Below are 144,179 nucleotides of genomic sequence, written 5' to 3' on the forward strand. Positions count from 1 at the left end.
GTTGGCACTGTACGGGGATCCAAGAGCACGCATTGTCATTAATGGATCACTCTCCAAACCACTCACATTACAGCGAGGCACTAGACAGGGCTGCCCTCTGTCCCCCTCACTCTTCCTGCTAGCCTTGGAGCCCCTGATTAGTGGCATCAAGACTAACATGGAAATAAAGGGGATCAATATTAATGACGTGGAAATAAAACTAGCCGCCTGCGTGGACGATATTCTTATTGTGACAGAGCAACCTAAGACCTCTATTGAGGCCCTGATAGAAACCATAGAGACATTCTCAGGACATTCAGGAAATAAACTCAACAGGGACAAATCAGAATGCAAACCCCTCAACATCCACACCACTAGGGACAACCTAGGGGGGGTCGGGACTGGCCTGGCACACAGGGTTCTTCAAATATCTAGGGATCTACTTTGGTAATGACCTCATGACCACATTACACCAAAATGAGAAGCTATTGATAGAAAAAACAGAGAAACTCTTGGAGTCCTGGTCCCCCAAATTTATAACCTGGTGGGGCAGAATAGAAACGATCAAGATGATGATCACCCCAATGATCAATTACCTGCTGAGCATGTTACCACTTCTACTTACGGATGATTTCCACCGCAAAGTGGATAACCTGATTAGTAAATTCCTATGGTGGGGAAAAAAAGGCACGTATAAGTATGAAAAAAACTAAGGCTAGATAAAAAAAACTGGGAGGGCTAAACCTAGCAGACTATAGAACCTTCCAAACCGCTTTCCTAGCAAAACAAGTCACCCCCTCAAGGGTACACTCCGGTATGGCTACTAGTCGAGCGAGCCATACTAAACAACCTCAACCCACTGGTTATGCTAACAGCTAACAAACACACACACGCCTCCAGCCAAATCTTCAAAAACACAAAAATAGCCCTACTCAAAATAGACAAGAAAATGGAGAACAGCGTAAAGAACTCGAAATGGGAGTCTCTTTGGGCCAACTGCAAGATCAAATACAAAGGGAAATGCCTGTCCCTTGATACATGGATGGAGAAAGGCATCTCCTACCCAGCCCAACTAGAGGAGGAGGGCCATCCCATCACGTTTACCACACTAAAAGATAGACATAAGCTACCGAACGCTGAGTTCTACAATTTCCTAAAAATCAAAACAGCCCTAACAAAAGCCAAACTATCACCATTCAACCCATCAATTTTGCAGTATATGGCAAAAATCAACAGAATAGGTCATCAATTATAGCACCTCTACAAACTTCTATGCCCAAACTCCACCAAACTTAACGATAAGTCAACTAACTACTGGGTAAAAAAAGGCAATATCAAACTAAATGAGCAAGCGCTAGCCTTGCTTTGGGCCTCCCCCTCACGTAATAAAATCTCCCCAGTACTATCCCAAACAAAATTTTGGCTACTCAACAAGACTTACGGGACCCCTGCTCGGTTAGCCTCACTAGGCCTCAAAGAAAACGACCTATGCTGGAACTGCGGCAACGAAAAGGGGGATCTAGCACATCTTATCTTCTACTCCCCAAAACAAACGTTCTGGGGAAAAATCGTTGATTTCATAAAAAAGGCGCTGGGATGTACACTAAATCCAGAATTCTCTATCCCTCACCACCGCATTTATGACCACAGGACTTGCCTCACAGCATGACATGGATCTGCTATACCTCCTGCTGACTGTGGCAGTGAAAATGGTCCTGTCCAACTGGAAGGATACAGCTAAGACATCATACAAAGGCTGGGTCAACTGGATGACGTACCTCAGAGGCTCAGATAGCACTGCCCTGCAAAACTCACCCTGGAGACCAGCTACTAGGGGGATGTGGAAGTCTCTCGACACGTATCTGGACTCCTATGAACCCCTGTGAGGCCACTAAGGGGGTGTCGGTTTTCATACAAGGCTACAACCCAGACTAGTTTCATTGCTATAGAACACTTCTTGTATCCTATCTCCACCCTTTCTTTTCTATCCTCTCTCTTTCTATCACCCTATCCTTAATTTCCCAGCAAGTCAATGTAAAGGGGTTCAGCTAAACACGTATACCAAGTACCTTTAACTACTGCAACACCAACCATGTTTGGCTGGTACCTCATAACGGAAATGCTAATGTACTTGTTTATAAAATGTATAAAATACTTTGAAATCAACAAAAAAAAAGAAATGGGGGGTCTCTAGTTGTCAGGTTGTTACACTGTCAAAGTAGGGACCCTTCTTCCTAATCAGGAAAAGGGGGATACACTACTGATATAGCCTCTATTCACCCCCTTGGTAGCTTGGCACGAGTAGTCAGGCTTATCTCAGAGGCAGTGTGTAAAGCATTTGCACATAACCAACAGTAATTCAGTGAAAACACAACAAAAGGACACCATACCAGATTTAGAAAAATAGCTAATATTTTATCTGTGCAAACAAGACCAAAAATGATAACAATCCACCTTACAGTTCTCAGGGATCTCAATAATCAAATATAGACCTAAATACAGTTCCTTGAATCAATAGCTCCATCCGGGGCTATCGCAACGTCGTGAACTACAGATCCAAACAGTTCTAGCTGACCGCGGAGTCTTGGGCCAGCCACGGTGTCTGCAAGAGCCACAAAACAGTATCTTTAAAAATGCAGGTTGTCGGTGACCTCTCGTTGAGCTCCGGAGAGCCGGTGTCGGCAGGTGTTGGTTCCGGAAGTTGTTGCAGGAGTCGTCGGGCCCTTGAAGTCACACATGTTTTGGATCAAATTCCTTGTGGTTGAAGTCGGGAGTACGGCATCGGCAGGCATCAGGGCTGCGGTGAGAGGTGCAGCGGTGCAGTGTGCGGTGCCCTCAGATCACGGCGCTGGTAGTGGCTTGGTGTCGGTCATCCAGCAGCATCAGTGAGACCAGGGCTGTGGTGCGAAGTGATGTGGTGCCTCTCGCAGTGCTTGCAAGTCATGGTGAAAGCAGCAGCGTCATCATTGTGGAAACGCTGTAGTTTGCTGATGAACCGGAGTCGATGGCACCAGCGTTGTTAGGCGAGATGAGGGTGCATCATGTAAATTACTAGCGGTGCACTCGAACCACAGTGCAAGCAGCGGTGACGATGTCGTCGTGGGGCGTAGTCGTCCGGGATACCAGGGGGTGGCATAAGGCAGTGCGGAGTGCGGTGCCCACAGGTCATGGTGCATGCAGCGGCTTAGTGGCAGCATTGAACGTTGACTTCGGTGAGACCAGGGTTGCTGTGTGAAGTGTGGCGGTGCCTTCAGTTGGTGACAGTGTCGGGTTGCTTTTTCTTCTTTTGCAGCACAAAACACACAGTTCCCAGTGCCGGTAGCAGATGAACTTGACGTCTTTGCAGTTTTTGAGACTTCTTAAACAGGGAGCAAGCTCTACCTCAAGCCCTTGGAGAAACTCAAACAAAAAAGTTGCAGAAAGTTCAGTCCAGTCCTTTCTCTGCCCTCGGCAGAAGCAGCTACTTTAGGCCAACACAGCAAACCACACAGCAAAGTGGTAGTTCCTCCTCACAGTTACTCCAGCTCTTCTTCTTGTCAGGTTTCTGAGTCCAAAACAGTTCTAAAATCCTGGGGTCTGGGCCCCAATATTTATACCACATTTCCCTTTGTTCTCTTGTGGCAGGGAGTGTCTGTGCTCAGTCTAAACCAGTTTGGTCCTCCCTGCAGCTTCCCAGCTGGAGGTGGAGACAGCATTGTCCAAGGCAGATCAGGCCCCTTTAGGTGCAAGGAGATCTCTTCCCACTACTCTTAATGAAGCCCAGGTCTCTACATCCCAGGCCTGACTCATTCAGGAAAGGCAGGGCACACCAAGACTCCCCCAGTGGCTGTCTGAAAAGAAAGCACATCCCCAGCCCCTGTCACTCCAAAGCCAGTCAGTCAATCCACAACCCAGCAAAGGCACTTAGGATGGCTAAGCAAGAAAATGCCCACTTTCTAAAAGTAGTATTTTCAAACACAATATAAAAATCATCTTTACTAAAAGATGCATTGTAATATTCTGGGTTCAGAAATATCTAAACTCCATATTTCTTTTTGTCCCCATGGGAAGTTATACTTGTAAGATGTTACAAAGTACTCCCTATTCTATCCTATGGGACATATAGCCTTTCAATAGTGAAAAACGAATTGCACTGTATTTCACCATCAGGACATGCTGCACATACCAGTACATGTCCTACCTTTCACATGCACTGCACCCAGCCCATATGGATACCTTGGGCTTACCTTAGTGGTGTGTAATGAAAGGGAAGGTTAGGGCAGGGCAAGTGGGTGCACTTGCCATGTCTACATGGTAGTAAAAACTGCATCCAGACACTGCAGTGGCAGGTCTGAGATACTTTTGCAGTGCTACTTCTGTGGGTGGCACAATCAGTGCTGCAGGCCCACTAGTAGCATTTGATTTACAGGCCGTGGCACTCTCAGTGCACTTTACTAGGGACTTACCAGTAAACCAAATATGGCAATCATGGAAAAACCAAGCCATAATACAGTTTACAATATAAGCACTTGCACTTTGACACTGAACAGCAGGAAAAAGTATGCAGAGACAGTAAAATAGCAAGAACAGAGTCAAAGCCAGGAGGTCAGAAAGCAAAAAGATAGGGGAAACACCCAAAAGATGCCAGGTTTTAACAATTACATTTATATCCCTTAAAATTCCACTAGTGTTATTTGAAGGGTTCTGGTCCAAATAAAAATAGGAGTAGAACACACCCACAAAACTGTTTAAGTCTTTGGAGAATATGTGATTTTCCTGAAAAATGCAGAGCTTAAACAAAATATTTACAACCAAAAATATCAGCTTTATAGTCTCCTGACGGCGACAAATGAAGTACCATTGAGTTGGGTGATAATAATACAGGATATGTGCAATTGTATATGAACGACAAGAAATCCGGTAGCACGGAGTAAGTACGCGATCACACAAATAATAATTGCCATTTAATACTGTCACTATGGGATATTAACCCGTTCTGTGCCCATGATGAGCTGGACTCGTCATGGAGCACATTCGCGATGTGCCCATGACGAGTCCAGCTCGTCATGACACCCACCCACGGGGGAAGCGCTGGCGCTCCCCCCGTGAGTGGTCGATCCTTTTTTTTTTTAACTGGGAAGGCAGGGGAAGAGCTTCCCCTGCCTCCTCCCGCCCCCCCACCCCTGCGTCATCAATGACGTCAGCGCGCGAGCCGCGCTGACGTCATTGGAGGTTTCCCCTTTGTTCTCCGTCGCGCAGGAAGCCATTTGCTTCCTGTGCGACGGTGAAGAAAGGTGAGTTTTGGGGCTGGGGAGGGGGGATTTGTACTCGGGCAATGTCCTCTTCTTTTTTGTGCTGGCAGCTGTCCCCCCCCCCCCTCTTCCTATTATTCCCTCTCTTTCTGTCTTGCTCCTCATTTACTGAAAACCGTAAAATAGATCCAAAAAAGAAAAACACTTGCGGGAAATGCCCTTTTTCTGACATTTTTCTATTCCAAAGTGCAGCAGGATGAAGAGAAATAGAAGCTTTTTAATATGAAAAATAAATACATAACTAAATAAAGCAAGACGGAGGGGTTGCAAAATCGCCAGATTGGTTTTATTTACATCCATATACATCAGCCTCACTTTACAGACTTTGACAGTGAAGCGCTACTTTTGTTTTCTCGTCTTTCTTTGAACAGCATTGTTGTTCCCAGGTGGGAAAGTGTACCATTCCTGGAGGTACTGCAATACCTGGTTGATGGGTGGATTGGAAAACATAATGTGTACCATGGCTCTGTGTTTATGGATGTGGTCTTTTTATACCATACTGCTTACGTGTTGTAAGGATATAAGCAATGGACATTGAAACGGTTCCCTTCAGGACCCTCTAGTCATGTCCATAACTTTTCAGGTAAAACCACTCGTTGATTTCTGAATAGTGAGTGAGAGATCGTTAAGGTAACCATGTTGTTTCTGCTTACATTTCACATGCTTTGCATTCCCTATAAGTGGTTGCTTTTTTTTTTTTTAGGCAGCATATTACTCTTATCAAGTGCATAATTTGAATTGAGCCACATCCAAGTGTTTATAGTGGGCACAATTAGGTTATAGCTGAAGGCAGTGCGAGTTTCTCTCAGTGGGCAAGTATGGTGTTCAGTGGGGGAGAGGATGTGGCACTATGGCCAGAGCTGTCGAATTTGGAACTGGGGAACCGGGTTCAGCCTTCATGACCAGTCCACCAGACCACTGTACTGAAGGAGCACATTCCTATGCTAGACCTTAGAAGGCCCCACTAGACCTTAGAAGGCTTGATGTCTTAGCACAAGCAGGTGTACCCTAGTGGTGTCAATTGTGGGTTAACCTTGAAGGCTGTCCACCACAATCCATACTGAAGTTCATCTCCAGTCTTGCGGACTGGCCTACGAAGCAGCACACCCTAGAGCAACAGTGATCCAGTCGCTGTGACTCTGTCACTGAGGTCACATGAACCTTGAGCAGGTTATGGCGATGTGAACGGTGTGACCTCACTGGGTACCTATTTCGGGTGGGTGCGTAGTGTTTGCAAGTATATTATGGTTTGAAAAAAACTTGCTGCCTCCTTCCTGGCCTCCAGCAATTTTCAGAAACAATAAAAATGTCATGATAACTTTGGTGATTAATGTTCTTCCTAGAGATAGATGTAGTTTTGTCTAGTGGAAGGGTTGACTCCTGGAAAGGTAGCACAGAGGGTTAATGTGTCTGCTGCAAAGAACATGTACCATGCAGATCACAAAGTGCACTGCTTTAATGGGGGGATCATGATGAATGGTCATTTAATGTCAGCTGTAGATGATGGATCCCTGAACAGTGTCATGTATGTGCATGTTTACATTGTGTGGAGGGGATTACCAGGTAATTATTCACGCAGCTCTCTGATGGATGTCACATGGGAGTCCCCAGATAGATCATGCAGTCTGTGTGTTCTCTTTTGTACTGCCAGTCACCGGTGTATTCAACTGTGTAGCCTTGGACCATGTCATGTATGTGCATGTAACTTGCATGATTGAGGTAACTATTAGCGGCGATACTAAGTGTCTCTCGGACCTCTTTCACGTGGTCGCCGTCCTTTTTCCCCAGCAACCCCCCTCCCCAGGGGCGGCAATCTGAGAGATAGCCCTGGGCGCCACAAGCTCTAGCTACGCCTCTGCCCCCGATGTCTCTTTTATGCATTCCTGCTGCACGATCGTTCGATCGTGCAGCAGGAATGGCCACTAGCGCCAGTGTTTTTTTTCTTTTTTTAGGTTTGGAGTTGTTTGTGGGAGGCAAGGGTCGCTCCCCATATGGCCACATTATTTTTTAAATATTTTAAAGTGCAAACAAAATCAAAGAGGTAGCAGACGATACGTTACAAGAGGAAAAAGTGATGTGTGAATGTTACAAAAGATTACAAAATACAAGTAGAGGTAAAATACTGCAATTAATGGCAGACACTCAGAAAACAAGAGCAAACGTTACATTACATGAGGCAATGGTGGTAATTGTGCATGTATTAAAAGCAAACAAAATACAAGAGGTAGCAAACAATACGTTACAAGAGGAAAAGTGACATGTGTGCAAGTTACGAAAGAGTACAAAGTACAAGAAGAGGTATAAAAGTGCAATAAATGGCAGACACTCAAAACACAGGAACACACTGGGAAGGTACTTGATAGGCATGGAGAACAGAATTTCCTATAATGTAAAGACTTCCTTCAGACACTAGAGAGGGCGTGAATTAAGTTTGGAAGTGTCTTTGCAGGAGGAGAACTGTGAGGTCAGTTTTGAAGGACTGGGAAGAGTGTGGTCCGGAGCTGAGGCTGAGTTCCAGATTCTCGCAGCGTTGCCTGTAAAGGATTGGGCCATCGATCTTTCTTTCTTGAAAGTGGGAGGTTCAAGCAATACATTTTGCGCAGTACGTGATGGTCTAGAGCATTATATGCATATGTAATATGTAACATTAATGTTTTTTTCTCCTTTTTATCCTAGTCTAAAGCTTTTAAGATTCCTGTTTCCGGTTTCGACAGTGGATGTTCTGCAGTTTTGTGTAGTTGCATTTTTTTGGTAAGAATTGTTTTTTTGTTGTATTTACTCCAAATGAGTAATATTTTGTGTTTGAATGAATTTTTTTGTAAGTGATGTCATAATGGCAGCATATTTAGTTAGTGGTTTGAGCATGAAATTCTTTGCAATGTGTTTTGCATAGTCTTAAGTGTAATTTCTTTTCTCTTTCTTTTTTAGTGGGATATTGTTGATCCATACTGTGTCTGTACAGAGTAGGTGGTGGTGAGTAGTTTAGCTGCCTCTGGCAAGTGAGTGGTATTGTTTTGGAGTATATATGTGTTTTTGATAAAGGTGCTTTTTGTTTATTACTTATTTTACAAAGTGTTTGCTGTTGTTGACTTGTTTGACAAGTTACCTTTATTAATAAGCATTATGCCTAGCCGTAGAATGACTGCTCAACAGGTGGTTGGTATGCTTCTTGAATCTTCCTCTGAGCATGATTATGAGACTGACAGTGCGTCTGAGGGAGAGGAGGGAGGGGAAGATTCTGGCAGTGAGTTTTCTCTCCACGTGGAATCATCGGATGATGAAGGTACTCTCAGTGCAGATGAAGGTACTCTTGGTGTGGATGAAGCAACTCTCAGTGCGGATGAAGAGCCTGTCTTAGAGGAGGAAACTGCTGTGCCGATGGTGCAAGAGGCATCTGGATTGCAGTCTGAGGCTGCTAGGCTTCCTACTGGAAGTGCTGGACTTTGGGTTGATCCAAACATGGTGCAGCCGGTGTTGCCTGCCTTTAGCTGTGATGCAGGGTGTAGAGTGGATTGTGAACACTTTTTGCCTATACAGCTTTTTCAGTTGTTTATGAATGATGTATTTTTGGGTGAGATTGTTGAGCAGACAAATTTGTATGCTGAACAGATTTTGAGGGACAACAGTGACAAACTTAGGCCCCAGTCTAGAGCTACCCAGTGGTCTCCCACATATCTGGAAGAGATTAAGAAGTTTTTGGGTTTGACTTTATTGTCCCCCGGGTCTCCCGGTAAAAATGGTGCCTCACTTGTCCCACACAAGTGAGGCACCATTTTTACCACCCAAAAATGTGTGAAAAATGTGAATTTTGAGGTCGCCTCACTTCGTTTTGGGCCCTTGCCTGTCGCGGGTACTTGGGCCTCCCACACAAGTGATGCACCATTTTTACCGGGAGACCCGGGGGAACGCTGGGTGGTGGGAAATTTGAGTGAGCCCGGTGATGCCACAACTTTCCTACACAAAAATGTGTGAAAAATGTGATTTTTTTCAGCTAAAATTGAGGTTTGCAGGGGATTCTGGGTAAGGAAACGTTGGGGGATCCATGCAAGCCATACCTCCCTGGAAGCCCCCGGGTGTTTAGTTTTCAGAAATGTATGGGTTTGGTAGGTTTCCCTAGATGGCCGCCGAGCACCGGGCCAAAAACGCAAGTGACCCCCCTTGCAAAACCAGGTGGTTTTGAGATAGGCAATTTTGATGTCGCCTCACTACGTTTTGGGCCCTTGCCTGTCGCAGGTACTTGGGCCTCCCACACAAGTGAGGCACCATTTTTACCGGGAGACCCGGAGGAACGCTGGGTGGTGGGAAATTTGAGTGAGCCCGATGATGCCACAACTTTCCCACACAAAAATGTGTGAAAAATGTGACTTTTTTCAGCTACAATTGAGGTTTGCAGGGGATTCTGGGTAAGGAAACGTTGGGGGATCCACGCAAGACATACCTCCCTGGAAACACAGGTGTCTAGTTTTCAGAAATGTATAAGTTTGCTATGTTTCCCAAGGTGCCCGCAGAGCTAGGGTTAAAAAACTAGAGCTAGGCACTTTGCCGAAAAAGGGTCATTTTTCACTGCGAAATTGAGGTGTGACCACGTTGCGTTTTGCACCGTTTCCTGTCGCGGGCACTAGGCCGACCCACACAAGTGAGGTACCATTTTTCTCGTAAGACTTTGGGGAACGCGGGGTGGGTGGGAATTTGTGGATCCACACAGATTCCGGTACTTTCCACAACAATAATGTGGGGAAAATGTGTTTTTTTTGACAATTTTTTAGGTTTGCAAGGGATTTTGGGTAACAGAACCTGGTGTGAGGCAGTCAAGTCACCCCATCCTGGATTCCCCTGGGTGTCTAGTTTTCAAAAATGTATAGGTTTGCAACATTTCACTAGGTGCCGGCAGAGTTAGTGTTAAAAAACTACAGCTAGACACTTCGCAAAAAAAGCGTACATTTTCATTGTGAAAATGTGGTGTGTTCACGTTGGGTTTTGAGCCATTTCCTGTCGTGGGCACTATGCCTACCCACACAAGTGAGGTACCATTTTTATTGGGAGACTTAGGGTAATTCAGATTTGAAAAGGAACTGTTATTACCTAGGGTAATTCAGATTTGTAAAGGAACTGTTATTACCTATTGACTTTCAATGCATTTCTGCCTTCCAAATGAAAGATATTGTGTAAAAAAGAAGTCATTCTAAAAAATGACTGATAATTCTCATGCTAGTATGCGTATTCCCAGTTTCGGAAATGTGCAAATATCTACTGTTTCTAAACTCTATATTTTGTTCCCATTTCAGAAATACATAGGAGTCTTTCATACTGATTTTTCCATGTACACATTTTTACAGAATAATTACTATATACCCGGTACATAATAAAAAACCATTGCAAGTTGCTGCTCAGTTTTTGGCTCTGGGTTCGTCGGGTTCTTGGTGAACCTACAAGTCCTATATATCCCTACAACCAGTAATGTCCAGCGGATGTAACGGTATATTGCTTTCAATGTGCTGTCATAATTAGAAGAAGTTACAGGTGAAAACGTTGACACAAAAGGCTGTTTTTTTCAACTAATTTTCAATTTATCCTATATTTAACATTTAGTTTCTATAAAGAAAGCTTGATGGATCTACACAAATGACCTCTTGCTGAATTCAGAATTTTGTCTACTTCTCTAAGATGCATAGCTTTCCAGGATCCATTATTGCTTTTGTACCCATTTCTACCATTAACTGGAAGGAGGTCGAAAGCACAAAAAATAGCAAAAATAGGCTATGTCCCAGAAAAATGCCAAAACTGTGTAAAAAATTTTGGGTTTCTGACAAAAGTCTGGTATCCCCTAAAAGCTGGGAAAATGGTGATTTCAACCCCACAAACCCTTTTTTGATAACATTTGCAGGGGAAAAACCCAGATGCTTTCATTTGCAGCCCGTTTTTCCCATTTTTCCAAAAAAAACAACATTTTGCTGTATTTTGGCTCATTTCTGTGACCCCTCCAGGGGAATCCACAAACCCTGAGTACCTTTAGAATGCCCATGATGTTGGAAGAAAAGGATGCAAATTTGGCGTGGATACCTTATGTGGTCAAAAAGTTACAGGGGCCTCATCGCGCACTACCCCAAATAGCCAAAAAAAGGCTTGGCACAGGAGGGGGAAAAGGCCTGGCAGCGAAGGGGTTAAGAAGGCGCGGTGCCAATCCCTAAGCAAACAGAGGCAAGCGAATGAGAACAAAACGTAACAGTTTTATCTGCAAGCATTGTAATGGGAAATAAATCACGAAGTTAACAGCCCTTACAGTTCCCACTTCAAAGTGTGTTTCCTCCTCCGCTATTATTCAATAATTTATGGTAAAGGCGAGCTTCACGAGACGAAGCCTTCTTTCAGTAGGGAGTTGCACGTAGTAAGCCAAAGCAATGCTTCCGTCATTATCGTGCTCGCGTGCTCTTTCTGGAGGGCGTTCTTCCTTCTGCTTCAAAGCAAGTGATGGATTGTGTGCGGGAGAAGTGCAGGTGTGATGTTTACTGTAGCATGCCAGTTCTCTATTCCATAACACACTGTTGAAAGTGACGGGACGGAATCACATTTTTAGGTTCCAGAGAACCGACTTACTCTTTGGTTTTCCTGGGTCTCAGTTACAGCACTGGTAGAAAATGATGCAGTAACTGAGCTGCTACTTTTCTTTCACTTGATTACTTGGGGGCATATTAACAAGGGCCAGCGATAAATATCGCAAAGCGCACTTAGCGCTTGCATATTTATCGCCGGCTTTCTCTGGAATTTATCGCCCGGTTAGCGCGTTATCAACAACGCGCATCGCCAAGGCGATAAAAATTCCAGAGATAGTGTGGATATCGCAGTTTTCCATGGTGGAAAACTGCGATATCCTAGATGATAGGGCCTGTGCCTTAGCCACAGAATCTACCCCCCCTGTTAAGTATGCCTTAGTCAGGAATTTAACAGATGTTAAATTCCTGCGTTAAAGCATACTTAACGCGATTTAAATAATCGCTACCCTTCCTTGTTAATATCGCGAAGCTGCCTTCGCGATATTTTCCCTGGTTGCTTTCACAGCCACGCCTACTTAGCATCTCATTAGCGATGCAAAGTTAGGCATGCTGGAAACGGGCGCTAAGTCAGCAAAACACGCGATAGCGTGTCTTTGCTGATAAGGCAATAAAATTATCGCCGCTTTTCGACCGAAAACGGCCGCAAAAGCTGCAATAATTTTAAAGCGCCGCCTTGTTAATATGCCCCTCCATTTGTTACTTATATGTTAATATATCATCATCAGGTCATGTTTCTCCAGATTCTCGCGAAGACAGGGCGCATCCCAAGTAAAAGGTCTTCTGAGGCACTCGACGAGGGATTATTTTAGGAGCAGTAATTCACCCTCGAATTTAAAAAACAAAACAAAAAAAAGTAACTTCACCTTGAGTCTTTCCCAGAAGTTACTCGAATTTTACTATGCTATTTAAAAAGCAAGATAAAAAAGAGCGGAGAAGACGGAAAATTGAACTGCTGTAAATGTATTTATCAAGCACAGGTGCAACTATGCGCGGCTGGTAAGGTTCGAGGTGGGATGCCTCTTGAGCCAGGTCACGGCTTTCAGCATCTTTGTTGCTTGAAACATTGCTGCTGATATGCAGCCTTCCCGTTCATTTGTGGTTTCTCTTTATGTCCGTCCTTCTAAATGTTAATGAAATGTAACATTTCGAATCTCTGCATTGCATGACGATTGGTCATTCAAGGTTTTTGCTATGATATCGATGTTAGGCCTAATCCTAACTTGCATTGTTTTTTTGGGGCCTGCAGACCCGTCTGGACTGTGAATCTGGCTGAAAACATGTTGACTAACCTTTGAGGAGTAACCCAACCATAACCGTTCTAGCTTTATCCCCAGACTGCTGTTTTTCATGATATCGAAGTGTCCCAAACAAATAAAGGAAGAACCCCTTGTGTATAACCTTGAGAAATTCTTATCTGGACCCCTGCACTATTACAGTAAAATACTTATTTAAGAACTCCCTCTACAAGTTGAGTCTACCAGAGTGGCATTTACTGACTAAAGTGTAGCTGGGTCGCATAAATTATTTTTCTTTACCACCCCTTCATAATTCTAAATTCGGTATATTTTATCCACCAGGGCACTTGTGTGTATATGTCGTTTCACCAAGAGGGTGTGAGACTCTTCTCCTCCTCTCCAGTTGTGTATTTATGCACACAGACAGTACCTTACCTGGTATTCAATGTAAACAGGTAGAGGGCAACCAGCGTAGTTCTGGGTAACAATTGAATGTGACCACCCTTTGTCATGCACTGAAGAACTCTAGCTGCTGAAGTGATTCTTGAGATGCACAGGGTTCAAATGAATTCGGCCATTGGAGGAGGAATACAAATCTGAATCCAGTGTTTAAAATGAACATGCAGAGTTGGAGGTGAACACAGCAAAAGGACATGAATAACAGCCATAAAACAAATATTCAGTAGCAAACTTTTTATATAATAATCTATGCTTTAGGTTATGGTTATCATAAGACCTGATTGTTCTTTAAAATATCCACAGGAGTTCCCTTAATGTATGTCAAAACCCCTTTCAGAGAGCCACCGGGCATGCAGGGGTTTCTGGGCCCAACTGTGGTGGCTGAAGCCTTTTGCTCCTAATGTACCGGTGCCTGACTTGTTATGGATCTCGCTCAACTGGGCCAAGTACCCTTTTTGCGTTTGACTCTATGTGGTAGCTCTAATCCAGAAGTCAAGGCTTCCTCGTGGGAGGGGGGGGGGGGTATGTAGCTACAGGTCAGTGAACCTGACTCATAACTCAAAGTGCAAACAGTACAAACCACAAATCAGTGTCCACTCAAATATTTACTTTTCTAAGAAAAAGTAGTATCATATTGACACGCTATAACACAATTCGCTTGAGGTCAGGGCTCTAGTAGTTGTCAGGCAAATCCCTGTACCACCCTCCTTCGCGTAGCATGTGTGGGGTTATTCCCCATTCACCGGTGGCCACATCCAGGGAATGCTCACTATTAGGCTGTACTCAAGAGTTGCCCTTTGACTTTTCAGGGTTTAAGTCAGAATTGTCTATAGTTCCTCAGCACCATTAGCAGCAAGTTCCCTGGGGCCCAACTGATGCAATTCATGTCTTCTACACACTTGTGGCATGTAAGAGTTCAGTAGTACTGAGGGTGACATTAACAGCTGTGAGTCCTGCTCATTTCGGAAAAGCTGGGCTGCTTGCAGCCCACCCGAGTGGCACTTCTGGAAGTCTCTCAGTTGTTGAAGCAGCTCTCCACTCACAAAGACACAGTGAGTTGGCTTTTAACCTAGACTGGGCTCGTCGGATCATCACAGAGCTGCTCAAACCTCTCCTCTCCCAGGTCCTTAAAACCCTCACGGGTGAGTAGCGCACTCTAAAAATCCCTGATTTGATTGAAGCTACGCGGGGGGAGGGGAGTCCTTTCTTCGGCTACCGAATGGAGCCCATAAGGGCGCAATAGAAGCAGCAGTTTCTCTTCTAGTCCTGAGTGGTAAGTTTACAGCAGTTTCCTCGTAGTGTGGGTCCAACCCACCGATTGAATCCTCAGTCTATCTTTCAGGCGGCGGCCCAAATCCTGTGGCATCGTTGCTACTAGCAGTCCCTCCTGGCATCCAGGGTTGCCACAATACATGGTAATGCAAGTGCAGGTTCTTTCTGTACATGTGCCCTGGCCCTGGCAGTCACAAGTCTTGGCATTCCTTGAAATAGTAACTTTACCAGTAGAACCCTCTGGCCACAGGGTGACCATAGGGTGGTAGTAACGGTTTAGAGAGACCGGCACAGCACTCAACACTCAGCTCATTCCACACAGGCCCTCTTCTAGCATACTGGGGTCACCAAAAACAATCCTTCACATGTGCTTTGGCCCAAAGGGTGTTCAGCGGTAAACCTTGCACTTCACGCAAGGAATTCCCACTGCACCTTGCTCCCTTCAAAGCTCTCTTCTTCCTCACATGGCACACAGGTCTTGGCAAGGAGGCAGGTGCTGGTACTCCAGGCTCTCGGGCAAGCTAGCGTGGTTTCCCTGGGTGATCTTCCCTCATCTAGCAGGGAGAGTAGTAGGCTTTTGATCCCAGTCCTCGTCACAGGCATAAGTCTTGCAGAGCATCCCCTTCTCACATAGCCCATCAGGCTGCTTGTCAGAAGACACATTTTGGGGGACACAACCTCCCCTTGTTATAGCCCTTTACCGGACACTAAATGTGATCTTGGGTCTGAGTCTTTGACATTTTATTTTTGGGTTCTATTTCTTTTGCATTTCTCCTTTTTTTCTTTCCTCATGAAAGATGTCGTCACAGCAGGCAAGACTCCGAAGCGGATTGTGCCACAATATCACTCATGGAATTAACCAGATTTCACACCTGGATGTCAGCCACAGTAGTGTGTGCATCAGAAGGTTAATGCCAGACTCGTAGCCCTACTCTTTATAATGCCCTTATCAGTCCCAGCTTCCTTCCTGAAATATGTCCAGGCCCCTTCCTTGTGATCTATCGCTGAATCAAAGATAATTATTTTTAAGTATGACAGGAGTCTCTTCTTTTTCCCTCCCGTGTGTTTCCCACCTAGCTCACAGGAAAGCAACACACAAATCTGTTTGGGGGGATTCCTCTCTTCCTCATGCCTTCGCCAGACAGGCCTGGGCTTCAAAAAATGGAACCTGGGGCCCTCCATGTAATGTACTATTGCAGGTACACTTTCTATCCAGCACTGTTACTTCTATGCATTGTACTCTTACACATGCACATGCACTCAAGTCTGTGCGAACAGTTCAGCGCTGAAGCGTTTCTATCTTTAACTAGGTTCTGTTATTTACAAACACAAACACTGTCAGCACACACTTACCATGTGCACACTGAACAACACTTCACCCTTCATGGATTGTACTTTCACGCAAGTATACATACACCCAGCAGATGCTCTCATTGCTTACAAGATTCATGGCACTACATCTTATGTCATGTATTCTTCACAGTCAGACATACACCCTGTCAATGCAGTAACCACACATGACACATGCACTGTACAGTACTGCTATATCTCTCCACTGTATGTACCATTCCTAGGCACACATACAACCAGTGCAGAGTCACTACTCCCACACTGTGCAGCACTCCATCTCTACTTGATGTAGGCAATGGGTGAGTTAACCACACTGCAGCGGAACTTCTAAGAGGTGAGTGAGTCTGTAGGCCTCACTACAGTGACACAGGGTAAAAAGGTCTTGTTTGCTACTACTCATCACTACACCTCATGCTGCCACCACCGTAATTGTGCTGCTTAACGTCTGGTGAAGGTGCAGCCTTACACGACCATGAGGGTAGCTCTTTCTGCACCCCCTCCTCTCAGTCCAACAAGGCCGCAATCTGAGAGACAGGCCCATATCATTTTGCACATATGATCCAGGTATGCCTATCACAAAAATCAGCTTTAGGGATCCAGAAAACAGTACGGCTGCGCAATCAGAGTAGGGGTGCACATCCTCATCATGCAGAGAACATTTTGTCCCAACTGCATACCACAGTTAAAGTGAAATAATGGTTGCTAAACAAAACTAATAACACCCTTGAAACTGGACAGTTATATCTAGCTGAGCCAACTATAACTCATGCCCTATCACACAAATAGTGACTCTGCACTCCAAATGTAATCCACATGACCTCACAATTCTTATACCAATAAAAGAAAAGACTCCAAATGCTTAACTAGACAGTGACATACCTCACCACAAAAAATGATGAATAAGTGGTGAATGCATGAATAAACAACATGGAGAGAGTTCATGGATGGAAGAATAGTAGTTGAATAAATGACTAAAACGTCATTCAAATGGTGAGTAGGTTAGTGCACAAATGCATTAATGAGCATGTACATGGCTGGATGCAAACTGATTTAACTAATCATAAAGGATGAGGATTCAGAAAGCTGTAGTAAAGATTTTATAAAAACCACACTAATTACCAAGTGCCTACTATATTTAATGAATTATTGCAATTATACCAGTGCAAGCAGTATGTATATGAGGGCACCATCATGTCAAGAATAACCACTATATGCCAAGAGAAAGCACTATTGTGCATTTTCAGATTTGAACCATCAGCCATCCACCTCAATCCATGTTTATATTTTCCCCAATACTCAGTGACATTTGTGCGAGTTCAAGATTACCCCATCACTAAGCAATACTTTATACATATTCATTACTTTACATTTCTGAGCTCACACTAGCTTACAGAACTACAAAGCAAATCCATGAAGATCCAAATCACCTGAGATGCAAATCAAGTAGCATAATAGAATACAAGGACTGTAAAAAAAATTATAAAAAGAAAAAAGAAATTAGCTCCATATATGCATTGCCTTTGGACTGTGACAAAACTTCAAAATTGATGCACTGCAGAGGAAAAGATTGTTTCGGCAGGTGAAACAGGACTAATAAGGGGCTGTCCCGCAAAACCCAGATGGAAAAAAAACCCACTATTCAGAACATCAGAAGCTAGGCCCTAGACTCAAATGAAAGTTACATATTGATCCATATCAGTCAAAGCTATGGTTCACCAAATAAAAGAATTGTAAAATTCACTTGATTACAGGTAGAAAGAAGTAGTGCCCCTCAGGGCAGTTCGTTCTGACTGATCACAACTACCTCAATGTTCCCATAACAGGATTACTCTTTGTGGGAACACTCCAAGGAATAGATTCTGAAATATTTGGCATGGGGTTAGAGTAACAAAAGTGACACTAACCAGCACAATTTTTTTTTTCCTAATTCACTTTCCAGTACAAATCTTGTTTAGCAATGGAAAGTACCCTAAAAGTAACGTAAAGCAGGCCTCCAGCGGGAGGTAACTGCCTTCATTTGGGGAGGGGGAAGGCCGCGTTTCTCCACAAGGGTTCTACTGCTGCAGTGAGACCGGGGAGGTTTGGCTTGCCCCGACTTGCTCGTCTATTACTGGGCATCACACCTACGCTACGTATCGGAATGGGCGGTTCACGAAAGCAAGAAACACTGGTTCCATATGGATAGGGCCATGACCTGCCATCCACTGTGGGACCTGGCCTGGGTACAGAGAAGCACTAGACATCGTAGTGCCTATATTGCCACCCCGACAAAGACGGTTTGGGAGATTTGGGATAGAGTCCCAGTGCCCCGCGGCCTTACTTCATTCCCCTCTCCTAATACATTATTAGCACTTAATCCAGACTTTCTCCCGGCCTTGCTAACCAGCATCCTTCCCGGCGTGGTCAACCGGTGAGTGCCGTATCATAGGGCAACTATTTGGGAAAGGAAGTTTTAAATCATTCGACCAATGCAGGAAAGATTTTAATCTCCCCAAAACCACACACCTAGAATACTTCCAGATTCGCCATTGGCTCTGTGCCCCCTCATACACAGAAGGCGCCACATGCCAGCTTACACTGTTCGAGTCCCTGGTCGGCTCCTTTGGCGGGACCCGAGGGCTGATTTCCCGGACATACAAGGTACTCCAACATTCATACACAGTGTCCCTACATACCTACCAACGCCCGTGGCAACTAGACCTCGAGGGTGATATTCTCCCCGAACAATGGGAGCAGCTATGGCGGGATATCCCATTTTTTAAAGCATCACGCAGCATTCAAAATCATGACTCGCTGTTATTACACCCCCCCTTAGACTCCAGAGGATGTTCCCTGGTTTTGCCCATCTCTGCTGGCGATGTCAGGCGGCCCAGGGCTCCTTCCTACACATATGGTGGACATGCCCACTCATCATTACTTTTTGGAGAGAGGTACTTGGCCACATTAAGGAGGTGGTGGGGTTCCCTCTACCAAGCGACCCGGGGATAGTCATTCTGGGTCTCCGTCCAACATCTCTTAAAGCAATGACGCACACGGATTGGCGCTTGATTTTTCACATGCTCACTGCTGCAAAACAGGTCATTGCACTCCATTGGATGAAAGCTTGCACTCCCCCGCCCTTGGTCTGGCTTACACGTCTCTGACATGTCATGGCGATGGAACTTCTTTCCCACAGTTTGGCACACCCTGATGCTAAATTTCAATACACCTGGCAGCCCTTGGTCTCACATCTCTCTCGGCTGGAACACGCTCGATCTGTCCCCCCTCGCTTGAGAGCCCTTCAACTCTTTGCCGATCCTCTACTTCCAAGGGGGGAAACCTATGAAGACGAAACAGGCTGAGGAAGGAATGAATCCACATCCCTCTTATCACTCATTACGATACAGCCACAGATCCATAGCGCCCGCCCCCACCCCCTTCCCAAGCTGCCCTTTTGACCTGAGCTGACACATCATGCTCTCTTCCCTTCTTTTCTTTTTATTCTCTTCTCATAACCTTCCCCCACCTGACCTCTGCCGGTGGAGTGCTATTCCCTCTACTATTCTATTCTCTCCTTTTCTTTTCCTTGTTTTCTGCAGGCCAGCAGTCTTGAGGTTTCCCATGACCATCAGTTGCAAGCACTTCAGGTACCATTATTCACCAGTGGCTTTAGACAAGACAAGTATAGTTGGCGTATGCTATCCCTAGGCGCCTCCCTAGTGAGGAGCCGCAATATACCCGGGTTCCCAGATCTACACGCATCTTGAGCAGCCCCAAAGGGAACAATGAGTGGCGCCCCGCAGGATACCTCACCACACCTAACACACTCAACTCTTTAGGGCCTCTTGAGTAATATACTTGTTCCCACCCTACATACCTTGCTATACGAGACTTCCTTAGCTATGAAATGAAGTCAGCCCAGCTAGTCCAGCCGCAAGCATCTACACGATGCATTCTGCCTGATATACTCCTGATCTCTTGCCATACATCCCATACGGCCCTGCAAAATGACCTTTGTAGCCTACCTTTTCTGAACCATCGAAGGACATGATATACTCTGCTCGCTCTGTAATATCTTATAATGCCTACTGCCTGGTAACTGCTGTGTTGAATTTTCTTGTTGTGTATAAATTCATTAAAAGAGATTTAAACAAACAAAAAAAAGTAACGCAAAGCAGCAAGGAGCACTGCTTTGCGTTACTTAGCACCAAGGGGGATATACATGGGTGCCACATGGGCGTTCCCAGGCAACCACCCATGCCTTTTAATGCAAAACCATATCTACAAACATTAGTAGACAGGGTTTAATGCCAAAAGTAGATGCCATGTGAAAGGATGCGTGAAAAGGATAAATGTTTTTACTTCTCCTTTCTATTCTGACTTTGCATGCGTGATGCACTGTGAAGGACACGTACAAAGTAGGAAAAGTTCAAAAGTGTGTCTAAGCATAGTATTTTGTTCTAGAAGGGTTCCCTTCCAATGCAAAACCTATTGTAGCCTTAGGCATGCACCCTAGCACTATGGCACTAAGGTGTGTGCCTGGTGCATGGCAGCTAAAATCAGTGCCAGCACCAGGGAGAGGGGAGGGGAGAGCCATATCTCTGCAGTTATGGTGTTCTCCTGCTCCCTCCCTGTTATGCCATGCAGTGCCAAATTTTTGGCTGCTGTGCTGTGTTCCATGATTTTTTTGAGATTCTGGACCCAAGACCTCATATGTGGTATGGGTTGAGACTGCAAGTGCGATGTCAGGTTGGTCCTGGTCCCTTTCTGTGAATACCCTGTACAGTGAGGTAGGAGCATGGCCTACTCCTGTCTGTATCCCACCATCCTCCACTAGCCACAGACACCCTTCATGTCCCACTGTCAATGCTGGTAGTAAATGGGAGCAGAAAAGGGAAGTCATTTATATGGAATGTTGATGCACATTTAACTGGTAAAATCTGGTCCGAATGCTATTCTCCATTTTGGTCAGAATAACTTAAAATACCTGAATTTAAATTCAGGGTCACTGTTCTGAAATGTTAATTATGCCCAACTTTGTCTCCCCACCTAAATTCAGCCAACTTGTAAGCTGGCAACTAATGTATACAGAACACTGTATTGTCATGGAAGATCAAAAGGCATTCTGGGTGAATGGCTTTAGAGAGACTTTTATGTCTAGAATCCCTTAAATACATAAAAGATAACCAAGCCAGAATGTCCTGTGAGGTAAGGTGTCAGGGTTGCCAGCAGAACAGGCACCTTATTGGATGATGCTAAATATCAAAAGGTGCACTATACAAACAAATTAGTGTAGCTATGCAAAAAATGAGATGTGTTAGATCAGTAGCAAGAACGATCAGTAGCACTTTCTAAATAAAACCCGTGCAAACTTCTTCTGCAGAGCATCAGTGATGACTTTGCATTAAAAGGAAAATAGAGACACAGGTAAACAGGAAGAAAACTCCTTACGTATCTATTCAGGCTCCTTCTTTTTCAGTAGGAAAAATATATTTTCGTATGATGAAATAAAGCATGTTTCAAAGTGCAATTCTAAAAATTGCATTCTATTTACTCATGCAGAAAAAGGCGTCTTTTATGTTTCAATGTGAGCAAATATTTAAACATATAGGTACACCTTGAATCAGCACTTAGCAATAGCTGAAAAATGCCAGGAGCAGTCATACAATTCCTTCTGGATTTACTCCAAATGTAGACTTTAACCTCTGTGAACCTCTTATTTATTTCATGCATTTTTTGCTAATCAGGCTTTTGAGAAGCTTTACTTGATTTTATATGTCTCATGTGAATAGAGACAAACCTGGATTTGTGTACTGGTGTGAACTATTTGGCACAGGAGATCATTGGCTAAAATGTAGGGAACAGGTATGGATTAAACAGCATAGTTAGGAAGACTGGCCCCTCTGGAACACCTCCAACAAAAATGCCCCGTTCAGACGTTTTACCTTTCTAGCCGATCTGCAGAATGCAAAAAGAAGAAAAAAAAGAAGTCTAGGGCAGAGGTCTACACCTAGGGCGGAAGGAGATACTACATAGTATACCTGTGTCATGCATGGCATTTTCAGAAAAGAAAATCACTACATAATCCTCCTTTTTTACCCGCACATCTGCATGGGTTCCTTCACCAGCTAGCGCAGAATGCTGACTGACACTCCACTTTTTTTTTTTTTAACTTTATAGTTTGCTTTGAATCACTGACTTCTCCATAATGAACTTTGGATATTGGTCTGTATGTTGCAGTATTATTAACATGTATGCATGTTCTTTGATTGAAGGGTGGGGATACAACGGTGTGTTTACATACTCATAGTACTACTCTTGATAGAACAGACATGTTAACCGTAGAAAAATTCCCCTTTTGGAATGGTTACCCTCTTTTTTGCTCGATTTATTGCTGGTTTCCAGTGGCCAGTGTATGTGCTTAGACCCCTAAAAACATGTTGAACTGGTATACACCTAATTGGCATATTTAACTTACCTATAAGCCCCTAGTATATTGAACAAAGTGTACCCAGTACATTTAAGTTAAATGTCACTAGAGGGCTTCAGCACCCATTGTGCTACCACTACATTCACAGTGTAAAATGTCTGCAGGCCTACCACAATAGCCTGGCTGTGTCAGTTTTAAACTGTAATTCAGCTTGTCAAAATAAACCCCTTTGACAGGTCAAAACCTTCTTTTTAAAAATTAATGAGTCACCTATAAATAGGTTTTACTGCTTATAAGGCAGGGTGAGTGGTATTCAAAAGAAGGACATGTAAAGGTTAAATGCTAAACGTCCTTACAGCGAAAAGGGCTGAAAACTATTTTCACTGTAGCAGGGTTGGCTTTTCCATAGGAAAGCACTGGGATACCATATGAAATGCAATAATGCTATCTCCAGATAGGAAACACCAAAAAATGTAATTCCTGGGCTTTTCAAAATATTTATTAAAAGCCTAATAAACAGGTGAAGGTGGAATTGTAACAAATACTTTTTTTTAAAAGGTCCTTTTAGAAAGTTATCTTTTTTACTGTCTACAGTCCTTGGAGGGACATTTGCATGAGCTCCAACTGTCACCTGGCAGTTGAATAGCCCCCTTCATGAGGTATGACACCCAGAGTAGGACAAAGGCCTTGGCTTTGGGGAAATGTTCTTTTCCTTTGACAAGATGACCATCTGGGCTGTGCCCAGGAACTTGACTAACTTCAAGAGCCTGACGCTATCACAGGCAAATGTTAGCCAACACCTGAGCAGGGTCCCTCTTTCCTTACCCAGTCAGGCAGGCACCAATCCCTGTGGGAGAGAAGCTGCCCTTAATTACTAAGGCAACACATTTAAAATTATAGAAAAATGTATAATCGATTAAAAAATAAATACTTAAAAATCTCCCCTCCTTATTCCCCTATAAATCCAACAATAAACCAATAAAAAATTGACAAACTATGAAAAAACATAAAATATATTGCCGAATCAAAAGAAAATGTAATTATTAAAACTACTCAAAAATAATTAACATTAAAATAACCTATAATACACAAAATAATAAAGCTGAATAATTAAATATGATGTTATGTGCAAGTATGCTTGAAAACATATATAAAGGAATTAAAAAGCAACATTCCTCTCTTCTTTATTCTGTTCCTTGATATTTTGACATCCCAATATCTTTGACAGTATATTTGTAATTTTCATTATTCTTGTATCACATTTGTGGCAGAACACAGCTACCAAAATGCAGCTCATCGGTGCTTTAGTAGATCTGCAGTCACACAAGTTAACTCAGGTGATAGATGCGTGGCAAAGCTTTACCAAGCATAAAATGCTAAAAGATTTTGAGATAGCACTGGGCGGCTAAGCAGAGACCATAGAGGGTTAAATGGTAACTGATCACACAGACATCAAAGTAGATTAAGTAGGTTTAATCTCCACAGACAACAAAGGTAGGAGTCATCCCAGCTAGTCAGCAGAGCCTCAATGACTAGGAAGCCGTTGCAGCAACAAAAGAACCTTAAAGTCATCAAATTCATTTAAGAACAAGCAATAGCAAAGCACAATATGTCTCGCCTTGCAAGAGCTATTGGCTTTGGCAATGTGTTTTAGCTATGTTGTACACCAGTGTACCTGCTGTTTAGCATGGCTGGAAGTTAGTGGTGTGGACTGTCATAGAGTGGAGTGGAATGTCAAAGAGTGAAGTAGACTGCAGTAGAGTGGAGTGGCATTGAGTAGCACACAGTGTTGTAGTGTGGTGTGTCATGGAGTGAAATGGTGTGGAGTGTTGTAGAGTAGAGTGCTGTAGAGTGTCATAGATTAGAATGAAGTAGAGTGGTGTAAAGTGGAGACGAATGGAGTAAAGTGGAGTGTCCTATAATGGAGTGTCATAGAGTGGCATAAAGTAGAGTCGCGTAGAGTGGTGAGTGGCATAGAGTGGGCTGTCGTAAAGTGGAGTTGTGAGGAGTAGAGTGGCATAGAGTGGAGTAAAGTGGCATAAAGTGGCATGGAGTGGCATATGATACAATAGAATAGAGTGGAGTGGATTAGAGTGAAGTGCATTAGAATTGAGTGCAGTCGATTGGAGTGGAATGGAGTGGAGTGGATTAGAGTGAAATGGAGTGGTGGGAACTGGAGTGGATTAGAGTGGAGTGAATTAGAGTTTTTTAGACTGGAGTGGATTAAAGTGGATTAGAGTGGATTTGAGTGGAGGGGAGGTGAATGGATTAGAGTGGAGTGGATTAGAGTGGATTGGTTTAGAGTCGAGTAGATTAGTGTGGGGTGGATTGGAGTGGAGTTTGTTAGAGGGAATTGGAGTGGATTGGAGCAGATGAGAGTGGAATAAATTGGATTAGAGTTGATTGGAGTGGAGTAGATTGGAGTGGATTAGAGTGGAATAGGGTGAATTAGAGGGAAGTCGGTTAGAGTGGATTGGAGGTGAATGGATTAGAGGGGGAGTGGATTAGAGTGGATTAGAGTTCATCAGAGGAGATTTAGGGTGGGGTGTATTAGAGTGGAGTGGAAAGAAATGGATTAGAGTGGAGTGGATTATAGTGGAGTGATTTGGAGTGAATTTGAGTAGAGCAGAGTGAATTAGAATGGATTGGATTAGATTAGAGTGGGGAGAAAGACAAAAGAAATGCACATTCAAGGAGTTTCCTTTGAAAAATTCCTGTCAAGTACAAAGCTCCCAGAACTCTGCCCATAAAAACACATGGTAAAGAACTAATGTGACCTTGTGTAATCAACTTGTTTTCATGTAAAACACTCCAGTACCTTCAGGTCGGGTCGAGTTGAGGTCACACTACAAATAAACTGTTAAAAAAAGGATATAGTATGTTAAATGCAGCAGTAACAGGGGCTGGATATCAAATTGTACTTCATCCATGTGACACACAGACAATGAAACTGACAGAGGAACTGATGACTGGGAGGCCCTGTCAAGTTAGGAGGCAGTTAAGAAGATAGATAATGATGCAGACTAATGGTAAGTAATGGGCGGGCTAAAAGCCCCTTTTAAGGATTTCATTTTTGTTAGATTCAATAGGGCGCCATGTGCACTGCCTGCGGGCACCACCTAAAAAAAAACTAGAAGAGGTCTTGAGAAAACTATTTGAGTGTATTGGAAATGCAATCACAAGATTTATTCCACGTCTGTTGTGTAACTTATCTTTGCCCCTTTAAAACATAGTTAGGGATGTACATGAGCTTGTCTTGTCCGTGAGACTTGGGAATTCAAGTAATGTGCCGAAATTCACCCTCCGCAAACCGATATATGACAGTTTGTGCAAATTGGGACCTGCACATAAAGGTGCCGATTACGATCCGGTAAAAAAAATTCCCGTACGACTCGTATCCGGTCTTTTTACCGTACGAATCGTACAAGTGCCGTACAAACTGGCAATCACGATTCGCATGGTAAAAAGCCCATACGAGTCGCATTGGGAATAATTCCCCACACGTCCTCGGGTCGGAAAAAGTGTCCGACACGTCCTCGGACGATTTACCGTACAAACGTGAAAAGCGAAGTCCGACCGGGGAATCACGATCCGTCCCGGGCGTCCGAATGTACAACCGTATGGTTAAAAGACCGTCCGCACCGAACTCCAATAGCAACCATGGAGACGTCCAAACAGATGCCCGGTACGCGCCGTACCCCTCCCAGCCCCCGCATGTACGCGCCGTACACCCCCCCAGCCCCCGCATGTACACGCCGTACCCCCCCCAGCCCCCGCATGTACGCGCCGTACCCCCGTGTATGTACACCCGAGTACGTGTCGAACTGTACGAGTCGAACCCCCCGTGTATGTACACCCGAGTACGTGTCGAACTGTACGTGTCGAACCCCCCCCCGTGAATGTACACCTGAGTACATGTCGAACCCCCGTGTATGTACACCCATGTACGTTCGAGTCGTACCCCCACCCGTACAGGTCGACACGTACTCGGGTGTACATACACGGGGGGGTTCGACACGTACTCGGGTGTACATACACGGGGGGTTCGACTCGTACTCGGGTGTACATACACGGGGGTTCGACTCGTACTCGGGTGTACATACACGGGGGGTTCGACTCGTACTCGGGTGTACATACACGGGGGTACGGCGCGTACATGCGGGGGCTGGGGGGGGTACGGCGCATACATGCGGGGGCTAGGGGGGGTACGGCACGTACATGCGGGGGCTGGGGGGGGTACGGCACTTACCGGGCCACCTACTCTGGTCGTTTCGCGCCGTACTTCGCTTTTCCGGCACTTTTTGGGTGCCGTAAAAATATTGCTTTCCGGACTGCTGTCGGTTCGAATCGTACTTCCTGGGTCGTGAAACGCGGCCTGAGAGCGTCCCGACGTCACGTTGGCTCTTTCCCCGGATCCCATTTGTATGTATCTTTTCGTCGGTCGGTGTATTGTACGACTCGTACGGAAATGGTGTTTCCGTGCGAATCGTACTTGCATGTTTGTAAAGTTTTACGACCGGGTACGAGTCAGACGGAAAAAAGCCTCCGTCCGACGGTTCGTACCCGGTTTTTGCCGGATCGTAATTGGCACCAAAACGTCATCAGTCCACCACCACTCGAGAGAGAGAGAGAGTATATACTGCTAAACTTTCACTACTCATCAATCGTTTTCCCTTTGCAACTCTAATAGCCATTGGCTGGCTGCAGATTGTGTTCTACTATATTTTAACTATGTTCTATCAGTAAAGTCTGTGGTTTTAAGATCTTCACAAATGTTTACTATTAATGGAGGCCCCTAAATGAGTTTCTTAGTATTACCATCAGTAACATAGTGCATGATGTTGAGTAGCAAATGTGTTCAGTTAACATAAATTATCAAAATACATTTTGATTATCATTGTCTCGAACTGAAAAGAATCAATCGTAAACTATTTGTAGGATACACAACAAGCTTTCATGTCTTTATCTTTTATTGACAAACTGGCTGGAATTTCAATTCCTAGGTTCCACTAACTGAGAATTTTAAAAATCGCTTATTGCGAAGTATTCGAGGTACGTGCAACCATTTAGATCTTTCTATTTGAAAACTTCTCCAGAACACTCCAACTCAGAACTTCTTCCGAATCCGATAACACCTTTTGCTTTAATTATTACTGGAAAACATCAGAGACATATGGGCTATTGCTTTTCTATTTGGAAACAGAAAGATGACAGTAAGACAAGCAGACAGAGACATGCAAATCATATGCACGTCCTGCACTAATGTATGGTAGTGCAGTCAAATTATTTCCTTTATTTCCATAAAGCTCAGAAGCCAATGCAAAAGTCCCTCATCCTTCATGAATGACAAGCACACACAAAGAAAATAGTTAAACTTTTAATGTACTTTCTGCGATCTTAAACCAATGGAGATTTCTCTTTTTTCTTATGAGCATTCAAAGAATAGTCTTTGTCAGATTTCTGTTCTGTTCTCTTCCTCCTACAGCCTTCTCAAATTCATAACTGGAGAGATGCTATTCAGTTCCAAGGGGATCTAAACCCCGTTCATTGGGAGAGGCAGGCCTGTCAAGCTAGGAAATAAGACATTCCATGGCACACTATCATTTTTGCGTTAGTCATTCCTCAGTACTTCTTCTCTGGTTTGGATACCTTATTATAATCACAAAGTTAGTGAACAGAGTTCCATTATAAGTTCTGCTTTAAACTTCATAATTTCAAACATGTTTGTTTTGTACTCTACTCAATACAGGAATTAACCTTTAATAACGTCAAAGTTTTGATAGACTGAAAAAACAGATTTTCGCCCGTGCATACCTTAGGCATATTTGTATTAGCAAGTTGATATTAAGGGGTCCATTAGGATGTCGGGCGGTGGCACCACCGTTGTGCTGGCAGTACGGAAAAATGCTTTTTTCCGCCCACAAGCAGCGGTCCTCACGTCCGCCATATTAGTATGGCCAAACAGCCCATTTCCCGACTGCCACAGTGCGACGCGCACCACCTTTAAAGTGCGTCTGCCACTGCGGCGGTGGGAGCCAATGGAGACTCTCTGCCGTGCGGAATGACGTCTGCCCCACTCCACAAATTAGGATGACCCAATCAAGCAGACGCACCGCAGCGGAGATACCGCCCAACCAGAGACGGTGGAAGCTCGACAGCCGAGCGTGAAACCAGAGTCCCGGTCCACACCACCCGGTCACGACCGCCATGGATCCAGCTCTACACATCTTTCCGGTGCTGTACCTGCTACATCACCAGAAACTCATGGACCGCCGCGGACGCCGTCGCAGGTACACAATAACACAAACACAACACACGGGCTGACACAGGGTCCAAATCCACATCAGACACCCTGGTGGGGACAGGGACACAGCCACAAGGGCACCCACACAGCACCCACCTGCCACCAAGTCACCCCTCTGCATCCTGGACACACATCTTCCACGATCATGTAGCAGTGTCCCGGTCACGTCACCGCAGCGGTGAACACAAGAGAATACATGCGCACAATGCAGAAGGCAGGGCCAGTGCCAGGCATGGGCAGGGCACAAAGACCACTGGGCCACACCCCCTCCCACCACACACTAGCACACCCCATGAAGGCACATGCTATGTGCCCCTCCTGTGCACATCATGCACAACAACAAGCCAGGTCAATACACACCCTGCACCACACAACAAACAATCATGGAGACAGATACTGCAGGAGAGGAGTGGCTGCACAGGGACACACAACACACAGCACAGTAGCACAGGGGCAGGAAAAAATACACACCACTACAACACCACACTCAGGGAAACAAAAATGAGGACAAGCACCAAATGAACACATACAAGGAACTAACATCCAAATGGACACACAGCCTGCTCAGTCACACATACATACCACAGACTGACACACAGACACATACACACCCCACATGCCAACAGCAATGGAGCACAACAAATAGGAAATCCAAAGTGGGCTGCACACAAATGGAAGGCCATGGAGACACACAACAAGCATGTGTACAACACATGCAAGACAAGGAACAGAGAACAACACCATCAGACCATCAACGCACACATGACTGGTACAGTCAGTGAGGACAAACCACAGACATCACAGTGCAAACACACAGGGAGTCAGCAAGGCAAATAATGTAGAGGCACAAGGATGAAAGGAAGGCCCTGAAGTCAAACTGTGAACAGCCACACATATGTATACAGCTACTTCACAGGAGTACGCCAGCAGCACTACACACAGGGCCCATTGAAACATCCTATGACTGACAAACACCAGTAGGAATCTACACACATAACCCCCCTCATACCAGCAGCACACAGCACCAGTGTCAAACACACTGAATGCTGGCAATACTTGCCAGGCAACACACACACAAACAATCACACACTCTGGGGGTAGCCAAAAACACCACACACACACAGGGATGCCACAACAAATGTCTGCACAAAAACAACACACAAACACATAACCCAACCTAAACACACACATAACAACAACAAGACCACATATTCCCCGTGCAGCTAAACTGTAGAAAGGCAATGGGAGCACAGACACAACAGAAGGGCACAACATCATCCCTCAGGAACAATGCACTGACAAAATACCACAACACACACAAGAAGTGCACCATCACAGAACAACACAGCCACATCAAACAAACAACAGATGCACAGGCAAAAAAATCACATAGCAAACACAGCAGGACATCAGGGGATGCACATGAGGCAATGACAAGGCAACAGACACACACAGAACTGCATGCACAAAAACCATTGTGTGCACACCAAGCATACCAGCCACATACAGACATCAGTGACAGAACAGAAACCCACACAACACCATACAGCACAGCAAAAAAGACAACAGCACACCCAGGAAGTGAAGCAATAACACAGACAACACACATACATCCAACACAACCCCAACAGATGCACAAGTCTGGGACACAAAGGTGGAAACAATTTGACCAGAGGACTGGGCAGCACACACAATTGGACAGCATAGGAGCAACCATGACGACCAAACAGCACCAGCACATCACATACAACCCATTGGGGAAATGGCCCGAGTGACACATTGACCCTGGACAAAGAACTGCACCACAAAGCACCGTGTCACAAATGAAGTGATGGGGAGGCACACACACATGTAAATCAAGGGGACAGCTGACACAAAAGTGAAGTGTACTGCATGTCAGTACGGGACATGGCAGGAGTGTACCATACACAAAGAGAGGGATTGCAGACCCACAATGGGTAGGCGTCTGAAGCACAGATAGGGGATGGTATGACAACACACACAATATGCCACACTGGAGGCAAGAAGGCACCATGTGACAGCAATGCATGAGAAAACACAACCACAATGGCAGTGTGGAACAGCAGGTCTGCACAGTCCCCACAAACAACCACAAGACACATGGATGTGCAACAAAACACAACCCTGACTTGCCAGTCACACACGCTATATACTCACAAGTGACAAAAACAACAAGTAGGAGTCAGACAGAACTGCAAGGACACACCAACACACTGCACAGTGCACAACATGCAACTCACACATGTGCATACAACCACATCCACAGGGCTGAACAATCAAAACAACCGGCATACAACTCCTGGGTGACACATGTGTGTAGTTGACAATGCAGGGGCATGCACACATCAACACTCCCCACAAACTCACCCCCTTCACACTGCACCCTACCTGACCATCCAAGAGCACACATGGAAAGTAAGCCATGAGACTAGGATGACTGGCCATCACAAGATGACCACACACATACACCACTAGGCACACATAAAGGAAGAATACACATACATGATGACCCTGGACAGTCTGCCTGCAATACTGTGTGCAGAAACCCACTCTTTGCTGGCAGTGCCCCTCAACCTGGCATGTGTATAATATAGCCAACATGAACTAATTGCTTCCCATTGTAAATTTACACCATTGCCCCACAAGTATCTGGGTCAGGAAGAACCGAAGACCCTGTCACCCCAGAAAACTGATTCGTAAGTGAGCCCAAACATTGACCATGTTGAAGTGGCACACAGATCATGTGGCACAGTAAACCATATACAAAGAGCAAAATAACTTTATTTAGTAAGGAGTACACTGACAAATTAGACAACAGGAGCAACTGTATTTATTCACATATTGCACAGATAGGCACCATGAGAAGAGAAGAGCAAGGCACAAAATGCAGAACATGTCCATGAGAAGCCGCACAGGCAAGGCCAAAACAGCAGTGAACAACAAAGCCAGTGGCCAGGGCAGAGTATGTCCATAAGAAGCTGCGCAGGTAAGGGCAAAACAGCAATAAACAACAAGGCCAGTGGCCAGGGCAGAGTGCAGAGTATGTCCATGAGAAGCTGCACAGGCAATGGCAAAACAGCAAGTCCAGTGGACAGGGCAAAGTGCAGAGTATGTCCATGAGAAGCTGTGCAGGTAAAGGCAAAACAGCAGTGAACAACAAGGCCAGTGGCTAGGGCAAAGTGCAGAGTATGTCCATGAGAAGCTGCACAGGCAAGGGCAAAACAGCAAGTCCAGTGGACAGGGCAAAGTGCAGAGTATGTCCATGAGAAGCTGTGCAGGGAAGGGCAAAACAGCAGTGAACAACAAGGCCAGTGGCCAGGGCACAGTGCAGAGTATGTCCATGAGAAGCTGCACAGGCAAGGGCAAAACAGCAAGTACAGTGGACAGGGCAAAGTGCAGAGTATGTCCATGAGAAGCTGCGCAGGTAAGGGCAAAACAGCAGTGAACAACAAGGCCAGTGGCCAGGGCAGAGTGCAGAGTAGGTCTATGAGAAGCTGCACAGGTAAGGGCAAAACAGCAGTGAACAACAAGGCCAGTGGCCAGGGCAGAGTGCTGAGTAGGTACATGAGAAGCTGCACAGGTAAGGGCAACACAGCAGTGAACAACAAAGCCAGTGGCCAGGGCAGAGTGCAGAGTAGGTCCATGAGAAGCTGCACAGGCAAGGGCAAAACAGGAAGGCCAGTGGCCAGGGCAAAGTGTGGAGTATGTCCATGAGAATCTGAACAGGTAAGGGCAAAACAGCAGTGAACAACAAGGCCAGTGGCCAGGGCAGAGTGCAGAGTAGGTCCATGAGAAGCTGCAGAGGCAAGGGCAAAACAGCAAGTCCAGTGGCCAGGGCAAAGTGCAGAGTATGTCCATGAGAAGCTACACAGGTAAGGACAAGACAGCAGTGAACAACAAGGCCAGTGGCCAGGGCAGAGTGCAGAGTAGGTCCATGAGAAGCTGCACAGGCAAGGGCAAAACAGGAAGTCCAGTGGGCAGGGCAGAGTGCAGAGTAGGTCCATGAGAAGCTGCACAGGTAAGGGCAAAACAGCAGTGAACAACAAGGCCAGTGGCCAGGGCAGAGTGCAGAGTAGGTCCATGAGAAGCTGCATAGGGAATGTGTGCGACTGTACCTTTACATGGTCAGCAACACAGTCAGGGGGTAACAATGTGCAGTACAGGCCCACCTGTGTGAGAGACAGGTGTGTGAGTGTGACTAACACTCAGACGTGGCTGTCAGGCGGACTGGAAGCTGGCTGTGTCTCGGGGACTGCCGGGCACTTGAACGGAGGAGAGCGGAACAGCTGAGGTAGAGCTATCAGTGGTTTGGAGGGTTCCTTGGACCAGGTGGTGTAGTGGCACATGGCGGTGGAGTCATGCAGACGGGAGACACGGTGTGGCTGGGAGATTGTGGAGGGGTGCCCTTCCACCTCTTGGGGATCCTAAATGGCCTGCCTGACTTTGGATCAAAGGGAAGTGGTGTGGGCTCAACAGGAACACTCACCACCAAAGCTGCATCAGGTGCAGACACTAGCACCCCCTCTGGTGATGTGCTGGATTCAGAGGTACGCTTTGCCTGGCTTTGCCTCTGCCCCACTTTCCCCTGTTTACTAGGTGTCACCCCTACAGTGCCCTCCTTCCCCTGCTTCACTGGGCTTGAAATGGGAGTCAAGGTGGTGGGTGAATCTGCCTTGGAGCCCTTCCTAGGTGTACCCTTGGCATGCACCACCTCCTTGGTGGGCACAGAAACTGTATGCTTCTCTTTGCAAGATGCTTTAGAGACAGGAGAGTCCTTGAATGGGGATGCCTCTGAGGCATGTGTGCCTGAGGTCTGCTGCTTTGCTTTTTGTCCCCTGTGTCGCCTGCCGGGCTTTTCTCTCTGTGCTCTGGGGTGGCTCTGGGGTGGCTTTGGTCTTCTGTGGGGATGGTGTCTGCGCCCGGGACCGCTTGGGTTGCTGCTGCTGTGTGCTTTGTGTGCCGTATCATGACTTTGATGTATGTGGACCGTGGTCACTATCGTCAGTCGTGGCCACTGCCAGTGGGGTAGACAAAGGGACCAGAGCTGGACTGTGAGTATGTGCCTGTTGAAGTGCAGACGTCACTGTGGAGGACAAAGCCTGGACAGTCCGGTACAGTTCACCCACGTCTAAATGTATGCCTTCCATGAAAGCAACCACCTGGGCCAATTATTTGTCGTGGTCAATGAAGCCATTGAGGAGAGCTGTCTGACCTACACACAGCTGGCACAAAAGGTCAACAGACTCAGCACTGATGGCAGCAGGGGGGACAGAGGCAGGGGCAGTGATGCCAGGGGTGAAGGACACTCTTCCCCTCTTACTGAGGTGGACACGGGCAGCACCAGAGGAAGTGGTGGGAGAATGGGCACTGGCCGCTGTGTGTTGGAAGACGATGCAGAGTCCCCGTTCCCTGTGCCAGCCAACATGGATGCATCCCCACTGTCATCAGATGATGTGGTGCTTTGCGTCTCAGGCTGGGATTCCTCCAGCAGACTCCTGAGCCCCTCTGAGGTGCAGGTGATGTCTGTGTCACTGGGCTCCTGTGCAGCTGTTGTGCCAATTTCACCCCCACTGGTGTTCGTCTCCTGTCCCTCCATGACCACAGGAGATGCTGCATGAGAGAGAGAGATGTAGGGTCAGGTCAGTGGCAGAAACAGAGCAAACATATGCAAGCAATGCATAACAAAAGATGACCAAATCTACATGTTGCACACCACCCTGTGCAATCACATCATGCCAACTCACTATATAGACTCAAACAGTGCATGGAAACTGGAAACTCAGGCATGAGTGAGCCATGTGATGACCTCACAGCACAACACCCTGCTTGTGGCTCTGTTCATCCAGACACACAACTAGATCTGAGCCCACCTAGGGACATGATGGGGGCACACTACTTGTTGCCACTGACAGATCGGGATGGAACAGGAGGGGACAACACAGACCACAACATGACAGTCCACAATGGGCATTAGCCCGTGACACCCACCATGTCGCACTTCGGGGCCCAAAGACTGGTGCACATTGTTGTTAGATGTCTAGGCCTCCCCAATCTGGGTGCATGCAATGGACGCATTGATGAAGGCATAGTCAGATCAGGCACACTGCTGTTCCCTCCCATGGGATTCCCAAGACTACCCCAATGCAGAAGAAACCTGGGGACATATTATCAAGAACGGCGATAATGGGCTTGATAATATGCCCATGAGAATTCCAAACGAAACCCATATTCTGGTGTGAACATGGGCTTCTATTGTAATTCTCTAGGGCATATTATCAAGCCCATTATCGCCGCTTTAGCGGCAGTTTTCTGCCACTAAACCGGCGATAATTTTAACGCCGTCCTTGATAATATGCCCCCTGAAGAGCACAACTCAGAATGCAATGGGAATGCACAGCATTCAAATCACCTTTGTAAGTACAGGTATGGCAAATGCATGACACCGGCACCCAGCCCAGCAGCCACTAACATGCTACTGCATCACACAACCAACATCACATAGGCCAGCGCTGGCACAGGCTCTGTACACATGCAGCCACTCCCAGCCAAAGTCACCCTCCCCAAATGCTCACCCATTGCTTGCTGCTGATGCTCCTTCAAATGTTCATCCAGCTCAGGCTGTGTCACCACCAAGATGTGCCCCATCAGTGGTGTCATGCTGTGCCGTGCCAAACGCCCAGTGCGAGGAAGCTGCCCCAAGGTAATCTCCGCTACGTTCTTTGCCAGCCGGCTGATGTCGTCCCACCTCTTGTGGCAGTGGGTGCGCCGTCGGTTTGAGACCCCCAGAGCTCGAACCTTTGCTGCAATGGCGTTCCACATGACCTTACGCTGGTGTACCTTGAGCTGCAGGCATGGGAGACAAGAGGGGGAAATGATCAGTGACACGGTGTTATGTACAGACATCTCTCAGTATAGCAGCAAGATACAAACTCATCACATATCCAACCACATGTCTATCAGAGACTAGAGTACATCTTACATGGTACCTCTGCATAGTAAAAGCTGATGTAAATGCATGCAGGTGGGAGGGGGAACACAGTCCCTGCACATCTCAAACACATGCAGGATGCCAGCACTGAAACACCTATGTAGCCTGCCCACATCTCCAGTCCATTGTTGGGTTGAGCAACACATACATCACATATCAACCTGTGTTTGGGGGTATTTACACTGTGTCCAAGACTGTGCAGCCCTCAATGTCCCTGCCCTGTGAACAGATAACTGTGTCATGGATGTCACATTGAGGGACATGATCTCACAAATCAAAAATCCCCTTCACAAGGCCGGTCATATGCAATCTACAGTGCTGAGATGGCCCATAGCTGGAGTGCAATGTGAAAAGACTGATGTCATACTCTGTAAGTGAAGTGATGTGTCCTTGTCTTTGTAGGTGGGGACTGTGCTGGCCAGCTGGGCTCACACTGACATGGACTTAAGGGGCACACACAGCCATTCAGCCAAGCAATCACTGTCCTGACTACAGCATGAACAACCTTCTGTGTCACTGTATGACTGACAACACAACACAGGTCACTCATACATACATGTGCAGGGAGGCAAACCTGTGGCATTGGGTACACACACGCTCCCCCTGGAGACAGCATGTCAGGCAGTGCATGACACTACCCCACACTCCCAGGCACATACTGCATCAGTCCAACTACATGTGTGGCCCCCCTGCCCAACCCCCCCACTGTTGAAGGCTTACCATGACATTTGGGGCACCATATAGCCTTGGGTACTGTGTGAGCACCTCGTCCACCAGGACCTCCAGCTACTCGCTTGTGAAGGGACTGGCACGGATCTTCTCTGTCCTTGCCATCACTGTGGACATGAGACAACAGCGGTGGAATTGGGTGGTGAGGGGTCTCAGGCAGCAGTCCCTGGAGGCAGTAGGAGGTGACGGGTGTCTGGCAGCAGTCCCTGGAGGCAGCAGCAGTTGAGGGGTGTCTGGCAGCAGTCCCTGGAGACAGCAGCAGGTGAGGGGTCTCAGGCAGCATTCCCTGGAGGCAACAGCAGGTGGGTGGTCACTGGCAGCAGTCCCTGGAGGCAGCAGCAGGTGAGGGGTCTCAGGCAGCAGTCCTTGGAGGCAGCAGCAGGTGAGGGGTGTCTGGCAGCAGGCTCTGAGAGCAGTGGAAATGTGAGGTTCAATCCCACATATATATAGCCCCCTGGGCTCGTTGCAAAGGTGCTTAGCTGCAGCAATTGGTAGTCCAGGCCTGCCTCTTTCAAATGCATCCAATGACTGCCTCCACGGTGGCGGAGCACGGCTACCGTGATCTTCAAAATTGCATCATGCCACCGCTATCGAGGTTCCTATTGGCTCTAGGGCAAGCTCCATGGCGGTGATACACCACAGGGGCCCGGTGTGCGCTATCGCAATTTTGGCGTCGGAGCATGTCAACCACCATTTCCCCATGTGCCCATGCCTATCACTACCACACTTGTGTGAATGGGGGTGCTAGTGACACACCGCCGGGGCCAGGCGGTAGCTACTGCGATATGGGTGCCATACATTGACACAAGGCATTGCCATTCAGGTGGCGGAGCATGCCAACCGCCATTTCCCAATGTATCCATGCCTATCACTATCGCACATGTGTGAATGGGGATGCTGGTGACACACCGCCGGGGCCAGGCGTTAGCTACTGTGATATGGGTGGCATACATTGACATGAGGCACTGCCATTCAGGCGGCGGAGCATGCCAACTGCCATTTCCCCATGTTTCCATGCCTATCACTACCACACATGTGTGAATGGGAGTGCTGGTGACACACCAACGGGGCCAGGCAGTAACTACCGCGATATGGGTGCCATACATTGACACGAGGCACCTCCATTCAGGCGGTGGAGCATGCCAACCTCCATTTCCCCATGTGTCCATGCCTATCACTACCGCACATGTGTGAATGGGGGTGCTGGTGACACAGTGCTGCGGCCTGGCGGTAGCTACCGCGATATGGGTGCCATACATTGACACGAGGCACCGCCATTCAGGCGGCGGAGCATGCCAACTGCCATTTCCCCATGTGTCCATGCCTATCACTACCACACATGTCTGAATGGGGGTGCTGGTGACACATCGCCGGGGCCAGGAGGTAGCTACAGCGATATGGGTGCCATACAATGGCAATGGCCATCTGGCAAACATCAACAGTGCACAGTAACCACATGGTCAATGGCACATCATTGTGCACACGATACCAATGTTCCATTTACTATGCCATGTTTGTGTGTGTGATTTCATAGATTGGCCTGCACTCACTCACATGTCACTTATGAATTTGATGGTCGTGTAGGCAGGACAGTGTTGTTCTGGACTCTACAATGTGGACACATGCCAATGTGTTGAGGTGCAGTGACAATCACAGCGATGCTCATCTCAATGAATGATGATCTATTTTGCATTGCCTCTCATGTCTGCTCATGCACACATTCGTCATTCCTGCACCGACTGTGGTCATTGTGTGGTGGATGTGTGCCAGGTTGAAATGATGCATTAAGGTGTGACAGGTACAGCAGCTGGGTCCCAGCCTCCTGGTGTCTGTGGGTGACCCTGCCCCTCCCACCTACCCTGCTGCCACGGACCTGTTGCCTCACCACTGTGGGCATCCGCATCCTCTCCCTGCCATCCTCCGTCAATGGTGTTGGGTGGTCATCCTCTGGGACAGGGAGACTGTTGCAGGCAGCACTGGTGGTGGTGGTGGTGGTGGCGGTGGCCGCACAGACCTTGACAGCAGGAGTCTGCTGTGAAGTTGTTATTGCCGCAGATGTGGTGGGGGGGACGATGGGGTGCTGTGACCTGTTGCTCCCTGGCACACCAGATGGGCCGGCTTTGAGCTCATCGTCCATGGAATCCTGGCAGTCAACATCCGAGAGTCTATGTACCTGGGGGGGGAGAGACTGGCTCTGCAGGTTGCTGGTGTTGTCCTCTGCAGTGAGTTCTTGGTCACCTGTGGGTCAGATAGGAAATGGTCATTGTAGTGTACCCGGCAAGCTTTGTGTTAGCTGTGTGTCATTCACTTTTTGTACACTACACAAATGACTGATCATCACATTGTTTACTATGTGCACTACTGTGCTTCCTGACATGATGCAGTGGTACATGCATTACTTGTCCATGGTGTGAGGTGTCAAGGCATACCATGCGACCCGTACATAATTAATGATTACAGGGACCTGCTGCCATCTAGAGACTGGCACAACATGTTTTTCATTGAGGACTCGTTGATTTGTCTGACCTGGCAGGCGTCAAATCTGGCCATCGACTGCCCATTGTCATCTCCTGCATACCTTTGTCCTGTCATGTGCATATCTTGATTTGTACCACCACACATGCTTTCGCATTTTTCGAATGGTCCTTTTTGCACTTGCCCCATTGGCGATGAACATGTAAATAGGTGCTGTGCATGATTGTGCCCTGACTTTCTTTTACATGTGCATTGGTGTGTCACACTTTGGTAGGTGTGACAGTTTCCTTAGCTTACCTGTGTGCACACTGTGCTTGGCAATGGGGTAGGTATGCATCTTTGTGCAATGAAAGGGCTGGTGTTGTCATATGGCACCATTTATTTTGTGACGAATGTGTGGGTGCACGTACTGGCTACTTACCTGTAATGTGTCACATTTGGGTTTGTTATGTGACATACCTGTGTGTGTGTGGTGGAGGCTTACTTCCTGATCAGTGGGATCACAGAACAGAATAATATGTCTACCTACCTGTAAGTTTGCTTGGTGTACTGCAGTGGCTTCCAACTGCTTCTGGGTGGGGTGGGGGAGGGCTCCATCCTGCTGAGGTGGGGGGCAGGGGGCATGACGGGAGTGGTAGTGCAGGCCTCCCACCCACAGACACCCTCCCAGGGAAGTTGGCTACCTACCTGTAAGTTTGTTTGGTGTACTGCAATGGCTTCCAACTGCTTCTGGGTGGGGTGGGGAGAGGGATCCATCCTGCTGAGATGGGGGCAGGGGGCATGGTGGGATTGGCAGTGCAGGCCGCCCACCCACAAACACCATCCCAGGGAAAATAGCTACCTACCTGTAAGTTTGTTTGGTGTACTGCAATGGCTTCCAACTGATTTTGGGTGGGGTGGGGGAGGGCTCCATTCTGCTGAGGTGGGGGGCAGGGGGGCATGGTAGGAGTAGTAGTGCAGGCCTCCCAGACACCCTCCCAGGGAAGATGGCTACCTACCTGTAAGTTTGTTTGGTGTACTGCTATGGCTTCTAAATGCTTCTGGGTAGGGTGGGGGAGGGCTCCATCCTGCTGAGGTGGGGGCAGGGGGCATGGTTGGAGTGGTAGTGCAGGCCTCCCACCCACACACACCCTCCCAGGGAAGATGGCTACCTACCTGTAAGTGTGATGAGGGTAATGTAATGGCTGATACATGCTTCTGCATGGGGTGGGGGAGGACTCCATCCTGCTGAGGTAGGGAGCAGGGGGCATGGTGGGAGTAGTGGCACAGGCCTCCCACCCACCCACACCCTCATTGTGAAGATGGCTACCTACCTGTAAGTTTGATGAGGGTAATGTAATTGCTGACACATGCTTCTGGGTGGGGTGGGTGGAGGGCTCCATCTTGCTGATGCTGTGGGACAAAGGGGCCTGGTGGGAGTTGTAGTGCTCTCTGCCTGTACACATGCCCCCATGGTAATGTTGATAGCTACGTTTGGGGTGAATGGGAGTGGGTGAATGTTGGATCTGTGAGACATGTTTTTGTGAGTGTGTGGTGCAGAAGGATGGAATTTTTCCTAGGTGGTGTAGCTTTGTAGTTGAGCGAGACAGTACATAGCAGTGTGGTGGTAGTCATGTGTTTGTACTTACCAGCCTCCACTCCCCCAGGTACTCCTGTGAGACTCTCTGGATACAGTATGGCAAGCACCTTCTCCTCCCATGGTGTGAATGGTTTTTGTGGAATGGGAGGGCCACCGCCGGTCCTCTGAGCCAGCTCACGGTTCTTGCTTCTCCTCGACAACCCTCTTCAGATCATGCCACTGCTTCATTATCTCCTTTTTTGATCTTGAGGTGGTCCCTACTGCATTGACCCTTTGGACTACCCTTGCCCACATTTGTGTCCTTGTGGCTAATGGTGTCTGTTGGACTAGGCTACCAACCAGCCGTGGTTCCACTCTGTCTATCTCATCAACCATTACTATCAACTCACTCTCTGTGAATTTGGGAATTTTCTGTGTGGCCATGGTGTGCAAAGTGGTTGTGGGTGCAGGAGTGTGAGTTGTGGGTGTGGTTGTGATGTGTATGGTGTGTGATGTGCAGAGGGGTTAGTTGTGCAGGTGTGGAAGTGGTGGTGGTGCTGTGTGTGGTGTGGCTAGTGATGTTGTGTTATGTGCCTCTCCTTTAAGCTGGGGTGTGTGTCCCTTCTCTCCTGGAGTATTGCAAAGGATTGTGGTCAGAGAAGGGGCTGGTTTTATACTCAGCTATGTGGGTGTGTCCAAATGGGGTATTGCTGTCAGGTGTATTGTCCTGGGAATTGTATTTTACTTTTTGCCATGTGGTTGTGTCACTGGGGTGTGATTCGTGTATTTGGGGGCCATGGCTAGTTTTCTGTGTGCACTTTTTGGCCTTATTGTGGGGTTTTTGCTTCGTCCACAATATTTTTCACGGATCGTCTGCAGCGGTGGCTATGCTGCAGCTCTTCTGCTGGCTCTCCCATTCATCCCATTGTGCGACCGCGGCGGTCGGAAACAGCGGTACGTCGGGGATATCCTAATTTCCTGTGCGGTGTCTCCGCTGTACTTGCGGCTGGTTGGTGTTTTTCCGCTGCGTATATGACCGCCGCGTAGTGGGCAGAGATGGATTTTGGCCATCTCTGCCCACTATAGGCATTTTTTCTTGGACCCGTTCCGCCGCGGTTGGTGTTTTTTGGCATGCTAGTTTTTCCACAGTGCCGGCGGGCGGTTGTTTTCCGCTTCTATGGCGGTTGGGGTGCTTTTCCGACCACCATCCTAATAGGCCCCTAAGTGTTTATTTTCTTGTCTGTCTACCTACTGGTCTCTATTGAGACGTTTTCATATTATAAATCCTATTGCAGCATGATCGCAACGGCTGATATGCACATTGAAGGACATGGACCACTTTGCAGTTATTTGCTTGAGGGTGCTAAAAACAATTGACAAACCATCATACATTGCATGTGGGCACAGATCCATACATATCCATTTAGCAAGTGCACATTTCTGGCACCCCTAGTTGTGTAAATCAGGATTTGAGCTTTAGGGGCTCATTATGATGGCGTTAGGATCGCCACCGCTGGGCCGGGGGTATCGGTCCTTCAGACATCATAAAGAAAATACCCACCGCAAAATTCGGATGGCAGTGGGAATCACAATGGTTCAGCGGCGGTCCACCCGCCATGGTTCCACCTTGCAGAACCCGGAACCAAGGCAACATTGCGGCGTTCTGAATTTATGGCAAATGTGTGACACATCTGAATGCCTTCTTGATAGAATCAAAGTAAAAAACTGAAAGTATTTCCTACTGAGGAGACTGTAGTAAAGGAGGAAATTAGGAAACTTCATAACAAATAAGTCTCCCAAAATGGCCACCAGAGACAAAACAGCCCAAATGTAGCCCAAATATCACCCAAATGTAGCCCAAGTATAGCCCAATGACAGAATATCCCAGAGTTTTCGCTGACAACTAGAGCGCTAACAGTCTTACTTATGACAAAAGTATGGCACACCTGAAGCCATCTTGATTGGAATAAAGTGGTAACACTTAAAACATTTAATTTACAAAGGAACAAAATGAGGGGGTTCATTTTGCCACAGAAAATATGATTAGTGCTGCAGAAAGAAAAATTAGGGCACATTTTGACTTCTCAAATCCTCTTCTATTTCATAAAAAAATTCTGACATGCAGACTGAAATATGCACTTTGAATACCAGCAGCAGACTTCCCTGGTGAGCAGTAGTTTTACTACAGTGATCTAATGAGCAACTAGAGTGCTAACATTCAGAATTTATAGCAAATGTGTGACACATCTGAATGCCTTCTTGATGGAACCAAAACAAATAACTGAAAGTATTTCCTACTGAGGAGACTGCAGTAAATGAGGAAATTAGGAAACTTCATAACAAATAAATCTCCCAAGATGGCCACCAGAGACAAAAGAGCCCAAATGTTTCCTAAATATCACCCAGATGTAGCCCAAGTATAGCCCAATGACAGAATGTCCCTGTGTGTTCTTATGAACAACTAGAGCGCTTACTGTCTTACTTATGACAAACGTATGGCACACCTGAAGCCATCTTGATTGGAATAAACTGGTAACACTTAAAACATTTATTTAAAAAGGACCACAATGAGGGGGTTCATTTTGCCATAGAAATTATGATTAGTGCTGAAGAAAGAAAAATTAGGGCACATTTTGAGTGACTTCTCAAATCCTCTTCTATTTCATTAAAAAATTCTGATCGGTAGACTGAAAAATGCACTTTTAATACCAGCAGCAGACTTCCGTGGTGAGCAGTAGCTTTACTACAGTGAACTAATGAGCAACTAGAGTGCTAATATTCAGAATTTATGACAAATGTGTGACATATCTGATTACCTTCTTGATGGAATCAAAGTAAAAAACTGAAAGCATTTCCTACTGAGGAGACTGCAGTAAATTAGGGAATTAGGAAACTTCATAACAAATAAATCTCCCAAGATGGCCACCAGAGACAAAAGAACCCAAATGCAGCACAAATATCACCCAGATATAGCCCACATGTAGCCCAATGACAGAAGTGTGCAAAACACTTATTTTTTGTGTATTTGCAGTTTTATATAGTGCAGACTTGTCAGGTATTGAAGTGCTTTACGTGAGCATTGGTTACATCACACAAGATCAAATTCATTTTGGTTGTAGACGTGGGGAGATTAAGTGATTTGACCAGAATCACAGAATGTTGAGCTGAAGCAGAAACTCCAACCTGATTCCCCAGTTGCAAAGTCTGCAGCTCTGGAAGTAACACCACATCCTCTCCCCTAGGTGCAACATTTAATCAAGTGGTCAACTGGATAAAAAAACATATAGATTACAAATAATTTAAAAGTTCTTTGTCGCTATTTGAAAACTCAGAAAATATGTCCTCATTTTGGTTTTTTATAGCACTAACCATAATTTTGATGCAAATAAGACCCTCTCATATATGTAATTTCTATATGAAATGCTCTAGGTATTACAGTTTTGATTACATCAAGATGACTTTTGTAATAAATATAGAATGTTAGCATTCTAGTTGTTCATTGGGATACTGTTGAGAGGCAGAGGCCAGGGGCAGGGACTCTGAAAATTGAAGGCAGGTAGGAGAGTGCAGAGGCAACAATTTGACCACACTGGGCAGGCAAGAAGGGCAGTGGCAGCACAACAGACTATGGAGGGCAGTGGAAAGGGGGGCAGGGGCAACAAACCAACAATACAGGACTGGCAAGAGAGGCTGTGGCAATATAATAGACCATTGTGGGCAGAAGGAAAAGGCAGTGGTAGTACAACCATACATGCCAACAGACCCGTTTCAGCCAGAAAACGTCCAATGTTTTTAAGCTCAAATGGCCTTTATTTGATCTGTCTACATTCTCCTCTTTTGCAAAATCTCCCTCTTACCAAGTTCAAAATGTTCGCAAGTATGGTACATTGGATCATGGTAGGCAGGAGGAATTGGGGTAGGGACATGGACTTGGATAACAGAGGACAGGAGGGACATGGAGAGGTGCCCCAAACTGACCCTACAGGGCAGGCATCAGGGTCTGCAGCAGCACAAGACACCACACAGGGCATGCGGGACGGGAGTGCAGCACAGCAATCCATAGAAAGCAATAGGGAGGGGACAGGACCATGCACATAGACAACAGAGAACAGAGGGGAAAGAGGCAATGGTAGCTAGCTGACCATAATGGACAGACATGAGAGAAAGCTGCAGCATAACAGACCATAAAGGGCAGGAGGGATGGATCAGGGGCATTACAATGGAAGATACAAGCCAGGAGGGAGGGAATAGGGGTCTGGGGGCAAGGGGGCAGGGCAGGAGCAGCAAGATGACCATGGAGGTCAGGCAGGATTGGCACTAGAAACAAGACACACTATGGAGAGCAACAATGAGACTATGATGGCATACACACAGACCATGGAGGGAAGGTGGGAGGGGGTCAGGGGCAGCTAGTTGACAACACAGGGAAGGTGGGAGGGGCTATGGCAGCAAAGAAGACCATGCATGGCAAGCGGGAGGGTTAGTGGCAGCACAATGGCTATGATGGGCAAGAAGGAGGGTGCAGGGGCATGCACAAAGGACCATGGAGGACAGAAGGGAGGGTCAGGACCTGGGCACAGACAAGAGAGTTCAGGGGAAGGGGCCTCACAACAGACCGCACGGGCAGGCAGGAGGCGCAGTTGCAGCACAACAGACTAGGAAGGGCAGAAGGGTGTGGCTGTAAAATGGACCATGGAGGACAGGAGGAAGGGGATAGGGGCATGGCATGTGGACAGGCAGGGTGGAGGTGGAAGGGACAGGTTACAGTCATCTGACAATGCTAGGCAGGTGTGAGGGGAGTGGCAGCTCAACAGAACACTCAGAGTAGATCGGAGTGGCAGGTCCATGGAACATGGTGGGCAAAAACGATGGAGCAGGGGCATGCACAAAGACATCGGAGGGCAGGGGAAAGGAGAATAGGGGCAGCAAGCTAAGCACAGAGGCTAAGCAGGAGGTCAATGATGGGCCATAGAATTGGGTAATGGAGGGCAGGAGGAGTGGACTGGTACATCATGCTAAATGGAGGGCAGTGGCAGCACATCAGACCATGCATGGCAGGAGGGAGGAGGCTAGTCCATGGATTCAGACAACAGAGGATAGGGAGGAGGTGGATGGAGCAGCAATCTAACTGTTCAGAGAAGTTGGGTATTAGGAACTTTATTGTTTTTAAAATGTGTGTCTGTGCGAACTACTTAAAATATGAACAAGTATGCAGCATAATCGCACTTTTATTCAGGAAGAAGAGGACGTTTGTGACTGTGACTTCGGGCTCACTTGGCAGGAACACCCCCTGACCCTCCACACCCCATCGCAAAATGTAATGCCCGTGAAAAGGGTAGGTGGACGCAGTGTTATATAGAACATAGTCCTGAGAGCACGATTGAAAATGAAAACTAAATATAGTATATGGTATAAACTATGCACCAAAAAGTGTGATATAAGATGAACCAGGGCATGAAATATAATATGCAATACATTGTGCGCAATGACAGATTCATTGGAGTGCGCGAGATAGCACCGGCACTAGTGCGTGCTATGCGATATGCGCCTTGGAGTGTAATATGCACAGGGCAGTGTTGTGTAACCTAACTAGTCTCTAAACTTGTAATATAAAATATGTGCTGGGGAGTGTAAGGTTGCATATGCACAGTGACAAAGTTATGGATCCCAGATTGTAATATGTATGGCATAGCGCTGTGCGTTATAACATAGGCATCGAGGAAGGCACGTTAGATGGGGTAATAAAACCCTTGCGAAGGCAAGTATGGCATGACATCTTCACGGAGTGGTGTTACAGTGCACATGGGCTAGAGAGTGCCATAGCATACGCACTAGTTGGTGGAATACAACACAGAGGTGTGTGGCACTCGTCGGGCACTGGTGGGTGTAACACAGCATTGGGCTCAGCCAGGAGCACGCTGTGACTCTCAAGTGAGGTTCGTCTCCTTTCCAGAGAGTAAAATAAAAAGTATTACACATCCGGTGGTGGATGTGTGTTTTATTAACCGTGAGGGGGTTTTCTTGCATAGTTTGGTCGAATTTTTGGCGAATCCCCTTTGAATGGCTTGGTATGCGTGTGCATTAAATGTGCCCATCAATAGCTACCCATGTTTGTATAAATAAACAACAAGGGTGTCTACTTGGAGAGTACCCACCGGCGGGGGTACCGGGATTAGGCACGGTAGGGCGTCAGACACGTCAGAGCTTCACTAGCGGTGTAAATACATTCCACGTGGATTCATTGTATGCATAGTCGCCTTTTAATGAATATCATGCAAATCATCATGGTGATAGGTGCATACGGTTTGTCCAGCATGTCCTAGGTGTTTCTATAAATATATATATATTTTTTAAATAATAAAAAACAAAGGCCGGCCCTGGGGGATGGGGTCCCCGGGGCCATAAGTGGCCTGAGGAGGGGGCCACGCAACCCCCCTCCTAAAGAATTAAAAAACAAAAAGGCCAGGACCTGGGGGTTGGGGTCCCCGGGGCCGATTAAGGCCTTGGGAGGGGGGCCATGCGGCCCCCTTCCAAATGTATTTTTTTCAACAAAAAATATTAGGGTGCAGGCCCTGGGGGATGGGGTCCACAGGGCCAATAAATTAGAAAAAGAAGGGGGGCCACACAGCCCTCCTTAAAAAATAAAATAAATAAAAGACCGGCATCGTGCCGGAGGCCACGCCCCCTCCTTGCAGCACTCTGCAAACTCCCCCCTGCCAGTTGTAAGTTGGGGAATTAATTCCCCTTCAATACTGAGGGTCCCTGAGGGCCAACTAGCCCAACAGGTATCTTCAGAATGCGCCAGGGAGCTGTGTTGCAGACAGGTGTTCTGAGGCCATGCTCCTTTTTACACCTCTATGCAACGTAGCTCTGTGGCGCTTACTGGAGGTACCTAGTGGGCTAGTTTGACCCTAGGGACCCTTAGGATTCAAGGGGACTTAATCTCCTAACTTAAAACGGCCACAGGGCGTGTTTACACAGTGGGGAAGGGAGGGGACGGGGCCTGAGGTGACGTGTACAAACATGCCCTGTGGCGCGTTTTAAGAGGTAGTTTTAATCCCCTGCCCTAATATATACTAGGGGCATACAGAGGAGGTCATGCTAATCACAGGGGGACCCCAACGCATAGTGTTCCCTAGTGTATGTAGGTGTTTTCACTGTATTCTGAATGTCTTTTACCATAGCACTGGCTCTAGGACTGGTTAGTCAGACTCAGTTCCCACCAGTATCTGTCTGAAAAAGTTGAGGTTACAGGATGATTTTGCAACAAGCCTTCTTTCTGCTCTTCTGTTTGTTCTTTCTGCACGTTATCCTTCTTCCTGCACTTTTCTTCGTCTTTGAGGACTTCTGTTGCTTCTTTCTGCATTTCTTTTTTTTCTTTCTGTGCGTTTTTTCTTCTTTCTTCACATGTCCTATCTCTGTAGGCATAGTTAGAAATTAGCCTTTAAAAAACCTTTAAAATTCACTGAAAAAACCATAGGTTTCAGGCACGTTATAGTTAGGTATTAGCCTTTAAAAAACCTTAAAAATTCCCTGAAAAAACCATAGGTTTCAGGGGAGTTATAGTTGGCTGGACTTTTCACTCGTACAAAACCATTGAAATTCCCCAATTATAGTTAGTTCAGCTAACTTTAACTCGCGCGCCCGCAATGCACTTCTGATGATGTCACATATTACATCACTCATGACATGGTCAGTGACATCACTCATGACATCTCAAATAACATCACTGATGACATCACTCATGACATCATCCTTGTGATAGAGTGGCAGACCTCCTCTCCCCCTAATATAACCTTTGATACACACATTCAAAAATAGAAACTAACATTTTCAAAACAATGGACATACCAATACCAGTTACAACAACCTATTCAGTAATTCTAAGATCCACATACACATCCACTTATTCACCAACAGTCCTCTAAAGTCACTCATACATGTACTCACTCATCATATGTACTCATACACCTATACATCCTATTACACAATGCCACTCATCCATAGAGTTACTCACACACATAGTCACTCATGCTAATAAAGAATCAAACATCAATTTGCTTACATATACAGTTATACACACACACCACACTTACTTCTACAGAAACCTACACATACTTAGTCTTTTAAACAATCACTTATAGAAACACATACTTATTCATACAGGAACTCTTTCAATCTCTCACTCTCACATATACTCACTTATATACAACAATAGTCACATATACTAGTTTAAAACATATGTAGTTACTCATAAAGACACTATTGAGACAGTCATTCACTCACTAACACACCCATGCACACACTCATCCACCCATACAGTCCTGCACACATGCTGTCTTCAACACATGCAAACAGTGAGTCACTCATTCATGCACCTATGCACTACGTAATACCCCCACTGAACCATACAGACACTCAGACACTCATACAGATACTCAAAAAAACAACTAATAACCTATATAGACTCTAATGTAGCTACTCACCAACCCATGCAGCCACTTATACACAAAGTGAGAGACTGATATAGATATTTACATATTTAAACATTACTCACTAAGCCATGTACTCACTAAGATACACTTAATCAGTCAGTTATACAATCAATATTTCAAAAACAAATCATCCATTTAGACGCTTATAAACCCATGTATTCTTCCATCGACTTTGAGATATAGGTATATAAAACATATGTAATTTTCAGAGAAACACATCCACTGGATGATGTCATCAGTGATGTCATCAGTGATGTCATTTGAGATGTCATCAGTGATGTCATGAGAGATGTCACTGACCATGTCATGAGTGAAGTAATATGTGACGTCATCAGCAGTGCATTGCGGGCGCTCGAATTTCAATGGTTTTGTACGAGTGAAAAGTCCAGCTAACTATAACTCCCCTGAAACCTATGGCTTTTTCAGTGAATTTCTAAGGTTTTTTAAATGCTAATTCCTAACTATAACGTGCCTGAAACCTATGGTTTTTTCAGTAAATATATATATACATACATATATAAACATATATATAATCTGCATATCTATATAAATACGAATATAAATCCAGGCATACATATACATATACATATATGCATACATATGCATGTTATGTACATGAAGATTTGAAAAACACTAATAAAAGCAAAGCTAAAAAGCAACCTAATTACAAACAGAATTGCTTTAACTTTAACGAGGGCGTGACCTATTGCATTTTCAATGATTGTTTACCTCGGTTCCATCAAGGAGGCATTCAAATGTGTCACACATTTGCCATAAATTCTGAATGTTAGCACTCTAGTTGCTCATTAGATCACTGTAGTAAAGCTACTGCTCACCAGGGAAGTCTGCTGCTGGTATTCAAAGTGCATGTTTCATTCTGCATGTCAGAATTCTTTAATGAAATAGAAGAGGATTTGAGAAGTCACAATGTGCCCTATTTTTTCTTTCTGAAGCACTAATCATAATTTCTATGGCAAAATGAACCCCCTCATTTTGTTCCTTTGCAAATTAAAGTTTTAAGTGTTACCACTTTGTTCCAATCAAGATGGCTTCAGGTGTGCCATACCTTTGTCATAAGTAAGACTGTTAGCGCTCTAGTTATTCTTTAGAACACTCTGGGACATTCTGTCATTGGGCTATACTTGTGCTACATCTGGGTGATATTTGTGCTACATTCGGGCTCTTTTGTCTCTGGTGGCCATCTTGGGAGACTTATTTGTTATGAATTTTCCTAATTTCCTCATTTACTACAGTCTCCTCAGTAGGAAATTCTTTCAGTTTTTTACTTTTATTCCATCAAGAAGGCATTCAGATATGTCACACATTTGCCATAAATTTGGAATGTTATCACTCTAGTTGCTTATTAGATCACTGTAGTAAAGCTATTGCTCACCAGGGAAGTCTGCTGCTGGTATTGAAAGTGCATGCTTCAGTCTGCATGTCAGAATATTTTATTGAAATAAAAGAGGATTTCAGAAGTCACTCAAAATGTGCCCACATTTTTCTTTTTTTAGCACTAATCATAATTTCTATGGCAAAATGAACCCCCTCATTGTGTTTCTTTTAAATTAAACTACTCACTCTCTACTACTCACTCGCTACTACTCTCTACTACTCACTCTCTACTACTCTCTATTACTCTCTACTACTACTCTCTACTACTCACTCTCTACTACTCACTCTCTACTATTCACTCTACTACTCTCTACTACTCTCTACCACTCACTCTCTACTACTCTACTACTCACTCTCTACTACTCTCTCTCTACTACTCCCTCTCTACTACTCACTCTAATACTCTCTACTACTCACTCTCTACTACTCGCTCTCTACTACTCGCTTTCTACTGCTCCCTACTACTCACTCTCCACTACTCACTCTCTACTACTCGCTCTCTACAACTCTCTACTACTCACTCTCTACTACTAACTCTCCACTACTCTACTACTCTCTACTACTCTCTCTACTACTCACTCTCTACTACTCACTCTCTACTACTCCACTACTCTCCACTTCTCTCTCTACTACTCACTCTCTACTACTCTCTACTACTCACTCTACTACTCTCTACTACTCTCTACCACTCACTCTATACTGCTCTACTACTCACTCTCTACTACTCTCTACTGCTCTCTCTTTACTACTCACTCTCTACTACTCACTCTCTACTACTCACTCTACTACTCTCTACTACTCACTCTCTACTACTTTCTCTCTACTACTCACTCTCTACTACTCACTCTCTACTACTCACTCTCTACTACTCTCTACTACTCACTCTCTACTACTTGCTCTACTACTCTCTGCTACTCTCTCTACTACTCACTCTCTACTACTCTCTACTACTCACTCTCTACTACACACTCTCTACCACTTGCTCTCTACTACTCGCTCTCTACTACTCGCTCCCTACTACTCACTCTACTACTCACTCTCTACTACTCCCTATTACTCACTCTCTACTACTCACTCTCTACTACTCTACTACTCTCTACCACTCACTACTCTCTGCTACTCACTCTCTACTACTCTACTACTCCCTACCACTTTATCTCTACTACTTACTCTCTACTACTCACTCTCTACTACTCTCTACTACTCACTCTCTACTGCTCTCTACTACTCACTCTCTTCTACTCTCTCTCTACAACTCACTCTCTACTACTCACTCTCTACTACTCTCTACTGCTCACTCTCTACTACTCTCTCTACTACTCCCTCTACTACTCACTCTCTACTACTCACTCTGTACTACGCTGTACTACTCACTCTCTACTACACTCTCTCTCTGCTACTCCCTACTACTCACTCTACTACTCACTCTCTACTACTCTCTAATACTCTCTCTCTGCTACTCACTCAATACTTCTCACTCTCTACTACTCACTCTCTACTACTCACTCTCCACTACTCACTGTCTACTACTCTCTACTACTCACTCTACTACTCACTCTCTACTACTCTCTACTACTCACTCTCTACTACCCACTCTCTACTACTCTCTCTACTACTCACTCTCTACCACTCACTCTCTACTCTCTATTACTCATCCTCTACTCTCTACCTCTCTCTACCTCTCTCTCTACTACTCTCTACCTCTCTACCTCTATCTCTCTACCTCTACACCTGAACCTCTACACCTCCACACCTCTACCTCTCTCTATCTCTCTCTACATGCACACATATGCACATATATATATGCATATATATGCATATGCATTTATATATATGTATGTGTATATATATATAGATACATATATAAACATATATATAATCTGCATATCTATATAAATACAAATATAAATGCATGCATACATATACATATATGCACACATATGCATGTTATGTACATGAAGATTTGAAAAACACTAATAAAAGCAAAGCTAAAAAGCCACATAATTACAAACAGAATTGCTTTAACTTAAACGAGTGCGAGACCTATTGCATTTTCAATGCTTGTTTACTTTGGTTCCATCAAGAAGGCATTCAGATGTGTCACACATTTGCCATAAATTCTGAATGTTAGCACTCTAGTTGCTCATTAGATCACTGTAGTAAAGCTACTGCTCACCAGGGAAGTCTGCTGCTGGTATTCAAAGTGCATGTTTCAGTCTGCATGTCAGAATTCTTTAAAGAAATAGAAGAAGATTTGAGAAGTCAAAATGTGCCCTAATTTTTCTTTCTGCAACATTAATCATAATTTCTATGGCAAAATGAACCCCCTCATTTTGTTCCTTTGTAAATTAAATGTTAAGTGTTACCACTTTATTCCAATCAAGATGGCTTCAGGGGTGCCATACTTTTGTCATAAGTAAGACTGTTAGCGCTCTAGTTGTTCTTTAGAACACTCTGGGACATTCTGTCATTGGGCTATACTTGGGCTACATGTGGGTGATATTTGTGCTACATTTGGGCTCTTTTGTCTCTGGTGGCCATCTTGGGAGACTTATTTGTTATATGAAGTTTCCTAATTTCCTCATTTACAACAGTCTCCTCAGTAGGAAATACTTTCAGTTTTTTACTTTGATTCCATCAAGAAGGCATTCAGATGTGTCACACATTTGCCATAAATTCAGAATGTTAGCACTCTAGTTGCTTATTAGATCACTGTAGTAAAGCTACTGCTCACCAGGGAAGGCTGCTGCTGGTATTGAAAGTGCATGTTTCAGTCTGCATGTCAGAATGTTTTAATGAAATAGAAGAGGATTTGACAAGTCACTCAAAATGTGCCCTCATTTTTCTTTCTGCAGCACTAATCATACTTTCTATGGCAAAATGAACCCCCTCAATGTTTGTCATAACTAGGACTGTTAGCGCTCTAGTTTTTCTTTAGAACACTTTAGAACACTCTGGGAAGCTGCAGTAGAACACAAAGTAATCAACTGCCCTTGTTGGATGTACATGTTTTACTGAGAATGTCAGACTTCATTCTCACATGACTGAGAAAGATAATGTGAATTTACAGAAAATGTACTCTCAGTTTAGCTTATAGATCACCTTCCAAACCTCTGTGGGAAGAGCATGAGAAAATAGTTTTCTCTCAAACATGATTCATGATATCCCAGCAGAAGGCTTTTTCACATGGTAAAATCACCTTAGAACACACCACAATTCCTAAAATGAGTATGGTACCATGAACAAGTGATTCATAATGTCACTAAAGTCTTAAAACCTTCTATTAACTGCAATGCTTTTTAATGAGGTGCTAATATGTATATTGGTTCAAGATGGCTGCCAACACTTCTTGGATGAAGTGCTGACAGCCAATCAGATCTCACGATGAGATGTGTGGTTAGGCTCCGCCCAGATATATCTACAAATTTACCTTTGATGTTCTCAGCAACTACTGAATGGATTTACACCATTTAACCAAAAGGCACGAGTGTGAAACAAGGGCTACCTCTTTGCCAAATTCCGTGTAATTCCGTTCAGCAGTTCGGGCTGCAGCTGCGATTAACGGTTCCTACGGAAAATTGCATGGGGAAAACACATTTTGGGACCCCCCTTTTTTCTCGGCCCCCGCTTGACGAATCACCACGACATTTTCCGGATAGGAGCGGACCGGAGTGCCCCACCAGTTTTGAAAATTTTGCGATGATTCGTCAACCGGCGCCAAAGTTATTCCAAATAGAATGTTGCGGATTTCCTATGGAGAATAGGTCCTAACTATAACTATCTACTGGCAACCACCAGTAGGTAATATATATATATATATATATATATACATCCACGCTACCAACAATGTGCACGCTCTCGGACAAAGCACAGCACTCCGGGAGTATTCCGTAAATTAGTTTATTCGGCAACAAGCAAAAGACAGACGCGTTTCAGGGTATCCTTCTTCAGTGTCTAGTTACGCTGGCCGCGCGAAAACTATTTTAAATTCAAAAAACCAATGACGTCACTTCCCCACCCATACGTCTGATGCAATAATATCTATCACATGGCGGCCATCTTAACAGGGTGAAGACAACGTACCAGCCTATATAGAAAAACACATTTTCTAGTTTATCGCTCGACATTCAAGAATTACATCAACAGCGTCAAGACAACACAATTGTTACTCATCATAAATGAAATCAATTATAATTCACTGAACATATTGTAAATGTCACTTGACAATTGTGTCTCATAGAAAGCTACACACGTTAATACAATTAAGCCGTGGATCGGCATGCATATTGTAGCAAACCTCATGATGTGCAATTAATACCTTGATGTATTAAATAATTCATTCAATGGTACATTAGACAATTGAAGCCGTGTATCGGCCTAAGCACTTTATAGTAAAGTAGTCCACTAAAATCCATGAGGCTAAATCCCCACTAATGTAAGAAAGAGTCAAAACATACTCAGTGGAAACATAAATGGGTGACAAAAGTTGTTCATACCCCCTATAGTCCCTGAGTTTCATGAGTGATTAAAGGGAAAGACGACAAAGAAAGGAAGAGAATACAGTTGTGTTTACAAAGTCTTCCTGATTACCTCCCCAGATGCACAGCTAATTCCTCTCCACTATTCAACCCGAAGGGTGTTTTGGTGTGCAGATCTATAATGTAGCGGGATTCAAGTCTCCGCAAGCGTTGCACTCTATCCCCACCCCTTGGATTAATGTATACACAGTCCAAACCAAAGTACTGTAACAGATCTCTGTTGCTATTATGTTTGAGGGCGAAATGTCTGGCTACAGGGTAGTTACTATCTTTATTCATGATCGCGCGCTGGTGTTCCAAGATGCGCATCTTTACACTATGAATAGTGCTGCCAATATACTTAAGTCCACAGGGACACAATAGACAGTAAACTACATGTGTGGTAGTGCATGTAATAAATATATCTATGGGTTTAGGTTTTTTTATCCCATCAATTGTGTAGCTCAAGGTTCTTTTACTGTTACAACAAGCTTTACATTTCCCGCATTGGAAAAAACCTTTCATTTCTTTCAGAACACCTTTAGGTTGACTTACAGGTGGTAGGTAGCTCTGAACTAGTTTATCCCTCAAAGACCGTGATTTGCGGAAGGTAATCAATGGCACTGCCGGGATATCTTTACCCATTACGGAATCGGTTTGCAATATGTGCCAATTCCTTTTCATTATATTCCTCAAAGTGTTTGCATCGTCTGAGAAAGTTGTTATCATCCGTAGTTTGCTACCTTCTGAGTTAGTACTTTTAATCCTGTTCAACTGGGTGTCATTACGGATCAGCAGATCCTTCCTTTTGATCTTGTTAACTCTCACTAATGCTGCATTCAAAACTTCCTGGCTATAGCCCCTGGTTAGAAATCTTGTAAAACAGTTTGAAGCCGCAGATACAAAATCGGCCTCTCTGGAGCAATTTCGTTTGAGCCGGAGAAGTTCCCCATAGGGTATACTATTTATCAACTTGGGGGGGTGGTTGCTACTGCCATGCAAAATTGAATTACCGGCAGTTGGTTTCCGATATAAATCTGTTCCCAGATTACCATCCCTCACCTGCACCTTTAGATCTAGATAATTGACTTCCGTGGTGCTAATTTCATGTGTGAACCCAAGATTAAGATTGTTATTATTTAGTTCAGAAATGAAATTCTCAGCTTGTTCAATTGAGCCTCTCCAAATTATAAAAAGATCGTCGATGTAATGATACCACACGACTATGTGTTCGGCCCATTTTTGTCTTTCATCACTAAGGGCCACCTGCTCCTCCCACCAACCTACGAAAAGATTCGCATAGCTGGGGGCGAAGCAGGTGCCCATAGCTGTTCCAGAGATTTGTTTGAACAACTGCCCCTGAAATAGGAAAATGTTGTTATGAAGGCAAAATTCAATGAATTCTAGCAGCATAGTGCTATGTTCTGCAAACTTAAGGGGCCTTTTATTTAGGAAGTATCGCATTGCCATTATACCCTGGTGATGACATATACAGGTGTATAGGCTGGTAATATCCATAGCAATTAATTTGAAGGTAGGTTCCCAGTGCGTGTCCATCAGATGAAGAATAAAATCTTTGGCGTCCTTAACATATGACTTCAGTTGTGTGACAAATGGATGGAGAAAACTGTCTATATAGATGGACATGTTCTCTGCTAAGCTGCCCTTTGAAGAGACTATCGGTCAACCAGGTGGATCAATTTTATCTTTGTGTATCTTCGGTAATTGGTAGAACGTAGGTGTGACTGGTTCATTGTTACGTAAAAAGAGGAATTCATTGATGTCAAGCAAACCTAGATTGTGCCATTTAGCAATCAGGGCATGATACTGTATGATACTCGTTTGGTACAGTTCTTTGTTGGTTTTTTCATAGAACTTAGTATCATTCAACTGCCGATAAGATTCTCGACAATATTGTTCTCTTGTAAGTAACACTGCGTTACCACCTTTGTCCGAAGGTTTACAAATGATATTTTCATCCATAGCCAAATTTTTAAGGATCACTTCTTGTTCATGGGTTAAGTTCCTCTGTTGTTTCGGTGTGCGGGAAGAAGTCTTGATTCTAAATTTCTGAAGATCATGAAGTACTGCATCAGAGAACGAGTCTATGGCATCGTATGGCATTTGTGGATTGAAAATGGAAGGGGGCTTAAAGGCGGTTGAGGGTGTTTCTTGTTCAATCCCTGCCCGGTGTACTCTCAGGACTAAATCCTCACTCTGTGTGGTTGCGGTTGCTTCTTCTGCCCGTAATTCTTCCAACAATTCAATTGTATGCAGATCTTGAACCGTTAAGACGTCTGTTACCTTATGCCTGGATTTATGCTTCAGTCTTCTTGTTTCAGTTATGGAAGGTTTTAATTTGAAATATTTCTGTAGTTTAATTTTCCGGACAAATTTGAATAAATCAATGCGCGTCTGCGTGTATTCTAAGCGGTCGCTCGGGCAGAATGATAATCCTAGTTTCAGGGCTGCCTCTTCAGCTTCGCTTAATACACGTGGCGTGAGGTTGATGATGGTCAAATCATTGGTTTCTTTTACCACCGTTTGCCCCTGTTGCTGCGCTTCGCTCGGGATGCGCCCCTGCCTCTTCCTCTGCTTCGTGCGCCACCAGCCGCCTCTCCTTGTCCGTCTGCGTTTTCCGGAGGCTTGCTCTTTCCGCCTCTCAGCCACGTTTGCCGTATCAGATCGAACTCCAAGTGAAAAGGATTTTTCGTTTTGTCACTCTGAGGGGCAGTCGTGTCTTCACCGGATAGTTCACTTTCGGTGACCTCAGATTCGGAGGTTTCTATTCTGTCAGACGGTACCGGAGATTTCTTCTTGTGAATGGCTTTTCGTGGTTCGTCAAATTTTCTTGAAAAGGTTAGGATCCTCCCTTGGGCATAATCACGTTCATCACGTTCAAATTTGTCCTGCTTCCGTTGTCGTATCTTCAATTCATATCTTTGTAAGCGTTTCTTCATCTCTTCCTTCAACTCTTCCTGTTTAGTTTTGTCATCATCATTAGCGATTTCTTTCTCAAGATTCGCAATTTCCACCAATGCCTTTTCTCTGTCGCTCCAGGCGAATTTCACCAAGATTGCGAGCATGCCTTTGCATGACGCTGCTGTGTATTCAGCCCATTCTTCAAGGAGGCAGGGATCCGGATTTTCATAAGCGGGCACTGTGTAGATCCGCAGGCCCCTAGGCACTCTGTCGACATCCATGTAGCTTTGGAGGGAGGTGGCTTCCCACCATTTTCTTACCTCTCTTTCATAGAGTCTTTCGAGTTTGGTGAAAAGTGTGCGCAAGGTTTTGCGAGTGTTTGACTCATTCGATACAGCTTGTGGGTTCTCTAATGACGATGTTGTGGTTTTCTTGAAAATGTCATGAGCTGCCTCGCGACGATCTGCTTCGTCAAACATTGCTTGTTGTTTACTTGAATATAATGGAGAGAAGGTGTACTCTTCCTACTCACGGACTTCCATACGCCTAACGTGGGACTCGTATTGCAGTAAACGAGGAGGATTATAATGAAGAAAGGAGCACGTCTTACCCGATCCCATTGTTTTCGCTGGGAGGGACGGTCCGTGCTCCTTCTGCTCCTGCAGTTGCAGTCCTCACTCCTGTGTAAATGCACAGCTGCAGTGTCCACACGCGGTGCCCTGGAAACAATTATCGCTACCAAGTTGCACCAAGAGCCAAGGCACTCGTAGGCGGGTGCTGTAACGCGGTGGTGCCCGCGTTTAAAATCCACGCTACCAACAATGTCCACGCTCTCGGACAAAGCACAGCACTCCGGGAGTATTCCGTAAATTAGTTTATTCGGCAACAAGCAAAAGACAGACGCGTTTCAGGGTATCCTTCTTCAGTGTCTAATTACGCTGGCCGCGCGAGAACTATTTTAAATTCAAAAAACCAATGACGTCACTTCCCCACCCATACGTCCGATGCAATAATATCTATCACATGGCGGCCATCTTAACAGGGTGAAGACAACGTACCAGCCTATATAGATAAACACATTTTCTAGTTTATCGCTCAACATTCAAGAATTACATCAACAGCGTCAAGACAACACAATTGTTACTCATCATAAATGAAATCAATTATAATTCACTGAACATATTGTAAATGTCACTTGACAATTGTGTCTCATAGAAAGCTACACACGTTAATACAATTAAGCCGTGGATCGGCATGCATATTGTAGCAAACCTCATGATGTGCAATTAATACCTTGATGTATTAAATAATTCATTCAATTGTACATTAGACAATTGAAGCCGTGTATCGGCCTAAGCACCTTATAGTAAAGTAGTCCACTAAAATCCATGAGGCTAAATCCCCACTAATGTAAGAAAGAGTCAAAACATACTCAGTGGAAACATAAATGGGTGACAAAAGTTGTTCATACCCCCTATAGTCCCTGAGTTTCATGAGTGATTAAAGGGAAAGACGACAAAGAAAGGAAGAGAATACAGTTGCGTTTACAAAGTCTTCCTGATTACCTCCCCAGATGCACAGCTAATTCCTCTCCACTATTCAACCCGAAGGGTGTTTTGGTGTGCAGATCTATAATGTAGCGGGATTCAAGTCTCCGCAAGCGTTGCACTCTATCCCCACCCCTTGGATTAATGTATACACATTGTGTTGTCTTGACGCTGTTGATGTAATTCTTGAATGTCGAGCGATAAACTAGAAAATGTGTTTATCTATATAGGCTGGTACGTTGTCTTCACCCTGTTAAGATGGCCGCCATGTGATAGATATTATTGCATCGGACGTATGGGTGGGAAAGTGACGTCATTGGTTTTTTGAATTTAAAATAGTTCTCGCGCGGCCAGCGTAATTAGACACTGAAGAAGGATACCCTGAAACGCGTCTGTCTTTTGCTTGTTGCCGAATAAACTAATTTACGGAATACTCCCGGAGTGCTGTGCTTTGTCCGAGAGCGTGGACATTGTTGGTAGCGTGGATTTTAAACGCGGGCACCACCGCGTTACAGCACCAGCATACGAGTGCCTTGGCTCTTGGTGCAACTTGGTAGCGATAATTGTTTCCAGGGCACCGCGTGTGGACACTGCAGCTGTGCATTTACACAGGAGTGAGGACTGCAACTGCAGGAGCAGAAGGAGCACGGACTGTCCCTCCCAGCGAAAACAACGGGATCGGGTAAGACGTGCTCCTTTCTTCATTATAATCCTCCTCGTTTACTGCAATACGAGTCCCACGTTAGGCGTATGGAAGTCCGTGAGTAGGAAGAGTACACCTTCTCTCCATTATATTCAAGTAAACAACAAGCAATGTTTGACGAAGCAGATCGTCGCGAGGCAGCTCATGACATTTTCAAGAAAACCACAACATCGTCATTAGAGAACCCACAAGCTGTATCGAATGAGTCAAACACTCACAAAACCTTGCGCACACTTTTCACCAAACTCGAAAGACTCTATGAAAGAGAGGTAAGAAAATGGTGGGAAGCCACCTCCCTCCAAAGCTACATGGATGTCGACAGAGTGCCTAGGGGCCTGCGGATCTACACAGTGCCCGCTTATGAAAATCCGGATCCCTGCCTCCTTGAAGAATGGGCTGAATACACAGCAGCGTCATGCAAAGGCATGCTCGCAATCTTGGTGAAATTTGCCTGGAGCGACAGAGAAAAGGCATTGGTGGAAATTGCGAATCTTGAGAAAGAAATCGCTAATGATGATGACAAAACTAAACAGGAAGAGTTGAAGGAAGAGATGAAGAAACGCTTACAAAGATATGAATTGAAGATACGACAACGGAAGCAGGACAAATTTGAACGTGATGAACGTGATTACGCCCAAGGGAGGATCCTAACCTTTTCAAGAAAATTTGACGAACCACGAAAAGCCATTCACAAGAAGAAATCTCCGGTACCGTCTGACAGAATAGAAACCTCCGAATCTGAGGTCACCGAAAGTGAACTATCCGGTGAAGACACGACTGCCCCTCAGAGTGACAAAACGAAAAATCCTTTTCACTTGGAGTTCGATCTGATACGGCAAACGTGGCTGAGAGGCGGAAAGAGCAAGCCTCCGGAAAACGCAGACGGACAAGGAGAGGCGGCTGGTGGCGCACGAAGCAGAGGAAGAGGCAGGGGCGCATCCCGAGCGAAGTGCAGCAACAGGGGCAAACGGTGGTAAAAGAAACCAATGATTTGACCATCATCAACCTCACGCCACGTGTATTAAGCGAAGCTGAAGAGGCAGCCCTGAAACTAGGATTATCATTCTGCCCGAGCGACCGCTTAGAATACACGCAGACGCGCATTGATTTATTCAAATTTGTCCGGAAAATTAAACTACAGAAATATTTCAAATTAAAACCTTCCATAACTGAAACAAGAAGACTGAAGCATAAATCCAGGCATAAGGTAACAGACGTCTTAACGGTTCAAGATCTGCATACAATTGAATTGTTGGAAGAATTACGGGCAGAAGAAGCAACCGCAACCACACAGAGTGAGGATTTAGTCCTGAGAGTACACCGGGCAGGGATTGAACAAGAAACACCCTCAACCGCCTTTAAGCCCCCTTCCATTTTCAATCCACAAATGCCATACGCTGCCATAGACTCGTTCTCTGATGCAGTACTTCATGATCTTCAGAAATTTAGAATCAAGACTTCTTCCCGCACACCGAAACAACAGAGGAACTTAACCCATGAACAAGAAGTGATCCTTAAAAATTTGGCTATGGATGAAAATATCATTTGTAAACCTTCGGACAAAGGTGGTAACGTAGTGTTACTTACAAGAGAACAATATTGTCGAGAATCTTATCGGCAGTTGAATGATACTAAGTTCTATGAAAAAACCAACAAAGAACTGTACCAAACGAGTATCATACAGTATCATGCCCTGATTGCTAAATGGCACAATCTAGGTTTGCTTGACATCAATGAATTCCTCTTTTTACGTAACAATGAACCAGTCACACCTACGTTCTACCAATTACCGAAGATACACAAAGATAAAATTGATCCACCTGGGAGACCGATAGTCTCTTCAAAGGGCAGCTTAGCAGAGAACATGTCCATCTATATAGACAGTTTTCTCCATCCATTTGTCACACAACTGAAGTCATATGTTAAGGACACCAAAGATTTTATTCTTCATCTGATGGACACGCACTGGGAACCTACCTTCAAATTAATTGCTATGGATATTACCAGCCTATACACCTGTATAGATCATCACCAGGGTATAATGGCAATGCGATACTTCCTAAATAAAAGGCCCCTTAAGTTTGCAGAACATAGCACTATGCTGCTAGAATTCATTGAATTTTGCCTTCATAACAACATTTTCCTATTTCAGGGGCAGTTGTTCAAACAAATCTCTGGAACAGCTATGGGCACCTGCTTCGCCCCCAGCTATGCAAATCTTTTCGTAGGTTGGTGGGAGGAGCAGGTGGCCCTTAGTGATGAAAGACAAAAATGGGCCGAACACATAGTCGTGTGGTATCGTTACATCGACGATCTTTTTATAATTTGGAGAGGCTCAATTGAACAAGCTGAGAATTTCATTTCTGAACTAAATAATAACAATCTTAATCTTGGGTTCACACATGAAATTAGCACCACGGAAGTCAATTATCTAGATCTAAAGGTGCAGGTGAGGGATGGTAATCTGGGAACAGATTTATATCGGAAACCAACTGCCGGTAATTCAATTTTGCATGGCAGTAGCAACCACCCCCCCAAGTTGATAAATAGTATACCCTATGGGGAACTTCTCCGGCTCAAACGAAATTGCTCCAGAGAGGCCGATTTTGTATCTGCGGCTTCAAACTGTTTTACAAGATTTCTAACCAGGGGCTATAGCCAGGAAGTTTTGAATGCAGCATTAGTGAGAGTTAACAAGATCAAAAGGAAGGATCTGCTGATCCGTAATGACACCCAGTTGAACAGGATTAAAAGTACTAACTCAGAAGGTAGCAAACTACGGATGATAACAACTTTCTCAGACGATGCAAAAACACTTTGAGGAATATAATGAAAAGGAATTGGCACATATTGCAAACCGATTCCGTAATGGGTAAAGATATCCCGGCAGTGCCATTGATTACCTTCCGCAAATCACGGTCTTTGAGGGATAAACTAGTTCAGAGCTACCTACCACCTGTAAGTCAACCTAAAGGTGTTCTGAAAGACATGAAAGGTTTTTTCCCATGTGGGAAATGTAAAGCTTGTTGTAACAGTAAAAGAACCTTGAGCTACACAATTGATGGGATAAAAAAACCTAAACCCATAGATAAATTTATTACATGCACTACCACACATGTAGTTTACTGTCTATTGTGTCCATGTGGACTTAAGTATATTGGCAGCACTATTCATAGTGTAAAGATGCGCATCTTGGAACACCAGCGCGCGATCATGAATAAAGATAGTAACTACCCTGTAGCCAGACATTTCGCCCTCAAACATAATAGCAACAGAGAACTGTTACAGTACTTTGGTTTGGACTGTGTATACATTAATCCAAGGGGTGGGGATAGAGTGCAACGCTTGCGGAGACTTGAATCCCGCTACATTATAGATCTGCACACCAAAACACCCTTCGGGTTGAATAGTGGAGAGGAATTAGCTGTGCATCTGGGGAGGTAATCAGGAAGACTTTGTAAACGCAACTGTATTCTCTTCCTTTCTTTGTCGTCTTTCCCTTTAATCACTCATGAAACTCAGGGACTATAGGGGGTATGAACAACTTTTGTCACCCATTTATGTTTCCACTGAGTATGTTTTGACTCTTTCTTACATTAGTGGGGATTTAGCCTCATGGATTTTAGTGGACTACTTTACTATAAGGTGCTTAGGCCGATACACGGCTTCAATTGTCTAATGTACCATTGAATTAATTATTTAATACATCAAGGTATTAATTGCACATCATGAGGTTTGCTACAATATGCATGCCGATCCACGGCTTAATTGTATTAACGTGTGTAGCTTTCTATGAGACACAATTGTCAAGTGACATTTACAATATGTTCAGTGAATTATAATTGATTTCATTTATGATGAGTAACAATTGTGTTGTCTTGACGCTGTTGATGTAATTCTTGAATGTCGAGCGATAAACTAGAAAATGTGTTTATCTATATAGGCTGGTACGTTGTCTTCACCCTGTTAAGATGGCCGCCATGTGATAGATATTATTGCATCGGACGTATGGGTGGGGAAGTGACGTCATTGGTTTATTGAATTTAAAATAGTTCTCGCGCGGCCAGCGTAATTAGACACTGAAGAAGGATACCCTGAAACGCGTCTGTCTTTTGCTTGTTGCCGAATAAACTAATTTACGGAATACTCCCGGAGTGCTGTGCTTTGTCCGAGAGCGTGGACATTGTTGGTAGCGTGGATTTTAAACGCGGGCACCACCGCGTTACAGCACCCGCCTACGAGTGCCTTGGCTCTTGGTGCAACTTGGTAGCGATAAATATATATATATATATATATATATATATATATATATATATATATATATATATATATATATATATATATATATATAGATATATAGATATATATATAGATATACATGTAAATAAATCCTTTGAAAAGGAAGACAACGCCGTGTGCGTTTAACCTTAATTTATTTGTCAAACCGCCATCTGAAGCGTTTCGGCTGATCCCAGCCTTGCTCACCAATGGCGAGGTCCACCTCTCCTCCAGGAACCCAATATATAGTCACCATATGACAGATATCTGAGCAATTGCTAGTTGGGAGGACAAATTCATCACATTCATACCAGAGACCAAGGCAAAAATACGTATGCACACATACATTCACAGTGAATCAAACACGCATACACTCTTACACAGAAAACCCACACACTCTACATGATCACAGACCTACCTCTCACACCTAAATATTTCACACTTGCTGACTTTCAGCTCTTTCAACAAGGTGTGGGAGTTTCAGATGCAGGTAGGGTTAATGTTCGGTCTGGTCTGTTGGCAGTTGAATTCAAAGCCTAGCACTGAAACAGACAATGTGAGCAACAATGTCAGTCAACATTAATTAGAATGGTGAATTGTTATTTGCACCAATCAGTTGCAGTGCTACCCCTTACTTACTAGCAGCAGTGTGATAGCCAAGACTCAGATAATAGCACTCCTGAAACAACATGGATGGGTGCCCAGTACCCCCAGCAATCTTAAACAGCACTTTCTGCCCTGAAGCTCATATTGAGCAGAAGCAGTGCATGTATGATAAGTACCTCGGATTGTCAATTATGTACAAACGAAGTTATAGTTAATTATTCATACTCTAAAGGGCTGAAGTTGTGCGAAATTGCCTCCTGAAATGTGCAGATGATAGATGGTTGCGCTCAACTGACAGAGCTCTGGTCCTTCCAATGACTCCATGACTTCTGGCAAATTTCTCCTGAGTGAATGATAGGCTTGTAAGTACAAAGAACTACTCGAATCCACATTACTTTCCTGATCATGGAAAATGACTCTGCTAATGATTTGCAACATTGCCTGTGGTCTTATTCCGTTTTCTTGATACCAAACATAAACAAGTTCTTAATATACATATGCATTGGCAAATATTTACACTCATGTAACTCAGGGGGACTCTGTGGAATGCTCTTCAGTATGAACATGTACTAGACCTGTCATCCTTGGTGTGGTCTTCACCCAAACTTTTTGCCTTCTCTCCTCCTGTTTTCTAAACTTCGTTTTTGTTGGCACCAGGAGTCCGTGCACACTAGCACTGACTGATAGTGCAAAGGTGCTTCTTCTCACTACTTTACACATGGTAAAATTGGTTTACACCCAAATGGCACATTTAATTTACTTGTAAGTACCTAAAGTGGTACTACATGTAACGAGGATCTGTAAATTAAATGCTACCAGTGGCAGTTCGGGCTGGAGCAGGGTGAACACTGATTTGCCTATGGCTGAGTCTGAACTGAAGTGGCAGGGTGAGTGTGAGAAGTTGGTCTGGTATATGCTGTTCACTAGTTAAAGGGGACACCTTGCATCAGTACAATTCGACTCTTATGGTAGTAGGTTTAAGACAACCTTTAAAGAAAGCTATCCTAGTGGTAGCTGTGGAGAGCAGCCTTCAGGCTAGGTCTTTAGAGGAATGTAAAGCAGTTTGTTTTCTCTTGAATTACTAAATGAAAGGACACCACACAGGTATATATATCAGATATATATGTATTTATTACTAAACAACTCTCTACTAATCTCTTTATGAGATTAGAAGGCAGGAACATATGCACAATCAATGTTTCACAATAAGTTAAGCACAAATATGGCTGGGGCCCTAGGGACGTAGCAGACCATATACTAAAAAAGAGACTTAAGAACAACGACTTGCAAAGGAACAAGGCCTAGGGCCTTCAGAAGCGCTGGGGCCTCACTAAACCACCCAAGGCAGGTAAGTAAAGGACCCATGGGAGACGCATGCAGTGTGAGAACACAGCCGCGAATCCCTATTGACTTCAATGGAGCAAGTCGCGATTGGAAATTAAGAGTTTAAGGATACTTCGGGAGAGTCTACAAGCAAGTCACTTACAGGGTAAGTAGTTCTAGAGCCAACACCCACAGGAGCACCGTAGTGCTGGAGTTACCTCACCCAGGGAAGCCGGGTGCATAGGTGTCTTTTGGTGGCGGGTCGCAGCGTCGTTTTCAATGGGAGCCAATGAAGACTTGCTGCTTGTGAAGACAGGAGAAGTGTCCGGTGGAATCCAAGGCTGGATTCAGAAGAAGGAAGACCTGAAAGCAGAGGGGACAGTGTTCAAAGTCACTTGGCAGTGATAAGGGGCAAGGAAGATGGATGCCCACAGTCGTCGGGTGATTTCAGGTGATCCACGGGTGTCTTGACTCTTCAGCCACGAGGTCCAGGAGGCATCGATGACCACCATGAGCTGGATTCGGCGTGTCCCACAAAGTTTGCAGCTTACTGCGGTGTTGGTGACCAGATTGTACCCAACAAGCCTTGGTAACAGCAAGTCTTGTGGAAAGGACAAAAAGTCAGCGGTGCAGGCCAGCAAGGTTTGAGTTACTCACCCAGCAAGGGTAAGTTAGGGCAGACCTGGAGCAACCAGGGAAGCCCTTTGGAGCTGTAGAAAAGTCTTCATGGGACCCACAAGCCAACCAGCAAGGGATTGCAAAGACGTCTTGGGAGGATTCACTCAACAGGGGCCCACGGTCACTCGGGACGGGGTAGGCCTCTAATATTCGGAGGGATTCCTGCTGGATGCTTGGCCACATGTGGTCCAATGCACAGGGTTTCAGGACATCGTGAAGGGGTTGCACTCGAAAATAGTGCACGGTACCCAGGGATTGCGGTTCCTCATCACTCGTGGGGTCCACTTGCCTCAGCGTCGCTGGGGACTCACGATGGCCTTGGAGAAGTCAGGAAATCCTCTTCCTGGGCTGCAGGGACTTCGGGCTCCAGTGGGAGCGATGGAGTTTGCGACCGTTGATTGCAGTTTTTGGTGCCTGTCAAGCAGGGGAGTCACTCCTTGACTCAAAGGAAGATTCTTCCATCTTCCAGAGGTAGTGGAATGTCGAAGGTCCAGGATTCGTCTTCAGAGCGTCATCCAGGGGTATCTAGTTTGCAATGGAAAGGGTTCCCTAACTTATACTGAAAGGAAAGGAGGGACTACCTCGATGACCCCACCTATGGGAGGGTCAGGGGAGTGGGTGGCTACACCCACTTCCCTCTGTCCAGTTTCGCGCCAGAGCAGGGGCAGGTAGCCCCTGAGCCTGTTTGAACTGGTGTATGCACAGAGGAGCCTACTCCTCCCCCAGTGCAGGACTTCAATGCACTCTAGGAGTGCACCCACCCTGCCCCAATACACTAAACCCTGTCTGGGAGGTGGTCACACCTTCCTGTGACAGGATACCTATTGTTGGACCTCCTCCAATGCGAGTTTCGGTCATTGGCAGGAGGGCAGCCCAGTGTCTGTGACTGGCGGCATCCATTTTGTGATGCCAGGGCTCTTCAGGATTCTACCGTGTTTCCACAGTAGGTACATGTCTATCTATCTAGAAGGGTCGGATCATACTCCCACACCAGTTACTGATGTGGGGGTATGATTCCAAAGCGTTTGACACCAAACACGACATGTTTTGATGTAGCCATTCCAAAGTTAGCATTTACCGCAAGGTTATAATGCACTTAAGTTATATGGTTTGACCGCATTTACAAACAGCCCCAGAGAATGGACTCTGAGAGCTGCACAGGGGCCCTGCTCAGGCAGAGGCACCGCCTCACATGGAAACCAAGCACCCTGCCCTCAGGATTGATAGGGCCTGCCTTAGGGGTGACTGATAGGTTTAAATGTGTGTGAAGGAGAGATATAGTGAACCTATATCTCAGTGAGGAGTGCTAGCACCACCTCACCCTAGCTGCAGTAGCAGGCCTGTGGTGTCAGATTTAGTCTGCTTCCCAGGGGTGGCATAATACATGCTTCAGCCCCTGGTAGGCCTGTGAAGGACCTATGCCCTTGGTACCTTAGGTACCATATACTAGGGACTCATAAGGCACCACAGTATCCAATCACTAGTGAACCTAATATGCACTCCATGTTGTTTAGAGAGAACAGAGAGGCTGGGTCCCTGATTAGCAGGGTCCCAGCCAGACTATAGCCAGAAACCAGTGTAAACAGCAGAAAAAAAGTGGGGGCAACATAAGAGCCAGATCCTACTCTCCTACACAACACCCCCCCCCAAACGCAGGGACACTCGACTAACCTTGACCAGTTAAGTCTTCGTGTGCTAAATGGAAATACCTTGAGAGTCCATCTGCATTGGCATGTTGGGTCCCAAGTCTATGTTCCTATCTGGCACTTAGTGGCCTTGATAGTGAGGCCTGCTTTCTGCAGGGCCTCCAAAACATTTCTGAGGTGGACCAGGTGATCCTGCCAGGAGGAACTAAAGACAGCAATATCATCTAGATAAGCTGAGCAAGAAGTTTCCATCCCTGCCAGAACTTTGTTCACCAACCTCTTAAAAGTGGCAGGTGCATTTTTCAATCCAAATGGCATCACCACAAAGTGATAGTGCCCACTAGGGGTCGAAAATGCTGTTTTGGCTTTAGCATCATCAGCTAACCTGATCACCGAGTAGCCAGCTGTTAGGTCAAATGTGCTAAGATACTTGGCTGAGGCCAAAGTATCAATCAGCTCATCTGCCCTGGGAATGGGATAGGCATCAGTCCTGGTGACTGCATTGAAGCCTCTGTAGTCTACACAAAACCTAATTTCTTTCTTACCACCCTGGGTATGAGGCTTGGGTGCTAGGACTACTGGGCTAGCCCAAGGGCTATCTGAAGGCTCAATTACACCTAACTCCAACATTTTCTGGACTTCAGTCCTGATACAGTCCCTGACATGGTCAGGTTGCCTGTAGATTGTACCCTTGACAGGCAGACTGTCCCCAGTGTCTACCTCATGTGAGCACCAGGTAGTCTGACAAGGGGTCAGGCTAAACATATGTCTGTACTTTTGCAGAACTTGTCTGCACTCAGTTTGTTGATGGTCAGTGAGGCTGCTTGCCAAAGCAACACCATCTACTGACCCATCATTAGGGTTCTGTGAGAGCAGGTCAGGGAGATGGTTACTCTCCTCCTCCTGTTCCTCATCAGTTGCCATGAGCAAGCCCATGTCAGCCCAGTCAACATATGGTTGCAATATGTTGACATGGAGCACCCTTAGGGGGCTCCTGGGAGTTTCAAGATTCACCAGATAGGTCAATTCTCCCTGTTGCTCAACAATGGTATGGGGGGCACTCAATTTGTCCTGGAGGGCTGCTGGGGCCACAGGCTCCAACACCCACACTTTCTGTCCTGGCTGGTACACAGTCAGCACAGCCTTTTGGTCATGCCAACTTTTTTTGTAATTCTTGGCTGGCTTCTGGGTTTTGGTTGCCTTCTACATGTATTCGGCTATCCTGGAGCGGAGACCAAGTACATAGTCCATCACATCCTGTTTGGGGGGTTTGAGAGGTAACTCCCAGCCCTCTTTTACCAAACATAATGGACCTCTTACAGGCTGCCCAAACAGAAGCTCAAATGGGCTGTAACCAACCCCCTTCTGTGGAACCTCTCTATATGCAAATAAAAGGCAGGGAAGAAGAAGGTCCCATTTCCGCCTAAGCTTCTCTTGGAGTCCTGCAATCATTCCCTTAAGGGTTTTGTTAAAACGTTCAACCACCCCATTGCATTGTGGGTGATAGGGAGTGGTGAATTTATAAGTTACACCACACTCCTTCCACATTGCTTTCAAATATCCTGACATGAAGTTTGTATTTCTGTCAGAGATGACCTCCTTTGGGAAACCAACTCTGGAGAAAACTCCAGTGAGGACTCTTGCCGCCACATGGGCTGTGGTGGTCCTCAGGGGAATTGCCTCTGGGTACCTGGTGGCATGATCCACTACCACCAGGATAAATCTGTGCCCATATGCAGTTGGAGGGTCAAGGGGACCAACTATGCCAATCCCTACCCTTTCAAAGGGTACCCCCACCACAGGTAGTGGTATCAGGGGGGCCTTTGTTGTGCCACATGGCTTGCCACTTGCTTGGCAAGTGACACAGGAGCAACAAAAATCATTGGTGTCTTCTGACATATGTGGCCAATCAAAATGTGGAACAAGCCTGTCCCAGGTCTTGTTTTGGCCCAAGTGTCCTGCCAAAGGCATATCATGTGCTGGGGTCAAGAGGAACCCCCTAAACTTCTGAGGTATTACCAACCTCCTGGTGGCTCCAGGGGTGGGATCTCTACCCTCAGAATATAGGAGTCCCTCATCCCAATAAACTTTATGGGACCCACTAGTACTCCCAGCAGCCTCAGCAGCAGCCTGCTGCCTGAGGGGTTCAAGAGAGGGGCAGCACTGTTGTTCCTTACTCAGATCTTCCCTAGAACGGTCCCCTTCCCCCAAGAACTCAACCTGATCAGGCTCAAGTCTCTCTGGGGCACTACCTTCTTCAGGATCTGCTTCTCCTCCCTCAAGAGGTGAATCTGTGATCTGAGACAGAGGGGAAGGCACTGCCTTAACCCTACTGCTCCTCTTCTTGGGAAGCACCTGGTCCATGGTTTCAGGATCCAGAGCTGGTTCAGCGTTACGCATTTTGGCCTGTGACCTGGTCACAGCAAATACCTCTGCCGGGATGCCCAACATCTCAGCATGAGTCCATAACTCTACTTCTGACCAGGCTGAAGTCTCTAGATCATTGCCCAATAGACATTCTACAGGGAGGTCTACACTGACTACAACCTTTTTAAGGCCAGTTACCCTTCCCCAGGAGAAATTCACAACTGCCAGACAATGGTTGGTCCTGACATTGCTTGCTTTGGTCACCTGGTACATTTCGCCCAGGATGATCTGTCCAGGGTCCACAAGATCCTCTGCCACTATGGTGACACTAGCACCTGTGTCCCTAAATGCCAAATCCTGTTTGCCATTTATTACAGGCTGCTGTTTGTATTTGCCCAGATTACTGGGGCTTACTAGGAAGGACATATCAATGTCTCCATCACAAATCAGCAATGCCTGAGTGGGTACTCTGACTAGGCCAGAGTCCACTTCAGAACCCAGGGTCAACCCTACTACACCCTTATTCTGTGTACCACATCCACTAGGCTGAACTAGGGGGAGCAGTTGCCTTAGGGGCAGGAGTGGTGGTGGTTTGGTCTTTGGACTTGTTACAATCAGAAGTCCAGTGCCCTTTCTGTTTACAGAATTAGCACCAGGGCATCTTTTGGACTTTTCCCTTGTTGGATTGTGAATCCCCACCATATGTAGATTTTTGGGGCCCTTGTGAAGACTTCTGGTCTTTTGACGTATCACCACCTTTCTCAGAGCCCTTAGAATCCTGCTTCTTGGTGTCACCCCCTTGGTTCTGGGTTTTCTGCCTCACCCTGGTTCTGACCCATTTGTCTGCCTTCTTTCCCACTTCTTGGGGAGAGGTCAGATCAGAGTCCACCAGGTATTGATGCAACAACTGGTTCTGGCAATTATTAAGGATCTGTTCTCTCATCATTAGATTATACAATCCCTTGAAATCAGTAACCCTACTGCCAACCAGCCAACCCTCCAGAGCCTTGGTTGCACAATCTACAAAGTCAGTCCAGTCCTAGGTCTGTGCCTTCTGGGTATCTCTGAACGTCAACCTGTACTGCTCAGTGGTTAAGCCAAACCCATCTATCAGTGCAATCTTCAGGACTTCATAGTCATCAGCATCCTCTTTTCTAACAGTGAGGAGCTTGTCTCTACCTTTATCTGAAAAGGAGAGCCACAAGATTGCTGCCCACTGCTTTTGGGGGACCTGTTGTACTCTACAGGCCCTTTCCATAGCAGTTATCCACATGTGGATATCATCCCCACTCTGGTAGGGAGGAACAACCTTGCTCAGGTTCCTATGGTCTGGAATATATTATCTACCTCTAGGGACACTGTTGCTGCCACCGGGGGGATCGAACCCCTCTCTTCTAGCAGCTCTCTGGAGCTCAAAGGTTTCTCTATCTAATGCCAACTGCTTGGTTTTGAGGGAAAATCTTGCTTCCTCACACTGCAGCCGTTTGTACATTCTGTCAGAGGAGGTCTCCCTCCTAGGAAAGTAGGAGCTCCTCTGTTGGACAGATTCTCTGCCAGAGTGATAGGAGTGGTCAGATTCCATAGAAAGGGACCTAGGCCTTTCCTCCACTCTGTCAGTTCTCTTAGGGAGAATTCCTCTGTCCTTTTCAGACCCTTGTGGATCTGGCCCTTCAACCACAGAGTCCTGGTCATCTTGATTTTCATCATCTGACCCAGACACTATAATTGACCCACTCACTGATTCAGACCCATTAGCTCCTAGAGCTAATCTAAGATCATCTGCTGTCAGCAGATCTATCAGGTGTAGTGTGGAGGGACTCTGTCCGAGCTTCAGATGCCTTGCAGCACACATGGCTTTCAAGTCAGAGAAAGTCATGTCCTTATACTGAGGCTGGGTGGACCCAGTGATTCCAACCCTTAAGGACATTCTAGTGTTGTGCAGTGTTGTACTACCTACACCAGTTTGTGGCCTACTGATACTAGCTTGAGCTGTAGAAATGGTGTGCTATCCCTTGGCACACAGCTCTAAGTTCAGTAGAACTTATTGATACTAAGCTTGACTTTATATGTACATTGAGTACCTATAGTGGTTTTCAGTTAGTAATTCAAATAGTGATTTTCTGGTAAAACAGTGGCGAGCTGGAATCCCACACGATGCCCACCAATGTGAGAAGTTGGCATGGTATATGCTGTTCACTAGTTAAAGTGGACACCTTGCACCAGTACAATTCGACTCTTATGGTAGTAGGTTTAAGACAACCTTTAAAGAAAGCTATCCTAGTGGTAGCTGTGGAGAGCAGCCTTGAGGCTAAGTCTTTAGAGGAATGTAAAGCAGCTTGTTTTACATTATAATCTCTTGAATTACTAAATGAAAGGACACCACACAGGTTTATATATCAAATATATATGTATTTATTACTAAACAACTCTCTACTAATCTCTTTATGAGATTAGAAGGCAGGATCATATGCACAATCAATGTTTCACAATAAGTTAAGCACAAATACGGCTGGGGCCCTAGGGGCGTAGCAGACCATATACTAAAAAAGAGACTTAAGAACAACGACTTGCAAAGGGACAAGGCCTAGAGCCTTCAGAAGCGCTGAGGCCTCACGAAACCACCCAAGGCAGGTAAGCAAAGGACCCACGGGAGACGCATGCAGTGTGAGAACACAGCCGCGAATCCCCATTGACTTCAATGGAGCAAGTCGCGATTGGAAATTAAGAGTTTAAGGATACTTCGGGAGAGTCTACAAGCAAGTCACTTACAGGGTAAGTAGTTCTAGAGCCACCACCCACAGGAGCACCGTAGGGCTGGAGTTACCTCACCCAGGGAAGCCGGGTGCATAGGTGTCTTTTGGTGTCGGGTCGCGGCGTCGTTTTCAATGGGAGCCAATGAAGACTTGCTGCTTGTGAAGACAGGAGAAGTGTCCGATGGAATCCAAGACTGGATTCAGAAGAAGGAAGACCTGAAAGCAGAGGGGACAGTGTTCAAACTCACTTGGCAGTGACCCGGGGCAAGGAAGATGGATGCCCACAGTCGTCGGGTGATTTCAGGTGATCAATGGGTGTCTTGACTCTTCAACCACGAGGTCCAGGAGGCGTCGACAACAACCAGGAGCTGGATTCTACATGTCCCACGAAGTCTGCAGCTTACTGTTGTGTCGGTAACCAGATTGTAGCCAACAAGCCTTGATAACAGCATGTCTTGTGGAAAAGACAAAAAGTCAGCGGTGCAGACTAGCAAGGTCAGAGGGTCTCACCCAGCAAGGGTAAGTTAGGGCAGGCCTGGAGTAACGAGGGGAGCCCTTTGGAACTGGAGAAAAGTCTTCAGGGGACCCAGAAGCCAACCGGCAAGGGATCGCAAAGACGCCTCAGGAGGATTCACTCAACAGGGACCCACGGTCACTCGGGATGAGGTAGGCCTCTGATCTTTGGAGGGATTCCTGCTGGAGGCTTGGACCACACGTGGTCCAATGCACAGGTTCGTAGAACATCGTGAAGGGGTTGCACTCGAAAATAGTGCATGGTACCCAGGGATTGCGGTTCCTCGTCACTCGTGGGGTCCACTTGCCTCAGCATCACTGGGGACTCACGATGGCCTTGAAGACGTCAGGAAATCCTCTTCCTGGGCTACAGGGACTTCAGGCTCCGGCGGGAGCGATGGAGTTTGCCACCGTTGATTGCAGTTTTCGGTGCCTGCCAAGCAGGGGAGTAACTCCTTGACTCCAAGGGAGATTCTTCCATCTTCCAGAGGTAGTGCAACGTCGAAGGTCCAGGATTCGTCTTCAGAGCATCGTCCAGGGGTATCTAGTTTGCAATGGCAAGGGTTCCCTAACTTATACTGAAAGGAAGGGAGGGACTAGCTCGATGACCCCACCTATGGGAGAGTCAGGGGAATGGGTGGCCACACCCACTTCCCTTTGTCCAGTTTCGCGCCAGTGTAGGGGCAGGTAGCCCCTGAGCCGGTTTGAACTGGTGTATGCACAGAGGAGCCTACTGCTCCTCCAGTGCAGGACTTCAAAGCACTCTAGGAGTGCACCAACCCAGCCGCAATACACTAAACCCTTTTTGGTAGGTGGTCACACCTCCCTGTGACAGGATACCTATTGTTGGGCCTCCTCCACTGTGAGTTTCGGTCATCAGCAGGAGGGCAGCCCAGTGTCTGTGACCGGTGGCATCCATTTTGTGATGCCAGGGTTCTTCAGGATTCTACCATGTTTCCACAGTAGGTACATGTCTATCCCTCTAGAAGGGTGGGATCATACTCCCACACTAGTTACTGGTTACGACATGTTTTGATGCAGCCATTCCAAAGATAGCATTCATGGCGAGGTTATAATGCACTTAAGAGTATATGGTTTGACCGCATTCACAAACAGCCCCAGAGAATGGACTCTGAGAGCTGCAGAGGGGCCCTGCTCAGGCAGACGCACCCCCTCACATGGAAACCAAGCACCCTGCCCTCAGGATTGATAGGGCCTGCCTTAGGGGTGACTGATAGGTTTAAATGTGTGTGCAGGAGAGATATAGTGAACCTATATCTCAGTGAGGAGTGCTAGCACCACCTCACCCTAGCTGCAGTAGCAGGCCTGTGGTGTCAGATTTAGTCTGCTTCCCAGGGGTGGCATAATACATGCTTCAGCCCCTGGTAGGCCTGTGAAGGACCTATTCCCTTGGTACCTTAGGTACCATATACTAGGGACTCATAAGGCACCACAGTATCCAATCACTAGTGCACCTAATATGCACTCCATGTTGTTTAGAGAGAACAGAGAGGCTGGGGCCCTGATTAGCAGGGTCCCAGCCAGACTATAGCCAGAAACCAGTGTAAACAGCAGAAAAAAAGTGGGGGCAACATAAGAGCCAGATCCTACTCTCCTACACAACCCCCCCCCCAAACGCAGGGACACTAAACTAACCTTGACCAGTTGAGTCTTTGTGTGCTAAGTGGAAATACCGTGAGAGTCCATCTGCATTGGCATGTTGGGTCCCAAGTCTATGTTCCACTGTATTGTCCATCCCCTGTAGGGAAATGGACCACCTTAAAAGTTTTGGGTTTTCACCTTTCATCTGTTTAAGCCATAGGATGGGCTTGTGGTCAGTCTGAACTATGAAGTGAGTGCCAAACAAGTATGGCCTCAGCTTCTTCAGGGCCTACACCATAGCAAAGGCCTCCCTCTCTATAGCTGACCAACGCTTCTCTCCAGGGGTCAGCCTTCTGCTAATGAAAGATACTGGCTGGTCTTGACCTTCATCATTCAGTTGAGACAGTACAGCTTCCACACCCAGCTCAGAAGCATCTGTTTGGACAATGAACTTTTTGGTGTAGTCTGGACTCTGTAAGATGGGAGCAGTGCACATGGCCTGCTTTAGGTCTTCAAATGCCTTTTGACAGCTAGCTGTCAACTGAACCTTTTTGGGCATTTTCTTTGAGGTAAGATCCTTCAAGGGGGTCACTATAGATCCATATCCCTTCACAAACCTCCTATAGTACCCAGTCAGGCCTAAGAAGGCTCTCACCTGTGTCTGGTTGGTTGGAGCAACCCATTCCATGATGGTTTGGATTTTGCTCTGCAAAGGCTGAACCTGGCCCCCACCTACAAGGTGGCCCAGGTACACAACCTGACTCTGCCCTATCTGGCACTTAGTGGCCTTGATAGCGAGGCCTGCTTTCTGCAGGGCCTCCAAAACATTTCTGAGGTGGACCAGGTGATCCTGCCAGGAGGAACTAAAGACAGCAATATCATCTAGATAAGCTGAGCAATAAGTTTCCATCCCTGCCAGAACTTTGTTCACCAACCTCTGAAAAGTGGCAGGTGCATTTTTCAATCCAAAGGGCAACACCACAAAGTGATAGTGCCCACTAGGGGTCGAAAATGCTGTTTTGGCTTTTGCATCATCAGCTAACCTGATCACCGAGTAGCCAGCTGTTAGGTCAAATGTGCTAAGATACTTGGCTGAGGCCAAAGTATCAATCAGCTCATCTGCCCTGGGAATGGGTTAGGCATCAGTCCTGGTGACTGCATTGAAGCCTCTGTAGTCTACACAAAACCTAATTTCTTTCTTACCACCCTGGGTATGAGGCTTGGGTACTAGGACTACTGGGCTAGCCCAAGGGCTATCTGAAGTCTCAATTACACCTAACTCCAACATTTTCTGGACTTCAGTCCTGATACAGTCCCTGACATGGTCAGGTTGGCTGTAGATTGTACCCTTGACAGGCAGACTGTCCCCAGTGTCTACCTCATGGGAGCACGAGGTAGTCTGACAAGGGGTCAGGCTAAACATATGTCTGTACTGTTGCAGAACTTGTCTGCACTCAGTTTGTTGATGGTCAGTGAGGCTGCTTGCCAAAGCAACAACATCTACTGACCCATCATTAGGGTTCTGTGAGAGCAGGTCAGGGAGATGGTTACTCTCCTCCTCCTGTTCCTCATCAGTTGCCATGAGCAAGCCCATGTCAGCCCAGTCAACATATGGTTTCAATCTGTTGACATGAAGCACCCTTAGGGGGCTCCTGGGAGTTTCAAGATTCACCAGATAGGTCAATTCTCCCTGTTGCTCAACAATGGTATGGGGGGCACTCCATTTGTCCTGTAGGGCTGCTGGGGCCACAGGCTCCAACACCCACACTTTCTGTCCTGGCTGGTACACAGTCAGCACAGCCTTTTGGTCATGCCAACTTTTTTTGTAATTCTTGGCTGGCTTCTGGGTTTTGGTTGCCTTCTACATGTATTCGGCCATCCTGGAGCGGAGACCAAGTACATAGTCAATCACATCCTGTTTGGGGGGTTTGAGAGTTAACTCCCAGCCCTCTTTTATCAAACATAATGGACCTCTTACAGGGTGCCCAAACAGAAGCTCAGATGGGCTGTAATCAGCCCCCTTCTGTGGAACCTCTCTATATGCAAATAAAAGGCAGGGAAGAAGAAGGTCCCATTTCCGCCTAAGCTTCTCTTGGACTCCTGCAATCATTCCCTTAAGGGTGTTGTTAAAACGTTCAACTACCCCATTGCATTGTGGGTGATAGGGAGTGGTGAATTTATAAGTTACACCACACTCCTTCCACATTGCTTTCAAATATCCTGACATGAAGTTTGCATTTCTCTCAGAGATGACCTCCTTTGGGAAACCAACTCTGGAGAAAACTCCAGTGAGGACTCTTGCCACCATAGGGGCTGTGGTGGTCCTCAGGGGAATTGCCTCTGGGTACCTGGTGGCATGATCCACTACCACCAGGATAAATCTGTGCACAGATGCAGTTGGAGGGTCAAGGGGACCAACTGTGCCAATCCCTACCCTTTCAAAGGGTACCCCCACCACAGGTAGTGGTATCAGGGGTGCCTTTGTTGTGCCACATGACTTGCCACTTGCTTGGCAAGTGACACAGGAGCAACAAAACTCCTTGGTGTCTTCTAACATATTTGGCCAATCAAAATGTGGAACAAGCCTGTCCCAGGTCTTGTTTTGGCCAAAGTGTCCTGCCAAAGGGATATCATGTGCTAGGGTCAAGAGGAACCCCCTAAACTTCTGAGGTATTACCAACCTCCTGGTGGCTCCAGGGGTGGGATCTCTACCCTCAGAATATAGGAGTCCCTCATCCCAATAAATTTTATGGGACCCACTAGTACTCCCAGCAGCCTCAGCAGCAGCCTGCTGCCTGAGGGGTTCAAGAGAGGGGCAGCACTGTTGTTCCTTACTCAGATCTTCCCTAGAAGGGCCCCCTGCCCCCAAGAACTCAACCTGATCAGGCTCAAGTTCCTCTGGGGCACTACCTTCTTCAGGATCTGCTTCTCCTCCCTCCAGAGGTGAATCTGTGATATGAGACAGAGGGGAAGGCACTGCCTTAACCCTACTGTTCCTCTTCTTGGGAAGCACCTGGTCCATGGTTTCAGGATCCAGAGCTGGTTCAGCGTTACGCATTTTGGCCTGTGACCTGGTCACAGCAAATACCTCTGCCGGGATGCCCAACATCTCAGCATGAGTCCATAACTCTACTTCTGACCAGGCTGAAGTCTCTAGATCATTGCCCAATAGACATTCTACAGGGAGGTCTACACTGACTACAACCTTTTTAAGGCCAGTTACCCTTCCCCAGGAGAAATTCACAACTGCCAGACTATGGTTGGTCCTGACATTTCTTGCTTTGGTCACCTGGTAGATTTCGCCCAGGATGATCTGTCCAGGGTCCACAAGATCCTCTGCCACTATGGTGACACTAGCACCTGTGTCCCTAAATGCCAAATCCTGTTTGCCATTTATTACAGGCTGCTGTTTGTATTTGCCCAGATTACTGGGGCTCACTAGGAAGGACATATCAATGTCTCCATCACAAATCAGCAATGCCTGAGTGGGTACTCTGACTAGGCCAGAGTCCACTTCAGAACCCAGGGTCAACCCTACTACACCCTTATTCTGTGTACCACCTCCACTAGTAGCTGAACTAGGGGGAGCAGTTGCCTTAGGGGCAGGAGTGGTGGTGGTTTGGTCTTTGGACTTGTTACAATCAGAAGTCCAGTGCCCTTTCTGTTTACAGAATTAGCACCAGGGCATCTTTTGGACTTTTCCCTTGTTGGATTGTGAATCCCCACCAGATGTAGATTTTTGGGGCCCTTGTGAAGACTTCTGGCCTTTTGACGTATCACCACCTTTCTCAGAGCCCTTAGAATCCTGCTTCTTGGTGTCACACCCTTGGTTCTGGGTTTTCTGCCTCACCCTGGTTCTGACCCATTTGTCTGCCTTCTTTCCCAATTCTTGGGGAGAGGTCAGATCAGAGTCCACCAGGTATTAATGCAACAACTGGTTCTGGCAATTATTAAGGATCTGTTCTCTCATCATTAGATTATACAATCCCTTGAAATCAGTAACCCTACTGCCAACCAGCCAACCCTCCAGAGCCTTGGTTGCACAATCTACAAAGTCAGTCCAGTCCTGAGTCTGTTCCTTCTGGGTATCTCTAAACTTCAACCTGTACTGCTCAGTGGTTAAGCCAAACCCATCTATCAGTGCAATCTTCAGGACTTCATAGTCATCAGCATCCTCTTTTCTAACAGTGAGGAGCTTGTCTCTACCTTTATCTGAAAAGGAGAGCCACAAGATTGCTGCCCACTGCTTTTGGGGGACCTGTTGTATTCTACAGGCCCTTTCCATAGCAGTTATCCACATGTGGATATCATCCCCACTCTGGTAGGGAGGAACAACCTTGCTCAGGTTCCTATGGTCTGGAATATATTATCTACCTCTAGGGACACTGTTGCTGCCACCGGGGGGATCTAACCCCTCTCTTCTAGCAGCTCTCTGGAGCTCAAAGGTTTTTCTATCTAATGCCAACTGCTTGGTTTTGAGGGAAAATCTTGCTTCCTCACACTGCAGCAGTTTGTACATTCTGTCAGAGGAGGTCTCCCTTCTAGGAAAGTAGGAGCTCCTCTGTTGGACAGATTCTCTGCCAGAGTGATAGGAGTGGTCAGATTCCATAGAAAGGGACCTAGGCCTTTCCTCCACTCTGTCAGTTCTCTTAGGGAGAATTCCTCTGTCCTTTTCAGACCCTTGTGGATCTGGCCCTTCAACCACAGAGTCCTGGTCATCTTGATTTTCATCATCTGACCCAGACACTATAATTGACCCACTCACTGATTCAGACCCATTAGCTCCTAGAGCTAATCTAAGATCATCAGCTGTCAGCAGATCTATCAGGTGTAGTGTGGAGGGACTCTGTCCTAGCTTCAGGTGCCTTGCAGCACACATGGCTTTCAAGTCAGAGAAAGTCATGTCCTTATACTGAGGCTGGGTGGACCCAGTGATTCCAACCCTTAAGGACATTCTAGTGTTGTGCAGTGTTGTACTACCTACACCAGTTTGTGGCCTACTGATACTAGCTTGAGCTGTAGAAATGGTGTGCTATCCCTTGGCACACAGCTCTAAGTTCAGTAGAACTTATTGATACTAAGCTTGACTTTATATGTACATTGAGTACCTATAGTGGTTTTCAGTTAGTAATTCAAATAGTGATTTTCTGGTAAAACAGTGTCGAGCTGGAATCCCACACGATGCCCACCAATGTGAGAAGTTGGCCTGGTATATGCTGTTCACTAGTTAAAGTGGACACCTTGCACCAGTACAATTCGACTCTTATGGTAATAGGTTTAAGACAACCTTTAAAGAAAGCTATCCTAGTGGTAGCTGTGGAGAGCAGCCTTCAGGCTAAGTCTTTAGAGGAATGTAAAGCAGCTTGTTTTACATTATAATCTCTTGAATTACTAAATGAAAGGACACCACACAGGTATATATATCAAATATATATGTATTTATTACTAAACAACTCTCTACTAATCTCTTTATGAGATTAGAAGGCAGGAACATATGCACAATCAATGTTTCACAATAAGTTAAGCACAAATACGGCTGGGGCCCTAGGGGCGTAGCAGACCATATACTAAAAAAGAGACTTAAGAACAACGACTTGCAAAGGGACAAGGCCTAGGGCCTTCAGAAGTGCTGAGGCCTCACGAAACCACCCAAGGCAGGTAAGCAAAGGACCCACGGGAGACGCATGCAGTGTGAGAACACAGCCGCAAATCCCTATTGACTTCAATGGAGCAAGTCGCGATTGGAAATTAAGAGTTTAAGGATACTTCGGGAGAGTCTACAAGCAAGTCACTTACAGGGTAAGTAGTTCTAGAGCCAACACCCACAGGAGCACTGTAGGGCTGGAGTTACCTCACCCAGGGAAGCCGGGTGCATAGGTGTCTTTTGGTGTCGGGTCGCGGCGTCGTTTTCAATGGGAGCCAATGAAGACTTGCTGCTTGTGAAGACAGGAGAAGTGTCCGATGGAATCCAAGACTGGATTCAGAAGAAGGAAGACCTGAAAGCAGAGGGGACAGTGTTCAAACTCACTTGGCAGTGACCCGGGGCAAGGAAGATGGATGCCCACAGTCGTCGGGTGATTTCAGGTGATCAATGGGTGTCTTGACTCTTCAACCACGAGGTCCAGGAGGTGTCGACAACAACCAGGAGCTGGATTCTGCATGTCCCACGAAGTCTGCAGCTTACTGTTGTGTCGGTAACCAGATTTTAGCCAACAAGCCTTGATAACAGCAAGTCTTGTGGAAAAGACAAAAAGTCAGCGGTGCAGACTAGCAAGGTCTGAGGGTCTCACCCAGCAAGGGTAAATTAGGGCAGGCCAGGAGTAACAAGGGGAGCCCTTTGGAACTGTAGAAAAGTCTTCAGGGGACCCAGAAGCCAACCGGCAAGGGATCGCAAAGACGCCTCAGGAGGATTCACTCAACAGGGACCCACGGTCACTCGGGATGGGGTAGGCCTCTTATCTTTGGAGGGATTCCTGCTGGAGGCTTGGACCACACGTGGTCCAATGAACAGGTTCGTAGAACATCGTGAAGGGGTTGCACTCGAAAATAGTGCATGGTACCCAGGGATTGCGGTTCCTCGTCACTCGTGGGGTCCACGTGCCTCAGCATCGCTGGGGACTCACGATGGCCTTGGAGACGTCAGGAAATCTTCTTCCTGGGCTGCAGGGACTTCGGGCTCCGGCGGGAGCGATGGAGTTTGCGACCGTTGATTGCAGTTTTTGGTGCCTGCCAAGCAGGGGAGTAACTCCTTGACTCCAAGGGAGATTCTTCCATCTTCCAGAGGTAGTGCAACGTCGAAGGTCCAGGATTCGTCTTCAGAGCATCGTCCAGGGGTATCTAGTTTGCAATGGCAAGGGTTCCCTCACTTATACTGAAAGGAAGGGAGGGACTAGCTCGATGACCCCACCTATGGGAGAGTCAGGGGAATGGGTGGCTACACCCACTTCCCTTTGTCCAGTTTCGCGCCAGTGCAGGGGCAGGTAGCCCCTGAGCCGGTTTGGACTGGTGTATGCACAGAGGAGCCTACTGCTCCTCCAGTGCAGGACTTCAAAGCACTCTAGGAGTGCACCAACCCAGCCGCAATACACTAAACCCTTTTTTGGGAGGTGGTCACACCTCCCTGTGACAGGATACCTATTGTTGGGCCTCCTCCACTGTGAGTTTCAGTCATCAGCAGGAGGGCAGCCCAGTGTCTGTGACTGGTGGCATCCATTTTGTGATGCCACGGTTCTTCAGGATTCTACCATGTTTCCACAGTAGGTACATGTCTATCCCTCTAGAAGGGTGGGATCATACTCCCACACCTGTTTTGATGCAGCCATTCCAAAGTTAGCATTTACCGCGAGGTTATAATGCACTGAAGAGTATATGGTTTGACCGCATTCACAAACCGCCCCAGAGAATGGACTCTGAGAGCTGCAGAGGGGCCCTGCTCAGGCAGACGCACCCCCTCACATGGAAACCAAGCACCCTGCCCTCAGGATTGATAGGGCCTGCCTTAGGGGTGACTGATAGGTTTAAATGTGTGTGCAGGAGAGATATAGTGAACCTATATCTCGGTGAGGAATGCTAGCACCACCTCACCCAGGCTGCAGTTGCAGGCCTGTGGTGTCAGATTTAGTCTGCTTCCCTGGGGTGGCATAATATATGCTTCAGCCCCTGGTAGGCATGTGAAGTACCTATGCCCTTGGTACCTAAGGTACCATATACTAGGGACTCATAAGGCACCACAGTATCCAATCACTAGTGCACCTAATATGCACTCCATGTTGTTTAGAGAGAACAGAGAGGCTGGGGCCCTGATTAGCAGGGTCCCAGCCAGACTATAGCCAGAAACCTGTGTAAACATCAGAAAAAAAGTGGGGGCAACATAAGAGGCAGATCCTACTCTCCTGCAGGGAGCAAATGAACAATGGATTTAACCCAGATCATTAGACTGGAGGTGAATGGTTGATTTGTTCCACTTTCATCCATCATTTGTGTGTCATTTGCTTTCTCACCCTAAGTATGCTGGGTATGCCCAGACATGGGTACCGGGCTCACTGTGCCACTGGATTCAACCTAGCCTGGCTGATGAGTGGTGATACCCTGAAACCAGTCCCAGAAGGATTGGTTCTTGTCCAGGGGGTACTTGGCCTGTCAGTTCTGGCTGGAATGCTCCCATGAGGAGCAGAGAGAAGTGTGATTTGCATATGGCTGTGTCTAACCTGGGTGGCATGGTGAGCAAAAGAACAATGGATTTAACTCAGACCCCTTGACTTGGGGTGAATGTTTGATTTGTTCCGCATTCCATCCATTGCTTTCTCACCCTATGTGTGCCGGGTATGACCAGACGTGTGTCCCCGGCTCACTGTGCCACAGGATTCAAGCTAGCCTGGCTGATGAGTGGTGATACCCCAAAACCAGTCCCAGGATGTTTGTTTCTTGTCTGTTCCCATGAGGATTGGGGTCAAGGCTGATTTGCATTTGGCTGGGTCTAAACTGGGGTGGCATGGTGAGCAAAAGAACAATTAATTTAATCCAGATCTCTTGACTTGGTGTGAATGTTTGATTTGTTCTGCATTCTGTGTGTCTTATACTAGTGGGCCTCTGGTGCTCATTCTGCCACTCACAAAAGTAGCACTATAACACATGTCTAAAGTCTGCTATTGCAGCCTATAGTGCAGTTGTATGCCTTTTGCCAGGCCTCAACCTTCATCTTTAACAGAAGTGGCTCCTCCGTGATAACAGAAGGGCATCACCCTCCTTGAAAAATGCCCTACAGCAGCTAAAAAATAAAATGCAAATAAAGTTTATTTATTACCATTTTATTTTGAAACAACCCATCCTGAACCGAGAGTCAGGATAGAGTGGGCCAGAGCTGCCGATTGGTAGCAGGGAGCTGTGCACTTATGTTTAAAGTGTACATGTCTCTTTGGCCATGTGCGTTTTAAACCTCTCTAACCTAGCAGTTTTAGACAGCTAGGTGAGAGAAAGCACAGACCCCAGTGCTCTTAGAAGTGCTGAAAAAGTCCACTCCCTCCAATCTTGACGTGTCTCTCATGCCAAAAGATATACAAGGACTGGAGACTCCAGTTTTCTGGTCTGGAGCTTCCAGGAGAGAAGACACCCGAGCATGGAGGATGTCACGTGGGAAGTCTGCAAGGTAAGTGCCTTTTTTTATTATCTTAATAGCACCTGTTTTTTGCCCAGCCAACCGCCATGAATATATGGTAGCTGCTACTGAATTTTATACATATAAGACCCTAAGCAGCCCATGGGATAGGGTGCATTGTAGTTTTAAGTTAAAGGCAGATTTTTGGGTAAGTTTGACATATTCTGGTAGTGAAACACCTCTTACATTTAAGTGCTAACTTTTGATTGGAAAGAGGTAGAAATGTTATGTTTGGTCTTAAATTAATTGAATTTTAATTTCCTCTTTAATTGTAAAGACGGTTTTTAAGTCACAGTTATGAAAATTCAATTTTATTCAAGTTTGCATTTTCTTGTCCTAACAAATTGGTGCCGATTGCAGTGTACTGGGTGACATGACCTTGCTGTTAGGCTTTTTGCATTCCTCCCAGGCAGTGAGACAAAATGGTCTTAGGTATGGGCAGATGAGCCTTGCAGTATGGGTGGTGGCAGAGCTGTTTCCTGCCCCACTTGTAGGCCTGGGCAAAAATGTTGTTCCGTTCGCGGAAATTGCGATAATTTGACATTTTCGCGTTCCGCGGAGAGCGTGAAAATGTCAAAATTTCCGCTTTCCGCAGCTTGGCGATAATTTGTTTCTTGCTTGCGCTGTAAAATAATACATTCTCGCGCGCGCGCGCGATCGCCTTACCTGAATCCCTGCGTTCGCCGACAAGTTTTCTTGATCCGGTCGAGTTCTCCATGAGATGTTGGATTGTTTTTAGCCATTTGCACTGTCTCGCGACAGTTCGCGCCCGCAGTGACGTCATGCGTCGCGCGATCACGTCTTTCTTCTCGCGATCATGCACCGCGAGACAACTCGAAACAAGATGGCCGCGCCCGCGAGCAACCACATGGGTAAGTTGGCGACCCGCAACCATGCAGAAAATCTCGCGAACATGCGGGAAAAAAAATTCCGCATCTTCGCGATATTTCCGCTTGTTTGCGATAATTTTAAACATTTTCGCTATAATTTGCGACAGTGGATTTCGCAAATTCCGCCCACCCCTACCCACTTGTACTTCAAATGGGGAATCCTACAGCACACACAGAGAGACCAAACACCATTATTTTGTCATTCTGGACATCTTGGTTACTTGACACAGGAAAAAACCAGATGTGGGGGTAGCCCAGAAGTTTCTGCCACTTCAAAGGCTGGCACCAGGTATAAATATGGACCCTCAGACCAACTCTTCAGTATATTCCTGGACCTGTGGAGGACTTCAGAAGGAGTGCCTTGGACTCCCAGAGGACTTCTCTACGTCTTGATGCCTGCCTTGTACCTCAATGGGCTGCCCTGCTGATTCCAGAGGACTGACTGCCTTGATGCTTGCCTTACATCCCAGAGAAATGCCCTGCTGTTTGAGTCTTGCTTTGATGTTTTAACCCAGGACTACCAAAGTAACTCCTGTATGAGCTACAGGGACATACCAAGCTCCAGAGGATATCTTGAACCCTACACCTGGCTGCTGCTCGAGTGAGTACTAGCCCTCCAAGTATTGCCCCTATAGTCCTGGACCCTTGGAATGGTATGGTGGTATGGAAGGAGCTGTCCCTGACAACCCCTAGAAGTTTGGACGTACAACGATTTCCTCAAAATGTGGCCTAGTAACCAACAGGAAACCGGGACCTACCTTCCAGCTGATCTGCGCAGGTGCATCACTGGTCAGTCTGACTTCATGGTAGCTCGCCCTATTTTCTTCTCCACAGCATCATATCCTGGTCAGTAAGACCTCCAAATGGCAGTATCCTGCAACGTGGAGCCCTCGTCAGCTACAGCCTGCAGCTTCATCCTGCTGGGTATTTTCGACTTCCCAAAAGGTTTCAAAGTCCAAGGGTTTAAATCTTCACTGCTACACTATATACCAATCCACACTGAACTTTACCTTCTCAGGAACTTCTCTTTGAACTTTCTTCTAAGACCAATGGTAATCCCAGACCAGGACCAATCGACCTAATTTATCCGACTCAAGGTTGGCCTTAACGTTTGACTTCATCCCGGTCTTGTGGGACCAGAAACCCAGGGTTGGCACTTTGATTTTTCAGGTACTAGTTTTCATTAACACTTTCAAAATGCATCACTCTGATTTTACCGATAGAATTTAATTTATTTTGGTGTAATTTTGTGTATTATATTTTTCTACATTTGTGTGGGATTTTTCTTGTGTTTTATTTTTACTGTATTACTTTTTGTGTGCTTCATAAATTCTTAACACAGTTTCTGACTGCTTTTGGCTCAAGCTACCAGAGGGAGAAGCACAGGTTAATTTAATGACTTTTCTGGTTCACCCGGAGAAGGACTGTGGGTGTTGCTTAGGTTGGGTTTTCCCCCTTAATCCAATTTCTTACAGTAAGGTATTTGATTAGGTGTTGCATACCTAGCTTCAAGTATCTTCCCTGGCAGTTGTTGATATGTCCTAGCCCAGGTGTTTGTAATACATCCAGTATGAGGTGGCTAGGGTCTGTAGTGGAACCTTATCAAGAAAAAGAGTTACCAGTGCGAACTTAATGGATGAGCTGAAATAAACTGCTTGCTTGTTTCTTGAACCTGCGTGGTGTTTGGCATGGTTCATTTGAAGTTCACATTTGGTGACAAGTGCGGGATGTGATGTTTCTTCACCTCAACATAAGTACCTGATTCTATTAGCTCCTGACTTCTGTGAATTTTGTAAAAAGATGGAGGTCTCTTTAGCTCAAATCTGCTGTTGGGTGCCGGTGATGCTGGTCTGTGCAGAGTCATGAGGAACTTGATACGAACCTGCCAGGCGAGGCTTTAAACGAAGCTTGGGAACCAGTCGCGACCAAAAAAGCATTTGGTATTCATTCACGGTTTGGATGCGGTGAACGTTGTTGCATACAGAGTTATAAGAAGGGGCCTACAGAACTTAATCAATGCTCTTGTTGAAATGCACTCTGCGCTCCAATTAGGTCACAAAGAGGTGGACAGTGGGCTTCCTTATTGCAGCTTGTGGAAACGGGTCTTGCGGTTCAGTAGCCTCTGAAGTGGAGTGAGTCCTGATCAATTGTCTGCAGGCTAGGAGGTATTAATAACAAGCACTTTCAGCTTAAAAGGGAGATCGCAGGCTGTAAGGGGTCAACATTGACGGCCACATTGGATGTTTTGGTTGGGTCTGTGGCTTACCTGGATATGATGACTTGCACACCTGCATTATCTGCTTGATGTCTGTGTTATTTAAACCTACTGGCATATTGGTGGCTTGACATGGTGACAAGCACATCCTGCTATAATTGCTTGTCTATCAGGAGGAAACAAGGTGATAAGCACATCTGAATTCAAATATGATGACAAGCATGCCTGACATTTTTTTTTCTTTGTGGAATTGTGATGTTACATTGTTGTTTGGCTGTTTTCATTGTTCATTACAAAAATATCTAATGCTCTCTTTAGGTTCAAGGTGCAGGTCACTCATGGTGGCACTTGCAAAATGGTAATGGTGATGTGCACGTCTTGTTTTTTTTAATTTTAAGTGATCATAGTACGTGGAAATAGGACTTTGCAAGGAGCAGTTTGTTGTAAAAATCTAATATATTAACTAGTGCATTAGTGTGATTGCACAGCAGGGTGTGTGAACAAGGGGTGATAAACAGGAGCTGAAATGCAGAACATCAAATCGCCTCCTTTTTCTTTTTCTAATCCAGGAGAACCACCTTTCAAATGGCAGAAGTATAAGAAAATGTTTGCGTATTACACAAGGTTTGTGACACTAATCTTAGTGCAGAGCGTAAATATGCACTATTATTTCATTGTTTGGAAGGGGTCAGGAAAGTTTAGATAATCTTCCAGAGTTAGGTACATCTGAACATAAGTCCTTGAATGAAAATAAGATCTGCATTATGAAACTGGACCATCATTTTATACCTAAGGTTAGCACCATTACGAAGCGTTATTACTGTGGAATAAGAGAACAAGAGAAGGATAAGTCTGTGGAGGTTTTTGTGATGGGATTTAGGAAATTGGCTGCAAGTTGCAAGTTTGGGCCTCTCACTGAAGAAAGAATAAGAGACCAATTTGTGTTAATATGTTTTAATGAAAAATGAGGGAGGAACTGGGGCTAAAAGAAGAACCACCACTGCAATTGGTTTTTGTTATAGCAAAGCTTGTTGAACACATGGTAAAGTGTGTGTGTGTGAATGGAGCAAAGAGAACACGCAGAATATGAATACAGGCAAGGTTACAGAAGTGGTATGTCAAGTTAAGCAAAAGTCCAAGACTTTGGGTAACAAAAGTAATGCAGGAGAGCTGAAATTGGCTTCAGAGTTGTAAGGCACCTGCTTCAGTTGTGGGAGGTTTGGACATAAGACCAACGCTGATTTTTTGGCAAGTTTTGAGCAACTTGTGCAGGATAAAAGGACATGTCTCAAAGGGAAAAACAAGAAAAAACAAATATGTGAGGTTAAGGACATTGTGTTTCAGGTTACTGAATGTGAAACTTAGCATTTCTCCAATTGGGTCCAGATTGAGAATTGAAAAATCAAAATGGAATTTGACTTGGGCTCTCAGTTGACATTGATGTGCAAAGAGGTGTACAATAGCAATTTTACAGATAGTGTGAATTATTTAAATCAGATGTAAAACCTACAAGGTATGGTGGGTCATCTATAAAGATGTATGGATATTTCCATGGGTGCCTAGAATACAATAGGAGATTTGTGGAGACAAAGGAATATATGATAGACAAAGGTGATAATTTACTAAGGGCCTGATTCCGATCTCGCTAGGAAAGCCCTCCATACGACTAGGATCCAGAGGGCTTTCCTAGTGAATCGCATCGTGCGAGTTTGACTGAACAAGTTTAATACAGCTGTATGCTGACAGACTCAGTTCGCTCGGACTTCCATTGAACTCTATGGGAGCCTGTATACCAATGCGTACAGAGGCTACCATAGCAAAAAAGGGGTGGGTGGGGAAAAGTGTACACCCGGTTGCAGGCACCCCATGTTGCCCGCCACACTGTGCATGCTTGGATTGGGGGGACCCATGCACACCTCCCTACAACTGATTTGGAGGGCTCTAGGTTAAGTGGAGCCTGCTCTGGCACCCCAAAGTCCAATTCTGACAGCCATTTCATCTCGCTGAGACCGAGTCGCTACAGCTGTCCAAATCATGCATCGTACATGGTCTTTCAGAAGCCTGATCCATTGCGAGGCACAATTTGGCTCCAGACGAGTTGGACGGACAGATTTGGGTCCAGAAACGATTCGGTCGGTGCGGACGAGATCTTCGCATTGTACTTGGTTGTTCGGAATGGGGGACAATTCAGACGGAAAGAGTGGCTCCGAATCGGATTTGGTCATTCCGGATCCCGTCAGGAGCCCTTCCCATCAAGATCGTAATCAAACCCTAATTTGTCCACATCAGGGACAGCTGGACGTTACACCTGATCCGAATGCTGTTCCATCAATTCAAGAACAAGAAATAGCAGAAGATTGGAGTATATATGAGATTATATTCAAAGATTTGTTCAGGGATGAATTAGGTGTCTGCAAAGTTATATAAGCATTGAATTAAGTTGAGGATAGGTGTCAAGTGAGAAAGATACTCATTAATGCTCAAAAAGGGGTTGAGCAGGAGATCACAAGATTAATTACATTGGGGGTGATAAAGCCAGTGGAAGCCACCGAGTGGTTGGCTCCCATTCTTGTGACGAAGAAGTCAAACAATGGGATTTGCTTGTGTATCGACCTTAGGGTACTCAAAAAAGAAGTTATAGTGGATAGATTTCCACTTCCTAACAATGATCAGATGCTGACAACTATGGCTGTAGCTAAATATTTCACTACCTTGCACCTTGCTTCGGCCTGCCATCAGGTGACACTAGATAAATCCTCTCGAGAGCTGACGGCCATTATTACCCCTATGGGGGCCTTCAAGTTTCTACAAATGTCATTTGTGTGTGAAGTCACTCTTGGTGCCATGCCGGACGATGAATGGAAAGCTGAGTCAGCAAAGATATTGTTTTGCTTAACACCATCGAGTTGATACTTCCAGGGAAAGTGAATACGTTAGAAAAACCATGATTGATTCATAAAGAATTGGTCGTAAATTATGGTGTCTTAACAAGAGGCATGAGAATAATTCCACCACAAACGTTAAGGAGTAAAATAATTTGTTTAACGCATGAAAAACACATGGGTATTGCTACAATGAAAGAAGGGATATGCCAGGATTTTTGGTAGCCAGTTTTATATCTAATGGGTGAACCTGCTGTAAGAGATTACACACAATGCAATATGAGTTATACTGTGCACAAAACCAGACACGTGCCTATGGTTTGTAGTGAGTTACCAATGTACCCATGGGCGGAAGTAGCAATTTACATTGGTGGGCCTCTCCATGGTGTGTATCGCATACCTTATCTTATTGTGCTATTGGATTTGTATTCATCGTGGGTGGAAGGAAGTTGTGCGCGGGATACCTTATCTCATAGTGTAATTACATTTTTGTAAGAGGTTTTCAATAGACTGAGTTATCCACGTTACATATCGTCTGACAATGGCCCACAATTCTGTTCACAATAAAATAGAGGAATATCTAAGTGAGTGTGGTATTTCTCATAAGAAGAGCTCTCTGTATCGTCTAGAAACAAATAGGCATATTGAGAGACTAACCAAGACTTTGAAGGGGAATATATTGTTGGCAAGAGTAAACAGCTTAAACCAGAAAAAAGAGTTGCAGGAAAGGATAATAGCATATAGGTTGTCACCTCATGCTACCGTGGGTAAAACATCTATTGAGTTGTTCAAAGGGAGAGCTTGGTGAACATTTAAAATATAATGGCATTGATGAATTGTGAAAGAGCTTGTACATAAACAGAAACAAATAATTATTTTGGTGATTGGGTGAAAGTCAGATCACCGTTATGATGTCAAGAGTGGTATAAATTCACAAGGTAAAGACAAATTGTGAAGTTGTTTAGGAATGTCAGAAAGACAGATGATGGCAGAATTTGGAACTTTAATCAGGTGGTGCACACTCAGCATGAGGTAGACATGAATGTAACTACAGATTGGTCTGCAAATATAAGACCAAATGTTTTCATGGACTTAGAACAAGAAGGAAAAAGTATGAGAAGTTTGAGGATACACAAACTACCCTGTATTTAAAATACTACATAAGAAGTTGAACATGTATATATTCAAGATCTACTGTGATGTGTATGTGTGTCTCTTTACAGGTGGACTTTGGCAAAATGATTAATTTTGTAGCATAGGATAATTTATGATAATCTTATCTTTGCTGTTCCACTTTCAATTTCATTTATTCCTTGGGGAGATGTTTGGATTTATGTGGGGAATGGTTTCTGTTATAAGTAGGGAGAAGTGTGAGGTGGCTAGGTTCTGTAGTGGAACCTTACTGAGAAAAAGGATGTTGTGGTTTGAAGTGTTGGTCAGTTACCAGTGCACACATACAGACACACGTACAACCATTTTTAACAGAAGAAAATGGAGAATCAGGCCGTTTGTGAGAGTTAAACAGCTTGTTTAATGTACCAATCCTATTTTGCAAGTCTCTAACCCACTACTTACTTGCAAAATAGGGTTTGTGAGTCACTATTAACAAGGAGTGTGCCAAGGGCATCCTTGTGTTTTGCAACCAGAATGTGATCACAAAACAATTGCAGTTTACAGTCTACTTCAAGTAGGTGGTCAGCCAGTCGCAAATGGGAAGGGTTACCCAAGGGATCCGTTCCCGTTTGTGACTGGCAGCAAAACTTTTTTAAGAGCAGACAGTGGTCACACAAACCACTGCCTACTCTAAAAAAATGAAACAGAAATGTTTAATGTTTCTTTTTGAAACACATCCCATTTTCTTTTAAGGAAAATGGGCTGCCTTTAAAAAAAACATGCTTTATTTAACCCATTCGGTTTGTCGGACAACCGGGAGCCGTCCGAAGTCACGGTGGGCATGTGCTTCGGATGGCTCCTGTCTGTCATAGCACCCACCCACGGGGAAAGCGCTTGCGCTCTCCACTTGGGCCACCCTTTAAGGTGCCCCCACCAGGGTTGGCAGGGCAAGCCCTTCCCCTGCCTCCCCCCGCTCCCCCTCCATAACATCTAATGACGTCCGCCCGCGAGGCGCGCTGACGTCATTAGAGGATTCCCAACGCGCTTTAAGCCATTTGCTTCCAGCGCGTCCACAAGAGAGGAGGTATGTTTCTCCTCCGGGGAGGGGGGTATTTAAACAGAAGAGGCATCAAAGGAAAGGAAAGGGTTTCCTCTCCCCTGATGCCACTTTTGAGCATTCCTGCTGCACGATCATGTGATCGTTTAGCAGCAATGCCCACTAGACACCAGGGGATTTTTTTGTTTCATTAAAAATCTGTTCAACTGTTTAAGGGGAGCAGCCCCTTAGGCAAGGGTCGCACCCCTTTTGGAGGCAATATGTTTTGGCTGTGTCTGCCACCCCAGGGGGCAGAGCTCACCATTTTTTTTTTTTGGCCTACTAGACCAACAGGGATTAATTTGTGGGGAGTGGCTCCTTGGGAAAGGGTCGCTCCCCTTTGGGGGCAATGTTTTTGGCTGTCTGCCCCCTGGGGGCAGATCTCACTTCTTTTTTTTAGTGGCCCACTAGACCACCAGTGATTAATTTGTGGGGAGTGGCCCCTTCAGCAACGGTTGCTTCCCATTGGGGGCAATGTTTTTGGCTGTCTGCCAGATCTCTGCATTTTTTATTGTAAGTGGCCCACTAGTCCACCAGGGATTCATTTGTGGGTAGTAACCCCTTGGGAAAGGGTTGCTCCCCTTTGGGGGCAATGTTTTCGGCTGTCTGCCCCCCTGGGGTGGCAGATCTCGCCATTTGTTTTGTAAGTGGCCCGCTAGAGCACCATGGATCCATTTTTGGGGAGTGGCACCTTGGGCAAGGGTCGCTCTCCTGTGGGAACATTAATTTGGCTGTTCCTGCCCCCTGGGGGGCAGATTGGCTGATTTGTTTTTTTATCTGCCACTAGGCCACCAGGGATTTTTTTTTATGGTGGGGAGCGGCTCCTTGGACAAGGGTCGCTCCCCTTTATGGGTGGATGATTGTGGCCATTTCTGCCCTCTTTGGTTGGCAGATCAGCAGTATGTTTTTAGGCCCATCTGCCCCCAAGGGGGGGCAGAAGCCACTAGATACCAGGGTTTTTTAAATGTTGGTGTTGGGGAGTGCCCTCTTAGGCAAGGGTTCCAACCCTTTTACGGGGGTGATTATTTTATTTATACTCTTAGGCCCACCTACCCCTTAGCTTCCCTGGTGTATTGTGTGTGGACTAGTGCATTATTTGCATATGTGATTGTAATGTTTTTTCCTCCTTTTTATTCTAGCATAAAGCTTTTGATTCTCATTTGCGATTTTGGCAGTGGTTGTTCTGCAGTTTTGCGTAGTTGCATTTATTTGGTAAGAAAAACATTTTTGTTTTGTTTACTCCAAATGAGTATTATTGTCACGCATAAATGAATAATAGGTGTCATAATGGCAGCTTATTTAGTTAGTGTTTTGAGCATTACATTCTTTGCGATATGTTTTGCATTGTCTTATGTGTAATTTTCTTTTTTCTTTTTCTTTTTTAGTGGGATATTGTTGATCCTTACTGTGTCTGCGCAGAGTAGGGGGTGGTGAGTCTAGCTGCTTATGGCAAGTGAGTGGTATAGTTTTGGAGTGTATAGGTCTTTGTGATAAAGACTGTTGGAGATGGCCCTTTTTGCAGGGTTATCCCTAAACCTTTTGCTTCTTCCTCCTATTTATTCCTGACCTGTTTGTGTTGGTTTTAGGACTCTGGGCACTTTACCACTGCCGATCAGTGCTAAAGTGCATATGCTCTCTGTGTAAAATGCGTTATGGATTGGTATTTCCATGATTGGCCTATTTGATTTATGTGTCAGTCCCTAGTAAAGTGCACTGCGAGTGCCAAGGCCTATAAATCAAATGCTGGACTGCAGCACTGGATTGTGCCACCCACGCAAACAGCCCATAAAGTGTAATTAGCCTGCCATTGCAGAGCCTGTGTGCAGCCTGGGGCTGCCATGTCAACTTGGCAAGTGCACCCACTTGGCAGTCCCTAAACCTTCCCTTTTCTACATGTTAGTCACCCCTAAGGTAGGCCCAAGGTACGCCTGTGGGCAGGATGCATTGTATGTGAAAGTAGGACATGCTCTGGTGTGTGGGGCATGTCCTGATAGTGAATTACAGCCTACTTCGTTTTTCACTATTACAAGGCTACCTGTTCCCCCTAGGCCAGAATTGGCAGTTTGATTATAACATCCTATAATCGTAACTGACCCAGGGAACATGGTAGAAATTCGAGTTTAGTATGCCTGAACTCAGAATGATAAAAATACGCCTTTTAGTGAAGTTGGTTTTAACATTCTGTGTTTGAAAATGCCACTTTTATAAAGTTGGTATTTTCTTGCCTAACCATCCAGCCTGCCTCTGCTAGCTTGTGTATTGTCTGTCTGGTTTGTGAGTGACAGGGGCTAGGGGAGACTCCAGGAGACAGGGCGAGTCAGCACAGGGCTGAATAGACCTATCTGCATGTAGATGGGTGGGGGGAGTAGCACCTGGGTCTGAATAGGGCTGTGCCTGCCTTCCACAAAGCTGGCACCACCTCCTGTTGTGCATCTGAGGACCCTGGCCCACACTGACAAAGGAAGAAGGTGCACACTGGCAGAATGCACCCAGAACTGGTTTGAACTAGGTACAGGACCCTCTGCCTGCAGCGAACAAAGGATTTGCTATTATAAATATTGGGGCCCAGACCCCAAGATTTCAGAACTCTTTTGGATCAAGAAGACTGCCAAGAAGAAGAGCTGGAGAAGCTGTGAGGAGGAACTACCACTTTGCTGTGTGCTTTGCTATGTTGGCCTGCAGTGACTGCTTCTGTCTTGGGAAGTGAAAGGACTGGACTGAACTTTCTACAATCTACTTTTGTGAGTTTCTCCAAGGGCTTGAGGTAGAGCTTGCCCCCTGTCTGAGGAACAGCAAAGACTTCAAGCTCGACGCCGTCTACGATGCCGCTGCAGACTCCGTGTCCTAAAGGCTCCGCAGAGGGCACCGCAATGACGCCGCACCGCGACCCTAGTCTCACAGACAATGCCTGCTGATGCCGCCACCGAGCCGCTGCACGCACCGTGACCCGTGGGCACCGCACCCCGCACCGCCTTGCAACGACGCCTTGGTATCCCCAGCGACGCCGCTCCACGCCGGAATCGACGCCGCTGCTTGCACTGTGGTTTGAGGGTACCGCTCGTAAAGTTACACGATGCACCGCCCTCATCCCAAACCGCAGCCTTTACCTACCGACGCCGGTGCCATCGACTCCAGTTCTTCAGCCAACGACAGCGCTTCAGCAATGACGACGACGCTGCTTGCACCTTGACCTGCCAGCACCGTGATGAGCACTGCCTTCATCTCACATGCGACCATGATCACACCGATGCCGCCATCTGATGCCGCCACCAAGTCGCTGCTCATACCGCAACCTGAGGGCAACCTGAGGGCACTGCACGCCGCACCACTGCACTTGGCACCGCAGCACTAGACACCGGCCGACGTCAGTGCTCCTAACTTCAGCAAAGAGGAGTTTGATCTTCAATGCGTGTGACTTCGAGGGCCCCGCCGACTCCGACATAGACCTCTGGAACCGATGCCTACCGACGCTGTGTGTTCGAAAGCTCAACGAGAGGTCATCGATGCCCTGCATTTCTGAACGTTACTGTTTGCGGGTCTTCCCAAGCTCGTAGCTGGCCCGCGACTCCGCGGTCAGCCAGAACTGTTTGGATTTGTTTGTTCACAACGCCGTGATAGCCCCAGACGGAGCTATCAATATCAAAGAACTGTTTTAAAAGGTTATTTTGATACCTGAAGATTTTTAAGTACTGTATTGTGGATTTTTATCGTTCTGGTCTTTTTTTAAGTATATAAAGATATATTGGATATTTTTCTAAACTGGTGTGGTGTCCGTTTGTAGTGCTTACACTGTATTACTGTTGGTTTTGTGCAAATGCTTCACACACTGCCTCTAAGATAAGCTTGTGCAAGGCTACCAAGGGGGTGAGCAGGGGTTATTTTAGGAGTGTAACTCCCTAACCCTGACTAGGAAGAAGGGTCCCTAATTGGACAAAGGTGCAAGCCCTTGCCAAATAGAGACCCCCATTTCTAACAAAGACCCATTTTGTTTATTGCTTATTTTGCAAAGTGTTTGTTGTTGTTGACTTGTTTGACAAGTTACCTTTAGTAGTAAGGAGTATGGCTAGCCGTAGAATTACTGCTCAGCAGGTGGTTTTTATGCTTTTTGAATCTTCCTCTGAGCAGGATTATGAGACCGACAGTGCATCTGAGGGAGAGGAGGGAGTGCAAGATTCTGGCAGTGAGTTTTTTGTCCACAAGGAATCATCTGATGAAGCTACTCTCAGTGCAGATGAAGCTACTCTCAGTGCGGATTAAGTGCATGTTTTAGAGAAGGACACTGATGTGTCGATGGTGCAGCAAGAGACAGAGGGATTGCAGCCCGAGGCTGCAAGGCTTCCTACTGGAAGTGCTGGACTCTGGGTTGATTCAAACATGGTACAGCTGGTGTTACCTGCCTTTAGTGGTGATGCAGGGTGTAGAGTGGATTGTGAAAATATTTTGCCTATACAGTTTTTTCAGTTGTTCATGGATGATGTATTTTTCGCTGAGATTGTTGAGCAGACTAATTTGTATGCTGAACAGTTTTTGAGGGACAACAGTGCCAGACTTAGGCCCTGCTCTAGAGCTAGCTGGTGGAATCCCACAAATCTGGATGAGAAGAAGAAGTTTTTGAGTTTGAATTTTTTAATGGGCTTGATAAGGAAGCCGTCCATGGCTTCATATTGGTATACCAGTCCCTTGATGACAACGGCCATATTTCCTGCTATTATGAGTCGTGATCGGTATTTACTTTTGCTTTGGATGCTGCATTTTGTTGATAATGCTTTGGCGTTGCCACGAGATCATCCTGATGTGACCGTCTTTTTAAGATTTGGCCTGTTCTTGATCACTTTGTAGATCGATTTTCAGAGATCTATACTCCAGGGAAAGAAATAGCTGTTGATGAGTCTTTGGTCCTGTTCAAGGACCGTTTGGTTTTTGGGCAGTACATTCCTAGAAAGAGGGCATGTTATGGAGTTAAGTTGTATATGTTGTCTGAGAGTAGGACAGGATAAGTCTATAATTTACGGGTGTACACTGGTAGGGATTCCACTATTGACCCCCCTGGTTGTAGGTCCACTTTTGGAGTTTCAGAGAAAATTGTGTGGGATCTTGCTAGAGGACTGTTTAACAGAGGTCACCATTTGTACCTTGATAAGTTCTACACCTCTGAGCAATTGTTTAAGGAATTGTTCTAAGTGGACACTTTGCTTGTGGCACAATCCGCTCTAACCATAAAGGTTACCCAAAAGAGCTTGTTTACAAAAAGCTTCAGAGGGGACAGTGTAGTGCCTTGCACAGTTAGGAACTGCTAGCTGTGAAATTTATGGACAGGAGGGATGTGTACATGCTGACTACCATCCATGAGAGTAGAGTACTTCACCTGTGACTGTTTGGGGTCAGGTTGCAGAAGTGTGCAAACCTGTGTGCATTGTAGACTACAATAAGCACATGGGTGGTGTTGATAGAGTAGATCAGAGATTGGAATCTTTCACTGTTGTTCGTACAAAAGAAGTTGGCCATCCATCTCGTCAATTTAGCAACTTTTAATGCTTTTGTTGTGTTCATGGAGTGTTCTCCTGCGTCAAAAATTACCTTTGTTCAGTATCAGGAGTCTGCGATAGGCAGCCTTGTGAAGTGGAACAAGCAAGTATTCCGAGAGTTGGAGTACTGGAGGATATGGCAAGATTGAAAGATCTCCACTTTCCTGATTTAATTCCTCTCACGCCCAAAAAAACCAGTCCCTGTAAGAGATGTAGAGTCTGCTTGTGAAGAGGTATGCGGATGGAGGGTCACATGCACTGTGCCGAGTGTCCTTCTAATCCTGGGCTGTGTGTGCCCACATGTTTCAGATTGTATCACACTAAAAAAAGTTTTTGGGAGCAGCCATGAGTCTAATAGTGTACTGCCTGGTCTGTATGGCTTTATAGAGTTGTTGTTCAGTTTCACGTTTGGTAATAGAATTATGTCTGCTGTTGTTTTTGTAGTTATAGTTTTGTATCTAGTTGCAATTGGTTTGTGTTTTCTTTCATCATAAAAAATAATTTATGACGGTGTGCGTGGACTGGCACTTGCTGGTGGTGTGTGTGTACTTACGCTTGGCTGGAGGTGTGCGTGGACTGGTGCTTGGCTGGTGGTGTGCGTGGACTGGTGCTTGGCTGGCAGTGTGCGTGGACTGGTGCTTGGCTGGCGGTGTGCGTGGGCTGGTGCTTGGCTGGCAGTGTGCGTGGACTGGTGCTTGGCTGGCAGTATGTGTGGACTGCCACTTGGTTGGCAGTGTGCGTGGACTGGTGCTTGACTGGCGGTGTGCGTGGGCTGACTGTTGGCTGGCAGTGTGCATGGACTGGTGCTTGGCTGGGGGTGTGCATGGGCTGGTCCTTGGCTAGCAGTGTGCGTCAGCTGGCACTTGGCTGGCAGTGTGGGTGGGATGGTGCTTGGCTGGCAGTGTGCGTCGGCCGGCATTTGGCTGGCAGTGTGTGAGAAGTGATATGCTGCTGGTCATTACACACTCTGCTAGTCAACCGCCACTGTAGACACTATGTCAACCACCAGCCGGTGTGATTGCTGTGTCTCTCATGTGGGCGTATGAAAGTGATGGGCCCTTGAATGGCGCTGTCTTGGTATGTGAATGTTGTAACATGCTGGGCCCATGGCTGGCAGTGTGAATGGTCTTGTGTGTTGTTAGAACTGGGGGTCTCTAGTTAGCAATGGTATACACCTTTGTCCAAATGGGGACCCTTGCTTCAAAGTAAGGATAAGGGGATTACACTCCTAGATAACCCCTGCTCACCCCCTTGGTAGCTTGGCACGAGCAGACAGGCTTATCTCAGAGGCAGTGTGTTAAGCATTTGTGAACACATACAGTAATACAGTGAAAACACCACAGATGGACACCACACAGGTTTTATAAAAATAAGTATTCTTTATATAGACTTAACACAAGACCACAAACGACAAAAATCCACAATACTGTACTTAAGATTGACTTAAAGATGGTAAAAGTTACTTAGTTCAAGTTGATGATAAAAGCGACACAGTTCTCACAAAAGTACCTGGATGCGTAATGAAAAATAAACAAAAGGCTCACAGATGGAGATGCATTGGTTCCGTGCTCCGGGGGAGATGATGTGTAGCGCCTCAATGCTTCATGGGGGGGATGCGTCGTGATCCTTACCGGTGCGGGGGTGATGTGTAGGTTCTCGGCCTGTGGCCCGGTTGCGATGCGCAAGATGGCGCCTCAATGCGATGCAACAATCCTGGTGCGATGCGAGAAGATGGAGCCCTTGATGCAACAATGCGACGGCGGTGTGTTCACGCCCTGGCAGCCTTGCGACGACTCTGTACTTTGGAGCTGCGACAGACCCTGCGACATGCTTCTCCGGGGATGCGATGGCGACCCTCTCGATGGCGTCACGCTTCTACGGTGATGTGACAGCAGACAGCTTCGATGAAGACACGCCTCCTGGGAGATGCGGCGGTGGCATGCTTCTCCGGCGATGCGACGACTACAGCTGCGGCGGTGACACGCTTCTTCTCGTTGCCTCGTGCTTCCAGCTCCCAGCAACACACAGGCTTCTGCAGATAGAATTCCCAGCAAGGAAATTCAGAGGGGAGCTGGAGGTGAAGTCTTTTGTCCCTGAGACTTCAGCAGGAGGCAATCACAAGTTCAAGCCCTTGGAGAAATATTCTGTAAGATGATGAAAGTCCTTTGAAAAGTTCCTTTTCCTTTCCTTGGCAATGAAGACACCGCTGCAGGCCAACCCAGCAAACAGCATACTGGCAGAGGGGCAGTCCAAACTCCTGCAGCTTCCTTGGTTCTTCTCCTTGGCAAAAGGTGTGTCTTGTTCCCGGAAGTTATCTAAAGTTCTTGGGTCTGGGTCCCAATATTTATACCCCCAAATCCTTTGTTCTCTGAAGGCAGAGAGGCCTCTGACTAGTCCAAACCAGTTCTTGAGCACTTTGTTTACAGGACCCCTTCTTTCCTTTCAAAGTGCAGGGCAGAAACATCAGACGCCCCACAGGAGGTGGAGCCGGTATTATGGAGGGAAAGCACAGCCCTGGAGCACTTTGTTGACATGATTCCTTCTCTTCTTTCACAGTGCAGGGCAGAGACATCAGCCGCACCCCAGGAGGTGGAGCCAGCATTGTGGAGGTATGTCCAGCCCTATTCAGGTCCCAGGTGCAACTCCTCCCTCCCATCTAGATGCAGATCTCCCTATTCACCACTGGGCTGACTCATTCTGTCTCCTGGAATTCCCCAGCCCTGTCACTCAAACTCCAGACAAGGAATACACAACCTAGCCGAGGCAGGCTTTGGATAGTTAGACAAGAAAATACCTACTTTCTAAAAGTGGTATTTTCAAACACAGAATGTTAAGTTCAGGGATACTAAATTCTAATTTCTACCATGTTCCCTGAGTCAGTTAGGATTATAAGATGTAATAATCTAACTGCTCATTCTGGCCTATGGAGAACAGGTAGTCTTGCAATAGTGAAAAACGAAAATGGCTGTAATTCACTATTAGGACATGCTGCACACACCAGGGCATGTCCTACCTTATACTTACAATTCACCCTGCCCTTGGGCCTACTATATGGGTGTCTGATATGAAGAAAAGAGAAGGTTTAGGGAATGGCAAGTGGGTGCACTTGGTCAGTCAGCAGGGCAGTACCAGACTGCACATAGGTTCTGCAATGGCAGACCTGAGACACACTTTACAAGCTGCTTCTGTGGGTGGCAAAACCAGTGCTGCAAGCCCACCAGCAGCATTTGATTTACAAGCCCTGGGCACACATGGTGCACTGTACTAGGGTCTGACAAGTAAATCAAATAACCCAATCATGAAGTCACTGATCAATACATCAATTTAACATAGGGAGCACTTGCACTGTGGCACTGAATGGCAGTGGCACAGTTCCCAAAGCATATAACCAGCAAAAACATATCAAAAACAGAGGAGGCAATCCGACAAAATGGAAGGGAGACTCACACCAATGATGCCAGGTCTAACACATGTCCCCTCCAGCTGAAATGTGGGGAGAACTACCCTTCCCCTTGGGAGTTCTCATAACTAAGGTGGAAAAATCTGGACAGGCCATCAGCGTTGGCTGTTCTGTACCAGGGCGGTGTTCCACTGTAAAGTCCATGCCCTGTAGGGAAATGGACCCCCTCAACAACTTTGGGTTCTCACCCCTCATCTGCTGTTGCAGGGATTCTGCTTATGCACAGAACTATGCGCAGGAAACCAGGACCTCAGAGAATTGTGGTGTACCAGAAACTCCCCTTAGAACCAAGAACCCCATATCCAACTAGCTTAGTGTCCCATTCGTTAGCCTAGATCTAGCTAGGCGGTCCCAATGTATAGACAACCCAGAACATGCGACTTAGATATTTCTCAGGAGTGGTGGGAATCCGAAATACCTGTTTGTACTTATTTAGCAGTCCACAACAGAATAATACAGACACGGTAAAGTTTAAAGAGTTTATTTTATAAACTTCGCGTCCTAAGATGCAGTACTTTGGCTAACACTAGCAGACAAATGGTTAAGATCAGAACCATCAGCATTGTTACAATACCATACACAATGAAAGGAGCAATCATAATAATAATGACAGTGGTAAACAGCCACACTCCTTTCTCTAGAAACTAATAGGTTATTATACTAATAGAAGGTCTCTTAGGCTAATAGGGGGGACCCCATACCGTATAGATCAGCTTAGTGGAATCACATCACAGGATCAGCTAGGCTCTATCATGCATCAGCTCTTCTGTTCGAATGAATCTAAAACATTCTGTTCTGCAATATTAAAAGCACTTGTCCTTCAGATATTGGCAGCTGCATGTATGATATGTCTAAAAAGTGGTACGATCAATCTGAACACAACACTCTGCACGTCTAGTGTCCTAGACTTGTTCTTTACATGATGTACAGACGAAGGTCGCAGCACACTGTTAAGAATGTTAAACAACAAACTGTTATCCTGTAAGGCAAAGTCGAGTAAGCCTTTCTAAAATGAATAACATATAACAACAGTGTTGCGTGCAAAGCAGCAGAAACGGCAAGCTGGCTTTCTAACAGTTGGCTCGGTTATGCTAACTTAGTGTTGTAAATAGGGAGTGGCTAACCCATCCTACACCTCCCCTTGATCGGACTACTAACCACTAGGGGCGCACTTATCAAGAACGCAGAGTTCAAGTGATATAGAACGGAACCAATGGCATGAACTATAAGTCCATATAAGGTAAGTGTAAAGTTCGAGAAAAAAAAAAGAAAAAATCGTTAAAAAGTAAAAACGATGTTCTAGAGAAAAAACCATTAAAAAAGTTTGATAAAAAAATCGACAGCTAGGGATGCACCCTGTCTTGACAATGTGAAACAGTCAATCCATCAAGGTATATGCACCGTAAGTTGCAACAGCTTCCAAGAGGAAATCATTGGAGCGTTCCGCAAAAGTATCTGCCATCCAATTTATCAAGGGAAAGGAACACACGTGTTCTTCAATTATCGGAGCATCCAGCACCATAATAGGACAACTGTCAGCATCCTCGGGATAACTCCGTTCAAGGAATTCAATAGCGGCCTCTCCGACATCCCAGTTACCAAGGACTCCTTGCGTAGCACCCAAGGCCATAAACCCAATTCCAGAACAAGCAAACTCATGATCCAGTAATGGACACATTAGTTCATCAAAATCCGGGTTAGGTGACACCAAGTTTGACAAGCACAAGTCCAGAGCCCATTGGAAGGGACAATCTAGGCAATGAAAGACAGGTTGCACACAGGTAAAAAAAGGAAACCGGAATGACAATCCATACTTGACGCTTAAGGTCGCCAGAGGTAAAGTGCCATAGTAATCAAGCATCCGGCTACGAAGATGGAGCAGGCGGAGCATGCTGTCTTGTAACACTAGGCGTGCAGCCATAACGAAGTGCGCAGATCAACAAGAGGATCCCGGCCACAAGAGCGAGGAGCAAGGGAAACTCTCCGAAGACACTTGAAAAAATAGAATGTAAAAACGCGGGGATCACACCAAAAATAGTTTGGAAAGATGTCAGGAGGACTGAGCCCACAATTTTAAAAAAATGAACAAGGCCAGTCGTAGACGAAGCATTAAAGATAGTCTGTATCAACATTCCAAAATGTAGGGGGAGGTCAGTATTTAAAAGAACCTGTACCTCAGTGCGTGTGTTTGCTATGTGAAGAAGAAATGTTTCACGGGACAAAGTCAAAGAGACTTCTTTCTGAGACAAAAGAGCTCTTATTCTACTCATCCTGTTGAACTCTGCGTTCAAGGTTGGAATCGCAGGCCAGATGGATACATCGAGCCTGCCGTGCGGGGGTGGGAAAAGGACGTTATTACAGCAAACCACCCTTTGCGAAACAGTGACTATGTAAGGAATACCCACTAGCATCCCACAGCAAGCTTCATTATTTAAAAGCAAATAACTACCGTTGGCAAGCAGCTTAAAAGAAGACGTTATAACTGGCATTGGAATCCCTTTTAGGACACAAGCTAAATTAGGAGCGTGTATATTGCAAGCACCATGTAATTGTATATGTCTACAAACTACAGAATGATCAGGAGCGGAAGTGCATTCTTCACCTTTTAAGTAAACTTCCTTGCCATCCCTCACACATCGATATGTGAAAGGAAGTGACCAAACTTCGTGCAGGAAGGCATTACCAAGCTGTTCATATCTGCCTATGGCATAATGTTTCATGCACGAACTGAACTTAAACAGAGAAAAAGGCAACGTGATCAATCCGTGTACAAGCCACACAGCTGAATTTAACTCAGCAATAGAAAAAGGCAAAGGTTCTAGCTTCTCAATGTGCAGTAATGCGTAAGTTGCGTATTTCATGGACATGAACTGCTGTTTAGCGGTCAAATTAAAAGGAAGGAACAACGAAGACGTATTCATGTAATCCCAAGGGACTTTCCCTGCTTTTAACGTTTGCAAGGTCCATGCAAACTGCATAATCGAACGCAACTGATTTTGACCATGATATAACACAGACACATCATCTTGCACAATGTCTACGACAGATGAAACAATATTATCTAATGTATAAATTCTAGAAGACAAGGTGTTAATACTATTATCTATAACAGCCAATACTTTCTCCATATTGGCCTGGTCAATAGCATGTAGCCTGGAAGCAGCTTCGTAGCATAAACCCATCTCTTGGACCTGCCAGTCGCAGGACCCTTAATAAAATCATTTAAATCTATTTTGTCATTTAACCGTGATAAATGAAGCTTAACTGAAGCTAATGTGGAATGTTGCAACCATGACTGGCATAACTTACCTACCGAGTAGGTAGTTACCGTGTGTGATGATGGAAAACGAGGGTCTACTCTAAGTTGTGTATACCCTGGTGTCAAATCCAGAAACCGACGTTGACAGGAATCTGAACCCGTCTGCCATACCAACCACCCTTCGGGATCTATTGCTGAAATATTGAAGGTGGTGTTGGGGACGAGGGACTGCAACATAGTAAGGGACAGATCTGTGTGATTCGCCCAATTAGGATAAGCACCCAGATCCGGGATTGTGGGGGAATTCAATTTTTTAGATATAGCCAATCCAAAACAGGTGGTCTGAAAAATAGTTGAATTTAAAAATAACATATGATTTGGGATAAGACAGGCACGATGCAAAGCTTCTGTTCCTTGTACCTGCCACGGTTTAGTTCCCCAAACCGATTTAAGATCGACAGTAGCTTTCCAGAGGTCATAACCTCCAATAGCCAATTCATCCATAAAGGATTTGGAATATAATAATTTGGTGTGTGTCAGTCTAACCTTAGAAGCTGGTTCTACCGCCACCTTAAAATAAAAAGAGACAGGGTGAGACACACTAAAATCCGAAAAGTATATGATTTTTTTCACTAAAGTGGCAGAGCTGCCAGGCATAGGGACAGGACAATGTTCCCACTGAGTGAAATTAACAAAATTTTGAAAGGTATTTGCTCTGTGTAGGAAATGTGTGCCATAATATTGATAGCAAAATTGTTCATCGTAATTTGCAGTATTTAAATACAAATCTTCAGCATCAAATGCAGCATAATATTTCAAATCAGAAAACAGTGCTTCTATCGCTTGCACATCCCAATCATCTGATCGGATGTTCTGTTTAACTACATCGCCCATAGAAACACGAAAAACAGTGGGCACATTAATCATTTCGGTGGGACATGAGATTTGAAAGTTCACAGCATCCCAAGCAATTCCATCACGTACAGGCCAGGCGGTGATATTCACAAAAGTCTGGTCCCTTTTCATGATGTGTGATGAGGAATGGGGGGCCAAAGTTCCATCAATTAATCGAATTGTAGATCGTTCATTCAGGTAGTGCCCATTGATCAGTTTAAAAAACACTACCACAAAGCCAATGGTCATGAACAAGAAAATACATATTAGCACCAGCCAGATGTCCAAGGTGCAACTAAAAAATGCCTCTTGAACCAGGCAAAAAATATAGAAATTTTGGAAGGGGCAGTGGAAGTCAATGATTCAGTTTTAAAGGAAGAATGTGACTGGGCAACTGTTGTTGAATTTAATAGAGGTAAAGGGACTTCTGTCGGATAAGCATACTCAGGATCATCAGGTAAACCACCAGCATTAGGTGGCATAGAAGGACCAGTAACTGCAAGCATCTCAATGGAAACTTCAGGCAAGATGTTAGAGGGTGGCACCACAACAGAGTTTCTCAGCATTGAAGGGCAAGAAACTGAAGGTGTCATACTATGGAGAATCGGCCACCCGCTGTAGCTTGACATTGTCAATCGATATGTACCTGTTATCCTTGTGACCAGGAAGTGGAGGTAAAACAACTGTACGTGTACCCAGGACTCCAAGCACCGGGACCGGTGCACGATAAGAGGGGCCGAACTCCTTCTTGTTCTCCACCTTCACCAGGTCACCAACTCGAGGTAGCCAGCCGACTACGGGAATCTGGAGCGCAGCTTCGGATGTAGAGGGTATGTGTTCTTTCGCTAGAGTGTCTCTGGCTTCTTGTAGATTCTGCAATACAGCACAGTGGTCATCTAGGTCAAAAGGCGCGGCTGCTGCCGCTGGATGTATGACGTTACAATGCATACATTTACATCGCGGTACACTACATCGCGGTTTTAACAACGCAAGTCGTTACAACGACTTGCGCTAGATGGCGCTCTAGGACAAGGAATAGGACTTAGGAGTAGTATAATTTACTATTCCAACTCCAGTCTACGTACAGTAGGGAAGGTGTTGGATAGTAAATTATACTATTCCTTGTCCTAGAGCGCCATCTAGCGCAAGTCGTTGTAACGACTTGCGTTGTAAAAACCGCGATGTAATGGCATCGCGATGTAATTCCTGCATTGTAAACGATGTTCCCCCTGCCGCTATGTCTAGACCATCAAGGTCCGGGACAAACATTCTTACTCCAAAGAGCATCATGTATGGGGTCCTCCCACCCAGAGACCTTCTAGGGAGATTATTAAGTACACGTTGTACGTCATACAAGTGGGAGAGCCAGTCCCAGCCTGTACCTAACACCCTCGCTGTCAAAGATTGCTTTAGGTCACGGTTCATCCGCTCCACAACACTATTGCCCTCAGGCCGGTATGGAGACGAAAATTTGACTTGGACCCCCAATTCTCTCATGGCCTCCTTGTACGCCTTTGAGGTGAACGCAGGACCCTGATCAGAATGAAGGGTACCACATGCAAAACTCCCTATAAAGACACGCAAATCCTTGATGACAGTTCTGGCATCAGCACTCCTTTGTGGCCATACCCACAGGAAACGTGTGCACGAATCAACTGCAACCAAGATAAATTTGTACGCAGTATCAGAGGTAATAGGACCACAGTGATCTAAATAAACGCACGCAAGTGGTTGATTAGATATATGCAACTGTGTTTGTGGTGGACGCGCTGCAGAGGAAGGTTTAATCTGTTGGCAAATGTCACAATTAAGAACATATGCCCGCGCTTGTTTGTACAAACCGTACCACCAGTAAAGTTGCTGCAAAAGAGATATAGTAGCCGACACTCCGGCATGCGCAGACGCAACACCCTCGTGGGCAGCTGATATCAAAGATGGTCTGTGGTCCGCGTTGGGAATCAATCTGTCACCATCGTCGTTAATCCTCACTAACGGGACGTTATCAGGACTTCAGCGATAATGGTATCGAGAAGGGAAATCTTTCGGAAAGTTTTTCCCGGTCTCGGAAGCAGCAATAGCCGCCAAGATGTCATCATCGATCTTACTTTTTGATCTTGTAACTGCTGCTACTAGATATGTCGCCACTGCTGTTTTTGCTGCCTCGTCAGCCAAACTGTTACCGACAGCATGGACACCAACTCGTTGGTGACCAAGAGTGTGAATTACATTCACGAGTGGCAGCAGTTCTTTAAGTGCTGCCACTCAAACCCAAAGCGTTTTATGCTTTATTGTGCTACCTTTGGAATCATGAAAGTCATTCTGAATCCAAAAATGTAGATTGTCATTGTAAGATTGAACACAATAGAACGAGTCACACACCACAAGAGTGGGGACTCGAAGATCAGCAAACTCCAGTGCAAGCACCAGAGCACGAACTTCAGCCAACTGCGCGGTACAATCACCCAATGTCTGTGTATGCACAGCATCAGATTGGAACTCTCCATTCACGAAAGTACCCACAACAATTGCGCAGGCAGCTGAATAGGCGTGCTTCAATCCAGTAGCGGGTTGCACAGACCCATCAGTGTAAATGACACAACGGTACTCCTCAAGTGGGCGCAACGTCAAAGGAGTCGGATGAACAAATTCATAATCCAAGAACTCCTGAGACTGCAACGCCGCGTCAAAGATATATGTGAAGTCTGGCGAAGCTAAGGAAGTTGCCCATTGTATCCACCTTGGATGCAAAGCCTTAGAATTTGGTACACTAGCTTTAGTGACTGCCTCTAGGGCAGGGTACAGTGTTACCACCAGCATGTGCTTTCCTTGTGATAGCGCTCGTTCTTTCAGGATCGCCATCTGAACTGCTGTCAGTACTTTTTCGACAGCGGAAAAGCGCAGCTCAGCTGAAGTGTACAGATTAGATTTGTAAGCAATGGGAATGGTGTCGCCCTCATTGAACGTTAAGTACGTGAAACCCACTGCGCCCGGTACAATTCTAATGACCAGGTTAGTTTGGTTATCACGAGTTTGTAGGTTTTTAGAAGCAAGAAGATCAGACTGCAAAGTTTGTAATGCAGCTGTATGCTCTGGCAGCCAGCACGATTTGGTAAAAGTAGGTTGTACCAAGGCATAAAGCGTCTTGATACGCTGGGCATAATCAGGAATGTAGGTACGACCGAAAACCCAGCAATGATTGCAATTTTTTCAGCGTTGTAGGAGCACAAAGGCGTGCGCACTTCTCAAGGAAGTGCGGAGCCAAGCCGCGACCCTCACTGTTGAGTTCGTACCCCAAGAACAACACTGTGAACTCGGCAATGTGGCACTTCGCAAAATTGAATTTGTAACCGAAGTCTGCAAACATAGTTATTATGTTATCCACACGAGCGAGGTGTGGGAGCAACTCGTTGTCCGTTAGGTAGATGTCATCTACGTACGAGTATGCATCCGGGTCCATATACTCTAGGAGCGAGACCACTCGAGCAGCAAAGACCCCAGGGCTGTTCCTATAGCCCATAGGTAGCCTTTTAAACTTTCTTTGTTTACCGCCCGAGGTAAAAGCCGTCCACTCACTACTCTGAGGGGACAGGTTATGGCTGTAAAAGCCATTGGAAATGTCAAGTGTGGTTTTAAACCGTTTTCTCACAAGACTATCGACGAGAGCCGAACTGTGAGTATTCTGTACCGCGCACGTCCGGCAGTGAGAGTTTAAGTGCCGGTAATCCAAAACTAGGCGGTACGACCCGTCAGGCTTCGTCACAGTGAATAAAGGGTTATTCATAGGTGACACACAAGTTTCAATTACTCCCTGATATTCCAATTGTTCAAGGATAGTCGCGACGTGAGATCTAGCCTCGCGATGCATGGGATATTGGGGTTGAGGCTGGGGATCGGACCGCAACGGAATCGTATGGTCGGGAGAAATTTTATCCCAGCCCACCTGATTACGATACAACGCAGGCGCTTGCACTTGCGCCCACTCCCCGGCCAACCTGTAAGAATGTTCCATCGGCACTGTGTGCCCAAAGGAGGGGAGGATTACCACCTCCCCTCTAGGAGCATCTAAAATGAAAGCCGGAGGCCAATCCTCCTCCGCTAACAGAATGTCATAAGTGGAGGACAAATTATCCCAAAAAACTACTCTAATTCTGCGATGTATGTCACCCTCAATTTTAAGAATTATGTCAAACATCTGTTCAGGGGGAGCTACGCGAGTATCAGCAGTTTCAACACTCATATATGTATCAGTTGCTGTCACCTCCAGATACGGACGCAGTGCTTGCCGCACTACTGTAACTTCCGCCGCGCTGTCTAACACCATTAGAGCCCATGTCCGGTTCTGAAGCAGTGTCCGTACCATCTGAGGCATATCTCGCTGTTAGAGTAGCAACCTTCTTTTTCTGAAACGGAGGTCTTTGACGCGCAGAGTCGTCCTGCTTGCCTTTTAAGTCAGTCTGGCGGGGTTGCTCACGACCTTGGTTACCCCTTCCTCCTCCACGGTCTCCGCCACCGGATTGTGAAGCCGATGTTTTCTGTGAAGAATGAGGAGAGCGTTCAGAAACCTGAAATCTATCACGTGACTTAATATTAGAACGATCGCGCAAATCATATTTGCGTTCAGTAAACGACTGAACTGGTGAGGCAGAACGCGACCTACGCTTCTGTTGCTGCTTCACCTGTTTTTTGGTTCGCCAACTTTCCTTTGGAAACTTGGGCTTCTCGTCTTTCGTAGACGAACTCACCTTAGTCTGCTGTACTACATCAGGAATCTTAACGGTGGGTTTCACGCCTAAGGCGCGACGTCCCACCATTCTGTAGGCTTTTGCAACAATTTTTGCAAATTCCCTGGGCCTGTCGGCAGGATCCACAAGTTCCAGCATATTGCCTACTTGGAACTGCATGGCATCTCCTTTTAGGTTCCTCATCACCATGGAACAAACCACATCGAAGCTGTCGACAAGCCTCATTCCCAATTCAATGGCCGCCTCTGCACCATGATTTTCATGAACTTTCTTGATGACAGAGGGTAGTACAGACATAGACGGAGTGCCATAGCACTTCGAATAGGTCGCAGCAAAGACCTTGCCCCAATTGTTACAATCAACAATATCAGGTACTAGATCTTTCAGCAAAGTAATGGTGAGTATCCTGTGTTTATCCACAGGAGAAGTGTTTGGAAACACGGCTTCCAGTTGATCAAACTTTTCAGCAAGCCAGTAAGGAAATTCATCCTTACTTTGGGGGCGCTTGCCTACAACCGCATTAACCATCACGGGACTAATGACCACTGCTCGGTGGTCAGTCGTGTGACCCGCAACAGCAGGTGACCCCACCTGCACGTTGCGAGACACGTACTGCACTAAAGCCCTATGAACCGTAATCAGGGCAGTGTGCAGTACCCGTAAGTCTGCCACCCCAACCGTCAAGTAGTTGGGATGGGGTGTAAAACCGGCCAGCACCGGCCAATCAGCCCCTGCAATTGACAAAGGGCCTAGTCTTGGCGGTGCCACCGTATGGGGAAGGGCGCCATTAAACCAAATGGTATGCTGCCAGGCAGAAATAGGTATTTCTAGTGTCCTATACGGAGCATAAGCTGCAGGTACTTGTGTGGTAGTATAGGTATGGAACGTATCATCGTCCGCATTCACCTCTGGAAAAGTCACCCAAGAGTAAAACAATTCATAAGGGTGTGCTGCATCAGCAGCTACCACAAAGACCACAGCCAGCCCATCATCAGGCACCCCATACGTCCTCAAATGTTGACACAGAGGAACCCGACTATGCGCGGCTAAATCGACCGCCATTAGGACACACTAAAGAATAACAACAAGTTCTACAGTAGCACTTGGGTTCAGTAAAAACTAATATTTTTAACTATCAAGCTTGAACGAACCTTTAGTCGAAACCTAGGTAGATTAAGCCGTCACTCCCGTTATCCGGAAACCAGAGTGAGGGCGTTGTGGACTAATAAAAATACTACTAAGGTGAATCAGATCATAAGACCAAACGTTAGGTGCGCCATGTTGCAGGGATTCTGCTAATGCACAGAACTATGCGCAGGAAACCAGGACCTCAGAGAATTGTGGTGTACCAGAAACTCCCCTCAGAACCAAGAACCCCATATCCGACTAGCTTAGTGTCCCATTCATTAGCCTAGATCTAGCTAGGCGGTCCCAATGTATAGACAACCCAGAACATGCGACTTAGATATTTCTCAGGAGTGGTGGGAATCCGAAATACCTGTTTGTACTTATTTAGCAGTCCACAACAGAATAATACAGACACGGTAAAGTTTAAAGAGTTTATTTTATAAACCTCGCGTCCTAAGATGCAGTACTTTGGCTAACACTAGCAGACAAATGGTTAAGATCAGAACCATCAGCATTGTTACAATACCATACACAATGAAAGGAGCAATCATAATAATAATGACAGTGGTAAACAGCCACACTCCTTTCTCTAGAAACTAATAGGTTATTATACTAATAGAAGGTCTCTTAGGCTAATAGGGGGGACCCCATACCATATAGATCAGCTTAGTGGAATCACATCACAGGATCAGCTAGGCTCTATCATGCATCAGCTCTTCTGTTCGAATGAATCTAAAACATTCTGTCCTGCAATATTAAAAGCACTTGTCCTTCAGATATTGGCAGCTGCATGTATGATATGTCTAAAAAGTGGTACGATCAATCTGAACACAACACTCTGCACCGTCTAGTGTCCTAGACTTGTTCTTTACATCATGTACAGACGAAGGTCGCAGCACACTGTTAAGAATGTTAAACAACAAACTGTTATCCTGTAAGGCAAAGTCGAGTAAGCATTTCTAAAATGAATAACATATAACAACAGTGTTGCGTGCAAAGCAGCAGAAACAGCAAGCTGGCTTTCTAACAGTTGGCTCGGTTATGCTAACTTAGTGTTGTAAATAGGGAGTGGCTAACCTATCCTACACTGCATTAGCCATCTGAGGGGCCTGTGGTCGGTCTGAACCAGGAAGTGAGTCCCAAACAATTATAGTCTCAGCTTATTCAGTGCCCAGACCACAGCAAATGCCTCATGCTCAATTGCACTCCACCTCTGTTCCCTTGGAAGTAACCTCCTACTGATGAAGGTTACAGGTTGGTCTAGGCCCTCCTCACTAATCTGTGATAGAACAGCCCCCACACCATGCTCTGAAGCATCTGTCTGAACAGTGAATTATTTTGAGAAGTTGGGCGCTTGAAGCACAGGTACTGTGCACATGGCAGTCTTCAGGGCATCAAAAGCCTTCTGACAGGTGTCAGTCCAGTTCACTTTCTTGGGCTGCTTTCTGGAAGTCAGCTCAGTCAAGGGTGCAACAATGTTGCCATACCTCTTGACAAACCTCCTGTAGTACCCCGTGAGTCCTAAAAAGGCTCTCACCTGTGTCTGAGTCTTTGGGGGTTCCCATGCCAGGATGGTATTAATCTTGGGTTGCAGGGGCGCCACCAGGCCACTCCCTACCTGATGCCACAAGTACACCACGGAACCCTGCCCGATCTGGCACTTACTCACCTTGATCGTGAGGCCTGCCATTCGCAGTGCCATCAACACTTCCCAGAGATGGTGCAGATGTTTTTCCCAACTGGCGCTGAACACTGCAATGTCATCCCGGTAGGCGGCACTGAAATCCTCCAGTCCAGCCAACACCTGGTTGACCAACCTCTGAAAGGTGGCAGGGGCATTCTTCATCCCAAAAGGCATCACCCGGAATTGGTAGTGCCCATCTGGTGTGGAGAATGCTGACCTCTTTTTGGCCCCATCAGTCACGGCGATCTGCCAGTACCCAGACGTCAAATCAAATATGCTGAGGTACTGTGCAGCCCCTAACCGATCAATGAGCTCATCAGCTCTGGGGATGGGGTGCACATCAGTCCTTGTAACTGAATTGAGTCCTCTGTAGTCCACACAGAACCAGAGCTCAGGTGTGGCACCAGGCGCGCCAGCCTTTGGGACCAAAACAACTGGGCTAGCACAAGACTCAATCACCCCTAAAGCAAACATCTTGGAGACTCCCTCCTTGATGTAAGCTCTGACCTTGTCAGTCACTCTGTAAGCCTTGTGCTTCACAGGAGGACTGGCCCCGGTGTCCACATCATGGACGCACCACTCAGTGATACCATGAATCAAGGAAAATAGATCAGATAATTGCTCCAACAGTTGGCGACAATCTTGCTGCTGATCAGGGGTCAGGGAGACAGAGAGCCTGACTCCATCCACTGACCCATCTTGCTCTGTCGCAGACAGGAGGTCAGGAAGACGCTCGGTCTCTTCCATTCCATCATCTGTCGCTAGGAGCATGCCCACTTCGGACCTTTCTAAGTGGGGCTTCAGGCGGTTAACATGTAGGACCCGCAAAGGGTTCCTGGGAGACCGCAAGTTCATCAGATAGGTGACATCACTCTTGTGCTCCACCACCTCAAATGGACCGGTCCACCTGTCCTGGAGCACACAAGGCTCTACAGGGGCCATGACCCAAACTTTCTGTCCAGGTTGAAGCTGAATCAGAGTGGCATTCTGATCATTCCACCACTTCATGTTTTCCTGCCTGGCTTCCAGATTTGCCTGAGCGAGCTCTCTGAATCACAGAGTCTGGTTCCTGAAGGCCAGCACGTAACTGTTTAGATCCTGAGGAGGTTTCCTGGGAGATTGCTCCCAGCCTTCCTTGACCAGACTCAAAGGTCCTCTTACCGGGTGTCCATACAACAGTTGAGGAAATATGAATTTTTATGGTCAATTGTGTCCCCTATCTTAGACCCCAACGGCTCCATGTACGTGCTACAAGTACATGTATGTTCCCTCCACTTCAAGCTATGAAGACGCAAATACAATTGTGTCCAACGTTAATATGTACTCTTTCATATCTGCCATGAATGGGCCAGATATTCCGTTCCTAAGTATGATTGGCCACCGACTTTATATGGTATACTTTTCACGTTTTACAGTTCAGGCGAGTAGGCCCTGAATTCTGCCATCGAGCCTTTTCCTGCTTCTGCCTCTGAATGCTCCAGCCTGGACCTGCATCTGTATCCATGAACTTTGTCCTACATCCCTGCGCGGCTAACGGTGCCTGATGCGGCCTGTTGCCTGCCAAAAACTGTATTCAGCCTTCAAGTTATCTGCTCCGCTCCTCATTCAATGCATTCCTGTCTAGAAGTTTTAGGTAAACATCCCTCTAGCTACCGAGCAAAGGGCCCGGCCTCGCTGTCTTTATGCAAGTAATTCATAGCCCCTGTCACCATGGAAGATTCCTGCCCCCTCGCATCTCATGTAGACACATAGACGCTTGTACATGCACTAACAGTCAGTATAGAATAGATTCCGTCCGAGAGACCTTTCCTTTTGGATAAAACAGTTCCTTAAACAAAGATATTAGATACGATTTGGGATTAGGTTGACCTGACCCCCCAGACTTCTGTCTCCACATGTAGAGCTAAATGTCAATTCCCCTCCACCCTCTAGTTGCACGTCAATCACACGTCATGCGGCTGCGCGCGCATCTCTGCCAAATATTTCTGCTGACACTGCAGGATTCTCTTATGGATCCACCCACTTGTGACATCATTTTAAATGACGTTTCTAGTATACGCCTATTATTACGCCTATTTTCATTACGTATGTGTATTCTTATCTGTATTATCAGCTGTTACGCCTCCTGCATCTGTCTTAATGCAATGCTTTTCATATATATATTGTTACTTGTCAATAATGTATTGCTGATCCCTTCCTGAACCTTCGTGGTGATGGAATATGATTGCCTGGTTCGAACCATAATTCCTTTGTAAGGAATAAAGTCCTTTTCAGAACCTCTAATACCACGGATTCTGCCTCTTATTTTGACTGAGTTATTCTTACTAGACTTTACCGCATAAAAAAAATAGTACAGGTAATTTAAATATTTACCACATAAATTGGCGCCCGAACAGGGACACTTTCTCATCTCAAGCGCCGGAGGTGCGTTGCAGGCCCGGTCCCCTGCCACAGCTGAACGGACAAAAACGCGTACCCGCAGGATTTCCTGTATCTCCCTCCGGCCAAGCGGGGGTGACTGAGGCTGCGATCAACACCCAGACGAGGCGGTGAGAAGTGCGAAGTATCCCGACCAGAGCCTAGCTGAGAGAGCAAGATCCGAGGTATACAGAGGCCCACCAGGTTCCGAAGTTCCGAGTCGAGTCCAGTCCAGTCCGGTCCAGTTCAGTTCAGTTCCGAGGCCTTCCGTTCCGTGCTACCCGGTGAGTACCGTTGCTGGGGAGGCATTTAGACGTGCACATTAATTTGTGCCGGTCATGACGGGTTTGGGTACACAGATCCGGTCTGCACTGTTTTAGCAGTGTATCTGTACTGTTTAGCAGTATATCTAGTATGCTCATGTATATAATTCAGTATTATCTAGTATTAGTATTATGTCAGTGACTAGTTTTCTTCTAATTATCATTGATCGTTAAATGTTAAATGTTAAATGTTAAATGTTTTACTGTGTTTAAAAATTGTGGTATGAATGAGTGTTCATTATTGTGTTTATCGTATTAATTGTGTTCAAGTCCAGTTCGAGTAAGAACCAAGTAGCAAGGTTTAAAGATGCCGTTCTTTTCAAAATTAAGACAGATCAAAACTAGAAAAGGAGTACTCGAAGAAGCTGTTCCCATTCCACCTAGGGACACTCCAGGGTACTTTATGTATCATAAACATGGCCTAGATGCCGTATTATATCTTGACTTATGGGTGGACTACACCAAGGATCTAGCAGAAAGTCAGAGGTGGCCCGCAGCTGGGACATGGGATGCAGATTGCATCATGAGAGTAGAAGAAGAATTATGGAAAAAGAAAGCCAGACAGTCACAGAAAGATGCCATTGAACTATGGCGTAAAGAATCGCATAGGCGCACAGAGAAAGCGCTCAGACAGGAAGAGAAAAGTAGGGAGAACTCAAATAAAGCCCGAGAAAACGTATTAATTGAGGAAGGTATCCGAGTAAAAACAGAACAAGTAGACAGACAACGGAACACTCTTATGAATGATATGTATCCTCTTTTGGCCGAAGGTTTACCTAAGGCCACCCCGGAAATACCGAAAGATTTGCCACCCCCATTACTCCCGATTAAAGCACATCCCAAGACCGCAAAAGATATTTTCCTTTCCTCCTATTTAGACGATGTAGCTCCCGAATATGTTAATGATCCACCACACACGCCACCTGTCGATGGTGCTCAACCCCGAGATCATCCGCCCCCACCCCCGCAACAACAAACTCCTCCGCACAATCCAACAGGTCCATCTGTTTCCACTGCTTTTCCTGCATCCACAGTTTCTACCTTACATCCCACAAATCCTTTCGTGCCTAGCACCTCAGAAGGTGCGATAGGAGGTGCGACAGCAATTTTTGCCACGCCACCGTCACGAAGTAAATCGTCTCTTAGAGATTTAGCAAACCAACGTACACCCCAAATAGCAACGTCCGACATGTTTAAGGAACATCTTGTGGATTGTAGATATGATCCAGTGCCCGGTAAAAATGACAGAATGCTGCTATCATCACTACGTATATGACGAGCTTCACTATATTTAACGACATTACCAGGAATTATTAATCATCTAGACAATATATATCGCTTTATCCAAACGGGGCAAGGCCCTGAAAGTATTGACGAAGCCATGGATTATCAGAAAGTGGATATACAGAGACTACTGTTACGCTTCTTCATAAACTGCTTGATCAGAGACAGAGACAGGCCTGGGGTAGATCAGGATGAAATGCAAGTACTTACCAGATGGGGCCAGAATATATCAGAGGGAAAACATGATAAACAGACGTGTATAGTAGCTATGTGCCGAAAGATCCGCAAAGAAGTAGAACGAATACATAAAGCCAGATTGGAGGCAGACAAAACTGAATCAGAGGGAGAGGAGGAGGAAGAATCAGAAATGCCCACAGGACAATTAGAAACGATAGCTTATGTAGGTAGGGGAAGACCTTGTAACAATACCAGATACTTTAATGATCCGATACGTCCGATACGTCCAGACAACAGACATTTTCAAGCCCCTATGCTAAATACGAAGTCCCCTGAACACTTATTCCAGGCTGCTGATAAATTACTTTGAGGCCGAAGGGGGTATCATATGCTCGATTCTATGGATGAACAAGAATTAGCCAGGTCAGCAGTACAATGGGCTGACAGTTCTGAAAAATACAGTGATGATGCGCTAGCACACACGTTTTTGAATCTCACCCCAGACGAACAGCATTTAGCTGGTATATACATGATACAACACCTCCTTATATTATATAGAAGCCAATACTCCGATCCTGGTCCTCTACCTGATATACTGATAGAATTACTCACGAACAAATGGAGAGGTTCAGGTACTGACTTAATTAAAGAAATTCTAGAATATCGACACCAGTACATTGTCTTCGTATGCCCAGAACATGTTTCAGTTCCCCCCAAGGAAAGAAAAACGTATCACATAGACAGACAGAATCCCTTACGCGAAGTGCACCCAGTCAGAGGTGATGACAATACTTTTAAACGCGTGTTTGTGTACACGCCCATAACTAAAATTGAATTATTAGAAATGAAGAAAGTAGTACCTAGCCATGACAAAGACCCAGCAGGTTTCCACCGTGAGATAAAAGACATGTTACTCATGGGAGAGTATACTTACCCTGACATTATGAAAATATTAAAGGTCTTATTGCCTGCCGGTATTTACGAGAAACTCAAAGAAAAGGAATGGGAGGTGGGAGACCAAAAGATAGATTGGACAGCATTAGAAAACGAAGAAAAGGCCCGAGCTGCAGGTTCAGGGCTTGGGGAAAAGACTACAGTATTACCAGGATTATTAGTGCAGGTACTACCACGTTTATTGACTACAAAAAAGGAAGACTGGGGTGCAATTTCAGCTTGTAAACAAAAACAAGATGAAGATACTAGTGATTTCTATTCCCGATTTGAAAAATGTTTTGGTATTAATAGTGGCATAAAAGCAAGTAGTGAGTCGTATCCACATCTGTTTGTGACAAAATTAGTTGAAAATTCCTTGCCCCAAGTTAAGAGTAGAGTACTGAAATTCGAGAGTACCTGGCAAGGAAACACACCGTCACAGATGTTACAAATGTTACAATATCATCACAATAGAATTAGGGAAGAACAAGAACATGAACAAAGACGTATGAAAGACACGAAAATGAAAATGCTTGTAGCGCAGTCAGTTCCAGCTGACGGTCATAAAAAGGGTACAACGCAGTCCAATGATTCACCGGGTCCTGTTAGAGGGACATGCAACTATTGTAAACAGCCAGGTCATTATATACACGATTGCGCAGTTCTAAAACATAATATCTCTACGGGTATAACGAAGGAGAGACCACGTAGGCCTAGACAGGATCAGATCCAGCCACAAGTACCTCAGAATATACAGCCTATGCCAGCTGTACAACAGACCGCACCACAACCACAACAACAGCCACAGCCTATTGCTGCAACACAAAACACGACACAACAGATGTACCAGTATGCACAAAATGACTACCCAGAGTATCAGCGCTACACATGAAATAGCCTAGAGAGGGAAGTTGGCCTACCCCTTATCGAGGTTCCCGTAGATCAAGAGGGTCCTTATGTACAGAGTCAAGTATTAGGGAAAGACCGAAAGTTTCTACTCGATACAGGGGCAAGCAGAACCACTATCAGTCATAGCGAAGTTCCAGGGGCACCCCTCTCAGGCTCACAAAATATTTCCCTTGGTTTTTCAGGAAAGCCCACTATTAACGAAGTATCGCAACCACTTGCATTCACAGTCGGTCCATTAACACGGACTACAGATCTATTGCTTACGAAATCATGCCCAGAAAACTTGTTAGGTATAAAAACATTGAAAGCTCTAGGAGCTATAATATGTTGTTCTCCGGAAGGAGTACGATTATTTTTGCGTGACTTCAAAGGTCACTACGTGTCTAGAGATAGGGATCACCGGTTACAGAATCTACCTGCACATTTATGGGCGCAAGGCCCCACTGATGTAGGTTGTATGCACATTACACCATATCGAGTCACACTCAAAACAGGAGTGGTACTACCACGAATGCGACAATACAAATTACCACCAGATGCTGTAGTGGCTTTGCTGCAAATCATTGACGAGCTCATTGTACAAGGAGTGGTCGTGGAAACCGACTCCAATGTATGTAATTCTCCGGTTATTCCGATTCTTAAACAAACTGATCCAAAAGCACCCCCAGTATATCGATTAGTTATTGATCTGCGAGAATTAAACAAATGCATTGTACCACAATACCCCGTGGTCCCAGATATCTCTTCATTACTGACAGCTATTGATTCAGAGGCAACGTTCTTTACTGTAATTGACCTCAAGAACGCCTTCTTTAGCGTCCCAATCGATCCGGAAAGCCAATATTTGTTCGGATTCAGTTTAAATGGACGAAGTTTTAAATTCGCACGCGCACCTCAAGGATTTACAGAAAGTCCTAGCATCTACAGCCAAGCACTGAAAAGACAACTTGACAGTATCCACATGCCTGTTAACACTGCACTACTTCAATATGTCGATGATCTGCTGATCACCGCCCGAAGCGAACCTGAATGTGAAAAAGCTTCACTGACGGTTTTACATTTCTTAGCCGACAAGGGGCACAAAGTGTCCCCTTCGAAGTTGCAATTCTGTGTCCAGCAAGTTGTGTACCTTGGGCACTTGCTGTCCAAGGGGGGAAGACAGCTTACACCCGACCGCATCCAGTTAATTGTTAACATGCCGCCACCCAGGACACAAAAGGAGGTGCGGGCATTCATAGGCCTCACTTCGTACTGTAGGCAATGGATCCCTCAATATGCATTTCTAGCAAAACCACTCATTCAGTTGACAACACAGGAGGCAGCGACATCGACTGTCCTCCCTTGGACTCAGGAACATACACAAGCTTTTGAAAGCTTAAAGAAAGCTTTATGCCAAGCACCTGTTTTAGCAACACCATGTTACAGCAAACGTTTTACACTCTTTGTCACAGAACGTGAAGGTACTGCTTTGTCAGTGCTCACGCAGGAACAAGCAGGATCACACAAGCCATGTGCTTATTTTTCTAGTACATTAGATCCCGTAGCTCAGGCTCTTCCTGCGTGCCTGAAATCAGTCGCAGCAACAGCTTTAGCAATCAGACAAAGCGATGCCATAGTATTAGGACATCAATTGACAGTACAAGTACCACACGCAGTAGAGGTTCTCTTGAACCGGACCCAAACACAACACTTGACTATAGCAAGACTGACGGGTTATGAATTGACATTGTTCCAGCCACACATAGAAATCAGACGTTGTAGTACATTAAATCCTGCCACACTTTTGCCATTAAATGGAACAGACCCATTGGCACATGATTGTATTGAAGTTATTACTATTACGACGAAACCCAGACAAGACTTGACAGATATTCCATTGTCAGATCCAGACCTAACATTGTATGTAGATGGTTCATGCATGAGAACAAATACAGGAGAGTTAGTGGCCGCTTATGCAGTCACAACAGACACTGAAGTTATTGAAACAAATTGTATCGATACCTTGTCAGCTCAAGCAGCAGAGCTCATCGCTCTGACACACGCCTGTATTCAAGCCAAAAATAAGAAAGTCAACATATACACAGATTCACGTTATGCATTCGGAGTCGTCCATGACTTCGGCGTCCTTTGGCGAGAGAGAGGTTATTTAACTTCTCACGGTGCCCACATCCAGCACGGTCCCCTTATTCAAGCTCTGTTAGATGCAATATATCTGCCTAATGCAATATCGATTATGAAGTGTAAGGCCCATACGAAAGTGACTGACATTATTTCTCAGGGTAACGACCTAGCTGACAGAACAGCTAAACAAACTGCTCAGAATCAGACTCATACAACTGACACGACAAAAACAATAGTTCTGACACCAACACACTGCATGACAGTTAAGGATCCCGCTCTTGATGTAATTGATATACAGACACATGCCACACCAGAAGAAATAAAGAGATGGACTGAATTAGGAGGGATCCAAACGGATCAAGGATGGATGACGAAGGGAAAATCTATATGGTTTCTCCCCGACTCAATGGTTCAAGTCATCATTAACACAATACATAGTCCAGCGCACCTAGGAGAGAAAGCTATGCTAGACAGTATTCAACACATTTGGTTCAATAAACACTTGCGAGCAGCAGCTAAACAGAAAGTACGCACCTGCATGATTTGTTGTCAGTTCAATCCAGGAAAAGGCGTACCTGTAGAACAGGGTGGATTCCAACCCCCCGATCACCCTTTTGAAGTCCTCCAGATGGATTATATCCAGATGGAACGATGTCGAGGATTCAAATATGTCCTCGTAGTTGTATGCGCTCTTTCCCGTTGGACAGAGGCGTATCCCGTCTCAGATTACACTGCCCCGACTACTGCCAAACAGTTAGTTCGAGAATTCTTCCCACGGTATGGTTTGCCTCGTGTCGTGTACTCAGATAATGGCCAGCCATTCTCATCCGAGCTAATGAAACATGTTTCACTTCTGTTAGGCTACCAATGGAAATTCCACTGTGTCCGACATCCCGAGGCAGCAGGTCTCGTGGAGCGACATAATCAAACTCTGAAAATTAGACTGTCCAAAGTATGTAGAGAAAAAGGTGTCGACTGGATAGTAGCTTTACCAGTTGCGCTCTTTTACATGAGAATGGTAGCACACTCTCGAACAGGGCTATCCCCGTATGAGGTGATCTTCGGTAGACCACCAAATATGTGGGGGACGCCTATACCTCGTAAAATCACTGATGTTGATTGTAATATGTTGACAGATTACCTGGCTTCCTTGATGTCTGCACTACAATCTTGTCGTTCACAGGTAGCTGCAGCTTTTCCCGATAACACTGAGGTGAAGCCCCATGACGTGGTTCCGGGAGACCTTGTGCTTGAAAGGAACTTCGACAGAAGGAACCCGCTGGAGCCTCGCTGGCAGTCGCCTAAGCTCGTCTTATTGACCACAAGGACAGCTGTGAAGATTGAGGGACGTAAAGGGTGGTTGCACTCGAGCCATATCAAAAAATTTCATGGACTACCATCTGAATCGAACTTTCAGCCCTGCATTCCCTCACAGACTGACTCAAAACTCCCCCTGGTTGATGGGCCAGAAAAAGAGAACTATAAACTGAAACTAAGGTCTAGCAGGTCAGACAATTTGATTGTTTAAGTCCTCTTCAAGGTGAATCGGTTGAATTTGTCTCTGACATGTATCCTCTAGACCGAAATAGAGAGAGAAATAGACAGAAACAGCTCAAGAAACATGCGTACTGTAAATCACTTCGTAGTCACTGCATAGTGACATTATTAATTATGTTTTTTCTAAGTCTTCTGATTACTACTGTCAGTATATTTTTACACATGTATTACCCTATTTCCAAGCGTGCTCCCAATGCTACTGCCGAACATTCTTTTAGCGAATTACCTCCGCATGAGTTGTCCTATAGATTTGCGCTGCGCAACAACACATTCATTAGTATGTTACATCATTCTCATCAGACCAGCAATGCTACAAATTGTTGGATATGTGGCCGACTCCCTCCCTATCAGAAATATAGGGGAGTTCTGCCCCTCTTTCCGTATCCATTCACACACAATGGCTCCTGTGGAGCATGGTTTAGTTTGATTAATTCCCTAGATTCAAATTCAGTAGTTTATCAAGACAACTGGGTATGGGGAAACCTGAACCTAGTTTTACTTAAAGTCTGCTACCCTAACAAGGAGGGACTTCCCAAAAGAACAGGGACTGATCTAGAAAATGAAGTATATGGATTAGGTAACTTTACACTTAACCTCATGATCCTGAATGTTGAAACCGAAGCTACGCCAATCTTGCCCGCTATGTCAGTATTTCCAGTTAGAGGCGAATTATGTGTAAGAAAGAATGGTTCAATACACATGGGCCATAGTAAATGTACCACTGTAATAGAATTCAGTGATAAAGGCAAGTCTACATTTAGAGTTTCCCATCACTCTTACTTCATCTGTGGTCACACCGCATACATACGCCTACCCCTAGATTGGGATGGTACCTGTTACATTGCATTCCTTCTGCCACCTGTTTTCCTAGCCCCGCCTGATTATCATAGGAATACCCATTTAGTACACAGTAGACAACAGAGAGATCTCCCGATTGTCGACTACACTGAAACAGCATGGGAGAAATACACAGATTTCAATAAAGGTTTCTTTCCCTACATAGGTACAGTCACTAATAGTAAGCTGATACGTAGATTAACTAGAACCCTTGAAGCAGTAGTGAATGAAACTACTTCCGCCTTAGGCAACTTAACAGAGGAGCAGTCTGTGATGCGGATTGTTGTTCTTCAAAATCGTCTTGTCCTTGACGTCATTCTGGCCGATAGGGGCGGAGCTTGTAGGGTCATCGGATCAAGTTGTTGTGTTTTCATACCAGAAAACGCGCCGTCAGTGTATAAAGCCATAACTCGACTTCATAAAATCGTAAGCCAGATACATCAGAATCCAGGCACCTGGACTTGGTCCGGTTGGTTCTGGAGCATGTTGTCAGCCTGGGGATGGAGGATCCTATCCTTCCTAGGTATTGGTTTTCTCATACTATTCAGTTGCTGCTTGTGTCTACAATGTGGGCCAGCGATTTGTGGTCTGTGTGCCACATCGTGTATCCCGCCTTCAAATTTTCATTCAAGATCCCGGAAGAAGAAAGAAGAGCAAATGATGTTACATGAACAGATTGATGGATTCCTGAAGATCGATATTTCATGAGGGTCCGTAGGGGACAAGGAGGGAATGAGGAAATATGAATTTTTATGGTCAATTGTGTCCCCTATCTTAGACCCCAACGGCTCCATGTACGTGCTACAAGTACATGTATGTTCCCTCCACTTCAAGCTATGAAGACGCAAATACAATTGTGTCCAACGTTAATATGTACTCTTTCATATCTGCCATGAATGGGCCAGATATTCCGTTCCTAAGTATGATTGGCCACCGACTTTATATGGTATACTTTTCACGTTTTACAGTTCAGGCGAGTAGGCCCTGAATTCTGCCATCGAGCCTTTTCCTGCTTCTGCCTCTGAATGCTCCAGCCTGGACCTGCATCTGTATCCATGAACTTTGTCCTACATCCCTGCGCGGCTAACGGTGCCTGATGCGGCCTGTTGCCTGCCAAAAACTGTATTCAGCCTTCAAAGTTATCTGCTCCGCTCCTCATTCAATGCATTCCTGTCTAGAAGTTTTAGGTAAACATCCCTCTAGCTACCGAGCAAAGGGCCCGGCCTCGCTGTCTTTATGCAAGTAATTCATAGCCCCTGTCACCATGGAAGATTCCTGCCCCCTCGCATCTCATGTAGACACATAGACGCTTGTACATGCACTAACAGTCAGTATAGAATAGATTCCGTCCGAGAGACCTTTCCTTTTGGATAAAACAGTTCCTTAAACAAAGATATTAGATACGATTTGGGATTAGGTTGACCTGACCCCCCAGACTTCTGTCTCCACATGTAGAGCTAAATGTCAATTCCCCTCCACCCTCTAGTTGCACGTCAATCACACGTCATGCGGCTGCGCGCGCATCTCTGCCAAATATTTCTGCTGACACTGCAGGATTCTCTTATGGATCCACCCACTTGTGACATCATTTTAAATGACGTTTCTAGTATACGCCTATTATTACGCCTATTTTCATTACGTATGTGTATTCTTATCTGTATTATCAGCTGTTACGCCTCCTGCATCTGTCTTAATGCAATGCTTTTCATATATATATTGTTACTTGTCAATAATGTATTGCTGATCCCTTCCTGAACCTTCGTGGTGATGGAATATGATTGCCTGGTTCGAACCATAATTCCTTTGTAAGGAATAAAGTCCTTTTCAGAACCTCTAATACCACGGATTCTGCCTCTTATTTTGACTGAGTTATTCTTACTAGACTTTACCACATAAAAAAAATAGTACAGGTAATTTAAATATTTACCACACAGTTCACAGGGACTGAACCCTAGGGACTTTTGTGGCACCTCACCATAAGCAAACAGAAGGCATGGCAAGAGAACGTCCCACTTACGCCTCATTGGTTCCTCAAGACCCATGATCATGCCTTTAAGGGTCTGGTTGAATCTTTCAACCAACCCATTACCTTGGGGTGGTAAGGAGTGGTGAACTTGTAGGTAACACCACACTCCTTCCACAGGGACTTCACCAGATATGAAATGTATATCACGGTCTGACACCACCTCTCTGGGGAACCACACACAGGAGAAAATCCCCGTCAGTGCATGTCCCACCATGGGGGCCGTCACTGTCCTGAGCAGGATGGCTTCCGGGTACTGAGTAGCATGGTCCACCAAGACCAGGATAAACCTGTTGCCCATGGCTGTCTTGGGGTCCAGTGGCCCCACAATGTCAATGCCCACCCGTTCAAAGGGGGTACTGACTACAGGGAAAGGTTGGAGAGGGGCCTTGTGCCTCCTTCCACTTTTCCCACTTGCCTGGCAAGTTTGACAAGTCCTACAATGAGTATCTGAACTGAAGTGGGTGGCAAGCCTTTCAAAGGTCTTGTTCTGCCCCAGATGTCCAGCTAAATGTACGTCATGAGCCTACCCCAGTAGGAAGGCTCTGAAGACTTGGGGTACCACCAGCACATGGGCTGACCCAGGCTCAGCAAGCTTAGGCTCTCTATACAGGAGGTCGTTCTCCCAGTAGATCCAATGTGATCCAGACTGATCACCTGCTGCCTGGTTTGTGGCCTGTTGCCTCAAACCATCAAGAGACGGGCACTTCTTCTGCTCTGCACAAAATTCCTCCTTGGAGGGCCCCCCTTCTTGCTGCCAATGGGTCAGCTCAGGTAGGTTCCCCAGTTCAAAAACTTGCTCCCCTGTACGTTCCAGGGCATCCCCTTCAAGGTCTGCCTCCTCCTGGGCCGTGAGAACAATGGGGACTGGTTTCCCACGCCCCCTACCTCTTCTCTTTAAGGCAGGTTCCTGGGCCATACTTCCAGGCTATAGGAACTCTTGAACACCCTCGGCTGCCATAGACCGAGTGGTCACACACGCCCACTCAGGCAGACCCAACATCTCCAAATGAGCCCTCTTCTCCACCTTAGCCCAAGGGGAGCTTTCCAAATCATTGCCCAACAGACAGTCAACAGGCATGGCTGGCCTCACAGCTACTTGAAGTGTACCAGAGACTCCCCCCCCCCCCCCCCTCAAAGGGAACCTGAGCCACCTTGCAGTGGCTCTCTGTGTTGTCAGCAGCAACAACTGGGTAAAAGGCATTGGGGACAACCTGCTCTTGAGACACCAGGTGACACTTGACAGCTGTCACACTGGCTCCTGTGTCTCTAAGAGCCTTCACTCTATGGCTATTGATGGTCACCCACTGCCTGTAATTCTTAGTGTTATCAGGCAGCTGAGCTTGAGGGGCCATCTCAAAGTCTCCTAATGAGACAAGGGACATTTCTGAGGGACCACACCCACCTTGGGCACCCTTCTCCTCCACTCCCAGGGCTACACTGGCCATCTGATGGGGGGTGCACATGGTGGCACATACTGATCCATTTGGGGACACTGGGGATCATACCCACGGTGTCCCACCTGCTTACACTGAAAGCAGGTAGCAGGCCCCCTATGAACAGGTTTACCTGTTGGGGGTTCTGACTTCTTCTCAGGGGGAGGCTGGGAACCTTTACCTTGCTTCCCTTGGGAATTACTTTGGGGCCCTTTCTGAAACTCCCTCTGTTTACCCTTGTTCCCCCCACTCTTCTGCTGGGGACCCTGCCCACCCTTGGCGGAGTCTCCCACATGACCCTTGTGGACACTGGTACTGACCCAGCAGTCCGCCTACTCAGCAAGCTTCCTATGGTTAGTTAGCTTGCTATCAATAAGGTGCTGGTGTAGCTCTGGAAAACAATTAGCAGACAAGTGCTCCCTTGCAATCAAATCATAGAGAGCTTCAAAAGTATCCACTTTTCTACCCTTCACCCAACCATCCATAGCTCTGCAAAAGAAAGATACATATTCTGCCCAAGTGGTTCCCTCCAGCTTCTTACAATTCCTGAACCTCTGTCTATAGAGTATAGGGGTCAAACCATATCGTGTCATCAGTGCTTCCTTCATGTGGGCATAAGACATCCTATTCTCATTGGGTAGGTATAACAAAGTATCCCTCCCCTCACTCACAATGCGGCCCCACAACCCCGCTCCCCAATCTTTCTCAGGGACCCGGTGGGCCAACATTGCTATTTCATAGGCTGCAAACCACTGCCCAATATCTTCATGCTTATGGAAATCTTTGATGACATCCTTGGGAATATATACCCTGCCTTCTGAAGGCACAGATGGTGCGCTGCCACCAGAGAGATTGATCTCTAAGCCCTTCGCCTTGATCTTTAACTCCCTTAACATCCTCTCATGTTCCATTCTCATGCTCTCTCTCTCCAAGGACAATCTGTTATTCTCTGCTTCCCTCTGACCCTCCATCTTAAGCTTAGCCATCTCCAGCGTGTGTGCCCTATTTCTCTCCCTGTCTTCCAACTCTCTGGGGGACAGGTCTTTGGAAGAGATACTACTGCCAGGTGGGGACGGTACCCCTCCCCTGGCTGGAAACACTGGCCTATCCAGTTGCCCATCTGCATCCCCAACTGGCTCCACCACAAGATCAGGGGCATTTCTTGCTTCTATCCAGGCCCTCAGCGCCGTTTGGTAGTCATCCTTTTTAGAAATGCCTGGTGTAGCAACTTTCAATTTCTTGCAGAGATGCTTGAGCTGTTTCAAAGTGTAGGTTTCCAACCTCTCTTCCTCAAAATCAAGATCCATAGATTCAACAGATGTTGGTCTACTCATGGTAGTAAGAATTGGTAGTTCTCAGGAAAAAAGAACAGTCCAAGGAAAAAACTTTCTTAAAAAAAATATATGTGGTCGCGTTTGGTCTGCACTCACTAGTAGTGTAAACCAATCACTGTATATGAGTCACAAATGCAGGTCCAAATCCTCACCGCTGACCACCAATGTTAGAACTGGGGGTCTCTAGTTAGCAATGGTATACACCTTTGCCCAAATAGGGACCCTTGCTTCTAAGTCAGGATAAGGGGAGTACACTCCTAGATAACCCCTACTCACCCCCTTGGTAGCTTGGCACGAGCAGACAGGCTTATCTCAGAGTCAGTGTGTTAAGCATTTGAGAACACATACAGTAATACAGTAAAAAAACAACACCGATGGACAACACACAGGTTTTTATAAAAATAAGTATTCTTTATATAGACTTAACACAAGACCACAAACAACAAAAATCCACAATACTGTACTTAAGATTGACTTAAAGATGGTAAAAGTTACTTAGTTCAAGTTGATGATAAATGCGACACAGTTCTCAGAAAAGTACCTGGATGCGTAACGCAAAATAAACAAAAGGCTCGCAGAGGGAGATGCGTCAGTTCCGTGCTCCGGGGGAGATGATGCGTAACGCCTCGATGCTTGCGCAGAGTAGGGAATGCGTCGTGATCGTTACCGGTGCGGGGGTGATGTGTAGGTTCTCAGCCTGCGGCCCGGTTGCGATGCGCAAGATGGCGCCTCGATGCGATGCAACAATCCTGGTGCAATGCGAGAAGATGGCGCCCTTGATGCGACGATGCAACGGCGATGTGTTCATGCCCTGGCAGCCTTGCGACGACTCTGTACTTTTGAGCCACGACAGGCCGTGCGACACGCTTCTCCGGTGATGCGATGGCGACCCTCTCGATGGCGTCACGCTTCTCCGGTGATGCGACAGCAGACAGTTTCGACGAAGACACACTTCCTGGGAGATGTGGCGGCGGCACGCTTCTCCGGCGATGCGACGACTACAGCTGCGGCTGCGACACGCTTCTTCTCGTTGCGTCACGCTTCCAGCTCCCAGCAACACGCAGGCTTCTGCAGATAGAATTCCCAGCAAGGAAATTCAGAGGGGAGCTGGAGGTGAAGTCTTTTGTCCCTGAGACTTCAGCAGAAGGCAAGCACAAGTTCATGCCCTTGGAGAACTATTCTGTAAGATGATGAAAGTCCTTTGAAAAGTTCCTTTTCCTTTCCTCTGCAATGAAGACACCACTGCAGGCCAACCCAGAAAACAGCACACTGGCAAAGGGGCAGTCCAAACTCCTGCAGCTTCCTTGGTTCTTCTCCTTGGCAAAAGGTTTGTCTTGTTCCAAGAAGTGATCTAAAGTTCTTTGGTTCTGGGTCCCAATATTTATACCCCAAAGTCCTTTGTTCTCTGAAGGCAGAGAGGCCTCTGCCTAGTCCAAACCAGTTCTTGAGCACTTTGTTTACAGGACTCCTTCTTTCCTTTCACAGTGCAGGGCAGAAACATCAGATGCCCCACAGGCGGTGGAGCCGGCATTGTGGAGAGAAAGCACAGCCCTGGAGCACTTTGTTGACATGATTCCTTCACTTCTTTCACAGTGCAGGGCAGAGACATCAGTCACACCCCAGGAGGTGGAGCCAGCATTGTGGAGGGAAGGCCCAGCCCTATTCAGGTCCCAGGCGCAACTCCTCCCTCCCATCTAGATGCAGATCTCCCTATTCACCACTGGGCCGACTCATTCTGTCTCCTGGAATTCCCCAGCCCTGTCACTCAAACTCCAGACAAGGAATACACAATCTAGCAGAGGCAGGCTTTGGATAGTTAGACAAGAAAATACCTACTTTCTAAAAGTGGTATTTTCAAACACAGAATGTTAAAACCAACTTCACTAAAAGTTGCATTTTAGCATTCTGAGTTCAGGCATGCTAAATTCGAATTTCTACCATGTTCCCTGAGTCAGTTAGGATTATAAGATGTAATAATCGAACTGCCCATTCTGGCCTATGGAGAACAGGTAGCCTTGCAATGGTGAAAAATGAAAATGGCTGTAATTCACTATTCGGACATGCTGCACACACCAGGGCATGTCCTACCTTATACTTACAATGCACCCTGTCCTTGGGCCTACTATAGTGGTGTCTGATATGAAGAAAAGGGAAGGTTTAGGGACTGGCAAGTGGGTGCACTTGGTCAGTCAGCATGGCAGTACCAGACTGCACATAGGTTCTGCAATGGCAGACCTGAGACACACTTTACAAGCTGCTTCTGTGGGTGGCACAACCAGTGCTGCAAGCCCACCAGCAGCATTTTAATTTACAAGCCCTGGGCACACATGGTAAACTTTACTAGGGTCTGACAAGTAAATCAAATAACCCAATCATGGAGTCACTAATCAATACATCAATTTAACATAGGGAGCACTTGCACTGTGGCACTGAATGGCAGTGGCACAGTGCCCAAAGCATATAATCAGCAAAAACATATCAAAAACAGAGGAGGCAATCCGGCAAAATGGAAGGGAGACTCACGCCAATGATGACAGGTCTAACATGTGTTATGTATGAAAGGTGTGTGAATGGCCTGTAAAGAGGTTGGTGCCATGCCGTGGCTTTACAGCTCACAAGCTGTGAGTCATTGGTTCAGGTTTTTAACCTTTTAAATATTAACAGTACATTTCCTTTTTGTGAAATCTCTTGTTAATAGAATTTTATGCTCACCCTCGTGCCAAATCCAACCAGTATGTGTGTGTACTTGATGAACAGATGGATAGGAAGTCATATTTGTCTTATCTGTCTTTCTGTGCTAAGGCGTAGCATGTCTCTAGGGAAAATTTACAACTTTAGATATTTCTGCAAAGTAAAAAAATAAATGGGGAGTGCTGGGTGGTGTGTCTCTTATGGATCCCAACAAGGTTTTTTACTTACAATGCCATGCAAACCTCAAAATGCGACTATAATAATCTGTTGTCAGAAAAACCACAATTTCCTACCACCCAGCATTCCCCCTAGCTCTCCTGATAAAAATGGTATCTCACTCGCGTGGGTGGGTCAAATACCCGCGACAGGCAAGGGCCCAAAACCTATTGAGGTGACATCAAAATGACCTATTTCAAAACAACCTGGTTTTACAAGGGGGGTCCCCTGGGTTTTTGGCCCCGGGCTTGGTGGCCATCTAGGGAAACCTACCAAACCCACACATTTCTGAAGACTAGACGCCCGGCATAGTCCAGCAAGGTATGGCTTGCGTCGATCCCCCAACGTTATTTTGACTTCACATCCATTACCTTCAATTCCATCAATCTTCAACATTTCGTTTTCCCATGTTTTCATGTAGGAATTGTTTTATCTGCGTTTAGACTATGTGAGGCCTGGCATCTGCAGGGTCCCAGCAGTAAGTTTATTCATTCATTTTGACCCCATATCAGTGCTACTCTATCACACAATTTAATTTAGTAAAGACATTACAGCAAAAACACCATCACTTTTCAATCCATAATCATCGATCATTTAACATCAAAAGTTTTGACTCGTAGACAAATGATTTCAAATCATAAAAACATCGTCACGATTGCAGTGCACTTGAAACCGCCTGTCTGTGAAAACCTGATACATTCGTTTTGCTCAGACAAATAACAAAGATATTTGTAAAAAAAAAAATACGCTTTAACATCGTCTTGAGTAGAGAATGCAATAGCGTTTTGGTCATTATGATTCGATGGAGCACGTTCATGGTTGTGGGCTTATTGTGCCTTTTCTGTGAACCCTGGCGACGGATGATGCTGAACCTCGCGTGTCAGTCAGGGCGTGCTGCAGTTCTGGCTCAAACCATTTTGCCAACACATTTTAAAATGACCTTATGCTGTGCTACTTGGCCATGTGATACCAGGACTGCTTAGATAAATTTACTTTTAATAAAAAATAACTTTAATTTAAAAAACAGTAGAAGACACTGCCTTTCACTTGGATCTGCGCGAGTTGAACCCGATAACTGCTTGCCTTCGGAAATGAAAACTAACTCAGCTGGAGTTCAAATATGCCCGGAAACCGTTAAAGTAGGTATGCTGGATTGTGTTTCATCACTTGCATTGTTTCTGGACTAGAGCAAGTTTGTAAGGAATAATGGCACTGGTAATGTTTAGATGCAAAAAAACCACCCCAGCATTTTGAGCAAACTGTTGCTCCCACTAGAGCTATTAGGCAATATGAGCACCACTATTTTCCCTTTGTCCATGCCTTATTTTAATCGACAATCCTTTATTAAGAGGTGGTTTCGGGAGCAGTTTCTTGCCTCTCAAATAGTCTCATTTTGAGACAGCACTTGGGTGGGCTACAATCAGGGAAATATATACGAATTGAAGATCATTTTTTAGATGATGAAAAGCCCATTTAGGAGTAGCAACCATTAGATTGTAACTTCCAGAGACCAGTTGAATGCAAAATCAGATTCAAACTGATTTCGCTGTGTCTCTGGCCTGCATTCATTAAAGCAGAGTTGTTGAGAAAAGATGGAGATGGCAAATACAAGTTGCGAAAACGGGGCGCCCAAGTCGGGGCTATTCAGTGGAGAAGTGATAATAATAGCAATGCTGAGCCTAAAGCAAAGATGAAGGCACTTAAATGTAACTGTTCGCCTTAGCTGCAATTTTCTTTAGGCATGTGGAAATGTTAAATTGCTAGCTTTGTCATTAGGCTCTACGATTTTCTAAAATGAAGAAGCTTGCTACTAAGTTTCCAAACAAGCATGAAATTGTGTTTACTTTCCCGCATTGCATACGCATCTTTTAAATCTGGCATTATTTGTGTACTGAGTAACTGTGTATTTTTCCGTTCATTGCGTGACTACATGTCAAACATTTCTGGCATCTTGTTGTATCTTAGAGCCTCCTTATATAGTTGAGGTTCTCCTTGTGCTATACAATCATGTTGTTTTGTTGTAGGTACCCCTGATGAAGAGTCCTTAGCACGAAATGCAGTGTCTCCTCTGAAATCACTGAATGGTATTATTGAAATTGATTGGTGTTAATGGTTACCTTATGCAGATATGCGCTGACATCACAATGTTAGCAAAGATGTACAATATGTAATGTTACCATTATTAAGAAAACAATGAACAGCATGCGTCTTGGGACTGGGCAGTAGGAGCACTACCAGTTACAGTGTAAATTATAGTAGGCATGTATTTTGGGTCAGTGCACACACCAAGATGCCACATAAAACCAGAAATTATTTCTTCTAACATTGTGGAATACAAATTTGAATACACCTACAGAACAATTGTTTCGCATATTTGTTGCTTATAGATATTAGAAACTGTACAATACAAGTCAGTTTAAAAAACAAAGCTGCAGTAGCTCAGAACATGTAGAAATATGCAGAAAGATTGTATCATTTCTCTGTGTAAACAGTGCAAAAAAAGAAACATATTCTCTCCGCTTGTCACTGTAAGCTATCAAAATAGAGCAAAAGAACCAAAAGCAACAATTGGTTTGTTTCTTTAAAAAGCTACTTAATTATTCTCAATGACCTGACCTCCCTTTCATCTCTGCTACTGGTCTGGCAGAAGGCATTGTGACATCAGAATTTGACTGTAATTACCTTATAATTGTTGAGTTATGTTGTATTCTCTTTATAATCGGCGACTTGGTACATCAAAAGTCCCTGATCATAAAAAATTTAGTGACTGCCATTTAAACCGGGATTACAGAATCCCATGTAGCATAATTTACTAATAAAAATAACTCATCATATATTTACCATGGAACTGTTTTATTAATAAGAATTAATCCAAGGCTACATCATTTTGAGTCTGCACTCTTGAGTAAACCAGCTACAGAAGAAACACATCAATTCTTTAGTGGGAGCAATAGCTCTTCTGCCTCTTCAGATACCCAATACAAAATACCAGAGCAATCTGGTTTGTCTAGCATGCACCAAACTATTTTTACATGTTCCATTATTACGAGTGCATCCAGTGTCACAACTTCTACAGAACAACCACCATTGGCCTAATAACATCTACCGTTGCCATAGAAATAGCCATCTTTCACTGTGTCCAACCCTGCCTTGCCTCATTTGATTACAGAGTAAACCGCAACATTAGTGTCATCAACTGCATTCAAGGAACGACTGGACAACAACGCCCACAACAGCAAGGGACTCTTCAACATCGTCAAAGAGCTCTCCAACCCCAGCGCCGGAAACAACGACATAACCCCATCGCAAGACCTCTGCAACTCGCTCGCCTCATTCTTCCACAGCAAGATCGCAGACATTCACAACAGCTTCAGCACACAGCCGACGCACCCTACAACTGCACCAACGCCCCCCACCACCACCCTCCGCGACTGGACCCCGGTCAACACCGAAGACACCATCAGCACGATGAACTCCATCCACTCCGGATCACCAACCGACCCCTGCCCTCACCACATCTTCAACAAGGCCGACTCCGTCATCGCACCCCATCTACGGGACATCATCAACGTCTCCTTCGACACCGCAACCTTCCCGGAGAGCTGGAAGCACGCCGAACTCAGCGCCCTACTGAAGAAACCATCAGCGGACCCCACCGACCTCAAAAACTACCGCCCCATCTCGCTCCGCCCGTTTCCTGCCAAAGTAATCAAGAAGACCTTCAACAGACAGCTGGCCGCCTTCCTCGAGAAAAATGGATCCCTCGACCACTCGCAGTCCGGCTTCCGGGCCAACCACAGCACTGAGACCGCCCTCATCGCAGCCCCAACGACATCCGAAACCTGCTCGACAACGGGGAAACAGCGGCCCTCATCCTCCTGGACCTCTCCGCGGCGTTCGACACGGTCTGCCATCTCACCCTAGTGTAGCGCCTCAACAACATCGGAATCCAGGAGAAGGCACTGGAATGGATCATCTCCTTCCTCGCCGGAAGGACACAGAGGGTCCGCCTCTCCCCGTTCAGATCAGAAGCCACCGAAGTCATCTGCGGCGTACCACAAGGATCATCACTCAGCCCCACGCTGTTCAACATCTACATGAGCCCCCTCGCGGCCATCGCACGCCAACACAACCTCAACATCTTCTCCTACACCGACGACACCCAGCTGATCCTCTCCCTCACCAATGACCCCGCCACCGCCAGAACCAACCTACATGAAGGGATGAAAGACGTAGCCGAGTGGATGAAGAACAGCCGCCTGAAACTGAACTCAAATAAGACGGAAGTCCTCATCCTGGGATCGTCGCCCTCCGCCTGGGACGACTCCTGGTGGCCCCCTGCCCTGGGCAGCGCACCCAAACCAACAGACCACGCACGCAACCTGGGCTTTGTGGTAAATTTAAATTACCTAGACTTAATTTATGCGGTAAAATTAAATAAGAATAACTCAGTAAAAATAAGAGGCAGAATCCGTGGTATTTGAGGTTTTAAAATGGGTTTATTCCTTACAAAGGAATTGGTTCGAACCAGGCAATCGGGTTCCGTCACCACGAAGGTTCAGGAAGGGATCGGCAATACATTATTGACAGGTTGTCATATTTATAGTAAATGCATTACAGTAAAGACAGATGCAGGAGGCGTAACAGCTGATAGGAAAGATAAGAATACACATACGTAATAAAAAGGCGTTACAGTAGGCGTGCATAAAGGCGTATACTAGAAACGTCATTAAGAGGATGTCACAGGTGGGTGGATCCATAAGAGAATCCTGCAATGTCAGCAGAAATACATGGCAGAGATGCGCGCGTAGCCGCATGACATGTGATTGGCGTGTAACTAGAAGGTGAAGGGGATTTGACATTTAGCCCTACATGAGGAGACAGAAGTCTGGGATGTCAGAACAACCTAATCCCAAATCGTATCTAATATCTTGTGTTTAAGGAACTATATTATCTGGAAGGGAAGGTCTCTCGGACAGAGTCTATTCTATACTGACTGCTAGTGCGTGTACAAGCGTCTAAGTGTCTACATGAGAAGCGAGGGGGCATGGGCCTACCATGGAAACAGAACTATGAATTACTTGCACGGAGACAGTAAGGCCGGGCCCTTTGCTCTGTAGCTGGAAGGATGTTTACCTAAACTACTAGACAGGAATGCATTTCTCGAGGAGCGGAGCAGATAACTTGAAGGCTGAATACAGTTTTGGCAGGCAACAGGCCGGGCCAGGCACCGTTAGCCGCGCAGGAAGTAAGACAAAGGTCATTGATACAGATGTAGGCTCAGGCTGGAGCTTTCAGAGGCAGAAAGCAGGAAAAGGCTCGATGGCAGAATTCAGGGCCTACTCGCCTGAGCTGTAAAACGTGAAAAGTGCACCATATAAAGTCGGTGGCCAAACATATTTAGGAACGGAATATCCAACCCATTCATGGTGGATCTGAAAGAGGACATGTTAACGTTGGACACAATTGTATTTGCGTCTTCATAGCTTGAAGTGGAGGGAACATACATGTACTTGTAGCATGTACATGGAGTCGTTGGGGTCTAAGATAGGGGACACAATTGATCATAAAAATTCATATTTCCTCATTCCCTCCTTGTCCCCTACGGACCCTTCATGAAATATCGATCCTCAGGAATCCATCAATCTGTTCATGTAACATCATTTGCTCTTCTTTCTTCTTCCGGGATTTTGAATGAGAACTTGAACGTGGGATACATGATGTGGCACACAGGCCACAAATCGCTGGTCCACATTGTAGACACAGGCAACAACTGAATATTATGAGAAGGCCAATACCTAGGAAGGATAAGATCCTCCATCCCCAGGCTGACAACACGCTCCAGAGCCAACCGGACCAAGTCCAGGTGCCTGGATTCTGGTGTATCTGGCTTACAATCTTATGAAGACGAGTTATGGCTTTGTATACTGATGGCGCGTTTTCTGGAATGAAAACACAGCAACTCGATCCGATGACCCTACCGGCTCCGCCCCTATCGGCTAGGATGACGTCAAGGACAAGACGATTTTGAAGAACAACAATCCGCATCGCAGACTGCTCCTCTGTTAAGTTGCCTAGGGCGGAAGTAGTTTCATTCACTACTGCTTCAAGGGTTCTGGTTAATCTACGTATCAGTTTACTATTAGTGACAACACCTATGTAGGGAAAGAAACCTTTATTGAAATCTGTGTATTGCTCCCATGCCGTTTCAGTGTAGTCGACAATCGGGAGATCTCTCTGGGGTCTATTGTGTACTAAATGGGTATTCCTATGATAATCAGGAGGGGCTAGGAAAACAGGTGGCAGAAGGAATGCAATGTAACAGGTACCATCCCAATCTGGAGGTAAGCGTATATATGCGGTATGACCACATATGAAGTAGGAATGACGGGAAGCTCTAAATGTAGACTTGCCTTGATCACTGAATTCGATCACAGTGGTACATTTACTATGACCCATGTGTACTGAACCATTCTTTCTTACACATAATTCACCTTTAACTGGAAATACTGACATAGCGGGCAAGACTGGTGCAGCTTCGGATTCAACATTCAGAATCATGAGGTTAAGTGTATAATTACCTAATCCATATACTTCATTTTCTAGGTCAGTTCCTGTCTTTTTGGGAAGTCCCTCCTTGTTAGGGTAACAGGCTTTAAGCAAAACTAAGTTCAGGTTTCCCCATACCCAGTTGCTCTGGTAAACTACAGTATTTGAATCTAAAGAAGTAATCAGACTAAACCATGCTCCACAGGAGCCATTGTGTGTGAACGGGTACGGAAAGAGGGGCAGAACTCCTTTGTATTTCTGATAGGGAGGGAGTCGGCCACATATCCAACAATTTGTAGCATTGCTGGTCTGATGGGAATGATGTAACATACTAATGAATGTGTTGTTGCGCAGCGCAAATCTGTAGGACAACTCATGTGAAGGTAATTCACTAAAAGAATGTTCGGCAGTAACATTGTAAGCAGAATGAGCACGCTAGAAAATAGGATAGTACATATGCAACAGTATACTTGCAGCAATAATCAAAAGATTTAGAAAAAACATAATCAATAATGTCACTACACAGTGACTACGAAGTGATTTACAGTATGCATGTTTCTTGAGCTGTTTCTGTCTATTTCTCTCTCTAATTCGGTCTAGAGGATACATGTCAGAGACTAATTTGACCGATTCACCTAGGAGAGGACTTAAACAATCAAATTGTCTGACTTGCTAGAACTTAGTTTCAGTTTGTATTCTTGTGATTCGGTTTTCTCAACCAGGGGGAGATTTGAGTCAGTCTGTGGAAGGGGGCAGGGCTGAGAGTTCAAATCAGAAGGTAGTCCATGAAATTTCTTGATATGGCTCGAGTGTAGCCAACCCTTGCGACCCTCAATCTTTACTGCTGTCCTCGTGGTCAGAATTACCAATTTCGGTGTTTGCCAGTGAGGCTCCAGCGGGCTCCTCCTGTCGAAATTTCTTATGAAGACAAAGTCGCCGGGAACCACTTCATGGGGCTTCACCTCGGTGTTGTCGGGAAAGGCTGCAGCTACCTGTGAACGGCAAGATTGTAGTGCAGACATCAAGGAAGCAAGGTAATCTGTCAGCATGTTACAATCGACATCAGTTATTTTTCGAGGTATAGGCGTCCCCCACATATTTGGTGGCCTACCGAAGACCACCTCGTATGGGGATAGTCCTGTGCGAGAATGTGCTACCATTCTCATGTAAAAGAGAGCAACTGGTAAGGCTACTATCCAGTCGACACCTTTCTCTCTGCAGATTTTAGAAAGTCGAATTTTCAGAGTCTGATTATGACGCTCCACGAGACCTGCTGCCTCGGGATGTCGGACACAGTGGAATTTCCATTGATAGCCTAACAGGAGTGAAATGTGTTTCATTAGCTCGGATGAGAACGGCTGGCCGTTATCTGAGTACACGATACGGGGCAAACCATACCGTGGGAAGAATTCACGAACTAACTGTTTGGCAGTAGTCGGGGCAGTGTAATCTGAGACGGGATATGCCTCTGTCCAACGGGAAAGAGCACATACAACTACGAGGACATATTTGAATCCTCGACAACGTTCCATCTGGATATAATCCATCTGGAGGACTTCAAAAGGGTGATCGGGAGGTTGAAATCCACCTTGCTCTACAGGAATGCTTTTACCGGGGTTGAACTGACAACAAATCATGCAAGTACGCACTTTCTGTTTGGCTGCTGCTCGTAAGTGTTTGTTGAACCAAATGTGTTGAATACTATCTAGCATAGCTTTTTCTCCCAGGTGCGCTGGACTATGTATTGTGTTAATGATAACTTGAACCATGGAGTCGGGGAGAAACCATATAGATTTTCCCTTCGTCATCCATCCCTGATCTGTTTGGATCCCTCCTAGTTCAGTCCATTTCTTTATTTCCTCTGGTGTAGCATGTGTCTGTATGTCAATTACATCAAGGGCGGGATCCTTAACTGTCATGCAGTGTGTCGATGTCGGAACTATTGTCTTTGTCACGTCCGTTGCGTGATTCCGAATCTGAGCTGTCTGTTTAGCTGTTCGGTCTGCTAGATCGTTACCCTGGGAAATAATATCGGTGACTTTTGTATGGGCCTTACACTTCATGATAGATATCGCAGTAGGTAGATGTATTGCATCTAATAGAGCTTGAATGAGGGGACCGTGTTGAATGTTGGCACCATGAGAAGTTAAATAACCCCTCTCTCGCCAAAGGACTCCGAAGTCATGGACAACTCCGAATGCATAACGTGAATCTGTGTATATGTTAACTTTCTTATTTCTGGCTTGAATACAGGCTTGTGTCAGAGCGATGAGCTCTGCTGCTTGAGCTGACAAAGTGTTAATACGATTCGTTTCAATGACTTCAGTGTCTGTTGTGACTGCATAAGCGGCCACTAATTCTCCTGTACTTGTTCTCATGCATGACCCATCCACATAAAGTGTCAGGTCTGGGTCTGGTAATGGGACATCTGTCAAGTCTTGTCTGTGTTTTGTCGTAATAGTAATGACTTCAATACAATCATGTGCCAGTGGGTCTGTTCCACTTAATGGCAAAAGTGTGGCAGGATTTAATGTACTACAACGTCTGATTTTTATGTGTGGCTGGAACAATGTTAGTTCATAACCCGTCAGTCGTGCTATAGTCAAGTGTTGTGTTTGTGTCCGGTTCAAGAGAACCTCTACTGCGTGTGGTACTTGTACTGTCAATTGATGTCCTAATACTATGGAATCGCTTTGTCTGATCGCTAAAGCTGTCGCTGCGACTGATTTCAGGCACGTAGGCAGAGCCTGGGCTACGGGATCTAATGTGCTAGAAAAGTAAGCACATGGTTTGTGTGATCCTGCTTGTTCCTGAGTGAGTACTGACAAGGCAGTACCTTCACGTTCTGTAACAAAGAGTGTAAAAGGCTTACTGTAACATGGTGTCGCTAAAACAGGTGCTTGACATAAGGCTTTCTTTAAGTCTTCAAAAGCTTGTGTATGTTCTGGAGTCCACGGGAGGACAGTCGAAGTCGCTGCCTCCTGGGTTGTCAACTGAATGAGTGGTTTTGCTAGAAATGCATATTGGGGAATCCACTGTCTACAGTACGAAGTGAGGCCTATGAAGGCCCGTACCTCCTTTTGTGTCTAGGGTGGTGGCATGTTTACAATTAACTGGATGCGATCAGGTGTGAGCTGTCTCCCCCCCTTGGACAGCAAGTGCCCAAGGTACACAACTTGCTGGGCACAGAATTGTAGCTTCGAAGGGGACACCTTGTGCCCCTTGTCGGCCAGAAAATGTAAAACCGTCAGTGATGCTTTTTCACATTCGGGTTCGTTTCGGGCGGTGATCAGCAGATCATCGACATACTGAAGCAGTGCAGTGTTAACAGGCATGTGGATACTGTCAAGTTGTCTTTTCAGTGCTTGGCTGTAGATGCTGGGGCTTTCTGTGAATCCTTGAGGTGCGCGTGCAAATTTAAAGCTTCGTCCATTTAAACAGAATCCGAACAAATATTGGCTTTCCGGATCGATTGGGACGCTAAAGAAGGCGTTCTTGAGGTCAATTACAGTGAAGAACGTTGCTTCTGAATCAATAGCTGTCAGTGATGAAGAGATATCTGGGACCACGGGATTTTGTGGTACAATGCATTTATTCAATTCGCGCAGATCAATAACTAATCGATATACTGGGGGTGCTTTTGGATCAGTTCGTTTAAGAATCGGAATGATCGGAGAATTACATACATTGGAGTCGGTTTCCACAACCACTCCTTGTGCAATGAGCTTGTCAATGATTTGCAGTAAAGCCACTACAGCATCTGGAGGTAACTTGTATTGTCGCATTCGTGGTAATACCACTCCTGCTTTGAGTGTGACTCGATATGGTGTAATGTGCATACAACCTACATCAGTGGGGCCTTGTGCCCATAAATGTGCAGGTAGATTCTGTAACCGGTGATCCATGTCTCTTGACACGTAGTGACCTTTAAAGTCACGCAAAAATAGTCGTACTCCGTCCGGAGAACAACATATTATAGCTCCTAGAGCTTTCAATGTCTTTATACCTAACAAGTTTTCTGGACATGATTTAGTAAGCAATAAATCTGTAGTCCGTGTCAATGGACCAACTGCAAGTGGAAGCGGTTGCGATACTTCGTTAATAGTAGTCTTTCCTGAAAAACCAAGGGAAATATTCTGTGAGCCTGAGAGGGGTGCCCCTGGAACTTCGTCGTGACTTATAGTTGTTCTGCTTGCCCCTGTATCAATTAAAAACTTTCTGTCTTTCCCTAATACTTGACTCTGTACATAAGGACCCTCTTGATCTACGGGAACCTCAATAAGGGGTAAGCCAACTTCCCTCTCTAGGCTATTTCATGTGTATCGCTGATACTCTGGATAGTCATTTTGTGCATACTGGTACATCTGTTGTGTCGTGTTTTGTGTTGCGGCACTAGGCTGTGACTGTGGTACCGCTACGGTCTGTTGTGCAGCTTGCATAGGCTGTACATTCTGAGGTGTTTGTTGTTGGATCTGATCCTGTCTAGGCGGACATGGTCTCTCCTTGGTTTTACCCGTAGAGATATTATGTTTCAGAACTGCACAATCGTTTATATAATGACCTGGCTGTTTACAATAGTTGCATGTCCCTTTTACAGGAACCGCTGAATTACTGGACTGTGTCGCACCCTTTTTATGACCGTCAGCTGGAACTGACTGAGCAACAAGCATTTTCATTTTTGTGTCTTTCATACGTCTCTGTTCGTGGTCTTGTTCTTCTCTAATTCTATTCTGGTGATACTGTAACATTTGTAACATTTGTGAAGGAGTGTTAGCTTGCCAAGTGCTCTCAACTTTCAATACTCTGTTTTTAACCTGGGGCAGGGAATTCTCGACTAGTTTTGTTACAAAAAGATGTGGATATGACTCGCTATTTGCTTTTAGGCCGCTACTTATACCAAAACATTTCTCAAATCGGGAATAGAAATCACTAGTGTCTTCATCGGGTTTCTGTTTACAGGCTGAGATTGCACCCCAGTCTTCCTTTTTTGTAGTTAATAAACGTGGCAATACTTGTACTAATAATCCTGGCAATGCTTTAATTTTGTCCCCAAGCCCTCGGCCTGCTGTTCGGGCTTTTTCTTCGTTTTCTAATGCGGTCCAATCAATCTTTTGGTCTCCCACCTCCCATTCCTTTTCTTTGAGTTTCTCGTAAATACCGGCAGGCAATAATACTTTTAATATTTTCATAATGTCAGGATAGGTATAATCACCCATGAGTAACATGTCCTTTAGTTCACGGTGAAAACCTGCTGGATCTTTGTCATGGCTGGGTACTAATTTTTTCATTTCCAATAGTTCTATTTTAGTTATGGGCGTGTACACAAACACGCGCGAAAAATAATCATCCACATTTTTAACTGG

Source organism: Triturus cristatus, chromosome 2_2 (genome assembly GCF_964204655.1).
Source record: "Triturus cristatus chromosome 2_2, aTriCri1.1, whole genome shotgun sequence".
Classification (NCBI taxonomy): domain Eukaryota; kingdom Metazoa; phylum Chordata; class Amphibia; order Caudata; family Salamandridae; genus Triturus; species Triturus cristatus.